General features: G+C 40.0%; 5 protein-coding genes, 1 long non-coding RNA gene and 1 pseudogene across 13 annotated transcripts; 2 read left to right on the top strand and 5 right to left on the bottom strand.

Moving 5' to 3' along the window:
- Positions 1-18,159: 18,159 nt before the first annotated feature.
- On the bottom strand, positions 18,160-34,614 carry LOC131230215 (putative GTP diphosphokinase RSH1, chloroplastic). Of its 2 annotated transcripts, XM_058226033.1 has the most exons (24): positions 34,320-34,614; positions 33,984-34,207; positions 32,053-32,238; positions 30,899-30,964; positions 30,649-30,741; positions 30,360-30,491; positions 30,164-30,265; positions 30,009-30,086; positions 29,850-29,921; positions 28,076-28,183; positions 27,800-27,897; positions 25,090-25,150; positions 24,892-24,954; positions 24,748-24,804; positions 24,552-24,653; positions 22,328-22,486; positions 22,086-22,217; positions 21,909-21,995; positions 21,764-21,835; positions 20,546-20,632; positions 19,491-19,947; positions 18,898-18,959; positions 18,719-18,787; positions 18,160-18,288 (listed from the first exon to the last, which is right to left on the bottom strand). In XM_058226033.1, exons 1-24 carry the CDS (start codon positions 34,342-34,344, stop codon positions 18,181-18,183), a joined length of 2,700 nt encoding a protein of 899 aa, XP_058082016.1. In that variant the 5' UTR covers positions 34,345-34,614; the 3' UTR covers positions 18,160-18,180. The 2 variants fall into 2 exon arrangements, with proteins under 2 accessions (XP_058082016.1, XP_058082017.1); XM_058226034.1 differs by lacking the exons at positions 32,053-32,238; positions 33,984-34,207; positions 34,320-34,614 and having other exon boundaries at positions 18,166-18,288; positions 30,649-30,764; positions 30,899-30,937.
- A 22,944-nt stretch (positions 34,615-57,558) lies between these two features.
- LOC131230720 (multiple organellar RNA editing factor 3, mitochondrial) lies at positions 57,559-77,263 on the bottom strand. 2 transcript variants are annotated; one of them, XR_009164063.1, is made up of 5 exons: positions 76,840-77,261; positions 76,649-76,746; positions 76,328-76,393; positions 75,381-75,759; positions 57,559-58,050 (listed from the first exon to the last, which is right to left on the bottom strand). XR_009164063.1 is itself a non-coding variant. In XM_058226658.1 (5 exons), the coding sequence occupies exons 1-4, from the start codon at positions 77,190-77,192 to the stop codon at positions 75,476-75,478; spliced, it is 801 nt and encodes a 266-aa protein (XP_058082641.1). In that variant the 5' UTR covers positions 77,193-77,263; the 3' UTR covers positions 57,559-58,050. The 2 variants fall into 2 exon arrangements, 1 of the variants encoding a protein (XP_058082641.1); XM_058226658.1 differs by having other exon boundaries at positions 75,476-75,759; positions 76,840-77,263.
- Positions 77,264-77,880: 617 nt separating this feature from the next.
- LOC131231834 (uncharacterized) lies at positions 77,881-79,655 on the top strand. The gene is made up of 2 exons (XM_058228138.1): positions 77,881-77,936; positions 79,154-79,655. Exons 1-2 carry the CDS (start codon positions 77,881-77,883, stop codon positions 79,653-79,655), a joined length of 558 nt encoding a protein of 185 aa, XP_058084121.1.
- A 16,622-nt stretch (positions 79,656-96,277) lies between these two features.
- On the bottom strand, positions 96,278-98,406 carry LOC131231833 (multiple organellar RNA editing factor 8, chloroplastic/mitochondrial-like). Its single transcript, XM_058228137.1, has 6 exons — positions 98,386-98,406; positions 98,012-98,048; positions 97,795-97,860; positions 97,176-97,417; positions 96,949-97,021; positions 96,278-96,561 (listed from the first exon to the last, which is right to left on the bottom strand). Exons 1-6 carry the CDS (start codon positions 98,404-98,406, stop codon positions 96,278-96,280), a joined length of 723 nt encoding a protein of 240 aa, XP_058084120.1.
- Positions 98,407-98,464: 58 nt separating this feature from the next.
- Positions 98,465-105,437, bottom strand: LOC131231556 (uncharacterized). 5 transcript variants are annotated; one of them, XR_009164435.1, is made up of 4 exons: positions 105,329-105,437; positions 104,491-104,592; positions 99,756-99,862; positions 98,481-98,914 (listed from the first exon to the last, which is right to left on the bottom strand). XR_009164435.1 is itself a non-coding variant. In XM_058227787.1 (3 exons), the coding sequence occupies exons 1-3, from the start codon at positions 104,662-104,664 to the stop codon at positions 98,727-98,729; spliced, it is 306 nt and encodes a 101-aa protein (XP_058083770.1). In that variant the 5' UTR covers positions 104,665-104,774; the 3' UTR covers positions 98,465-98,726. The 5 variants fall into 5 exon arrangements, 2 of the variants coding, with proteins under 2 accessions (XP_058083770.1, XP_058083769.1); XM_058227787.1 differs by lacking the exon at positions 105,329-105,437 and having other exon boundaries at positions 98,465-98,751; positions 104,491-104,774; XM_058227786.1 differs by lacking the exon at positions 105,329-105,437 and having other exon boundaries at positions 98,478-98,914; positions 104,491-104,774.
- Positions 105,438-130,248: 24,811 nt separating this feature from the next.
- Positions 130,249-135,482, bottom strand: LOC131231539 (uncharacterized). 2 transcript variants are annotated; one of them, XR_009164420.1, is made up of 3 exons: positions 135,418-135,482; positions 133,005-133,445; positions 130,249-130,543 (listed from the first exon to the last, which is right to left on the bottom strand). It is a non-coding gene; the product is annotated as an uncharacterized LOC131231539 (long non-coding RNA). The 2 variants fall into 2 exon arrangements; XR_009164419.1 differs by having other exon boundaries at positions 130,250-130,543; positions 133,005-133,425; positions 135,418-135,481.
- On the top strand, positions 133,089-136,176 carry LOC131231538 (FACT complex subunit SPT16-like; annotated as a pseudogene).
- Positions 136,177-144,179: the final 8,003 nt, after the last annotated feature.

Raw genomic sequence — 144,179 nt, 5'->3', positions numbered from 1 at the left:
ATTCGAGTCTATGTGCATATACTAGATTCAGTTCAAGCATAAAGCAGAGTTCTACATCCATAAAGGTGTTTTGCAGATATTCTTTGTGATCAACTGTAAGAATTTCATTTCCGTTATTTTTTGTATGTAATGAAAAGTCCTTTTGGATTGTTATTCTTTTATCTATAATGAAAAGTCATCTCATATGGATGGTGAAGGTGTGACCCATTTTATGAGGACAAACCCCACCACCTGACTATCGCCTGATCATTATTTAAACACAATGTGTAAGTGTTTGAATAGGTGATCGATCTTATTCGATCTTGGCCACATACTATGTAACGCCCTGAAATCGGGGGTCGAGCAGGAGCCCAACTCCCGAGTTCCAACGCATCACTTATGCAACATAGATAGTGATGATTAAATGTTGTCCGTATTAGTGCATTAAACATGAATGAGATTATACCAAATAACATATACTCCAGAGATAGTTAAATTACGCTAGTGGAAGACTGTGATAGTTATATAAAGCATATAAATGGTGGTGAGTCTCCAGAGTATGAACATGGCACCAGGTCAAATAATTACATGTACAATTCCTGAAACATACAAAATGTACAATGTCATCTATCAGCATCCCAGTAATTCCCGTCAATTAGAACATGGCCTACATAGATCCGCTTGATAACTACATGTAGGAGAACTCCTCCTCGTCATCATAAAAATCAGGCTCCGCTACGTACGCATCGCCATCATCTGCAACTACAACAGAGTATGGTTGGTGTTTAAAGCACCATCCCAGAACGTGGGAGTGAGTGATCAACTCAGTGGAGCTATAAAGCAAAGGTTAACATATTATTAATTCAGTCAAGCAGTAATGATAAAGCAATACAACACTCATATCCTAAGTATTCTTGTTAATGCAAGGATGATATGTGATAATGATATGTGCCCTCGCCTGCACTCCCTCTGTGACATCATCTCACGATCGCGGCATGCACCCCTTCCTCAGTATTCAACTCCAACGTCAAAGGCACATGCAATGCGATGCATGTGTGTGATTAGCCAAGTTCTTGATTAAGCATATTCATACAGTAAGATTGGGAAGCCAAGGCACCTCCCTTTATATCATTTACCCAAACAATCATCTATTTAGGGTCGTCAATCCTAGTTAATCATATACGATAGCAATTATAGGCCACTACGGAGAGGCTCATCACCATCAGCGCAGGCCTAGTTTATACTCGAGGTTACTACGGAAAGTCTCGTCGCCCTAACATATTCCTAGTGTATGCTCGAGGTCACTATGGGCTCATCACCTGATCGTAGGCAAACAGCTCAAATAAAGTGTCTCATACCACCGTGTTCGGCTCACGAGTTTGGGTTGTTCACTGGTTACTACGGGGAGGCTCGTCACCCCAGCATAGGCCGACAGCTCGACCACGGTGTCCCATACCACCATGCCCGGCTCATGAGTCTTAGCGGATCGGGGTACCAAGGTTAAATGGGCTTTTCACTGGTGAGTTTGGTACCTTAAATTCAAGCAGTAACGTCCAAACATGGTGAACATTCATCGGGCAAATTGGGTTACTAGACAAGCTCGACTGGTACGAGTGTTCGTTGAATTAATCGACATGGAGCGCATATGCACTCCTTATGGCCTAACGACTGTCGTTAATCTCCGTACGACTCGGATTCATCGAACGTGTCTGTCGTGGCTAAAACAGTTTGGCCACCGATAGTAAACCGTTATCGATTGCCTGGACTACATCGTAGCCCCAATCACACTCCAAAACAATAGCATTCACATGCAATAATCAAAGACAGCATGTGACAACCAAATCCAGATATAAATCTCATTTGAGCATTTTAACAAATACATAGTGTACATATTAACATACATAGGCATTTCATCCATAAATCACGTAATAGAAAGATAGGTTACATAAAGAAAATTGTAACTATAGATAGGGGAATTGAGAATCTTATCTCAACGCCCTCATTAAATATATTTCAACAAGCACTTTCTCATTCAGACATTTTATCAAACACTTAGACTACACATATAAACATACATATAATATATCAGTTAGAACGTATATTATAGCAAATCCTTTCATAAGGGAGTTGTCACACGTACATCCATCATGTATTCTCAAACATAAATCATGACAAGCACAAATCATAATTCCATATCCATTCAAACATTCTAACAAACACATAAAATGCATTTAAAATCAACATAGTTTACATATATGTTTAATATACGGAAAACAACGTATCTAAGCACATGTGATAACAATCAAGTCAGTCATAAATCATTAACTGACATTGAAAGCCTTGAAATCCATAGCCTAAACATTTATAGTCCGCACCTTTCGCCGGTAGACTTGTAACGAACTCAATTTAAACACTAAGTCTTTGTCTACAGCACAACGGCAACCTATAGGATGAAATAGGTTAGCTATTTTATTATCTACTCTATTTCAATCCCTAAAACAGATTAGGGTTAGGATTTCTTACCCAAGAATAGAATCGGATTCGTCAGAATAGCGATACATACAGGCTGATTCAACACGTGGAGCGATGGGATCGAATCCCAGGAACTCTCTCCCGCTTTCTCTCTCCCTTTCTCTCTTTTTCCTCTCTCTTTACTCTCTTCTCTTTCCTAGGATTTGCAAATTCGTATGTGAAGGGAGAGAGAGGGTTTAAGGCCCTTATATAGGCCCAGAACTGATAGGAATGGCCCCAGGGCCATGGTATACTTAGGTTATAGCCAAGGAGTGGTCATTTCGGTCCAACAGAGCACATCTGGAGGCCCCTTTTCTGCATATGGTCAGGAGTAAGCTCTCAGACATTGGATCTATGCCAGGTTAAGATCTCGGTCCAATTGGATCAGTGGATCAATCGCGGGGGACCAGTTTCAGTTCAACGGTCACCGGTACTAGATCAGGGCCACAAGTGCACTGGCATGTGTTGGAAATTTTCTCTAATCCGAGCATGTAATTGGGTCAGATTCTGATGGTCTGAATCCTTAGATTTGGCTTGCAAGCAAACGACTCAATTCACTTAAGTTTTAGTTCATTTCCTAAAGATATTCGTGTTTTTCACAGACTTCACTTCGGGTTCAAGTTATGCGTTTCTGGTTACTATTAGGACTTGATTTCTGAGGTAGTTGTCAAGCCCAATAAGGCGGTCATAACCGTATGGTTCCGCAGCAATTAGACTTTCGATGCGCAGTTCAGGTCCGATACGGAGTTTCGCGATGCTCCCAAGAGCAATTGGGTTTTGAGATTGATCCTACGTTTTTAGGTAAAGTAGCGTTAACGATTCTATTAGTTTTGAGTTTTGTAGTTCGTATTTAAAGTGGTTAGAGCTAATTTCACAGATAATCTAGTTTAACACTTAGTTAATTTTCGTTTAATTTCTAAAGAATTTGGTCCTTAGTGATTTCTGCTTGAGGTGGTCCTTGGGTCTTTGTACGGATTTTTTCAAGACGTTACAATCTACCCCCCTTAAAGAAAAATTGTCCTCGAAATTAGTACATTTTCGTACTCCTCAAGAATCTGAGGGTAGTTCTTGCGAACCTCAGCTTCTGCTTCCCAAGTAGCCTTTTCCTCAGTGTGATGCGTCCACAGAACCTTCACAAGTGGAATCACCTTACTGCGCAATACCTGTTCCTTCCGATCTAGGATACGCGTTGGACGCAGTACATAAGTAGCATCCTCACTCAACTGCACCTGCTCTCACTTGATAATATGAGAAAGATCAGGAACGTATTTCTTCAGCATAGATACATGAAATATGTTGTGCATGCCGACGAGTGGTATAGGCAAAGTAAGGCGGTACGCCCACTCGATCTAGTATCTGAAATGGGCCAATGAATCTCGGTATGAGCTTCCCCTTCTTTCTAAACCGAAGGACTCCCTTCATGGGGAAAACCTTCAGGAACACATGGTCTCCTACCTCGAACTCTAACTGTCGCCGCCTCGTAATTGCGTAGCTCTTTTGCATGCTTTGTACTACCAGAAGTCGACGTCTGATAATGTCGATCTTCTCTGAAGTCGCCTGAACCAACTCTGGGCCAATCAGGCTCTTCTAACCAACCTTCGCCCAGCAGTGTGGTGCTCGACAGGGACGCTCATACAAGGCCTCATAGGGAGCCATGCCAATACTCACCTGAAAACTGTTGTTATAAGAGAACTCTGCATAAGGGAGACAGTCATCCCAACTATCCTTAAAATCAAGCACACAAGCCCGCAGCATGTCCTCTAACACCTGATTCACCCGCTCCGTCTGCCCGTCAGTCTGTGGGAGGAACGCGGTACTGAATTTTAGTTTCACACCCATTGCTTCTTAGATACGAGTCTAGAAGATAGATGTGAATCGAGTATCTCTATCCGACGCGATCTCCATAGGAACCCCATGCAAACGTACAATCTCCTTGATGTACAACCTGGCCAACTCGTTTACTGAGTTTGAAACCCTAATCATGAGAAAATGGGCCGATTTCGTCAACCGGTCCACGATCACCCAGATGGAGTCATGTCCCTTTCTCGTCTTCGGCAGCCCCGGGATAAAATCCATAGAGATGAAGTCCCATTTCCATTCAGCTATGGGCATGGGCTGAAGTAGTCCAAGAGGTCGGCGATGCTACCAGGATACTCTGCTATGTGGGCCTTCATGTTGTCCCACCAGTACAAGCACTTCATGTCTCGGTACATCTTCGTATTACCAGGATGCATTTTCATCCTCGAGTTGTGAGTAGCCTCGAGAACTTCTTTCCTTAAGTCATGAAGGTTTGAGACGCATAGGCGGCCACGATAACGTAAACCCCCATCTGTTCCAACTCTCCATTCCGAGTCTTCACTATCACCAACCTGCTCTCTCTTCTTCGCCAATAGCTCGTCGTCTCTCTGAGCCGCGATAATCCTGTCATCAACGAGTGGCTACACCCGAATATGTGCAACGCTCTCGAACGGCTCCTCTACCATAAGTTTCTACTCAAAGTCTCGCACAAACTCTACCATATCCCACTCTGCTACTATAAGCGGAGCCGCAAATGCTAAAGTCTTCTTACAGCTCAACTCGTCTACCACAAGGTTGGCCTTGCCAGGATGGTAGGAAACCTCGAACTTGAAAGCCTTCAAGGTTTTCATCCATCGTTGCTGCCTCATATTTAAGTCCCTCTGCGTGAATATGTACCTGAGGCTCTTGTGGTCGCAAAAGAGCTCGAACTCCTCTCCATAGAGGTAATGACTCCAGAGCTTCAATGCAAAGATTACGGCTGCTAACTCCAGGTCGTGTGTAGGGTAGTTTTCCTCCTGTTTCCTCAACTATCGCAATGCATAGGCAATAACCTTGTCCTTCTGCATCAGAACACAACCCAAACCAACACGAGACTCGTCGGTGTATATTGTATATTTAACCCCTTGCTCTGGCAATACTAGCACAGCGGCGGACATCAACTTGTCCTTCAGTTCCTAGAAAGCTGCTTCAGCCTTCTCATTCCAGGCAAACTTGAGAACCTTCCGAGTCAGCTGAGACAATGGTCTGGTTATCTTGGAAAAGTCCCGAATGAATTGTCAATAGTAACCGGCCAGGCCAAGAAAACTCCTCACTTCAATAACCGAACCAGGCTACTCTCAGTCCTGAACTGCGGATACCTTAGCGAGGTCCACAGTTATTCCTTCCTTGGACACCGCATGTACTTTTTCCTTCCAGAAGTCGCACTTCTTGTACTATGCAAACAACTAGTTCTTCCTAAGAGTATCAAAGACTACTCGCAGGTGCTCCTCGTGTTCTTTCCGACTCTTGAAGTATATCAGGATATCATCTATAAACACAATGACGAAACAGAATAAATACGGTCGAAACACCCGGTTCATCAGGTCCATGAACACGGCTGGGGCGTTTGTGAGTCCAAATGACATCACAAGGAACTCGTAGTGCCCAAAACTGATCCTGAAAGCGGTCTTCTGCGCGTCTTCATCCCTGATGCGCAACTGGTGATACCCTAACTGTAAGTCTATCTTCGTGAAATACTGCGCCCCCTTCAACTGATCAAACAGATCATCTATCCTAGGCAAAGGGTACTTGTTCTTCACCGTCACTTGGTTCAGTCTGCAGTAGTCAATACACAGTCGCAGTGATCCATCTTTCTTCTTCACAAACAATACAGATGTTCCCCAAGGAGACACACTAGGCCGTATGAATCCAGCATCTAACAGATCATCGATTTGTTTCCTCAATTCCTCTATCTCACATGAAGGCATACGATAAGTCGATAATGAAATAGGTGTCGCACCAGGCACTAGATCAATGGTAAAATCGACCTCGCGCTAAGGAAGTAACCTAGGTATCTTCCTGAACACGTCCGCAAAATCCTGCACTACTGGAGTGTCTCCTAAAGCCAAACCATCAGCATGCTCTAAGAAGGTAGCGTAGTAACTGATGCGGTAGTACCAACTGACCTGCACTGGGAATGTAAAGGTCGTGTTCTCAGGTCCATGGGCTATCACCACTCTGGTATCGCAATCAATCTCTGCCCTTATCTCCGTGAGTCAATCCATACCGAGAATGACGTCATAGTGATATAATGGGGCGACCATCAGGTCAACAACCACTATTCTGCTCCTTAGGTCTATCGAATAACTCTTACACATCTTGGTAAAGTCTGAAAAAGTCCCTGTGGCGGTAAGGAGTCTCAACCCAACTATAGGACTAATTTCTAACCCCAGTCGCTTGACTGCTGTGCATGATACTATAGAGATAGTGGACTCGGTGTTCACCAATAAAAAGACAGGAGTACCTTGGATATGAGCCGTGACTTCAAAAGCCAGTAGTGCTGTAACTGTTACCTCGGGTGCCTCAGCTGCAAGTGAGTGCACACGAACCTGTTGTGAACGGTTCGGCTGTGGTACCATGGGCCGTTAAGGCGGCCTAAATTGAGGTGCAGGCGGCCGAAAAGATGGATGCGCTGGTGCGGACCGTAGAGGTGGAGTCGAGAGAGGTGGTAGCATCTGACGGTTGATCCTCTGAGGGGGCGTAAAGCCGTTATCCCTCATCTTGGTGAAACAATAAGTATCAACATGATCAGATCTCCTGCAGTAGGTGCACCACAAGTCCAATCGCCTCATCGGGGCTGGTAAAGCGGTAAGTCTGGGAGGCGAGTCTACACGGGGCCTCTTGCTGAGGAATGGCTTGATTGGCAACTCTTGACGTGGCCTAGGAACCATAGGCACACGTGTACGGGACAGCCTGTCCCCATCCTACTCGGCTCACAGAGACATGCTTACTAGCTCATCATAGTTGGATATGCTAGTGCAACACATCTTCAAGCATATCTCAGGTTGTTGACCCTTAAAAAATAGCCTCATTCGCATCGGCTGGTAGGCTAAGATCAAGGGAGCATATCTGGCCCGCTCCATAAACCTGCTCTTGTACTCCCCCACTGATATTCCTCCCTGACGGAGGTGAAGAAATTCACTCTCCTTCTCATTGCTGTAGGTGAGAGGGAAATACTTCTCGTGGAAGCGCGACTCAAAAGCTTCCCAAGTCCACACATATCCTACGGGAATCATCCGCAGGATGCTATCCCACCATAAGCTGGCCTCCTTCTCAAACATGTAGGTGACCAACTCCACCTGCTCTGCCTCAGTGCAGTGTAGCGTAGCGGCTTCAGCATCTTAGAGATGTGGTCAAGCCAATACTCAGCCTCCTCGAGTTTGTGAGTATCTGCAAAGGTAGGAGGTCGAAAGCATTGGAATCACTTAAAAAGGCTGCTAGCGCTCATATTGCCAGCAGGCTGCACAAGAGGCACAGGTGGAACCGCACCCATGCTCTGGGCAAGGGACCCTGCGATGGTGGCCAAAAACTGTTGTTGCTGCTGCATCAAGAGCATCATCTGCTCCAACCTATCCGGAGGAGGAGCTGACTGAGGTACGTGCGGCGTTGAAGTAGACGCACGGTTCTGCTCAGGAATCGATGGTGCAACAGGTGTCAACCTATTAGTGGGGCCAGTGGTCGGCTGAGAATCCGACATAGTATCTTGAGTTGGGCCCAAACTGGGGTCCATGTGGATATCGATTAGGGGAAGAGCCCCGTCAATCGAGTCGCCAAGTGTGAGACGTGCCGTACTCCGCGTGCTCTTAGGTGGCATTCCCTGTATACAACATAGGGTGCAACCCGAGTGAGATTTAACACATAACACTCAATTCTTCAAGCATTTTATACATTCCATAACAAAAGGAGCTGCATGCATTCCATTTAACAAAATTTGTCATAATACATGAGATGTAGTCTTACATGAATCATGACAGGAAATGCATGTGAGCTAATCTAAGTAAGGTCCCAAACGCTATAACGTACTAACCATTCTACCACATTACTATGCCTATCAAGGCTATACACAGAAACAAGGAAAGAAACACACAACCAAACAAACTAAAAGACGACTACATGTACGCCTAGTCGTCAGACTCTGGCGATGGTGGAGGTGCACCCCTATCCTACAGACAACACAGGATAGACCTCAAGGCGCACAATACTTTACTGAATTTCCACTTCATGAAGGCTTCATTCTCTTCAAGCTTGGTTTGGATCGTTGTGACCTCCTGTCGCAAGGTAACCTGGCTCTCCTCAAGTTGGGCCAAGCGGGCCTCGATAGCAGCCCGATCACCATCGCGCCCCTGTGGGGAGGAGAGCTCTCATCAGTGTCCTGGGCCTCCTCTTCCTCTTCCTGCTCTCATTCTTCCTCTATCTCATTTTCTTCCTCTTCCTCTTCTTCTTCACTCTCCTCAGCCCCGTCGCTACTTTCCTCGTCCTCGGATCCAACACGTCGTTGTAGCGGCCTAATCTTCATGTTGGCGAGTGTGGTGTCATTTATAAAGTGAATCGGCACCACCACATCAGGGCAAAGTCTGTAGCCGAACTCATGAGCAAGCTTGCATATGAGTCGACCAAATGGAAGTGAATTGGCTGTTCTAGTAGAACGGGCGGTCAGGACTATCTCTCGTAGGACGAAGGTAGGCAGGCACAGCTTGTCTCCCTGCCCAGCACGGTACAAGAAGTCCACCATCAAGCGTTTAACATCCTTTCCAGTCCATGCTTGTAGATTCACCTTGCATCACAACATGATTAAAATAAGGCGTTACACAGTATCTCGTAAATCCAGCTAATAAGTGGGGTATAATATGCAATATTTGATCCTCAACACTCACTCCTGAAATAATCCTCACTGGCGTGTACCTCACCACACGGTATTCCTAGGAGTCGAGATATCAGACGGATGTCTACAACCGCTTCCTGCCTTGCCACAGAGATCTTGAATTGTAGAGGCTCCAGCGATGGGTCTCGTATATGGGCATAGAAGGCTCGGACAATGTCCCCAGTCGCCCGTGACTTGCCTTCAAATATGGGCCCCCGTCCAGCATCAGACAGGCGGTCCATCAACGGATAAAGCCCAAACATTCTCTCATCTACATGTGCTTCGAAGAGAACCCTACGGCCTTGAAATCTTCCATGTGACAGGTCCGTTAGTAGAGTTCTTGAGAGAGGAGCCTGGGGATCGAGGTCTCGCTTTGTCCTTATCTCCAGATCGACGCTTGTACTTGTTACGGTGTCTTCTGCCTCCTTGAACGGGTAGGGCGGCTAGGCCCGGCTTCGTCCGTGGAAGCCCTCTTCTTCCCCATGAGAGAAAGAAGTGTGAAAATGGAGAAGATCGTCGCCACGAGCTCAAAAAGAGCCATGGAAGTGAAAGAAAATGGAGGGATAGGATGGGTTGGTGGATTTTGAGATTCTTAAAACACCAATGAGGGCTTGTGCACTCAAATGGAAGGAAATGAGGGAGATAGAAGATGGGTTTTGATGGAGAGGGTGGAAGGGTGTATGTATTGAAGGAAAAGAAGAAAATATGAGAGTGGAGGGGAGGTTTGAGAGAGAAAAATGGGATTTTTGAAGGAATGGAGGACTTGGAGAGGTGAGAATATGAGGAAAGAAGCCAAAAAAAGAAAGATATAGGGGGTTCCACACCCTTTCTTGGGCCCCACATGTGTTGGGAGGTCGGCCCGACACCGGCCCGCTTCGGCCCGGACCAACTGGGCGGCGAGCCCTCGCCGATCCGGTGATGGCATCGCCGGATCGCTGGACAGCCCAGCGAGGGCTTGCCGATTCGGCGATGGCATCGCCTGTCCCTGGACATCTGGGTGAGCCCTCGCCCCATGGGCGATGGCATCCCCCTTGGGGTGCCGTATGTGTGCTGGGTCCACTTTGGATTCCCCCGTTTGGGCCCCCTAGTCTGTTTGAGAAAAGATCTGGGGTCACCACGCATGGTCACAGATGCAAACGGGTCCCGATTTCAACGGTCAGTTTCACCTGTCGGCGAACTGGGAATCCTATGATTGTTTCTACGTTTTATCACCCTCACCTAAGTCAAAATACGTCAGCGTGTGTCGTGTGACCATCACCCAGGTCCAGTTTAATCTAAATCATGCCTTGATACCAACTTGTAATGCCCTGAAAATCGGGAGTCGAGTAGGAGCCCAACTCCCGAGTTCCAACACATCACTTATGTAACATAGATAGTGATGATTAAATGTTGTCCGTATTAGTGCATTAAACATGAATGGGATTATACCAAACAACATATCATACTCCAGAGATAGTTAAATTACGTAAACGGAAGACTGTGATAGTTATATAAAGCATATAAATGGTGGTGAGTCCCCAGAGTATGAACATGGCACCAGGTCAAATAATTATATGTATAATTCCCGAAACATACAAAATGTGTAATGTCATCTAGTCAGCATCCCAGTAATTCCCGTTGATCAGAACATGGCCTACATAGACCCGCCTGATAACTGTATGTAGGAGAACTCCTCGTCATCATAAAAATCAGGCTCTGCTACGTAAGCATCGCCATCATCTGCAACTACAACAAGGTCTGGTTGGTGTTTAAAGCACCGTCCCAAAACGTAGGAGTGAGTGATCAACTCAGTGGAGCTATAAAGCAAAGGTTAACATGTTATCAATTCAGTCAAGCAGTAATGATAAAACAATACAACACTCATGTCCTAAGTACTCTTGTTAATGCAAGGATGATATGTGATAATGATGTGTGCCCTCGCTTGCACTCCTTCTACGACATTATCTCACGATCGCGACATGCATTCCTTCCTCAGTACTCAACTCCAACGCCAAAGGCACATGCAATGCGATACATGTGTGTGATTAGCCAAGTTCTTAATTAAGCATATTCATACAGCAAGATTGGGAAGCTAAGGCACCTCCCTTTATATCATTTACCCAAACAATGATCCATCTAGGGTCGTCAATCCTAGTTAATCACATACGATAGCAATTCTAGGCCGTTACGGAGAGGCTTGTCACCATCAGCACAGGCCTAGTTTATACTCGAGGTTACTACGGAAAGGCTCGTCGCCTTAACGTAGTCCTAGTGTATGCTTGAGGTCACTACGGGCTCGTCACCTGATCATAGGCTGACAGCTCGAATATAGTGTCTCATACCACTGTATTCGGCTCACGAGTTTGGGTTGCTCACTGGTCATTACGGGGAGGCTCGTCGTCCCGGCGTAGGTCGACAGCTCCGGTGTCCCATACCACCATGCCTGACTCATGAGTCTTAGTGGATCGGGGTACCAAGGTTAAATGAGCTTTTCACTGGTGAGTTTGGTACCTTAGATTCAAGCAGTAGCATCCAAACATAGTGAACATTCATCGGACAAATCAAGTTACTTGACAAGCTTGACTGGTACGAGCGTGCGTTGAATTAATCGACATGGAGCGCATACGCACTCCTTGTGGCCTAACCACTGTCGTTAATCTCCGTACGACTCGGATTCATCAAACGTGTCCGTCGTGGCTAAAACAAATCTGCCACCGATCGTAAACCGTTACTGATTGCCTGGACTACATCGTAACCCCAATTACACTCTAAAATAATAGCATTCACATGCGATAATCAAAGACAGCATGTGACAACCAAATTCAGATATAAATCTCATTTGAGCATTTTAACAAACACATAGTTTACATGTTAACATACATAGGCATTTCATCCATAAATCACGTAATAGAAAGATAAGTTACATAAAGAAAATTGTAACTATAGATAGGGGAATTGAGAATCCTATCTCAATGCCCTCATTAAATATATTTCAATAAGCACTTTCTCATTCAGGCATTTTATCAAACACTTAGACTACACATATAAATATATATGTAATATATCAGTTATAACGTATATTATAGCAAATCCTTTCACAAGGGAGTTGTCACACGTACATCCATCATGTATTCTCAAACATAAATCATGACAAGCACAAATCATAATTCCATATCCATTCAGACATTCCAACAAACACATGAAATGCATTTAAAATCAACATAGTTTACATATATGTGTAATATATGGAAAACAACGTATCTAAGCACATGTGATAGCAATCAAGTCAGTCATAAATAATTAATTGACATTGAAAACCTTGAAAACTATAACCTAAACGTTTATAGTTCACACCTTTCGCAGGTAGACTCGTAACGAACTCAGTTTAAACACTAAGTCTTTGTCTACGGCACAACGGCAACCTATAAGATGAAATAGGTTAGCTATTTTATTATCTACTATATTTCAATCCCTAAAATAGATTAGGGTTAGGACTTCTTACCCAAGAACGGAATCAGATTCGCCGGAATAGCGATACAGACATGCCGATTCAGCACGTGGAGCAATGGGATCGAATCCCAGGAACTCTCTCCCGCTTTCTCTCTCACTTTCTCTCTTTCCTCTCTCTTTGCTCTATTCTCTTTCCTAGGGTTTGCAAATTCGTATGTGAAGTGAGAGAGAGGGTTTAAGGCCCTTATATAGGCCCAGAACTGATAGGAATGGCCCCAGGGCTGTTGAGGGTCAAATATTGCATATCAGACCCAATTATTACCTGAAGCACATCTGGAGACCCCTTTTCTTCATACGGTTGGGAGTAAGCTCCCAGGCATTGGATCTATGCCAGGTTAAGATCTCAATTCGATCAGATCAGTGGATCAGTCACGGGGGACCAGTTTCAGTTCAACGGTCACTGGTACTCGATCAGGGACACAAGTGCACTGGCATGTGTTGGAAATTTTTTCTGATCCGAGCGTGTAATTGGGTCAGATTCTGACAGTCTGAATCCTTAGATTTGGCCCGCAAGCAAACGACTTAATTCACTTAAGTTTTAGTTCATTTCCTAAAGATATTCGTGTTTCTCACACACTTCGCTCCAGGTTCAAGTTGTGCGCTTTTGGTTACTATTAGGACTTGATTTCCAAGGTAGTTGTCAAGCCCAATAAGGCGGTCATAACCGTAAGGTTCCACAGTAATCGGACTTTCGATGCGCGATCCAGGTCTGATACGAAGTTTCGCGATGCTCCCAAGAGCAACTGGGTTTTGAGATTGATCCTATATTTTTAGGTAAAGTAGTGTTAATGATTCTGCTAGTTTTGGGTCTTATAGTTCGTATTTAAAGTGGTTAGAGCTAATTTCACAGATAATCTAGTCTAACACTTAGTTAATTCTTCTAATTTCTAAAGAATTTGGTCCTCAGTGATTTCTGCCTGAGGTGATCCTCAGGTCTTTGTACGGATTTTTTCGAGACTTTACATACTACGTATCCGCCTATCTTGGTACTTGGGGTTGTATTTATTTGGTTTAAATTGAGCTGCACATTCAATTATGGCACGCTCGCATTTATCACATGATCGAGTCTATAAATCGAAGAACCAGCAGTAATAAGGTGATATTTAGGGCACGTTTGGTCCATGAGATTAAATGATATGGGATTGTATTAGATATGATTAACACTATTATTACACGATGATTACATGTCATAAATACAAAGTGTTTTAGCCATGTTTGGAATAAACTTGTTAATAGGGGAAAACACTAAATTAAGCAAAATCTTGAAATTGAAATCAACAAACTAAATTCACGACATATGTCAGTAACTTGTACACATATATAACTAGAATGTCATGTGTAAAGGGCATATATGGATAGATGGCACGGATAAAACACATGCATCAATGTGGGGCCCACATTTGTAGTGGATTTCAAAAGCCATTAGAAATATTGCATGGAGCCAAAAGCAATTTTATCCAACCCAATTCCAAACCTTCCATCATCCTCAAACGCTCAGTGAAATTTGCATAATATAAAATACGATTTCATCCCACTTAATCCCACGTATCAAACATGCCTTTATGTTTTCCCTTCACCCAGGTCCGCCTGGCCTTATGAAGAGGTTGGATGGAAAATAAACATCATGATGGCCCATGAAGTTTTTCTTGTGGTGTGGTCCACTTGAGCCTTATAATTGGTTGGCGTAGTTTCGATGGATCATTGGATCAAACGACGTGAGTGGATCCCTAATTGTTGGCCCATCTTGATGTTTGAACCTTACATCCACGCACGTCCATCTATTTTGAAAGATCATTTTAGGACTCGATCCCAAAAAATAAAGCAGATCCAAATCTTAGATGGACCACACCACAAAAAACAATTTTAATTGAATAATCACCGTTAAAAACTTCCAGGGACATTGGAATATTTATTTGACATCTTACCTTTTAATAAGTTCACAAAGACTTGGATGAATGAAGTGCACGAATATAGCTTTATCCAAAACTGTACGAGTAATATGAAGTTTTTACTTGTCAACCACCACTATTTCTCACGGCGTAGTCCACTTGACATTTTTACGTGGTTTACTTTATGTGTCATGGCCTAAAATGATATTTTCAAAATGGATGGACGGACTGCATGGATGCAAGGGACACATATATCAAGGTGGGCCCATAGTCAAGATCCACCCACCTCGGTGGATGGAGCCACACCCCAATTCGCACGTAAGCGGATTGCATAGTAACTCACCACTCTAGTGTACTGAGTAAACTCTGTGAGGTCCACCATGATTTATGTATTTTATCAGATAATTTTAGGGTTTGTTGAGGCATATCCAATGTTCAAATAGACCACATCACAAGAAACAGTTGAATCGAATGTCTACTGTTGAAAAATTCTTGGGGGCCACGGAGGTTTTGGATCAAGCTTATATTTGTGTTTTCCCTTCATCCATGTATTTATGATCTTATGAACAGGTTGGATGAAAAATAAACATCATTGTAAGGCCTAAAAAGATTTCAATGGTGGAAATCATTATCCCCACTATTCACAGTGGTATGATCCACTTGATCTTTGGACATGCTTCAATTTTGGGCTCAACCCCTTAAATTAGACTAGAAAAATGTATAAACGAAGTGGATAGGCCATATACAGTCGAGGTGGGCCCAACTGAGTTTACTCAGTACAATAAGAGTGTACTGAGTAACTCAATACGCAATCCAATTTCAATTCGCACCTTTTTATCAAGTCAAGAGTCCGGATCCTCTGTTTCCTGGAGTTAGTGAGTCGCTGGCTCCAGCGTTTTCATTGGTCCAGCTCATGAGACTACCACGTAGGTAACTTTTTATTATATTAAAAAAAAAATCTCTCCTCTATTTCCTAACGGCGACGGTAGGCCCTTTCACGATACTTTCCATCTCCGTTTTCAGTTTGGGAATTTTTTTTCTGAAATTTATTCTCCTATCAAAATTTCTGAATTCTAATTTCAAAATCCTTCATATTTTAGAAATGAATTCGATCAAAGCTGCCATTAGAAGAAAAACGCTCATTTTTCTTTTGACGATTCATGACTCCTCCTTCCTCAATCTTTCTCTATCTCTCTCGCCCATTTTTTTGGAATCAATTCACAACACACTGCCTGCCGATAGCCGATCTCCGCTCATTGAAGTCTATTTAATCCATTCCTCCCTCGACGATTCACTCCATTTTATAGTTTTTTTTTTTACAAATTATTTTTATAGCATAGATTACTCCAATAGCATAGATTTCTAATAATGTTTAGATTTCAATAGCATAGATTATTCCAATAGCATAGATGACAATAGCTCGTTGTGTAGGCCCCGGTGGTCAATGACGTGAGCGTGTGGGGTGTGTCTTAGGCTACAAAGTTGTGGGGAGGGTTGGGTCATGGGCTTTTAGGGATAGTTTTGGCCATGGTTTTCATTTTGTAGCTCTTCCAAGTATGTTGAGAAAAATATAGCTTGTAGCTTCTATTTATGATATGCTTTTGAGAGTTGAGTTTGGAGAGGATTATTGGTTATTACTGCTCATCTACAAATATGCAGTTCACTGATGAACACGTTTTCTGACATGTGAGGCCCTTGCTTTGGTGATGGGACTCACCATAGATAAGTGATGCTGCTGGAATCTCAATGTAGTTAAGAGACTTACAGCTATGGCCGAAATTCAGTGGAGAGAAGATGGAGTCTTGAAAGAGTTGGAATATTTAAATAAGTTTGGGGGCGATGCTAACGTCCAAATCTAATTGCATGCTAATTAGAATGTTTACGGGTCCCATTCACCTCTATCAAGTCGTACGTGGAAACTATCTTAATTTTAGCAAGGGGAGGTACATACTCGGGCAGTTATACCTCATGCTAAGACGAATGGATATCTTTCATTTTGATCCGTCCAATAAATGTCCACCAATCTATCAGTTAGATAATCAAATAAGCCTAATTACTGGTTCATAATACAACTTTCTGGTCATCCAAATTTGATTATTTATTTGCCACGTGTGCAGATTTCAGCTAATTTATAAGTGCCTGTGTATCATCCTTCACATTGTGCTAGAGCATCAAACTTCTTTGGGAGAGATGGGATTGAGCTCCCAAAGGGGGAGCGGTTCGGTCAGGTCGTGACCGTGGGCCGTGGGCCCATCTTGATGTGTATGTGTTGCTTATCCACGCCATTCATCCTTTTCGCCAATTCATTTTAAGGCATGGGCCAAAAAATGAAGCAGATCCAAATCTCAGTGGACCACACCACAAGAAACGGTGGTGATGGTGATTGAATGACCGCAATTAAAAACTTCTCGTGGGCCACACAAGTTTTGGATCAAGCTGATATTTGTGTTTTCCCTTCATCCATGTTTCTGTGACTTTATCAATAGGTTGGATGGCGAATAAACATTACCATGGGCCCTGGGAAGTTTTTAATTGCGGGCATTCAATCACCATCACCACTGTTTCCTGTGGTGTGGTCCATATGAGATTTGGATCCACTTCATTTTTTTGGCCATGCCCTAAAATGAGCTGGTAAAACAGATGGACAGCGTGGATATACAACAAATGCATCAAGGTGGGCTGCAAGGTCACGGCCTGCCTGAACAATGCCGAAAGGGCTGCCAAATAGGCAGGTCCTGTCAGAAGGGGCATTTCACCTTCTTTTATTTAAGATTGGCCCCTAGCTGTTCGATAATATAACTCAATGGACCGAGCATTGCTTAATGACTGATGGGCAATTGGAAAAGTCGGCCTTTTTTTTTTTTTTTCTCGCTTCCTTCTTGTTTTTCTATTCACATGAAAATCTAAGGTAACATGCGCTGTAAAGAAGTGAGGCTAACCTGTAAACTCAAAAGAGGTACAACCATTAACCATAAAATGGTCTACCTGAGAATATCTACACTGAGCTCGGGTTTTCAGTTGATAAAACTGGGACCCACCCATGGGTAAGTGATCCAAACCATTGATATGTTATGCACATGAACCCAAGTATCCCATAAGTCGATGGATGGATGAAAATAAAAGTTTAAGAAAGAAAATGCAGGCAACACTACACATTCAACTGAGAAATGCCAGAGATTCAACAGCCAGGATCTTCTAACTTGGGAGATGGGGAAAAACACAAGCAATTTAGAACATCCTAATGACATGAATAGAGAGCAGAAGAAAAGGAGAAAAAGGAAATTGAAAGGAGAAGATGGTAGGCGGAAATACCGCAGAATACAAAATGTTTGTAATGACATCCATGTACTGTTGTATGACTATCACTGTAACTGCTTCAAAGAGCCTTTACAAGTATATAAGGATCGGAGGCTAGCTTAGTATAATCTAAGTTCCTAACTACTCTTTTCTCTATATACATTCCCCTCACTCCACAGGCTTGCTTGATTAGCTGCTGCTGGTTTATTCTCACGAGCTTAAACAAATAGAAGATAGACTCCAAAAAAGGACTCGAAAACTGATCTACATTTATAACCTCCTGAAGACAGTTAAATACTCACCATTTGGTTTCATAGATTAGCACTCGAGAAAGTGTTCACTGTCCAGTGAGCTTGGCCAGCAGCTACAACCAGTAGACCATCCCAGAACACCGAGGATCAAATCCACACTCGAGCATGCATTTACCTGTGAAGTACTCAAAGGTCAGGGTACAGTAATGGGTAAGGAAAATCTCGTGGACTGCTTATCCCATATGCATGCACATCACCTTGAGTGCTCATCAAATGGGCCTTCCATGTATGTGCCAGTGTGATCCAAAATTAGGCTGGTCTGGTCATCAGGTGGTTCACGAATGTGTGAACAGAGGCCCCCCACCTGATGAACAAATGGATGGAGAAAAAGAATTGACTTAGGATCCACATCACCCATAAATCTGTGGCCCATCTGATGACAGAAATGGCCTGATTTTTGGGCCGTGTCATGCAAACAGAGACCCCCCACCTGATGAACAGCCAGGATCCCGCACACTGGTTTAATGGGTTTAGTTACCCTATTACAGTGATAAACCACGGCAGGGCTCAATGAGAAGAAATACAAGAATAAGAAAGATAAATACCAGGCTGTCGTAGCTCCCCTCAATGTGAAATAGCATCACCCCCATACCTCTTCTTCGGTCAATCTCTGCCTGCCCAATCAAAATTTTACATGCTTAGAGTTAAAGGATTACAATTACCAAAAAAATCTGCACAAATGAAAATTCAAACATTTAAATTTTTACAAAACAAAAATACCCACCACACAAGAACATATTTTAATCCCGGCAGCAGTCAACACTGATGTAACTTCAGCCATCATGCCTGCAATTGCAAATCATATCAATGTGAACCAAGAACTGAGAGTGTAAATCTCATCTAAAGACGCAAGGACCATTCAGCCCACTTGACCGATAAGATCAGATTCGTGGAAGCATATGGCATCCCACAAAATTCTCAATCTAACAGAAAGGAGAATAGCTCTATCATTTTGGAAGCATAGTGCAGGCGGAGATTCACACCAAAGTAAAAAAAAAAAGAAATGCCTGAAATTACAGCCATCCAGTTTGGGCACTTCCGTTCTAAATGTTTCGACTAAATGAAAGAAAGAAGACCCTCTATTGGAGTTTGGAGCAGATCAGGAGTTGGGGCAGACATGTCTCCCACTGTCCAGAGCAGTGGGCAGGAATCCAACACAACATGAAAATTTGAAGTTTTCAATTTTGAAACATGTATGAAATTCAGGATCCCCTCTCACCGTCTATGGGAGATGTCCATGGACCAAAAGAAAACGCTAACTGAACAACCCAAAATACAGTTCGGTCTTGTCTATCATGCAAATGAGCAAGGGCTCACCTCTTCGGTCGATGCATATTATACACAACCACGGAATTGAGCGCCCTTCAAGATTGTGCCATGAGGCGACTTTCCCAGTTTGCCAGCTTTCTAAACCAGGCAACACCTCCTTATACATTGGAATGTTGGCATGAATAACCTCTGCGATACCATTTCCCTGAGATAATATCTCTCCGTTGACCTTCAAACTCATTTGCTGCACCTTCTTGTTGTGTTTCCCATTGACCTTTGGGATGCTAGCACTATTTCCAACATGCAGCACGTCTTCGTTATTTCTCTTCATAGTAGATAATGCCGCAACATTCATGAGTATTTTCTTCCACATAGAATTGCTTTCTTTGGAAGAATCTGAGAAGACCAGTTCCGACTCACTCTCATCCTCAATATCGGCCACAAAGTTATTTACTGCATCTGCCGTAATTTCAGTAGCAGAAAGTGCAGCTTGCTCCCTTAAGAACTGGAAAATTAGAGTAACATTTAGTAAGACATGATCAAAAGATAATGAAGGCAATGCAATTTAAAGGTGTGCTCAGCTTATGGTAGTACCAGGCAGATGTGGGGCCCACATGATATATTCACACCATCCAACCCATCTATCAGATGTGGAACCTCAGAAAACCCCGAGCGCACATAACGCAACCTGATATAAAACTAAGGTGGGCTACAACAAGGGAAACAAGCTAGCAGGGAACGCCCACCCATTGATTAGCATGGAGAGCCGTTTTTGTGTATATATAATCAAGGCTGTTCAGACTCTTCATCCAGTACAGATGAAGGGTCAGGAGAATATTCAGGCTGTTTTACGACCCGTGTGGGCCCCTGTGAAATTAAAGGGTAGGTGTTCCCTAACAAATTGTTTCCTTTGCTGTTGCCCACCTTAGTTTTGGATCGGGCTGGTTTTTGGGTGCTAGAGCTTTCTGAAATGACGCATCTGATAGACCGGTTGGATGGTGTGAATACATCGCCTGAGCCCCACATCTTCCCAATGCCAACATTAGGTTGGTATCAGTACCATTGGAGTGCGCCCTTAAACTATTATGTATGAAGAAGCTTACTTTCATAATCTTGTGCCGCGCGCTACGGGTCTTAGCATGTTGCAACCACTGCTGATGCCTCTGGAAAGCAGATTTGCTTGACAGAGACTGAGAAGAGAACATGTCAATTCGAATGTTAGGTCAGAAACAGATTATATAAACTCAACAAATGTTGCAAGTTAGATTAACTTAATAATACAACCAATGTGTGAAATATGGCCAAACTAAACAATAGAATAGTCCCCATTTAAATTCTTATGCGAGGATCCATTTTGGGTAGAGATGTGTCAGACATGAGAACGCTAAAAAACCTAACATGCTGATAGATCCATATGGTTAAAGGAAAAGAAAACATATTTCTGTATAAGCGTTTGTCCATGTAGGCATAAAAAATAGACAAAGGTAGTCAGATACAAGAAAAGACATTAATACCATAGATACAGAACTTGTACTAGAAGATGATAAAAGAAGATAAAAATTGAGGATTTTTTTCCTAACAGCTATGCTGATGCGTCTCCGAAAAGAAAAGCCTAAATACCTTAGAATCAAGCAACTTGATTGCACGGACAACTCAATCGATGACAATTATCAAGTAACTTGATATTGATTGACAACAGGGAATTTTATTTACAACGAGGAGAGGAATCCCCTACAATAGACAACTGGATGATCTTCCATGCAAATGAATCCGCCTCCTCTCAGCACACAGCAAAACTTAATGGGGGTGACCTTGGCAAATCTCCCTATTATGATGATAGGAAACATTGCAAGACTTGTTTATCACTAAAATCATGTTATTATTACAATGTATGTGGACCTTCAGGCTATAGGTATCCTTCAGTACATGGGTTATCTGAGTTATACAGATATTAGGCTGACAGAAAACTGCAATATCAGTGTCCCTTTACCATAAAAGACGGCCACAAATGTCTTCTAAAACAACCAGCTACTTCACTGGATCTTACTTGTACCAGAAGAGTTAGAACCAGCAAACAACCTAGAGTGGTTGTAGTACTAAAATTTATCTCCTTGGTTCCACATGGGATTAAGAACTCGAACATAGTTATGCATTTATGTATTCATAAACACTAACGAAATTAACCCTTTATTTCACATCCTCCAAAAAGCCATCAGCCCAAAAAATAATAATAATAATAATACAAGGTGATGAGTATTATATGAAATGCTACTGTGAGAATGAAATGAAAGGCCATTTGAGAGGTGAGTGGATATACTAACATTGTATGTAATTATCTCAACAACTTCGGCATTTGCAAGTACATGCGTTGGAGAGATAAGATTACCATTGACCTGCAACCAGAAAAGATCTCAACTGCTGTTCTAATCTTAACTATGGATTTTTTAGCGATAATTAGGAGCAAACCTTTGCAGCCACCATTTTGTTGCCAATCTCTGTATGTATTAGATAAGCATAATCAATCACTGTTGCCCCCTTAGGCAGGTTTTTTATCTGCATAAAATAAGAAAATGATGAGAATGAAACCGAACAGCATCAGAATCTCCTGGAGTTTACAATTCAACGTCCATAATATCATCCCACCTCTCCTTTTGGAGTAAACACAAAGACACGACTCCCCAACAGGTCCCGCATGATAGTATCAACGAATTCCCTAGAACTCATGTTCCCAACGAACTCCTCTTGCCACTCCCTAATAGCATTAAGCCAGCCAATCTACAGAAAACAGGAATTGCCCTTATGTCAGCATATTGATGATAAAGAGTTTGACAGGTTCATTGGAAAATCCCTAATAAGACCATTCACTAACAGAACCAGAAAATTACCCTGAGAGCAATATTTGCATTGTTCAGACAGGTTGATTTCCCTCTTGAATTTCTACTAGTAGATGTGCCATGCCTTACCAAACCAGCAACAGTTCCTCTCCCACTGTAGTGAGCAGCAATGCCTCGCTCAGCTATCAGATCCATCTCTTCGGTCCGTATCTGCCAAAAGTAAATAAGAGTGTGAAGAAATCTTGGAGACCAGGGATTTAACAGCAACAAAATCACAATGAAAAAAAATAAATCAATTTTAAATCTAAAGACTTACAAATGTCTGTAAGCATTGAAATATTACGAAATATTTTGTTTACAAGAGTTGGATATCAAAATAGTATTTGCTGAGGTGGTGCTGGACAGATTTTTCAATGGTTAGCACACATATTGAGCCAATGATTTACTTTGAAGAAAATATTTAAGCTGGTGTAGATCTTTGATATCAAGCTGCTAACTTTTGCTAGCATAGAAATGAATTTTTTATTAAAATCATACCCATTATATTTAAACAGAAGTATAGATACCTTACAATGGCAATAATGCAGAAATTAACAATGAGAAAACAAGCAGCCTCGTTACTAGGACTCTTCTTCTTTCCATCACTTTTGTGGACCGCCAATGCTATTTCAGGAAGTCAATTTTAAAGAGGTCTTAAGACCAACCAGTCGGCCTACAAAGTACAGTCCACCCAGCACATAACTTCCAACATTTGATATTTGTGCAACATCCAAGTCATCCAATCGATTGGCCCATCATAAGGATAACCATTTGCAAAAATTAGCCACATCCACTCGTCGAGTGGTCCAAAACTTGTATTTTTCTATTTATCAATGGCTAGACATTGTTTTCTATGGTGTGACCCACATGATGTGATGCAGGACAATTAACCACTTGCTCTAAAAGCTCGAACTGATAGAGCATGATGGATTAATCCCTTTATCTCATAGCACAGGCCCCACATCCATGGGTTAGGTCCTCAGCCGAACCCTTCTCGTGGGCCCCAAATCCATGGGTTCCGCCCCCCGCAAGCCCAAATCACATGGGTTACACCTCACACGGGCCACAAATCCATGGGTTCCACGGGCTGCCCACCCCAAGTGCGCCCCCGCATCCCACAGGCCATCCCACTCGAGCCCAATGTGAAAATGCCCCCACATTAATCACCCCCAATGAGGAATCTTGAACACGAGACCTCCCGCTCTGATACCAATTTGATACAGGACAATTAACCATTTGCTCTAAAAGTTTGAGCTAATAGAGCATGATGAATTAGTCCATTTATCTCATAGCCTAGGCCCCACATTCATGGGTTAGGCCCTCGGCCGAACCCTCCTCGTGGGCTCAAGGTGTTCTATAACAGTAACGGTGGCCATAATGGCCACCACTATTACCTTTACGATACGGGACATAACGGCTATTACGGCCCCGTAACGGCCATTATGGTCTTTAAAAAAAAAAAAAAAAAAAATTGAAAAAAATCTTGAAAAACATGTACATGCCTCGTAATATTGATTAATAAGTAAAAAAAATTTGTACACGCCCCGTAATAGACCATTACGGGACTGTTATGGCCTTTATAGGTGACGTAATGTGCTATTAACAACAATTATGGGTCATTTTTTCCATAATGGTTGTTACGGCCGTTACGACCCCGTAATGCGTAACGGTTGCCACCGTTACCTTTACGTAACAGCCTTTACGGCACACCATGCGTGGGCCCCAAATCCATGGGTTCCGCGGGCCGCCCACCCTGAGTGTGCCCCCGCATCCCACAGGCCACCCCACTCGAGCCCAGTGTGAAAATGCCCCCGCATTATGAAGTGTAGATGGGTTTTTTTTTTTTTTTTTTTGCACTAGATGATCCTCATGGTGTGGCCAACCTATTGGAAGGTTTGGATGTCAGATGCACTTGATAGGTTGGAATTCATCACCTGGCTAGACTATAACTTGTGGTCCAAGCAGGATGGACTAGAGAACTCTTTATTAAAATCATGCCCATCATAGTAAAATAAGAAGTATAGATAAATGCAACAGCGATGATGCAGAAATATTGACAATGACAATAATAGCCTGACTACTAGGACTCTTCTTCTTTCCATCACTTTTGTGGACTTCCAATACCATTTTTCGGAAGTAAACCTTTGGCATTACTTTGAAATCATCATCTCCTAATGCAGACATTCAAGGAATCAAACTTACAATAATTATCAAGGAAAGGGCTTGATGAAATCACCTGCACTTCTAGTCGAAACATGCTCTCGTACAAAAATGGTATCACAGTGGTATGAAGACTTTGGTAGCCATTAGGTTTTGGAGTTGCAATATAGTCTTTCATCTGTTACAGGATCAATTAAATATGGTCAAACATTTCAATAAATCCTCTAAAGTGGGAAAAAAGCAACAACAGGCACATGTTTAAATTTACACACATCTCGAGGAATAGGTGTCCAGATCTCATGAACAAGCCCAAGAACATGGTAACATATCTGGATTCAGCATAGAAAAGAGAGTCATCAGATTTAGGGAAGGTGTGAAAAATATATCTGATAGCTAGGGCAGATGGGACAATTCACCTGCTGTCCACTGCATAAAGGTCCAACTCCGAGGCATGGCTTTGGTTTTATAATAACACGAAGCTGGTAGACAAGAAAAATGTCAAATGGATTGCACTATGTCAAAACTCAAAATAAAAATTGAGAGAGAGAGAGAGAGAGAGGGCTTGTAACTGTATCTTCATAATTCAAACCATCTCAATGAATATCAAAACAAACCTGCGCAATTTGGTTGACCTCATTTATTGAACATTTAGATTTGAGTACAGCTTTATAGATACTGCAATAAACAGCAAAATAAACTTCAGAAACACATTACAAAACAAGCCATGAAGTAACCACATATTTAATCATTTTAAGTCCACCAAAAAGTCATGCAATGAAAAAAAAAAAAGCCTGACAACAATAAGAAAAGAATGATGACCCATTTCATCTCTGGGCAAAATGGAACCACAGCAACAGATTTCAAACTGTTCATGCAAGAATGCGAATATCAATTATATTACCTTGAAAAACGTTTTGGATTCAAGGAAAACACTCAAACATTATAAAGTGGTTGTTTGAGAAGTTTCATGAGCAATGGTTCCACGTGCATACCAACATCAATCTGTTGCCAGTAGATGCATGTCTAAAATGATGAAATGTTTGAGAAAATGGAGCACTTATTCAGTGGTTGGGAGCATCCGAACAATCTCCTTCAAGATTTTAGGTTTTTGCTGGTACTGCCTCCTTCCACCGCCCCGCAAGGCCTTTGCTCATGGGTCTCACATGTGTCTCCTAAATACCTTGCTTCTCGTATTTTCCCTTTCCGTTCTTCTTTCTCCTCCTAAATCATTCCCTATTTTTTTCCAGATGACAAATCCCATGGACACTTGTCTGAGGTTTCACCAGACCCCTATCCATTCGAATTTTATTGGATGTCTCTGAAGAGACCCTATCCATTCACTGATACATAAAGAACCTTAAATCTGTTGTATACTTTTACAGCCTTATCATCCTCTATGAATACTAAGATGTGGAGGTTGGGGTGGGAATGCATAGGTAAATGACTCATAGAATATATATATATATATATATATATATATATATTCTGAGAGTTTAAGAAAACTCTGTGACTACTTTCTTATTGCCTCATGTTACAGGAATCAAGCTGTGACTCAATAGGAATAAAATCCAAACTGCATGTCTCACTTCACCTTTTTTTTTAAAAAAATTATTGGGTCAGTCATAGAGAAGTTATTTCTTTCTCCAAGGCTGTTAGCATGGCACTTCGATTAGCCATATAAGTTAAGGTGGAAAATTCTTGAATGAGGAATGGAGGTGAAGTAATTCAAATTGACAACTACTACTTCTGGTTATATTTGTATGCATGAGTATATATGGGTGCATTTATAAAAAGCACTATGCATGTCGTGTTTTTATATACTCGTGCATTTACAAAAAGCACCATGCATGTTGTGTTTTTACATATTTAACAAAAATCTTTCCAAAAAATACATTTACAGAAAACACTTGAATTCCAGTTTCTTTCTTTCTTTCTATTATTTATTTATTTATTTATTTGAGAATTACTACTAGTTGTTCGCTATTGTTTTTGCACTAGTGTGCAGGTGTGCCAGAATTAGAATTGCGGCTCCAATTCGAACCAAACAACAATAACCCCAAGTGCTGAGGTAGGCAAACACGTAGTGTATGACCAAGATCTGGAGAGATCGGTCGCCCATTCAACCACTCGCTTAATATGTAAATTGGATCAGGCGATATTCAGAGGGGGGGTTCATCCTTTGATGATGGGTTACCCCTTTGCATTTCGTACGAAAGAACTTTTCAATATAAAGGAAATGAAATAAGAAAGAAATCCTTACAGTCGGTCACGAAGAACAGCTGAAGGATGCCTCTCCGATGGATGAGTTGAGTCCAACGTGCGAACGTAGACTCAAATTACAACTAAAATTACTCTCTACTTTGATTACCGCTACGGTTTGCATGAAGGAATGTAAATTGGCTTATGCTAAGGAAATGTAATTTGCTTAACAAAAAAAGTAAACGATTGCACTAAGGAATGTAAATCGATGGGATAATTTTGAAAGATAGATTTGGTTTGCTTGGGTTGGTGTGAGATGATTTTCTTTGTAGAATTCCTCTTCTATTTATAACTTTGATCCAGCCATTCTAAATCCTTCCCACGTTCTGACGGTTACTGTAACCGCTCCCCAGTACTTGGCTTCTAGATATTCCCATGTTCTGCTTCCTTTGCTTCCTCTTTCGCCACCTGCCATGCAATCACTCGAGCTCTATCGCCTTTCTCTCAACCGCTCTGGCAATACACGACACCACCTGATACGTCCTGGCTCCACTTATCGAGAAATCTCCTTCGTACATATCCACAAATCTCTAGGTGCACCATGCGCATCCTTACAAATCACACGTAATCCCCTCTAATTGGTCGCGGCAGGGTACGACCGTAATGGGGACGAACACCAGTTTCTTTGTACAAGTTTTTTCTCTCTAAAAATTATTACTAAAACAATAATAGATTTACTTCATTGTCAAACAGTAGCAAGGTATTTGTCTGCAAAGGTATATATGACTGCAGTTATAAAAGCATTATGCATGTGATGTGTTTACATATTTAACAAAAATCTTTCAAAAAAAAAATAAATTGATTTCCTTTTTTTTTTTCTTTGAGAATTACTTTCAGTTTGTACAAGTTTTTCTCTTCAAAAATTTTATTATTAATCTCATAATAGATTTACTTCATTGTCAAACAGTAGCAAGTTAGGTGCTCCTAAGCTCCATAAAGTAGCCTTCAAAACATGACATCCACAAGTGAAAGAGATCACACATGAAACTAGTCCACTTCATTAAGTAGTCAAAACAGCAAAATAGAAAGCAAACGAAAGAATAGAAGTGAGATCAAAGCATCAACCTGTAAGGTTCCTTACATACAGAGCGCACTTCTGTTTTGACCGTCATAAGCTCTAGGAATTGATCCTCCTCAATTTTCTCCATCAAAATTTTCGTTGCCTATAACAATGAAAAGGTGCTTGGTGAGCAGAACATCGCACCTACAAATATAATTAGAAGATACCTTTCGGTAACCACAACCAATAAAACTAAGTTACCAATCCGAAATAAATCAACACTAGTACAAAAGCATGTGATCGACAGCTTTATGCCTCATTGCATGTAAACAAGGCGATACCTCTGCAATTTCTTTTTCATGCTCTTTATAAAGGTCTCCAACTCTTCGCTTGACCTCAGCATAATCATGAGCATTTGTATACATGAAAGACAGATTTTCCAGTTCTGACTGCAGCGGAATGGAATGTCTGTGTTATAAAATGGGAAGATACGTGGTGAATAAAAAAAAAACATTAACTGCATATTAATAAAAAACAACAATGATAAATAAAATGTTTTATGCAACAAAATGTTAGGCAATCAAGAAACAACATGTTCATAGGATGAGTGCATATGAAATGAGGATGTTGAGATGGATGAGTGACTAGAAATGAATGCATTTGAGGGAATTAAAGAGTAGCACCAATAGGTAATAAGATGAGGGAAAGTAGACTTAAATGATGGTCTGCTCATGTGCAATAGAGACTAGGAACTGTGCCGGTTAGTAGTGAGTTGGCATGAGTTGAAGGCTCTAAATGGCAAGGGGAAAGCCCAAAAGGACGTGAATGGAGGTAAGAAAAGACTTGATAACTTATCGTCTAACTGAAGTTATGGCCCTTGATAGAGTAAAATGGTGGAACGGGATTCATGTAGCCAACCCCAATTAGTTGGGATAAGGCTTTGATGGTGATGGTTGTGAAATGATGGCCTGTTGCAAGTGGTTTGAGATTAGTAAAACACATGTAGAAAAATATGGACACGTTGCATAGGCAACCCCAAAGTATTCCGTATCGGTAACGGTGGCCATAACGGTCACCACCATTACCGATATGGGTATCAACTGTAACGGCCGATATGGGGGCGTAACAACCGTTACGACCCCCGTAACAGTTGAAAATTTTCTTTTACCCAAAAAATTCTGAAAAAATATCTAGAAGTTCCAGAATAATATAAATATTTCAAATATGTATTCATTTTTTATTTTAAACATGTTTACGATAGTGTAACGATCCACTATTTGGTGAGAGTGTTGTATCAGGCTGTCTAGTGAATTTGTGAACATGATTAATATGTATCTAATGTTTACACATCGCAATCAAGTATTAGAAATAGAAAAAAGGTATAAATACTACTTTTTCAATCTTTTAAAAAGGTCCTCGGAGTTTCTATTCTCTCATATCACTTCAATCTGCGGTTTTAATCTTAAAAATTATAGTAAGAGTAGTCAAAATCTGTTGTAAAATGATTTAGAAGAGTTTTTGGAATGAGAAAGTGAAAAAAGTTAGAAGAAAAATGGATTTAAATAAGGAAAAAAGTTGTCGTTTTTTTACTATTGCGGGGGTAACAGTTGTTTTGCCCCATAACGGCCTTTACGGCCACCATAACGGCTAATACGGTCCCAAAAAGCTAACTTCCATGTTTCACCCCCGTATCGCGTAACGGTCATGGCCGTTACCTATACATATCGGCCTTTACGAGCGTATCGTAATGGATACGGAACACTTTGGGCAATCCATGTTGAACACCACTTCTAACATGCTTGAATGGATTTGTTTTGATTTCAGTCTGTCTTTGAGTTGACATGCAATGTATCCAGGGAGATTATGCCCCTCCTAAACCCTGTTTATTGGCATTTTTTACTCAATAAAGTTGCTTTATTAACAAAGACAAAGGAAAAAAGAAATCCAAGATTACCCATGCCAAAAAGGGAAAAGGCATGAAGACAAGTGCTGGTTACTTGTTAAAAAGTGCTGGTTCAAACATGAATATGAATATATAATTCAGTAGCAGGTGACAATGATATTTATGTTTTAACTTTTATCCAAGGACTTAAAAATAAACGCATGCAGGCATACCTTAATCTGATACATTCCTAGTAGCTTTGCTAGAGGAGCAAAGACCTGCAATGTCTCCAAGGCAATGCTGGACTGCATATGAAGTAACCCATGCTTACAAGGTAAGAATGACCGAGTAACCCATTGAGAATATCAATCCAGGAACAGAAGTAACATTACCTGCTTATGTGGAGGCATGTGCGAGAGAGTACGCATGTTATGTAACCTGTCAGCTAATTTCACAATGATAACACGGACCTGAAATGAAGGCATGTTAGATCATACAATGACATAAAAGCATGATTGATGATCCATAAAATGCATAAAAGAGGAACCTCTTCTGTCATGGCGAGAAACATTTGCCGTAGATCATCAGCTTTCACATCTTGTACTGACTCATTTGAATCTTTACATTGCAGTTTACCCAGTTTGGATACCTAAACTTACAAAGGAAGAGAAAATGATATGCCTGAATCGAATTAAAAATATAACCTGGGAAGCAGAGATAATCGAGAAATAGCAATAACACACCTTAGTCTCTCCCTCTACAATGTGGCGTACCGTAGCCCCAAACTCTTTTTCAATTCTTTCAAACGTAACAACATCCGTATCTTCAACAGTATCATGTAATAATCCAGCAGCAATGGATTCCCAATCTAATTCCTAGCAAAAAGGGTCCATGGTCAGCCTAAGTGAATTTAAGGGGCTGCTGGCAACACAACCGGTGGGAAATTTTCATGAAAGTTAGGGGAATAGCATCAGCCATGAAAATCATCATTGATTCATAAAATAAACTAGTTTCTGAAATTTCATCACTTACAAGCTCTCCTAGAATTCGTGCAACTTCAACAGGATGAATGATAAAAGGTTCTCCACTTCGTCTTTTTTGTCCATCATGAGCTTCAAATGCCAGCTGCAGTAACCCAACAAGCATATCTACAAGTAATCATTGCTCCCTAAATAGAGATTATGAGTAGTAGTTTTCCTAGGTAATAAACAGCTGGATAAAGTATGGCCCAGAGACCACAATAAGAATATTAAATGCAACAGGACCTATGCCCAGGATTTACCTTCAAAGCATTATTGACCAACTTTAATTCTTCTGGTGGAAGATATTCAATGGTCAGTTTCAGGTCCTAAAGAGTCAGAGAAAAGAAAAGACAAATAAACTACAAGGCATTAGCAAAAAAACAGAAGATCAATTTCTGCGTCTCCAAAAAGCCAAACATTAAAAACAACATGGAAATTACTGGCCAAGAACGTATATAACCATTTTACTTTTTAGTTTTTCCTTAAGATAACAGCATTATGTACAAATACACAGTAGAGGCAATTCAAGGAAAAAACAATTGTTAAGGGTTTCTTCAACTCTATCTTCAACAAGGTATAGCCACTACTTTCTTCCAAACAAAATCATTAGGGATATAAGAACCTTGATATCAGTTGAACTCCAAACAATGCCATCTAACAACTTGGATCAAAATAAAATGAAGGTCATGGTAAGAAAGAAGAAACACAATCACCGCAATCCAAGAAACAGTAAAGGCTCTCCTATGAATAGTTTATGATTATTTTGATTGAAGAAATGGACTTAAACTAGTTTTTTATTACTTCATGTGATGGGATTCAATACTCTATGAGTGCAATGCCTTTAGATCCCCTTTGATGCCATGCCATTGGGTTTGTGTATGGCAATTCCGTGTATTTATCATTCTATTTGCTGTTTTATCGATTATGTAGGAACTTGGAGTGATTGGAGATCAATTGTGACATACTAGTGAAGAATTTGAAGCTTTAATTTGGTATGAATCATCTTTTATTGGGAAGTTCATATTCTTTTTCAATATTGCTGCATTAATAACAGAATAGACATCATTAAATCTGCACACACACAGGGATCTCTTCATGCAACTTCATGAAACAAGACTTTCATACTCAATACAAGAGATGCATTGTGCCATCATCTAAGCCTTATCCCAATTAATTGGGGTCAGTTACATGAATCCTGTTCCACGATTCCACTATCAAGGACCAGCCTTCATTTAGACCATAGGTCATCAACAAGTCTTTTCTTAATGCTTCCAACCACATCCTTTTGGGACTTCACCGTAGGCCATAGGTCATCAAGAGATGCTGTGGTAATACATATTGATGTTCATGCACATTCCCATCTCTGATCCAAAAGGAGATAAAATGGGAGATGCTAGCAAGAATCGCATCATACCTCCCACAGTGTTTCAGGAGAAATTGCATCGGATGATTCTGAAGAAGAGGAAGAACAACACAATTTCCACTCTTTACAAGCAATATGAAGCACACTTGATTTAGTGAATCTTCCAAAGAGTGCAAGATCAACAGCTTCTGGGGAATTCCAGTCACCCGCATTGGGGTCTTCATATCTCCAGCCATACTACATAAGCAAATCGATACAGATACCAAACATCAGTGAAAATATGTAAACGTACTCTATTAAGATGCCCAGCAAACATGCAGTTCAACTATTGAAACATCTACATCCATGTTCAGTTGGGTCTCATCAAAAGGAACATGGTTGGTTGTAATTTTGGAACAAGAAGCCTGGCAAGAGATCCTCAACCATATGTTTCACACAAAAATGTCATTATTATTACAATAATGATAGATTGATAGTGACTATTTAATTTCAGATGAAAACGTGCATGATGTTATTAATCTTGGATTTCAGACTGAACATCAAAGATACATGATGTGGCTGATGCCAGTGATCATTAGCTACAAGCTTAGAGACACGTTAACATAAACAGATAGCAATTGGAAAATCATGGATATATAATTTGGGAAGAATGATTTTTTATGATAAAAAGAGAACATATTTGCAGAAGGAAAAGAAAGGAAAATTTCCACCCCATGAGAGATTTAAAATGATACAAAAGTTGGTCAAGATGAACAAGAATTCGAACCAACAAGAAGTAAAATAAACAAATAACATGACCACAATATTAGAATGTCTCGGTCCAGTGGTTTGGCTTGGTGGCTCAATTCATTTAGCTCACCCGAACAGCTTTACTTGGGGGATTTAAATTTCTACTCTTAAAGAGATACAGATTTTCTGAAGTTTCTCAGCATGTTTGGAAATATTTGCACTCATCCTTCATAATTGAAGAAAAATGTTAAGGGCTTGTTTGGTTGCACCGATATCATGATATTTCACAATTAATCAGTATAATTTGGTGAAAAATATCATGATATTGTATGAAATTTAGTGCTAGCAAATACACCCTAAAAAAACACCAACCCCGCTTCATAGGTTATTCAAGGCCTTTGTCAGCCATAGTTCTTCCTTCACACAATAATAGTTACTTCACCCTTCTTAATGGCCTCCAACTAAAATTCACGGGTGGAGGAGAGGAAAGGTAATAAGTACACTCATTGGGCCCACATGATATCAATTATCAAATCAGCCCTCTTCTTGGATTCATTGTATTCTCTTATCTCCTACATTAGATTTGGGTTCTATTATACCCAAACAGTGCAGGATATATGGAAGGAATACAACAACAGTAGATGGCCATGAAATCTTGATGAGTCTTGTGCAGCATGTCCAGATGGAAACAGTGTGACCAATAAATTTATGAAGAATGGCCCACCAAGATTAAGTCCTCCCCTTCCATAGATTTTGTTAACCTCTCTACTAAACAAAAGTCCAAAAGAAGCTCGAAGAACTTATTGAATCTATATGCTTCAATCAATCTATGGAATTAGCTAAGCAACATCACCAAAGTTCGAATTCCGATACATCAAATTTTCATTCAAGTGTTTCAGCTTTCCCATCCACCCAATTCGCCCAAAACAGAGCTGTTTTTGTTGTATTCCAACTAATCTAGTGTCAGTATTCGAGCATAAAACATGGCGAAGAGTTGAATTTCCTCCACACTCAACATTCTCATGTTTCCAAACCCACCCACCACTGATATTGATGAGCGGGAATCCATATGCACTAACTAAATGGGATCTCAAAAACCCCATTTTGGATGTGCAAATAGATACCAGCCAAAATCTTCCTCATTCTGTGTCAGAGCTTACAATAAATTGAAATTTACAAGAGAGAGAGAACTAAAACGAATTCTATCTAAGCATGCAAGCTTTCGGTATCTCAAATTGGCAGAAAACGTATACCGATTTCGCCCGGGGCAGACGGTGTCTCCGTCCAGGCCCACCATCATGCAGCGACAGGCACTGCGGCTGCGTCGTGCTCGCGAGAAACCCAGTCAAGACCCGCGGCGCCTTCCACGCGCACGACAAGACGCTGCACTCATACCTCCCGCTGCTTCCGCCACCGCCATCACTACTGCTGCCAACGCCTTTCGAGAGCTTACAGAGATTCACGCATTCCATAGCAACTGCAGGATTACATTAAAAATAAAAAATAAAAAATTCCCCATAATTAAATTTCAAAAACAAAAGGAAAAAGAGGAGAAATCGATGACTAGAAATCGCGGATAGAATCTTCACCGGACATCGACGGTGCAGATGCCATCTCTAGCGGGAGAATCGGAATTGCATGGAATTGAAGCGAATTGCGATAGGGAAATCGAGAGAGAAGTGAGGAATCGATGAGGGGATTTTGATTCCTGAGTCGGTGGAGAGAAACGGGAGGCGATTCTGGTGAGTCGGGAGTCGGAGAGGAGAAGGGGTTTTGGGAAGGAATGAAGAGATAACGAGAAAGAGAGAGAAAGAAGCAGAGTTGATGACCACACAAAAGCCCGAGCAGAGGAGATAATAGTTTTAGGAGAGAGAAAGGGAGATTTTTTATTTTTCAGGGAAGATTTTCCTTTGGTGCTTTTAAATGGACTGGAATACTCTACCACACCTGTTGTACGCAGTGCGTAAAACTAGCCAAGTCTTTAGGGCTCACCATGTTGTATGTGTGAAATCCAGTCCGTCTATCTCGTCATATCCTCGATTGTAGACTATAATAATAAATATCCAATAATTTATATCTCATATGTGCCACACCACATGGAACAATGGGTATGGGATTTCAACCGTTGGTTTTCGTGTGTTTCATGAAACTGTTTATTCATGAGTAAATCACAAGGGTTAAGAGATATACAAATTAGCGGTTTGAGGAGCAATTTAGTATTGTTACCATTGTCGTGGCCCATGGGAGATTTTTAATGGGGTTTTTTTTCATGTACGGTCAAAGTAATGGTTGTGACATGATGAACGGAGTGGATTTTACATATAAAACATGGTGGAGCCCACCAAGCTTTTGTGTTTTAAAACAAGTGCTGTTGATTATTCCGGTTCGTTCGGGTTTAAATAGGAGTTGGTTTTGGACTGTGCATGACTCACGCTAGGACGCGGCTCCGGTGGATACCCAGGACCACCGAAGTGGGTGGATCTCTTGACTGTGGAGCCCACTATGATGTATATTCCTTACATCAATGACGATTATAATTTTTAAAATATCATTTTAGATCATAATCCAAAAAATAAAGCATATCCATATCATATATGGACCACACCACAGGAAAAAGTGGTGATTGACCATTAAAAACTTTGTGTGAGCCACAAAAGTTTTGGATCAACCTGAAAGTTTTGTGGGCCTTTTATCCATGTCTTTGTGACCTTACCAACAGGTTGGATGGAAAATAAACATTCCAGTGGCCCTCAAGAAGTTTTTAACGGTGGATATTCAATCACTACGGTTTCATATGGTGTGTCCCTGCTGAGATTTGGATCCACTTCTTGTTTTGTATAATGCTTAAAATGATATTTTAAAACGGATGGACGTCATGGATGTTAGGTGCATACACCAAGGTGGGACCCATAACCAGGGATCCGGATCCACCAAGCTCTGTCCAACGCATCCCTACGTTCGACAAACATGCATCAGATCCACTCCGTCCATCAGATGAGCCGTTACATTTTTACTACGCTGGACAAACATGCATCATATCCACCCCGTCCATCAGATGAGCTGTCACATTTTTATTATGTATGCTAAACTTTGTCAAATAAATACTTAAGTGGCCCACAACATTTTGAGCGGTGCAAAATCGTATTAAAATCTTTAAATTCGCATGATGTGGCCCACGTGAGTCTTGGAATGTCGTGATGTTTACATAGTCTATGCCGTCAGAGGATTTTGAATATCACCCTTTTAGATAAGTTAGAACAGGAAAAAATAGGACTTTCAATGCCACTCATTCTCAGTCAACTCTAAAAATCAAAGGCTTATCTTCACCAAAGTATGAAAAGCAGAAAATAGCTAATTTATGGTAGCATTGAGAATATGAACTGTTCAGATCATCTCACAATCTCGGACGGTGGGCCAGTGTGTAGCGTCCTGAATTACCCGAGGGGAGTTATTAGATACTCTGGCAGCGCACGGCCCTTGATATACAGGCACTCAGAAATGATGCAAGCTAAGCCAATAAATTTCTAAGAGGCCGTTTGACCCCCTGGATTGGGAGGATTGGAGGGGACCCGAGGGATTTCAAATCCCCTAGTTTTTTTCATCACAAGGGTCACTTGGCACTCTGGATTTGGAGGGATTTGACAGGATTTCAAACCTCCTTGGTTGTTTGGCACCATAGGGTACCCAGCGGTTTAAAATCCAGAGGTTTCAAATTCCACCCCCAACCGCTCGATTACATCTAAAATCCACTCTAGAGTTGCATGTGTAATATGTATGTGTTCCAAAATAATTAGATTATCAATTGCATCACTGTAGTTACTTTATTATGATGATCAGTACCATCCAAACATTGTCCATGTAAATCAATGGTTAAAAATCATTGGTTAGTGACTTGGACATGATTTTATGATTGTTGTCCATCCTAGACTTATAATTTCATCATTATTGAGCAAATCATATATTTCAGCGGGATTCAAACCCCTACAAATATACCAGCATAGCTACTTTTTGATTAAAATTGATTTAAAATCTAAGGTGCCAAATACAATAGGGTTCCAAATCCACACTCCCAAATAGACCCTGAAATTCACTGTTGCTAGGTTATAGTTTCCAAATCTAAGCAACTTATGATTCATGGACACTTGTTTGTTGAGATAGGACTGCTTTTTATTTTTATTTTTCATTTTGAGCCGTTCTATAAATGTCCTCCAATTAGACATAGATAATGATATACGAAATAAACTTGATTTTTTATTCATAATATGCTCAAATTAAGATCCACAACTTGGTTTGATTTGAATTACTTATATGCTGTATGTGCAATTTTTAAGTGATATCTAAATGCACGTGTATCATCCATCACACTCGCCGGAGTATTTAAAGTCTTTTAATGCAAGAAAAAATATATATCCTACTACCAACCAAAGGGACCAAAAGCCCATTAAATTACATCAAAGGCAAGAAAACAAAGTTAGAGCTAAGGACAGAAATCCAAACCGGGAGCGGCTTCGGTGGATGCCCGGAACAACCAATGTGAGTGGGAACCTGACCGATGAGACTTACAGTGATGTATGTGATTACATCCATGCCGGTCATCTATATTTAAAGCTCATTTCAAGGATGTTAAAAATAATAATAATAAAATAAATAAATAAATAAATTTGAAGTAGATCTAAATCTCAAATGGACCGTGGTATAAGAAAAAGTGATAATTAACCATTAAAAACTTCTCATGGGCCACAAAAGCTTTGAATTAAGATATTATTCGTGTGGCCTTTTCATCTAGGTCTTATGACCTTATCAGTAGGTTGGATGGCAAATAAACATTCTAGTGAAATCCATGAAGTTTTTAATAATGGGGATTTAATCACAACAGTTTCTCATGGTGTGGTCCACCTAAGACTTGGATTGACTTCATTTTTGGAAACATTCTATAAAATGAGCTGTCAAAATGGTTAGACAGCTTGGATTTTAAAGAAAAAATATCAATGTAAGCCCACCGTGATGTATGTATTTCATACCCATTGTTTATCCCTTTTTAGATATCATTTTATGGCATGAATCCAAAATTGAGGTAGATCCAAATCTCAAGCGGACTGCATCACACAAAACAATGTTGATTGAGTATCCACCATTAAAACTTTTTGAGAGCCACGGAACCTCTGAATCAACTTGATATTTGTTTTTTACCTTCATACCGGTCCTTACGAGCTAATCAACAGGTTGGATGTCAATTAAACATTACAACGGGCCTAATAGGTTTTTGATGGTGGACATTCAATCACTACTGTTTTCCTGTGGAAATTTCATTTGAGGGCATGGTCCAAAAAAAAATTAAGGAGATCTAAATCTCAGGTGGCCGACACCTTAGGAAACAGTGATGGTTGAATACCCACCATTAAAATCTTCTTAGGGATCACAGAATGTTTATTTGCCATCCAACCTGTCGATAACCTTACAAAGCCTGGATGAAGGGACCACACAAATAACAGCTTGATCCACCCACAAGAAGCATTTAATGGTCAATCACCAACTGTTTCATATGGTATGGTCCACTTGAGATTTGGATCTGCCTCATTTTTTGGATCGTGCCCTAAATTAGCTTTCAAAACGAATGGACCGTGTGGATGTAAGGCACATACATCACAGTGGGCCCCACAGTCAGGGATCCACCGTAGCTGTGTCCTGATTTATATATCTTCTAGACCGTACGTTGGTTGGCCACAGTTAAAAGTATGTGATTGCCATATAAAGGAAAATCAATGTTAATCGTCTATCCATTCATGAGGTCTGCTGATCAATGGTCTAGATGTGCAAATCAGAGGTCGCGTATACTATGTCAAACCTCTGATAGATTGTATTATACAGTGCAACGGAGGCACCCCTACTGTACATGTGGCACGTACCTTAAATCCAAACCGTCCAGATAGTGGAACCACTACAGACAGACCATAACTGAAGAGTTACGACCAATGGGTGATCCTAACCATCTGATTGGTGGGCATCTGATTTACGGTAAAAATGAAAGCAATGAACGGGTCTAAGTGAACCGACAAATATCCATTAATCAGTGGTCAGGATTGACTCATCAATCTGATTGTTGATATGATCAAGACCCACTGATTCCCATATTCTGGGCAGTTCGGATGTGGTACATGCCACGCGTAGAGACCTGATTGTTGATATGAGCCATCCTTGAGGTGGGACCTACCATACTGCGTCAATCACTCTGGTCAGATGATAGTAATGGTTTGATAGAGAAACTAGAGCCAAAGGTGCTATTTCACAATGGATGGGCAGCAAGGCCTTAATCCAATGGTTAGGTATGTTCGATCAACACCATCGATTTGATAATCAGCAATCAAAGGTGCGGTCCAATATTTGAACGGTTCAGATCAAGCATCCTACCATAGATCTCCTGTGTTTTACCCCAAGTTGGTTGGTGAGATACAACAATGCTAAAAATGAAGGTTATTTGGGAGAACTACAAACATAGCTTAATCTTGCAGTAATGTGGAAAATGTATGAAAAATCTGCTTTTGAAATACTCTTCCATTCTTCGACGGAAGTTATTTTACATTGAAAAGAGCTCCCTTTGGATGTTTGGACGGCTCAGATTTTATCTGATTGGCTAATATCATATGATCAAGCTCCAATAATCCGAATTAGCACATGCTACCACCTGGGGTTGTATGGCCTTTTACTTGCCAATGGCCGAAGAATTAGTTCCATAACTACAAGCCTGATCAAACCAACGGTTTAGATGAAGATCGCAGCATGTCAAGTGCTGGTGGGCCGCTGTGTGTTGACATGGTCCGTTAGCATCGGGATGCACGCCATGATCAGTTCAAAGCATCATTTAAAAACATCCAGTATTATACAAACCAATGTTGGGAACTATTGTTTTAGATCAAGTGTTAAATACATGAACAAGGGAAGTAGGTAAAGTAAATTGTAATTATTACATTTTTCAAGGTATAAAACTATCATTTATAGTGTTATTTTTAGGTGAAACAAACAAGTAATATAAGTATAAAATTTATCATTACAATCAAATGTAAGTGATGTCATTAAATAATTTTTTACATTCTGAATTTTAGGAATTAAGTACACACTCGATCTCTAATATTTAAAATGTGAACTTTTGTTTTATGAAAGCTTGATTTACTCTCGACGATTCTATTGGCATCCAAATAATCATAAGAATTACATTAAACAATATATAAATGTCCAAAAATAAGTATAGTCGAGTTAATAATCCAGAATATACATACATTCCTCCAATTAATGGAATCTAATCAGATTGAGACTCTAATATGTATATCTCTAAAATGAATAAAGTGTAAAGTTTTCTATTGTAACATGTCATATTTTTGCCAACTTGGGGGTTGAACGTCATTGGACATTACATTTGATTTATTGATTTGAGTGCATGTTTGTGCATGCATTTACACGAATTTGGGACCAAAATGAGTGATGTGGATCCACCAAAATCGTTTAAAAGATTAGAAGTTTGAATTTTATAGAGCATAGATTGACCCCGGTGGTGCCACTGCCAAAAAAATATATTTTTGGACAATCCACGAAAGTGCCACTATCAAAACAGCAGTGCCACCGCCAAATATGGACAGCAGCGGGCAGTTCCACCGCTGCCCCCCGTTCAGCAAAATTCTACATGTTCATATTTTGGCAATTCTAGTACATTGACTTCAACAATTCATATATATTTTTTTATAACTCCAATTGAGTGATTTAAAAGCTAGATTGAAGCTTGACGAGTTTAGTTTCATAGAAAAATAAAATAAAATAAAAACTCAAAGGAGGTTAATTTTATGACGTTTTGAAAATTATACTGAAAATCATTGCTTTCAATCAGCTGGTACTTTCAAAATTTTTAGATTTTTTACAGAACTCAAAATGGAATAAAATATGGTAGAGTTAAAGTATACTTAATGATGAATTATCAAAAAATTATAAAAAATAATCTAGTAATTAGAAGTACCAAAAACACTACAAGAAATATACTTATTGAAATTGAAAATTTCTACAATTGCACATTGTCAATGGACTGCACATATCGTTTTCATCTTAGCATTTTGTATTTGGTGTCTTCTTAGGAATTACTTCTAATCATACTAGGAATTACCTTATATGATTAAATTTTTATTTTATATTTTTAGTATATTTTACTAATTCGGATAGTTTCTAATATAGTTGAATTAGGGTTCGTGATTATGGTGATTAGAAGTGAATCATCATTTCCACTAATTATGAATAAGCTGTGATATGAACTTATCTGATCCAAACTCTAGTTTCAAGCTCTATCTTGCTCGTTAGTGGGCCACTAAACCCGAGATTATAAAAAGATGTTCATTTTAGTGGGCTTGACATCCATTACAGGACATCGAGCCGAGATCGCATCTCAAATCGCTTAACTTGGACTCGCAAGCCAAGTGCATGAAATATTCGAATACCTTTAGTGTTTGTTAGGAACTTAAGTTAAATATCCATTTTTTACTATTGGCTTAAGTTGTAACTTTTAGACCATTAGATTATAATCAAACTTAAGACACTGACTTAGGACAATGCCCTACACATGTTCATATAGACGTGACCCTGATCAATGATCAGTAACCGTCGAACTAACTTTTGATCATAAGCATTGATCAGTGGGTGGGTTCGATTTACGGGCAATTGAAGTCTAGCATAGATTACCACAAAGGGCAACTAACCTATAGTATAAATCGATCCGTATACCCTCTAGTGGGCCCTAAAAGTTAGAAACAACCTCTCATAGGGTAATAATAGCAAGTATCTATTCATTATGGCCATTTGCACCACATATGGCACAATAAATACTTATTTACTTCACTCCCCTCTTCTATATGAATTTATCCTAGCAAACGAGAGAAAGAAGAAGAGAAAAAGAGAGAAATGAGAGAATTAGTGGGGCCCGATGTAAGACACGTATCCTAGCTTGTACCGTTCCGTAGGCTTCCGCGGTCCTCTTGGTCGAATTCCGGCAACCCGCTATCCGTAATCAGCAGTTGCGCGCGACCCTGATTCATATCCTGTAAACCAGAGTCGACTCGATCCAATACTTGTACCCTAGCGACCGCCTCGTCACCGGAGCTCGTGCGCTGGACCGATACCTAGGTCAGGAGATGTGGGCTCGCGTTCGGTTTGAGAAAAACGCCACTCGTGCGAATTTCGAAAGTATCTCTACAATATGTCACATCAATCAATCAATCCCATCAATCACCACATCATGTCAAGTACAACACCATCCCCAAAGTCAACTCTCTCTCTCTCTTACACACCCTTACATGTCAAGTACACATCACTCACTCCATCACCCATCCCTCCCCCTCTCTCTCTCTTTACATCTCATCCTCTCTCTCTCTCTCTCATTTCTCCATTTTCAAGCAAGCAACCCAACGTCCATGAGAGCTCCACGAGAGAGCTTTGTGTGGCCCACGTCCTACCTCTAATCTCCACCATCCAACCGTCCAATGTCTATCATCCTCCATCAAGTTCAAAGCCAAGGAGTTTGGCGTTCCATCGGACCAAGAAGGAGGCCAATAGGTGGGTGATCCACCGTTGATTTGCTATTATAAGGCCCACTTGTGATGGGACCCATTTTATGTATGTGTTGTGACCATGAAGGGCCCATAGTGGCGGGGTCCCTCCATCACCATCCGATCTCTTCTTTTTCTCTTTCTTTTTCTCTTTTTTTTTTGTATGGTAATGATGATGATGAGGTGTGTGGCCCACCGTGATGTTTAGATCTACGCCATCTACCGATGGACCCCATCCATGTGGGACACACCATGATGTTTATATGTCATCCCAACCGTCCATCTAGGACGTGGCCCACCCCACACGTGTAGGTGGGGCCCTCCTTGATGTATTTATCCTAATCCACTCCGTTCATCCATCCAAAACGGTGTGGCCCACCATGATTTATGTATCTTATCGAGGCTGTCCATCTGTTTTATCCAGGCCATCTAGTGGGCCTGGATGATGAGAAAACACTAATATTAGACTGATCCAAAATAGGTGGGCCATGTGGGACCCACCTTGATGAGGTACATATCCTCACCGTCTGTCCAGAGGGTGTACTAACGGTGGGGTATGGCTGACAGCGAAGTGTTAACTGACAGTGGGGTGGCTAACAGTGAAGTGTAAACTAGCAGTGAGGTGTACTCGCCTGCTGCATTAAAATAATAATAATAATAATAATATATTTTATATGTTATGAGGGGGTAGCCCATCACGTGGGACCCACCTTTGTTTCATTTGAAGCTGCAACGTGCAGCATAGTTAGGCAGCTGCCCTGCCATTGGACGTCAGTAGGGTCGTGGGACCCATTCACACCGTCCATCCATTAGATGGGCCACACCTCACGCACGTGGGGCATCCACCGTCCAAGGATGGTGGGACCCATCCCACGTGTGGGGATACTCCCTAAAGCATGTAACTGTCCAGGCCCTGGACGGCCTGGACGTTAGATATACAATATATACATATTATATTATGTTAAATATATTATATATTAAATATATACATGATGGTGGGCCCTACGTGGGACCCACCTCTGCCTTTTTAGTGTAGCAAGCTGCATGTCTATTTAGCTGCTCCTTAGGATGGCAGTAAGCCCGCAGGGCCCACATTGATGTATGTATTTTAGCTACACCGTCCACTGTTTGGGCGGTGGGGCCCACCATGATGCATACGTCGTATCCAAACCGTCCAACCATATTGAGATATCATTTTATGGCATGAACAAAAGGATGGGTCAAATCTAACGTTCAAGTGGACCCCACCATTTAAATAGTGGACCGTAACATCCACCGTTCAAACTCCAGGGCCACAGTAGTTTCCAATCAAGCTGATATTATTTTCATTTCATCTATCTCTATGTTAACTTATGAATAGGTCGGATCTCAAAAATACATAAGGGTGAGCCCGATTTGATATACATGAGGCCTATTGGTGCAGCCCAATTTAATATACATGAGGCCCACCTGTTGTGTATTCGAGGCCGATGTGACATAAATGAGGACCATCATAATTGTATGTGAGGCCTTTGTGTGGGCCAACTGTGATGTATTCGAGGCCCATGGGCAAGGCTCAATGTGATGTATTCGAGGCCCGTGGGCGAGGCTCAATGTGATGTATTCGAGGCCCATGGGCAAGGCCCAATGTGATGTATTCGAGGCCCATGCCATGCGGCCCACTTGATGTGTATACAGTCTTTATGTGAGGCCATGAACTTATTATATGTTTTGGCTCTATATGTAGGCCACTCCTTGAGAGCAATGTTGGTTAGATGTCCACATTGATGGGCAATGATGGTTGGATGTCCAGATTGTGACCTTCCCTTAGGCCTTGTTAGGCCCATTCTCATAATTCTCTCGTGGGTTAACCCAGATAAGTGGGCCCCATACACCATAAACGGATGGTTTCGCGCTATCGGATTTGATATAACCACGGCCGAGGGTCGATTTTTATATTATGGTTGATCGGTTATTCATCTATGTATCCCGCATTGTTTATATGTTAATTATCAGTGCCAATTATCGATGCTAATTGTCAGTGCCAATTATCGATGCCGATCATCGATTCTGATTGTTGAGGTCGATTTCGATTGCTGAGGCCGATTGTTGAGACCCATGTGATGTATATGCGGCCCGTGTTTGAGGCCCAATGTGATGTATATGCGGTCTGTGTTTGAGGCCCAATGTGATGTATATGCGGCTCGTATTTTAGGCCCATTGGGATGTGTATTCAGCCCGTGTGTTAAGGCCTAATGTGATGAATATAAGGTCTATGTGATGAGGCCCATTGTGATGCATTTGAGGGCCAGGCGATGAAGCCCATTATGTAATATATTAGGCGCATGTGAGATGCCCATCGTGATGTGTATTAAGCTCTTGAGTGAGGCACATGGTGTTGTATATTTGGCCCTTGTGTGAGGCCATGGGTCCACTATATGTTAGGCTCTATGTGGGCCATTCCTTGGGGGCAATGTTGGTTAAATGTCCACATTGTCGAGGCCGATTGTTGATGCCGGTTATTAATACCGATTATGAGTATATGACAGCATAGCATCATGATACATGCCCATACGCATCATCTGCATGCTTGTTATGAGATGTGGTTGACCATTGCATATCTCATTGGGCAGGTTGTTATGAGACTCCCTGATAGGCGGAGGTTATCTCACATGAGTGCACGGTATGCGCAGGATTGATACATAACTAGATTGTATGACTTATGCATCTTGCATTGTGTATTATGATTACTGTGCGCCCTAGTGATATCAGGGCTATAGCCTCTATAGGCATATCGTGGATGGCCAGATGGGACACCGAAAATGTTTAGTTCTATCATACGGGCACCATAGATGTCCTTAGGTGAAAATTCATAAACCTCCGTGGCTAGGAGATGCCCCAATGTCGAGACCGAGTGGATATATGAGCACATAAGGGCCGTATACCAGTAGTTCGCGTCTCCCGCTGTGTCGTGGTCGGTAGGAGGGGGTGTGACCTTACCCACCTGAGTGAGGGGGTAATGTCTAGGTTGAGTTTGACTAGCTCGAGGAATGGGTCTACTATCGACGAGCCAGGCCCGATATTGGCAGGTGGATAGTGAGGTCTCTTCCACTTACCCAATTGTGGGCTCAGATAGGGGTGACAAGCTGGGGTAGAGTGTAATAGACCCTGGTGATGATCTCAAAGAGAAACCGTACTGATATGTGGACTTATCGAGTAGAGCTACATATTTATTTATTCATTCAGTCACTATCCACTCGGGTTGGTGGTCACAACTAATTATTGTGTACCTTCATAATGACAATGATTTCGATTGGGTGCACGACTAACCTGAGATCAGGAGTCTACTACATTGAGTATGACTATCCAAATTTAGGTATGAGACTGGTTTGGATAGAAGTCCTTTGTGATGGACCCTAAAGCCTGCGATACTACGTACTATCATCCCGACTTCACTCCATCTTGGTCATTTCATTCGCACCACATATTGCATTGTATTATCAATATATGATATTTGGCTTACTGTCTTCGCATTGCATAACTGATCTACATTGCTTCATCAGTATATGATATTGGTTTATTATATTTTTGCATCGCATAGCTTGGATAATGCTGATGGTATTTATGGGTCTATCAGTATGTTTTCGCATTACTCCGGTATCGTATGATTTATGAACTTAACAGTATTTCTGATATTGTATGATTTATGGGCTTGTCAGTATTTCCGCTTACTCTGATTACTTTGATATTGCTTACTTGACACTTACCTTGTGCACACACTTTCACCACCCTCTAAGCTTTTTATAAGCTTATGCACGATAGATGCGTGCAGGTGACGTCAGGTCACAATAGAGTGGAGCTTGGAGTACGCAGCGTCTTCTGGAGCTTTGATTTTCGATATATGTATTTCTCTTTTAGCTTTGTATTCAAATGTTTATATTAGTGGATATGTGATGATGAGTTGCCTTTGTGATTTGGGTATACTTGTGGTTATGCTTCTTATGAGATAAATGTACGTTGGAAAATTCTCATTGTAGGATCCCAGGATCGAAACCTGGTGTATGGGTACTGAGAACCGAGAATGGGGTACTACAGAGGTTGTCGGCATCAGATTCGACGATCGAGATTCTTGTGAATCTGATTTCTTGGTTTGGGGCGTGACACCCGGTGCCGGATCACACCATCTAATCCCTGTGCTCGCCGGATCTTGCAAGATCTTACTTTTATGCTTAGTTTCACGTCTTTTATAGCCAAAATTCGAAGATTCCGGGTTAGATTCTTCACCCATTGCCAAGTAAGAGATTCCCTACCTATCCTTCTATATCTTTCTTTCATTTGCTACATTTTTTATCCATTAAGATTAGAAACCCCCTTTCATTTCTGTCGTTTCTCGGAAACCCCAATTCTAAAGTTTATTCATGCTAGGAATTGGAGTCCCAACAATCGACTAGGAGGGGCTCATGCTATTATGGAAGTCGTATTTAGAAGTGGCTTCATATGGATGCCATTGTACGCCAATTCCGGGCCCCAACTCGTCTAATAGAGTTTGTGTTTGCTCAAATTAAGTTAGGTAAAACTCTTAACCATTGATTAAAGTCTAATTAAGTTAAAATTTTTGTTATTAATAATGATATTGTCAATGAATTAGGGTTTGAAGTATTTTTCCTAAATTTTCGACATTAGTGTCGTATTCAAATCGATGATTTTCAACTTAAAGGTGAATATATACTCTCAAGCTTCTACTTGGAATTTTAAAATAATTAAATGTGCTTGTTTGCTATTTAGTTGATAACACGCTTTATGAAATACTTGAATGACATAAAATTCTTAATATTAGAATTCTTTGATGTTGAATGCTAAAAAATGTTAATATGATTGAATTGCGTTGGTGTGAATTGAATTGCATTAAATTGTACATGTGTTTAGTTAGTATATATGGTGTGGTATTGAATTTTTTTGCGATTATGTTTATGTAGTAGGTAAATTCTAATTGTTGTTGCAGTGAATCGATCTCCACAATTTATTTAAATATGCGGATAGCCTACTTTAGAAAGGCTATCCCAAACTTATATAGTCGACCGAAGTTGAACAGGGATGATCGACAGTAGTTAGAACTACACGGGATGCTTTGTAGCTAATGTTGGTTTGCCTGGGGTCCTCCATAATCAATCGCATCAGTTTAATATAAGCTCGATCATTCTTATGCTCAGTGATTGTATAATTTTAATAGAATCTGGGATATCATCATTACTATTGATTTAGTTTACTCATAAACATTACTGCGTTACGATCTCACAAAGACTCATGACCGAGCATGGTGGTATGAGACACCGTGTTCGAGTTGTCGGCCTATGTTAGGGTGACGAGCCTCCCCGTAGTGACCAGTGAATACTGATAAAGGTGATAGAATATTGTTCGAACGATCTCCATCAAATTACCCGCCCAATAATTTTGTGCCAGAGTACCATTCGAACGACCGAGCGTGGATGGAATTGGGTGACGAGTCAATTCCTTTGCATTGATTTAGTTTTGAGTGACAAGCATGTACCTCTGAATTGATTGTTCATACTTGGTGTTGGGTGACGACCCGTACCATGTTGATACCTTAATTTGTATCAATGGACACTAGTGAGGAGTCGTCACGTGCCGCAACGAGTCACGTGATTTGAATAATGACTCGTGATATAACAACGATATCCTAAATTCGCTGACCTGCTGTATGAACTGAGACTAATAATCATTTAGCTAATCATGTGTATTCTAAAATAGGTTGTGATTTGACATTTGAGTCACTTATGAGGAAGTGTTGACATTTTGTAAAATACGCTTTAAAGTCACTTGTGTGGGAGTGTTGGATTGTAAGGAGTATGCATCATTTCATCATAGCATTAATATACTTACCAACTACATCATGAAACTGTTTGTTTGTTATGCCATTATTACTTGCGCTTGGTTATGTTGATAACGTGTGTAATTTGTTTAGTATTTATGCGTTAAAGGTAACATACTTAAGTATATTACATGTATGGATATGTATTTGTTATGAACCTATTATTCACTAAAATATCCAAAGTAACAATCTTGGGAATATTTTTTCACCAGGTTAGCGTTTGGTGACTAATATTTGACATATATAGATAACTCAAGAATATGAGCAGTTGATGATGCGCTCGGGGCACACAGTAGATTTCTAGCTTCTTCCTGCTTGCTAGTTGTTTTTTTTGTTCTTATTACAATTATTGTGATTCATATAGTTCTCCTATACATGGTCACCACTTTTGGAATTGTAACTTTTGGGTGTTAGCTTTACATTTCTATATATATATATATATATATATATATCTCTACCTCGCTTTGGTTTAACTAAGTTGAAATGTATTATTCTGAATATTTGTGTATGAAATGAATGTGAATATGAATGAGGACACATGTGCATTTTATTAACTTAATACCCAAAAACTTGGGATCGGATTCTATCTACTCGGGTGCCGATTTTCGGGGCATTACACATATTTTCGCCAAACACTTTAAAAACATCACGACGATGGTACAAGTCGATTTAAGCCCGCCCGTTTGAGATCTTGGTAGTACCTACATCAATAATATCGTATGATTGACATTTTAAAATACTATCTCAGATGAGAGTGAGTGATCAACTCAATGATATCATTTTCCTGAGTTACACATGTTATTAACACAATCAAGCGTAATTAATGATAGCATATCAAAACAAACTGTTTCCTAATATATTTCATTAAGCGCATGTATGACATGATATACAGATCTATGTCCCGGGAATAACAACAATTATAATACTTATCGTCAACACAATCATTCATAAAATGTTTATTAAGTTGTAATATAATCCGTCACCTTTAATACCATAATTCACAAAAATATATGTTCTATTGTAATGTGACCCGTGACCACCATTACTAACAGATGCCATGATTGACCAATTCTTTATTTATCCAAATTTAAATAGTAAATTGGTTGAGCTGAGATACCGCCATTATATTACGAGTCGTTAACCATATCTAATAACTTATTATGGCACGTAGCAGCTCATCACCAGTGTCCATTGATCCAATTTGGGGTTTGTCATTCTAATATCTAAAGTACATGATCGTTCCAATAGTAAAGGTTCTTCATCTTTACCTAATGACAATCTCAAAAAGGTAAGTGCTCGTCAGCCAAGTATCCAATGTGAAGAAGGCTTATTATTCAAATTTGTCTCCAAGATAAGGCCAAACCAGGTATCTATCATTTGGGGATACTAGGTCAGTCGCTTCCATTGGTGCTCAAAGGTTAGTCTAGGGCGGCACTACCCCAACGTAAGTTAACAACTCGAATATGGTGTCTCATACCATCATGCCTGACTTATGAGTCTTTATAAGATCGTAACGTATTCTCTTTATTCACAATAATTTATTGTCATTTTGTGTCGTTGTTTTTTACCGTGAAGGTTTTTTTACGTAAAAACTTATGCATTCGTTGTGTTTATAATTGCTTGCTTACGTTTATCTTTATATTATTTGATTTGAATTCGATGTTTGCTTCCATGCTGACATACCCATTTGTATTATTGTTATTTTTTAATCAAAGGGTTTTACCAATATTTCCATTTTCATCGGACACCAACCAACAAACATTCGCAAACCTTGTCAATGTCTTGTAGTCCACTCCAGACAACTTATTGGATAACACCACTGGGAGCAAGCCACGATGCTAACAAACTCTTTGAATGGGCCCAATTGTCACGATTCTGATTGTTTATGAGTCATGGATCACATGGTTAAGAGTAGTTAAACCAAAGTACTTTTTGACATAAATAATATAAAATGAGATGTATTAAATGAATTTTTCAAGACAATGACCACACTTATTTTATTTCTCCGCTCAATCCTGGCCGCTCATTTTCACCTCATTAACTGAATGTTTAAGATCATAAATTAGTGTAAATTTGTACCATGGCTTTTGAACCATGGCTTGCATGTAGTTATATAAATAAATGAGCAATTAAAATAATTAACAAGCCATCCTTTCCGGGCATTACTAAGCAAAACCTTTAATTAAATATTTTAATTATAAAATATATAAATTTAATTAGAGAAATGTTTATGAATTTCCATATAAATCTTTTAATAATTTTGAAATAATTTATTTTTAAAAGTACATTTACAAAAATCATGAGTTGCATGATGCATTTGCGTGCGCTATTGACTATTCACCTGAAAATAGACAGTTATGAGCAGAAGCACATCAACGATCCAGATTCAACGGAAAAGGGCCCAAAATCCTGAATCTTCAAATCTCTGAAAGAACAATCCACTTAAACGAGGCCAAAAAACTCGAGCATACTGCATAAGGTCAGGTATGAATATCATCTGATCTTGATCAATCATGCACTGCCCATGACTACAAAATCACCCTGACTGGACCATCACAACCGTTCAAATGAGTCCAAGATGATCACTTTTACTCAGCCGTTCGTTTCATCTTACGGTCCCTTATTGAAAGGCCACGATCATCCAATTAGGCTAACTTTGAGCCGTGTGAGATCCATGTTCAAACCATCCTATCCAATGGTAGTTGTGATCATGGGTGGGGTCCACTCATTCTTCATACTGTTATAAGTTACAAATAATTTCTACTGGAGTGGACCATAGTCATGCAAATAAATCAACGGCCGGATAAATGTCCAACGATGCATTCTCACCGTCCAAAAATGTGACACACGTCTATGTTTTGGATGCATGCCGAACCCAAAAAACAAAAAGTGAGGTTGGTCGGTCGTGATTAAAGGAATTTAAAAGTCATGTTGGTCATTTTATCAGATCTTGGAAAGGGTGTTTTGGGTCAAATGCCACTTTATAACTGTCAAGACTCTCAAGTTAATTCTACACCATTTAGAAAATGGTGGTGACGGATCCTCCTCACATATACACCTATCTAGACCATCCAAATTGCGAGTTTTACCATGGATGGAGAATAACTCCAAAGACACACTGATCGAGCAATCCTATCTTTCAAGTAGTCGCTGCCAATGGATGGCTGAAAGTGAAGAGTATCTTTGCCAAACTCCATGGAAAAAAAATCATATGGTTAACATTATTATTTTCAGTTTAAATTCTCATAAACAATTAGATCAGAAGTTTGGACGGTATGGATTGCTGTAAAACTATGCTATATGTACAGTTGAAGAACCATTAGCATTTTTAAATGGTGTAAATCTTCCATGGAAGCCCAGTTCCTTTATAAGTGCTTTTGACGGACCGAATTTTCAGTTTGGGGACTTTGATTTTAGGGAGGGCGTGGATGTCGTGGCGTGTCCGGCTCTCTTTCACACACTCACTGAAAGTGGTACAGCCATCTCTCCATGAGACACGTGGGAGGGTGACTAGTCATTCTAATCGTCCATCTAGCTGGTCCTCCTGTGGATGGAAAGTGGCCCAAAATACACGTAAGTAGGATTATCTTAACAATCTGATCAGTTGACTTCAAAGCAACGGTGGAAATAGAAACAGTTTACAGTCTTATCATGTGCAATGAATTTGAAGAAAAAGTGAAGGCTGATATTGCTTGGTGACTGTGACTTTTAACAGACGAGCTATCCATGATAGGATCCAGCACATGGACGGTCCCGATTGATACACCATCCTTACATGTGTACTGCAGTACCTGATGTAATGGTAAATAAACATTGCGGTGGACGCGGATTCCCTGAATTTCTGCTCTGGGAACTTAGTTGGGGCCCTCCGTGATGTTTATGATAAATCCATCACGTCCATCCGTTTTTCCAACTCCTTTTAGATACCAAAATTAGAAATGAACGGATCCAAGACTCAAATGGACCACACGAGAGAGAAAACTTGGGAAAGAAATGCTTACCGTTGAAACATCTCTGGGCTCCACCTTAATGATTATATAACATCAAAACCGTTTATAAGGTCATTCTCACTTGGATGAACTGAAGAAAGCAAAAACATAGCATGATACGAAACTTTTGTGGCCATACAAGTATTCCCCCGGCTCTAAGAAGCTTTTAACGGTGGACGTTCAGTCACCACTGTTTTCCTGTGGTATGGTCTACCTGAGATTTGGATCTTCCTCATTTTTTGGGACCATTCCTTTTAATCTGTAAAAACAGATGGACCGCGTCGATATATAACGTATACATCGAGATGGGCCCCACGGTCAGGGTCGCACCGACGTGGCTTTATGCGAGTCGCCGCTATTCCGCGTACCCAACAACCAACTTACAAAGAGATGTTTTTATTGTGTTGGTATTTGACAGTTAAAAACAGGTACATCGAAATTGTACAAGTTGCACATTCGACGCAAGTTGAACCGTCAAGATTGTGGGTCCCGGTGTAGATGGAAGAAAAAGCAAAAAGAAATACAGCTACTAATTAGATAACCACAAGATTGGTGGACATTTAGTGGACGGTTGAAATGAAGTATATCCAACTGTCCAAATCCAGCAAACAGGTGTGCATTAATCAGATACTACAATCGTTCAACCAATGTGACTTTTGGATGAAGACCCACTTGCTAGACTCCGATATTTGGACCGTTGAGTTTGGTAGGACGTATGCCACGTAAAAAATTTATAAGTGCACGCGTATCAACTTTAACGCGCTTTCGGAGTCTTTTATTTTTTTTTGATGTGAACAAAACTTACTTTACTAATCTAGATTTCTATTTGTTTTGGCATTACTTTTTAAGCTGTTTTTATCTAAAAATCATGAGTATTTTTCTCTAAAACCATCTTGCTGTACATGAAAATTTTATTTTCGTAACGTAAGTTTTCAATCATTTAGAAAAAACATGTATAAAACGTAAGGGTCTACGGTGCTAATTTTTTCCACATAAGACATACTAAACATGCGATGTACAGTTACGAATAACTAACCGCGACGAACTACACGTCTCTTGCTAGAAATAGAGAAGCAGGGCTCCTTTGGGGGGAGCGGAATAGCTGTACTGTGTGGGGCCCATATTAATGTATTTTTTGTATATCCACGCCGTCCACCTGTTTCTCCATCTCATTTTAGGATGTGATTACAAACCTTAAGAGGATATAAATCTCAGGTGAACCATACCACTAGAAACAGTGACGAATGATATTTTAAAAAATTTGTGGGCCAAAAAGTTTTGGATCAAGCTCATATTTATATATTCCCTTCATCCAGATCTTCTTGACATTATCAACAGGTTGGATGGTAAATCAACATTACGAAATCCTTCCGATGGGTCCTTTGGAATTTTTAATGGTGAAGGACTCAATCACCACTTTTTCCTGTGGTATGGTCCACCATAGATTTGAATCTTCTTAATTTTAGGGACCCCGTCTGATAATGGGATGGAAAAACGGATAGACGGCGTGGATGTACAATACATTATCAAGGTGGGGCCCACGTTAAGGGTAAACCCACTAAGGTATTACCCGGGTAACACCTATAATGCATCCCGATGCATTGTAGTAGAATACGTTGAGACTTTGGTAGTTGGATTGGGGAGCTTTTCAATTACTCTAACCGTTGATATCATGGGCCTGATCGTCAATCGAGTATACCCCCCAACCCAAATAAATAAATAGATAAATAATATCCCGATATTCAAATATTTTCAGCCGTTTGATCAAGGAGAGCGTCTATATTTGAAAATGATCGACGGGTAGAAATATTCTGAAATATGAGAATTTATTTTTTGGGTATCCCCATCCAGGTGAGGCCCATCATATAAACGGTTTGGATCATTGAATGAAGACCTATGGCTAAAGTCTTGAGGTATCTTGTAGCAATACGTCGGGAGATGCATCTAGCCAACCTCCTTTGCAGGCTGTCTTTCTCAGCTTCCCCTTAAATGGGATCATGTGCTGGACCATGCTGATTGGTCATCTGTGGACCCCAGCCTTGCACAGCTTACACGCAATTTTCAATTCTGACAAATGGGGCGGTTTGGCAAAACCAAACCATTGGTGATGTGGCCCACCTTTGATAGACCCATGCCTCAACATCATCTCAATTGGACAATCATAATCTTTCAAATTTTGGGCAACAGAGAGATTTTTAGGATGAGAAATTGAAAACAGTGGTCTGGATCACCTGGCCGTAGGACCCAACAAGCCAACGGTCTGGATCACCTGGCCATGGCCGATTCAGGCCCACCCATGATGTGTATGCAGAATCCAAACCGTCCATCTTGTGGGCCTTGTAATGTCCCCCGTTTATACCAAGAAACATCTATATCAGAAGATCAGGTGGGACACACCACAGGGAGAAATCCACGATCAAGCCTAAAACATATAGATTCATTTGTTCTGGCCCACCTAAAATTCGTAATAGTTTGAATTTTGTGTGCATTCCTTCGTTCATGTGTGGTGGACCTGATTACTTCTTTGGATGACGTATAAACAACATGGTGGACCCCACATTCCATCTGGAAGTTCCGACGCTGCAGTCCCCCTCCCCAATGTCATCCGTCGTTCCCTTTGGTGTGGCCCACCGAGTTATGGATCAGTCTGGATTTCCGGGAATTAGATCAAACATTAGGTGGGGGGTATAATGGATGGGTTGGATGACACTCACTTATCACGGATGGCCCCACGCAGCTTGATAGTATGGCGATATGTACACTTGCACTTGGAAACTGTACAAGAAAGGTATGGATGGAGGATGACCGGAAATTACTAAATTGATTGGGCAATCTTTACCATCTATTCAATTTTCGACTGTTTGATTTTTAGCCATCCATTTCATAGTCACCACATATACGGGTAGGATAATTTGATCGGTGTACTAAAAAAGCCATATAACTTAGACGGTTGGATTGACATGCACATGATCACCTCCCCCTAATAAATCTTGTCGCTGCTATACCCAAATTCTCAAATTGTAGAACAGACGGTTAAAGGGCGTGGACGTAGTTGAAGCAGCCACCACCAGTGGAAGAGGGTGTCCCAAAGCAAGCAAAATTGGGGTGCGGTTTGTGTGGATCCCTAACTGTGGGGGCCACTGTAATGTATATGCCTTACATCCACACCGTCCATCCATTTTGAAAACGCATTTTAGGGTGTGATGCCAGATCCAAATCTTAGGTGGACCAAACCACAGGAGACAGTCGTGATTGAATCCCCAACATTAAAAACTTCATGCAGGCCACCAGAATGCTTATTTGCCATCCAACCTGTTGATAAGGTCACAGAGACCTGGATGGAGAGACCAAATAAATATCAGCTTGATCCAAAACTTTTCTGGCCCAGGTGAAGTTTTTAATGGAAATTCCTGTATTATGGTCCACTTGAGATTCGGATCTGCTTCATTTTTTGCATCGTACCCTAAATTAAGTTTTCAAAATGGATGGATGGCATGTATACCAAGATACATATATCACGGTGGGCCCAAGGTCAAGATTCCTATGTTTGTTATCTTTATAAGAGCCTGTTTACGTGCCACAGTAATCTAATATAAATCTAATATAAAAGTGTAATGACTACAAATTACATTACTTAACCCCCGAATGCAGTTACATTTAACCAACAATTCTCATGTTTGTTTAGAATATGAAAATAATCGCCGACATCCGCCTTTTCCAATTTACAACACAGTGGAGGATGGTAATGAGCACAAGGACCAGGGATCACTATGGGGTCGTGTGTCGCGTGTTTTGATCGGCTCAAGTTCATCTAACGACACAATAAAGAACGGTTGTGGGGCCCATTGAAGATAATGGTTGACCCAAATGAACAATCCGGTTAGTGATCTCATCTAAGGGTTGTGCATCGTTAGCCAATGATGGCCCGGGGTTTCAAACCATCGGTTGAACTCGACCGTTACATGCGCATGGGGTTTACTCCAACACCAAAGCAAACAAACACTAACTCCCTTTGAGTAGGCTTTTAAAAACAGTCCAATGCTCCATGGAAGTGTTTAGGAGGATGATTTCACCAGATAAAATACCCCACCAGGGATATCATTACCAAACCACATATCTTTAATGCATCAGGCTTCTCAGAAGGACTACACTTGCTTGGGGCTCTCTCTGGAAATGCAACACCTCCTGAGGTAGCAATGGAAGAGCATACCAACCCAAGCCCCTCTGCAGTGTCAATCTATCTATCATCAAGCTTTATACAACTAATTGGTGTCAGATACATGAATCCCTTTCTGCCATTTCACTATATCAAGGGCCATAACTTCGATTAAATCATAGGTCGTCAAGTCTTTTATTACCATCTCCAACCATGTTCTTTTGAGCCTTTCCCTATGCAACATCAACCATGTCATCCCAAGAAGCTGCCAAGCTTGTGTTAAAAATGAAAGAGAAGGCACCATCAAATTCTCTTCTTGATGGGTAGATAAATTGGAGAGTATCTTGTTGTTGTAAGAATTCCTTTCTAACTCGAAGCTATCTCACCCAACACCCGATCGAGAGTTCCCTGTTGAGATCTACTCCCATTCAACTTAATAAAATATGGAGCCTTTCCTAACACCTGAAAACTTGATTCCGTTCATGTCCATCTAGGTTATTCAACCCAAGGAGACATTTCGCTCTATCAAGGGTAGGATCTTCAATTAGACCACAGGTCATCAAGTCTTTTCGTACTATTGCCATCCACATTCTTTTAGGCCTTCTCCTTACCCTTTTAGAACTTTCAATTTGGACCAACCCACAACTTCTAACTCACAAGGTTCTTGGTCTTCGTTACACATAACTAAACCATCGAAAGTCTACTTTCCCTCATCATATTACCTATTGGCTCTACTCCTGAGATAGCTCACATGCATTCATTTCTATTTCCATCCTTCCTCATCTTGCCACTCATCCATCACAACATCCTCATTTCAATTACACTCATTTTACATGTTGTTGCTTAATTGCCCAACATTCTATGCCATAAAGCTTGGATGGTCACACAGCTATCCTGTAAAATTTCCTTTTCAGTTTGAGTGGCAAATGATAATCGCATAGAGCTCCCAAGGCACATCTCCATTTTCCACCCAGCTTGAATTCTAAAGGGCAACATTCTTCTCAATCTCTCCTCTCATGAATTATTGACCCAAGGTTTTGGAAGTGGTCACTTTGGAAAAGTTCTTCGTCAGCAATCTTAACTAAATCCTCGTTTTCACCCATATTGTTACAAAAATTACACTCCATATACTCTGTTGTAATTTAAATAAGTTTAAATCCTTTAGATTCTAAAACATCCCTCCATAAATCTAGTTGTGTTTATGCCCTCCCTCATCTTGTCAATGAAAAAGCTATGTTCTCTACAAACAACATATTGTCAATCAAAACTATGTTCTCTACAAAAAATATATACCATGCGATCTCTTCCTGCAAATGTCTCCTTAACTCATCCATAACCAATGCAAAAAAGTACATGCTCAATGTCAATCCCTCTTGCAAACCTAAGAAAAAAAAAAAAAAAAGAAGAAGAAGAAAAAAGACCAGACAAGTGGCTCAATTCAAGATATGGCAAGCCACAGTGGGTCAACCCAGTTAACAAGCCAATTCATCAAGTGTTGTCAATTTGGGACCCAAAGTCGCGCTCCTCAGTGAATTTCCTATAGTTTAGAGTCTTAACTCCTGGAGTTTTAGAACTAAGATCCCTTTACCTTTCATCTAAATATGCTTGCAAACCATATCAATTTTGCCTCAAAATGAGAATCTGGAACAAGCATTCCTTCCCAAGCATCAACCTAGTACACGCCTTTTTCTGCGACAACATCCCGATTTTGGGACCACAGCTTTTTCCCTGAAAGGCAAATAAAATAAAATTACTAAAATGACATTTCCAAAATTCACCACAACAATTCCATGAATGCATGCCCACTTATTTGCCATAAGGATTTACAAGCTAAAGGCTGCATCAATGTCCACATATTTGAAATACTAATGCATTTATGCTAGATGGGTATTATACATCCTTTTTTGGATTGGAATTCCTTGAACTGAACATTCCAAGAGATGCAATATGCCAACTATAACATCATTTCAGGCAAAAGAAAATGTAAAAAATCTAGCCTGTTCTCGTCAACACTTTGTAATGGACACCAATCATTGTAAAACAGTTTTCGTCTATGGAATCAGTCACCACTGTAACCAGGCCTGTTTCGGACATGTAATTTTTGGACAAAACTGGTCTGTATTGGGCAATACGTACTGATTTTGGATGATACTTCAAACCGGACCGGCACAAGAATCATGAAGTACCAAGCAGAAAACATTCTTACCGAATATGTATTCTTTTCCAGTTTTGGACATATCTTTAATAGTGTGACATACCATTCTTTGGCAAGAATGCTGTCTGCCCGGCAGTGTCAACTTGACGTATTGAAAGTCAACCAAATAGGCCCTAATTGAACACAAACCAAGCATGATTTGGTAAATTAGGGCCTGCTACATATAAATGAAAAAGGATTGCAAAAATGAAAAAAAAGGGTGATGGTTTACACATTCTTCTGATATTTTCCCAAAATGATCCACTTTGCTTCAGTTCATTGAATCCCACTCAAATTATGTTTTGATTCTCACAATAGGCTTAGTTCATTGAATCCCACTCAAATGGTTGAAATGAATAAAGTGAATTAAAAAAGAGAGAATTTTTTAAACTAAAAACTTCCATAACATGCCTTTTATGGCCAAATCAGCCCGTAATGGCATATTGGCTAACAGTACCGTTACCATGGTATTCCAAAACGGTAACGTAATGGCCGTTATGGAAAATTTGACCCATAATGATTCATTATGGGGCCAAAATCGGTTTAAAAAATAACTTCCATAACGGTTGTTGCTGCCCATATCATAACAGTAATGGCGGTGGCCATTATGACCACCTTTACTGTTATGGAATACCTTGGCTGTTATGGCCATTTTTCCACAACAGACCAATTCACCCCCACATCGTGTTATGGGGGTGACTGTTTCCTTCACATAATGGCCAATACAGCTGAAATGTAACTATCTTTTAATACCATGGATTTAGCTTTCATTTGTACTATCAGGGAAATGATGCAACATCTTAAAGGTTAGGATTCAGCTAAGGTGGTAGCAGAATGCTGCAATGATGACATGATGACCACAAAGGTGCTACAGAAGTTGCAATCTCTACAGTAAGAGATGAAGACAACATAAAGTGCTGTGCCATCATGAATTTGCTCATGCACTGATGGCATTGAAGGGCTCAAGCAACCAACGTTGGGAATCATGATGCAATCCAGTTATCGAATCAGTGAGATCCCAAAACCTAGATTGGAAGAAATAGACAAACAACGTACCAACAAGAATATTGGAATAGAGGAACAACTTTATTGAAATTGAAACTTCTTCACTTCTTACAAATACTTGAATACACCTTGCAAAACTAAGAAAATGCAGCGCTCCCTACCTCCAAGACCATCCCTTTTTATAGATCCTAAAAGACGCCATAAAATCCCTACCATTGGATTGATTACATATCAATCTAATCTATACAAGATAACAACTCTACCTATAAAGATTTGGCCAATTTATAATGGCCTAAAACTCAAGGTGTCCCGTATCAGTATCAGTTGGCGTAACGGTGACCTCCAAAACCGATACTGATACGGGGGCGTAACGGCCCGTAACGGCGCAAAATTATTTTTTTTTTTCAAAAAAATATGAAAAAATATGGATTAAATCCGGAATATTCTAAGCATTCCAAATATGCATTCATTTATAAATTGGTACATGTTTATGGTGGTGTAACGGTCCACTCTTTGGTGAGAAGTTGTATCGGACTGTCTGATGAATTTATGAACCAGATAACCTGAATTTGACTACAAAATTCATATATTTAATTTTCTAACTATCTACTATCAATGATGGATATATTAGAATGAATGTAATATGAAAATATCTTACATTTAGGTGTTTGCAATTATTTTTGAGGCCAAAATTCATGCGTAAATAGAAAAAAAAATATAAAAATAAAAAATAAAATGGCACCCCAAATATGTAAAATGCATATTAACATGTTCTACTATGATTAACACATCATATGGCATCATTAAAACAGCAAAAGAATCATTAAAAAATGATTTTTCGAATTTTCAAAAAAATGGCCGAAATAAATGCGTAAATAGAAAAAGATATAAAAATATATATAAAATGGTACCCCAAATATGTAAAATGCACATTAACATGTTCTTCTATGATTAACACATCATATGGCATCATTAAAACAGCAAAAGAATCATTAAAAAATGATTTTTTGAATTTTCAAAAAAAGGGCCGAAATAAATGCGTAAATAGAAAAAAATATAAAAAAAAATATAAAATGGGACCTCGAATCTGTAAAATGCACATTAACATGATCTACTATGATTAACACATCATATGGCATCATTAAAACAGCAAAAGAATCATTAAAAAATGATTTTTCAAATTTTCAAAAAAAGGGCCAAAATAGAAAAAAATATCTAAATATATAAAAAATATATAAAATGGCACCCCAAATCTGTAAAATGCACATTAACATGTTCTACTATGATTAACACATCATATGACATCATTAAAACAGCAAAAGAATCATTAAAAAATGATTTTTCAAATTTTCAAAAAAAGGGCCAAAATAAATGCGTAAATAGAAAAAAAATAATTAAAAAATATAAAATGGCACCCCAAATATGTAAAATGTACATTAACATGTTCTACTATGATTAACACATCAAATGGCATGATTAAAACAGCAAAACAACCATTAAAAATTGATTTTTCGAATTTTAAAAAAATGGGCCAAAATTCATGCGTAAATAGAAAAAATATAAAAAAAATTATCAAATGGCACCTCAAATCTGTAAAATGCACATTAACATGTTCTACTATGATTAACACATCATATGACATGATTAAAACAGCAAAACATATTAAAAAAAAGTATAAATACCTATTTTTGACGAATTTCTAAAAAATGGCCCACCGAGCTTTGATTTAAAAAAATCTGCAATATAATGTGTTTTTATCTCAAATACCTAGCCAAGGTTGGTCGAAATTAGTAGTAAAAGGAGTGAGAAACAGTTTGGAAGCAAGAGGTTTCAAAAAAACAGCAAAAAAGAGCTTAAAATGAAAAAAAAAAAAAGCTACCGTTATGGGCCCATTACGAGCCCGTAACGGCCGTTACACCCTGTAACGGGCCCGTATCGGCCGATACGGGTACAAAATCGGGTAACGGCCGATACGACCCCGAAACGCGTAACGGTTCCCACCGTTACCGTTACGTATCGGCCGTTACAGCCGATACGTAACCGTTTTGGCACACCATGCTAAAACTAGTTAAAGTAACTAAAGAAAATCATCCTGAAAGTCTTTATAGAAGCAATAATCAAAAGAACCAACAACTTAAGTGCAACCAAGGAATCTCAAAAGAAGAGCAGCTATGTACTCATTACAAACAAAGGTACCACTCATTCATACTTGTTGGGAAAGCCACAGCGGACAGACTACACAGAAACCACATTAGAGACAGTTAAAGCTTACAATCATCTGTTCAATCCCTATCTGTATTCCGGCGTAATGCAGACAAAGTCCAAACATGTGTGACCTAATGGGGACATCACGTATACACGCACGCCCCCCTACGCACGTACATAAGGAGGAGGGCCCCACCATCGATCTGTATCAATGACGATGTCCAAGGGGGACCCCCTAGCTAGGGGACTGTGTTTTAGTTCCTTGGAGTGGACCCAATCGTCATGTGAATCCCACCATGAGATCTCATGTTCGTGGCCCACTATTCGAGATGATCTAGTACTTTGGGTTTTGCTTATTATTGTTATTAGGAATATCATGGATGGTTTAGATTGCTTTGATTAGTTGTTATTTTTTATTACTTCATCTTCAAGTAATAGGGTGTGCACATGGCGTGAGTTTTGGAGTATAGGATTTTATTATAAATAGGCACCCCTGGTACTCTTTTTTCTGATTGATGATTGAATAAAATTTCTGCGTTTTCTTGCTCCTCTCCGTGTTATGAAAATCTAATCAGGCGCGAAACTCTCCCTTCTTTGAAGGGCTAACTACCGTGGTGCGAAGCCACACCCATCCCGATTCGCTCCCACCTTCTACCATCCATATTCCTCTTCTCGTATAGTCATTCCACCTGCAAATCCATCGTTATTTTGCAGTCGTTCCTTCTCTACAGTAGATTTCTGGAATCTGGCTTTGCAAGAGGGCTGAAATTTCATCGGAGCACCACACACGGACCGTACGTCAGATCGGACCAAAACTTGGGGGGTTTGTAGTCCAACCCTAGCCAATCAGCCCCAAGGAAGGGGTTTTTGGGTTCGTGGGCCCCACGCACGTACGGACTAGCATGGCTTGCTGTTCACACACGCGGGCGGTCTTCAAGTTCACTCTCTCTTACCCAATTTCCCTAACCCTAACCCTAGATTGTTTAAAACCCCGAATTTCTCTGCCCTTTTTCCAACCCTAGGGTTTTCCGAATTGAAACTTGTGAATCCCTTGGATTGGGGAAATTATTCCTGTGCATGTGGCTGAATCCACTCTCCTTTGAGTATTGTCTGGTCTATAATTTTAATTGATCCAGCCCTAGCATGTGTAGGCCTGGACCCGCATAGATTCCCCTTGATTGAGTGCTTGACTTTATGTGGGATGTGGAATTTTGTGTGATTGTTTTGAACTAGTATGATCTAAAGCCTGGAATCTCGCATATCATATTTAAAATTTCATGTCCTGCATCATGACCAGTCCCTAAAGTGGGTCCATCTATCCACACATATGGCTTTAAATAGTTACATACCATGCCTATGGTATTTTAACAGAAAGTGCACCAATCGTATGGCTCCTAGGCCATGCAGTTATGTATGCATGCCATGACAAGGTCCTACATATGCTATTTTATGCATATCTGGGTATTTGTTGTTTATAGGATCTATTTTAGCAATTTGGTGGTTTTTGGACTCTTTTCTTTGATGAGAAATGCTCCAGCTGTCAGAGCACTGTAAGCTATCGTGCTTGTAGTTGCATCAGTTCAATTGGACAGTCCAATCGATCAATCTGAACTATCCCTCAAGTCCAGAACACTTCTCATGGGCTACTAAGCAAAAATTAGCACTGATAGGATGATCCAAACCATCCATGATTGGGCCTCATTTTCTATAGCCACCCTTTTTCCAAGCCATGGATGGGACGGTTATGATTTGCCTAACACAAGTGATTCTTTAGAATCATAGCAATTCATGATGTCCCTAGCAAATAGATGGATCAAATTGTTGATTGGGCCTAGTTTTGTGAAATGATCCTGACCATCCACATTAAAGGCCATTGATCAAATGGTTGGTATTGGTCAAATTGTGGGATGCTTGCATTGTAGCCCATAAAAATGTGTCTTGGACCTAAGGAACGGTCTGGATCAACGAATCGGACTTTATAAGTGTCCGAATGCAACTAGGAGCACAATAACTTATAGTGCCCTGAGAGCATTGGAGCATCTCTCTTCTTTAGTTCTTATTTTATCTTTTTAGAATTCCAGATTCTGTTATGATTTTAGCAAGTAATTTCTGAGTTGTAAACATGGTTAAAAGACTGGGTGAATCGGACCAACTCGTTTGGTATCGAGTCAAGTCGTGACTTGTTCTAGTCAGAGGTGAATCAGCCCAATTCAGATGAGTTGAGGGTGAGTCATGGTGTGAAACAGGATTGGATCCAACAGAGTCCAAATCGACTACATGGGACTTGTCGGAGTCCTAAAATCATGGTTGTAAAAAGGAGACCTAACATGCAGTTCTCTACAAATATGGTTTTATGGATGTGCATGGAACACCTTTTGATGATACTGTTGAATAAAATTCTCCTGCGAAAGTCCCTTTAAGGTATCCATCATATGGTAGCAGTTTAGGAGGGGATATTTCCTGTTGTTTTTGCATTCATTCTGCCAAAAGATGAAAAAAGAAAAGAAAAGGAAAGAAAACAAGACTGTTTCCATCCAATGAACAGACCCTATACATCAATCTTCCCTAGCCCCAAATTCACCTCCATTTAATCCACACACACAGTAACTGTACTCATTGCTTGCACCCTAAAAAGTCATAAAACCATAACGAATCCTGTCCCTAGATACAATCTACAGGCCAGTGCCTAACCAACAGGAACCAGACTATAAATAAGCTCTCTTCCTCAGCAAACATCACAAGTTCCAGCTCTAATCTGTCCCAAAATCAGCCCACATTTCCACCTACTTGATTCCAACTTCAGCTAAAATTTCAGCCAATAACCCGTTCCCCACAATCTAAGTTCCACTTCCATCCTTTAATTCTCTTCCCTTAGCTAAGCCCATCCCAAGTGATTAAAACTGTTTATGCCCACAAGAAGTGGGACTTCCTGAAGTCTTAAGATAGCGAAGGGACCCTAGAAGAAAATAGTAAGAGGAATGATTTTGACCCTTGAGTGCTTAAGAGGACATACTAAACAATATGTAGAGCCAGGGAATTGCTTGCCTGGGCAACCCTGGTTTCAAACAATGGGTAGAAATGATGCCAATTATGGATATGGGTATGGGACCTACCACATGTAGCAGCAGCCTTGATATCCTTGGCAAGGACCATGAGCACCCATGGCCATGGCCCCTCATCATGATTATCCTATCATGATAAACTTCCTCACCTAAGAGACCCAGCAAGACGTGTGAAGGTTGAAGTTGAAGATTATGCTAGGAATCTTGATCCACATGCTTTCCACGATTGGCTACAATTGTTGGATTTTATTTAATTTTTGGAAGGCAACGATATATGTAGTAAAAAAGCTAAAGGAGAGGAAGAGAATTCATTGAAATTTATTTTAAGTGGTTCCAAATGACTAACGATGTCAAGCTACAATTTGCAGCATTGAAGCTTAAAGGATCCGCATTGAATTGCTGCACATCTATGGAAGCTGATTTTGAGAGTGGACTTGTGCCTGTTTCAGCTTGGGAGGAATGAAGGCTGCGCTGAAAAGGAAGTTCCTTCCCTCATACAATGAGCATGTCATGTTTTGAGAACTCCTTTTAATATGTCAAGAGAATCTAATTGTTGAAGAATATACATAGAGATGATATGATTTGACAGTTCAATGTGAGTTATTTGAGACAACATAGCAATGAGCTGCCTGGTACTGCAATTGATTGAAACTGGAAATCTAAAGGGAGATGGTGGCTGTAAAACCAAATTTCATCAACGAAGTGATGCAGGACAATTAGCCACTTGCTCTAAAAGCTCAAACTGATAGAGCATGGCAAATTAATCCCTTTATCTCATAGCCCAGGCCCCACATCGCAACTTCACATGGGTTTCGCCTCACATGGGCCGCCCACCCCGAGTGTGCCCCTGCATCCCACAGGCCACCCCACTCAAGCCCGGTGTGAAAATGCCCCTGCATTAATCACCCCTGGTGAGGAGTCTCGAACACGAGACCTCCCGCTCTGATACCACTTTGATGCAAGACAATTAGCTAGTTACTCTAAAAGCTCGAACTGATAGAGCATAGTGAATTAATCCTTTTATCTCATAGCCTAGGCCCCACATCGCATGGGTTAGGACTTCGGCCAAAGCCCTCTTGTGAGCCCCACTTCACATGGGTTCTGCCTCAGACGGGCCGCCCACCCCGAGTGTGCCCCTACATTCCACAGGCCACCCTACTTGAGCCTGGTGTGAAAATGCCCCTGCATTACAAGGCTTATTAGATTGCACTACAAGCTCAAGAATATTATGACAAGGGGGCTAACAAATGCAACACTGAGGCATATTCATCCCTACTACTTCCAATAGCATACCACTTATAGTGGCAATACCACGGGTTTAGTCTTTATGATCACAATGGGTCCTAAGGCAACACGAGAGACACCCGAAAGAGAATGCAACACCATTACTTGTTTTAATTGTGGAAGTAAAGGGCATGTCTCAGTTGTATGTCCAAGTTCCTTAACTCCCGTGATGAGATCATCGAGGAAGAAAAGCCAAAGGATGAGGACGCAGACCATACTAATGATAATAAGATCCCGCTAGAGATTTAATGAAGAACATATTGCGTTTGTGGTTTAGCAAGTTGAGTAAGATCCTAAGGAAGAAACAGAAGGAAACTGGTTGTGCACCAGTATTATCCACACACCAATGTCTTGTGAAGGAAAGATTATTATAATCGATGATGGAAACAGTGTCAATATCATGTTGCAATGGATAGTTGATTAGCTGAAGCTTTGAATGGAAAGGTACCACAACCTTCATAGATTGCTTGAGAGGAGAATCATGCAACTCAGCCACCGTTATTTGGCAACTTATTCACTAGGGCCACCCTACACTGAATCTGTTTGGTGAGACGTTGCTCCAATGCGGGTTTGCCATGCATTGTTGGGACATCCATGGTTGCATGACCATCATGTACAATATTATGGGTACATAAATACGTCAATATTCTAGAGATTGTCTTCAACCCTAAAAAGAATGATCCATTGCATGATGATGGAAGAAGAGAGAGTTTTTGCCATGCCAGAGATCAAAGCAAATTATGATGAGGCCGTTAAGACCACAACAAAGGCAAGCGTGGCAGACATGATACCATGAGCAAGGAGAAGGAAGGTGTTCCAGGATATTGTAGGCAAATAAGCATGCAAGAGGATGAAAGTGCATGAGTTGGTCAGTGTGACACCTATTCTGCTTGGAGGTCTTTGCCATTAAATTCCTCAAGGCAACTGAAGACATGCTACGACAACAATCCAACTTTAAAGAATGATGCCGGTTTCAAACTTGTGGATGAGTTTTTCGAAACTGGTAGGAACAATGCACTCAAATTCCAACCATATGTGTGAAAAATCCCTAAAGGGGGCCACCTATCCACACGCATCACTATACATACCCATGAGTATGGTATTTTTGTAGGGAGTACACCAACCACACAGCTCTTGGGCATATACTCATGTATACATGCCATAATAAAGTCACACGCGTGGTATTTTATGCATAGCTAGGCTATTTCCTTCTTCTAGCATCTATCTTAGCAATTTGGCAGTTTTTTTTAAATTTTTATTTCTTTCCTTACTTGTTATTTAGTGTGGCAAATTGTCTTCTGTTCTTCAATAAGGGCATTCCTACCTAGAAAGCATAGGAAGCCCCTAAAGCATCTTAATGACAAGAAACTCATGATTACAATAAGAAAACATAAATGAAAGGCCAGCAAGCATAAGTTTCTTGATGACATGTTCCTGTCTGTTATGTACTTGGTGAAACATTTAGTATCACAGAGCATAGAACTAAAAGATGATACGAAAGAAACTGATGCAATCACCCCACATCCCACATGTGCATGCTCCCCATGTGTACACAAGAAAAGACCCAATTTCCCTTTTTTAGCTTGTTCCTAATTTTCCTTTCTTTCATATTCATATGTTAGGAAAATATCACTTTTTTAAGGAAATAAGTACTATTAGATTTTCTTGGTTAGGAGTTTTCTTATTTTGGAGGTCTTGGCTAGCAAGGGATCCAATTTTTAGATTCCTTAGATTATGTTAAAGATTGTCTCAAAGAGGAAATCTGGTAAGCACTCATTATAAATAAGGCATATATTTTCTTCAAGCAAGTTCTCTTGTTTTTCTATGTAAGTGTATCGGAGAGGAGGAAGTAGTAATCTCTAGTACAAGACTAGAGGACTGTTGAGCTTGCTCACAATCATTACATCTTCTCTGTTGTGCTTTGAACTTTCAGTTTAGTACATTGAATCTTATTGCAATTAGTTTTTACCTTGATTGGGTTGCATTATGTTTTGTATCAGAGATAGGTTTTTCCCTTGGGATTCTCTTTTCCTTTTCTCGTCTCTTTCCCATCTTCTTTCTAGTATTTTTGTCCCAATATTAACCCCAAACCTACTCTGAATTCCCTAAACTAGCCTATTAATTCAGCCTTTCCACCACAAAGTAAACAACCCATACCCTATCACACACCCAACCTTCCCAAAACCTTTTCCATTCATATATTTTGCATAAACTAATTGTCATGTGAGTACCAAAAGAAGGACGACTTACAATCGTGGAATAGGTACGGAACCTCAGGATGGGACTGAATTGACCTTGCACCAAGTGGTTGATTTGATTAGGAAACGGTTGGATGATATGGAGGCTCGTTTCACGACCAAAGTAGATACTCTGGAAGGCCGGATTGTTGTTCTTAAAGAAGCAAGAGAGGGAATCAATCCACTTTGTCAAATATCTATGGATGGCCTTAAGAGAGACTTGGAACCCGTGAGTGCTGACTCAAGGCATCTTGGCCGAAATGGTGATTTCCACGAGAAAGAGTATAAGCCTAGCTACAAGATCCAATGACAGCGTTGTGCACAATCAATAACAAAAGGAATGAATAACCTCAAATGAGACTATCTAAATTAACCCAAAAGATGACAGAATGTTCACATTGCAAATCCTGTTATGCATGTCAAGATTGAGATTTTGGATTACAATGGTAATCTCGATCCCAGGGTGTTCAATGACTAGCTAAAGTCAATGGAATGATATTTTCATTCGTATGAAATAGACGAAGCTGTCAAGCTACGTTTTACTGCCTTGAAACTCAAGATTGGTGGTATGATATCCACTAAGACTTGCAGTGATGTGGCTTTCCTCTCCTAAGCAATTGGGAGGAAATGAAGGCAAGATTGAAGTAGAAGTTTCTGCCATTCAATTATGAGATTGCTTCTTTCCAAAAGCTCCTTACGCTTCAACAAGACAATCTAACTGTAGAGGAATACACACAACGTTATTATGACTTAGTTATTCGTTGCTGCCTAATGGAGACTGGAAAGCGACAAGTGGTGTGTTATTACAATGGACTATGGTTCGACATTTAAAGAGAACTGGCGATCGTTCGGCTCAATACTGTAGACAAAGCAAATCAGATGGTCCAAAAACTGCATGAGCAGAAGTTCGTAACAAGATGCAATCGCCCTCAAGTCAAAGGCTATACATCCACTCATCCTATTGTTAGAGTCTCCACAACCCGTTTACAACCAATTGTGCCCTGTGGACAGAACTTTGGCGATAATCCTCTTTCCCGAATCGGTGACATAAAGTGAAAATCTATTACCGCGGCTCAGGAGAGGTTCGCTAACACTTGCTTCAAGTGTGGTGGTCGTGGACATTACGCGACGGAGTGTCCTTCTTATAATTTTCAGTTTTATGAGGGACAAAAGGGTAAATGGTGCAAAGAAAACTTCATTGTATACCAAATTGGTGATCAGGAACATGAGGAAAGCCTAGATAGCCTCAAAGAAAATAAATTATCATTGGTGGTCTAAAGGATTCTAATGGCACCAAAAGATGAGGCCTAAGAATACAGGTTGAGAAAAGTCAATATCTTCCATACACGAGTACCTTATGATGAAAAGGCTATCAAGGTCATTATTGACGGAGGCAACGGTATGAATGTGGCCTCAAAAAGCATGGTGAACAGGTAAATGGTGCAAAGAAAACTTCATTGTATACCAAATTGGTGATCAGGAACATGAGGAAAGCCTAGATAGCCTCAAAGAAAATAAATTATCATTTGTGGTCTAAAGGATTCTAATGGTACCAAAAGATGAGGCCTAAGAATACAGGTTGAGAAAAGTCAATATCTTCCATACACGAGTACCTTATGATGAAAAGGCTATCAAGGTCATTATTGACGGAGGCAACGGTATGAATGTGGCCTCAAAAAGCATGGTGAACAAGTTAAAGCTAAAACCACACAAGCATCCAAAATCGTATAAGATTGCGTGGGTGAATGACACGTTCATTCATGTGATCAAAGGGGTGCTTAGTAAACCTCTCCCTGGGTCGTTACAACGAATTACTTTGATCAAACGACATTCCAATGAAAGTCATGCATATATTATTGGAGTGCCCTAGATATATGACAGGGCTGTGAGTGATGTGACTCATAAGGGTCGCAATAACGGCTTTATGTACAAAGGAAAACCCACTACTCTAAATTATATGAAGGATGACAAACCTGAAGAGGCAAAGGCAGTTTCTACAGTTTTGAGTACGACTCAGTTCGTGGAGGAAAGTTGGGAACAGGGAATCATATATCTTTGAAAGGATGCAAGACCAATCCAACTAATGATGTTGTTGTTCAATCATCTGAGATTCAGGACATTCTAACCCAATTTCAATATTTGATCACTAATGAACTACCGAGTGAACTTCCACCCATGCACGACATTCAAAAAGCTTGATTTAGTAACTGGAGCGCCATAACCAAATCTTCTAGCATACTGAATGAACCCGACAGAGCGTGCATAACTTCATTAACAGGTGAAGGAATTGCTGGCCAAGGATTCCATTTGTGATAGCCTCAACCCGTGTACTGTGTTGGCATTGTTGACACTAAAGAAGTATGGCAATTGGAAAATGTGTGTTAATAGCCACTACATCAATAAAATAATGGTGAAGTATTTGTTTTCCCATTCCACACCTAAATGACATACTGGACATGATGGCAAGTGCTACAATGTTTTCGAAGATTAATTTGTGAAGCTGGGTACCACAAGATAAGAATGTCCTAGAGATAAATAGAAAACTGCTTTTAAGACAACGGATGGATTGCATGAGCAACTAATCATGCCTTTCGGCTTGACAAAGGCACCCTAGTATGTTCATGCATGTAATGACGCAAATTCTACAACCATTTATGGGCAAGGTTGTCGTTGTGTTCTTCGATGACATCCTCATCTATAGCCATTCACAAGAATATCATTTGGTCCATCTTTGCCAAGTGATAAGAGTATTACACCACAAGAAATTTTACATCAATTTGAAAGAGTGTACCTTCATGAGTTCTAGCATAGTCTTTTTTAGGGTTTGTCATTTCAGTAGAAGGCATGATGGCTGGTTTTGAAAAGATAAGCGCAATTGTCGACAGGCCTACTCCCACGAACATTCATGAAGTTCACAGTCGTCACAGGCCAGCAATGTTTTAACGAAGGTTTATCTAGAACTTTAGTTCCATTATGGGCCCCATTACTAAGTGTATGAAGGTCATTTCATTTGAGCAAACCAAAGCAATAATAAAGGCATTTAAGAAATCAAGCGAAAAATGATAGAAGCTCCAGTTCTCGGCACTCCTGATTTTGGAAGGTGTTCAAATTTGCCTATGAATTATGATACATCCCATGTAGGCATAGGAGGTAGCTTGATCAAGAGGGGAATTCGGTCACTTTCTTCAATGGAAAACTCAATGGGACACGGAAGAAGTATTCTACATATGATGTGGACTTTTACGTTGTTGTACAAGCTTCGAAACATTAATGTTGTTACCGCATTCATAGGGAGTTTGTGCTCTATTCTGATCACAAGGCATTGTGTTATTTGAATTCTCAAAACAAGTTGATAGCAAGGCATGCTAAGTGGAGCAAGGTATTCCGTATCGGTAACAGTGGCCGTAACGATCACCACCATTACCGATACTGGTATCGGCTGTAACAGACAATACGGGGGCATAACGACCGTTACGACCCCCGTAACGGTTGAAAATTTTCTTATGCTCGAAAATTTTTGAAAAAATATCTAAAAAATTTAGAATAATGTAAATATTCCAAATATATATTCATTTATTGTTTTGAACATGTTTATGGTAGTGTAATGGTCCACTCTTTCGTGAGAGTGTTGTATCGGGTTGTCTAGTGAATTTGTGAGCATGATTATATGTCTCTAATGTTTACACATCATAATCAAGCACTAGAACTAGAAATCAGAAAAAAGGCATAAATACTACTTTTTCGATTTTTTTTTTTTTTAATGGCCCTCAGAGCTTCTATTCGCTCAAATCACTTCAATCTACGATTTTAATATTAAAAACTATAATAAGAGTGGTCGAAATTTATTGTAAAATGACATAGGAGAGTTTTTGGAATGAGAAAAGTGAAAAAATGAGGAGAAAATTGACTTAAATAGGAAAAAAGTGGCAATTTTCCGACTGTTACAGGAGTAACGGTCCTCATGCCCGTCACGGTCTTTACTGCCGCTGTTACGGTCGATACAGTCCTAAAAAACCAATTGCCCTGTTTCACCCCCGTATTAGGTAACGGTCATAGCTGTTACCTATATGTATCGGCCTTTATGCACGTATCATAACAGATACGGAACACCTTGAAGTGGAGTGTTTATATTCAAGAGTTCACATTCAACCTAAAACATTGGGCCGACATAGAAAATAAAGTAGCAAACGCACTTAACCAAAAATCACATCTATTGTCTACCTTAGCAGTTTTTGTTATTGGGTTCGAGGAACTTAAAAGAGGTTATGCAGCAAATGCTGGTTTTGGGATTGTATTTTCAATCCTTGTTGTCGGCTCAAGCATCAAGTACTCACAATATAGCCTGCACGATGGGTACTTATTCTATTATATAAGGTCATGTCTTCCTAAAAGTTCATTGCCAAGGCTAGTTATATGAGAGCTTCATTCAGGTGGCTTGGTGATCACTTTAGAATCAACAAAACAACAACCCTAGTTGAGGACCATTTTGATTGGTAGGGTTTGAAGAACAATGTCGGTATCTTGTTCGCCAATGTCAAGTGGGCCAACAAAATACTGGTCTTTATACTCCATTGCCTGTGCCAGATGCTCCATGGGAAGATATTAAGATGATTTCTTCCTGGGATTGCCTAAAATTCAATGTTGTTATGACTCTACTTATGTTGTGGTTGACAAGTTCTCTAAGATGGTCCATTTCATTCCTTGTAAAAAGATATCAGATGCTCTACGCATTGCTAATGTCTTCCTCGAAGAGCCGGTTTATCTACATGGTGTTCCCAAACAATTGTATCTGATCGTGATGTTAAGTTTACGAACTACTTTTGACACACCTTGTGGTTTAAGATGGACACTAAATTAAAGTTCCCAAGTGCTTATCATCTGCAAATAAATGGGCATACTGAGGTAGTCAATTGCAATCTTGGGAATCTGCTTCGATGGTTGGTTGATGATCACATTGGTTCATGGGAAATCGTGTTACCACAAGTTGAGTTTGCCTATAATAGTTCTATGAACCACACTACATGACTCTCCTTTCGAAATTGTGATGGTTATACAACCTCACTTCCTATTGGGACTTGATAAAGCTAGGAAGCCAAAGCTTCATCATATTAATGCACATCTGATCGAGCTTCCACCCATAATGAACATCAGTCCCATTTTCAATGTGGATGACCTTACAGTTTATCTTGACGTAATGAAGACGAGCAAGGAAGAACGGGCTATCCAAATATCTAAGGTGACAATTTGACATACCAACTCAAAGACATCATTAAAGATGTGTTGAACGATCAAATGGTTTCCAGATGCCAAGGAGGGCATCAGAAATTTCTCATCAAGTGGAAGGGCTGAACGAGAACCGACAGTGCATGGATCTCAACAGGTGATTCAAGCACATTAACACGGAGCTCTATGAGTAAATTGCCATTAACTTGAGGAAGCCGTCTTTTTCTAAGCTAGGGGGAATTGATACAATCACCTCACATCCCACACGTGCACGCTCCACACGTGTGCACAAGAAAAGACTTTTTCTCTTTTTTAGCTTGTTCCCAATTTCCTTTCGTTCATATTCCTACATTGGAAAATTTTCTTTTCTAGGAAATATGAATTATTATATTTTATTGCCTAGGGTTTCTCTTATTTTGGAGGTCTTAGCTAGCAAGGGATACTGTTTTTAGATTCCTTAAATTGTGTTAGAGATTGACTCAAAGATGAAATCTTGTAACCACTCATTATAAATAAGGCATCGGCCCTATGGAATAAAACATGGTTGAATGATATTTTCTTTGAGCAAGTTCTCTTGTTTCTCTACTGTTAAAGTCCCTTGAAATACATTGATACACCATCCTCTAACAGCTCAAGCTTTTAAAGCAAGTGGTTGTTTGACATGGTATTAGAGCGGAAGGTCAAGTGTTCAAATCTCAGGAGCCGCAGATATGCCTTCGTAATATATTCTCCCACGGGGGCCCAGGAAAATTCAAGTCCGGCCTGTTTATGTGTGAGTGCGGCTCAGGGACCGGGAAATCAAGGCCAGCCTGTTTATGGTGTGAGTGTCCCTCCACCTGTGCCCAGTATGTTCTCGTGCGGAGCTCCACCCCGCACATGCGGGGGAGTGTTAAAAAATTAAAAAATTAGGATTTTAGATAGACATATTGTTCAGATTCGTGATGAAAGTTATGGCATAAGTTTGACGCAAGTTGCTAACCTGCCACAACCAAGGTGTTCTGTAACGGTAACGGTGGCTGGCTACCACCGTTACCTTTACGATACGGGTCGTAACTGCTGTTATGGCTCTCATAACGGCCGTTATGGTCTCTTTTTTTATTGAAAAAAAATTCTGAAAAACCTATATTTGCCCCGTAATGTTGATTAACAAGTATGGAAAACATGTATATGCCCCATAACAGACAATTACGGGGCTGTTATGACCTTTATGGGAGACATAACGTACCGTTAATGGCAATTACGGGCCATTTTTTTCCATAATGGCTGTTACGGCTGTTAAGTCCCCGTAACGTGTAACAGTTGCCACCGTTACCTTTACGTAACAGCCTTTACGGCACACCATGGACACAACCCCCCTCTTTTATCCAAGTTGGAGACCAACATTGAAAGCACAAAACTCCCACAGGCACAATGTAATAGACTATTACATACATTGATACAATCAAGTGCTATCCAATAGTCCATTAGGACCATTACATAGGTTGATTACAATCAATGAGTAATCAACTCCATCAACATCCTTGATAAAGTGGAATGGTAGAATAGGATTCATGTAGCTTATATGATGAGGATGATGATGAGGATATAGAATAATCAAAATCCTCTTCTAAACAAATCATTATAAACTAAACTAAGAAAGGAGTCCATGCTTGTTCCTACTTTACACAGCCGCCTATAACTGGAAAAGATGAACAACCCATGTTTCATAATGGCTTCCTAGAAACATCAAAAGAAAAAGGAAATATGCATATTCATACCTAGCATGTAAGATGCTGGTGACAGTAGAGAGACCCAAAAAGAAGTTGCATTTCCTTGACTCTCTATTAGATATTCAAATACATTACTTACCTATCGTAATTCACAGATTTTCATAACATAAGGCCGGCAAGTCCTCCAAAAATCAAGAAACCATGTTTTGTATAAACCTCGAGTCCATTCCATACTTAGTCCATTTTAGTATCCCGGCCGAAATTCTCAGGCATCGCCCCATGAGCTTTTCCCTGATTACGAGCTGAATCTCTCTGTTCTCCTCGAGATAACCCTTGACCGCCCAATGGCATCGGCTGTGACCCAGGCTCCCTCCGTTGTTGCAACGGCTCCCTTCTTTCAACTTGCATTGTTTCCCGCCGCCTATCATACCGTGGCCGAGGCCTATTCCTAGTTTGTTGCCTCTCATTGAAACGGAATTGCGGTCTATGGATGACTTTACCATCAACGAACAGATCACCTAACAAAATAAAAAATAAATACATAAATATCTAAACCCAATATTCACTATCCAGTTGCACCATAGGCATCATATGATACTTGATTGAAAGAAGAGTCCGGATCCTCTGTTATCAGGTCAACAGAGAATTCCTGATACCCTAATGCCCATTGGTCCACGTCACCACTCACTAAAAAAATAAAAATAAATAAAAAACAGCTTCGGACGCCAAACCATTAGGGTAATAGGAATTCCCTGTTGACCTGATAACAGAGGATCCCGACTGTTGAAAGAAACAGTGCTCTATTGCTTGACCCATTAGTACTATAAAGTGGGGCCCACAAAGCTTAGTGGTCCGCATTTATTCAGGTCCCAAATCTGAATGCCATGACGATCCAGTGGGGGAGGTTTTCACGGTATCCTCCATCCACAATGGCCTTACCATATGAATGGTTTAAATCACCAAAAGGTGCTAACCTCCATCAAGATTATACATTTCCTCAATGCATTATGCCAACTACCAAAGAGAGAACCTACAAATCAAATAAATGCATTCTTCCAATTGATTTTGAATTTGGCAAATACCAACCTCCGTAGTCCTTGTTCGGCACATCGAGGTAAGAATCCGGCAATACCCAAAGAACACCAGGTTGCCCTGTCCACTCCAAAAATTCAAATCAGCTTAAATTAATTAAATTAAATTAAAAAATTATCAAACAAGATCATGTGAAGAAATATTTTAAAAAGACAAAACACCCATTTTCACAAACTAATCAAAATAAGCGGCGACTATTTCAACATTGCAGTCATTGTACCAATCACAAATAACCCACCAAATGAAAATTCAAATTTAAAAAAAAAGAAAAAAAAGAAAAAGAAAAAAGAAAGGGCCAAGAATCCAAATACATACCTTTAACTTTATACGAGAGCTCTTCAGAAATCAACGCACCAAAACCCGTATATGTCGTCGTACAAACCGAGTAAATCTTCTTCTTCGCCTCCTCTTCGCTGATTCCCAGAAATCACAAAAACCCAATAAAGAAAGTGAAATTCCAAATTAAAAAATCAATCAAAATCAGAGAAAAAAACAAGAACTCCTACCTTCCGACAACTGCAGTGAGAGTCTTGACGTATGCAGCGATCATTTCATCTTCAGAGGGTTTAGGGTTTTCGGGGAATTCCATGACGATGAGCCAATGCTCGTAATCGCATCCGTCAAGAAGAATCGTCTCCTTCGGTGGCCTGTTGCTCCAGTTGGGAGAGGGATCGTTCAACGGCGAGTAACCCGACCCGGACGTTGTTTTCGACCGGGTCGGGACTCTGGGCGAATCGAGTCCGAGTCGGAGCGGGTCGAGGACGGCAAGCGAGAAGCGAGAGTGGGAAAGGGGATTGGGTTTTGGAGAGAGAGTTCGAGAAAGGAGAGAAGCGACGCTGCGTCGAGACAGAAGCGCCATAGCTGATGTGTTTCTGTGCTCCTGCAGCTCGAAGGGTTTTAGAGATATTTCGCCATCGAGGGAAAGGAAGGTGGCCCGCGGGAGAAATTTAAATTGTGAACCTCCTCGGCCTCGAGTATACATGACTCGGTTGAAAAATCCGTTTTAGTTTGCCGCATCGTTCACCACCGATACGGGGTGTTATGGGCTATTTCTGGCCGAAAAAAGCCCTACTGGTCATGGACCATACGGGTGCATATCGGTCAATGCATACCCGTTTTGGATGACACTCCAAAACCTGCATGCGAGTGCAACTTGAGTTGGGGTCGACCCAGGCCCAATTGACCCAACTTGAGCTCTGGGTTAGGTTCAGGCTATAAAACTTCAGGTAATTTACTCCGATCCAAACTAGTAGACATATACATGTGAGTTATAACTAATACGATATTATGACTGACATGAAAAATACAATTCAACTGTGTAATTAACTTTATGACATGCAAGGTTTATAGTTTGATTATTAACACATAAAAAATAAAGTTCTTTAGGAGTTGTTTGGATGTATGATATTAACTTTAGGAGGTGCTAGCGACTCCCAGGGAGCCACCGGTGCCACACGAGATCTCTTGCTTGGGCAAGTGAGCTCCCTTACACGGGTGGAGGCTCTACCTTCAAGGATGTTCCTATTGCTGTTTGTTCCGGATTTCGAATGGGCTTGGCTCTATATGCTTGGTTCAAGATGGATTTTGGGCTTAATATGACAAGGTGAGTTCAATGGGTAGGTTGCCCATGTGAGTCAACTCGGTGAGCTGACTTAGTGCTTTGAACGGGTTTTGACTTGGTTTTTCACAGGGTTAGGCTTCCTATTTTTTTAGTTTTAGAGTTAGGGTTTAGTTAGGTTTGATTGACTAGGTTGACCGGGTTTTGGCGTTTGGTTAGGATTAAATTTGGGATTTTAATTGGGTTTAGGATTTGGATTAGGTTTAAGGTTTAGATTAGGATTTAAATTAGGCTTATGGTTTTTGATCCACGTGTTAGGCTAGGGTAAGGTGCCTAAAATGGACAGGCAGAATTGTTCATATTCAAAGATAAAATGACCAAATATTATAGAGGAGGATGCCATGCTTATATGGGTATGTTGAATCCAAATGTTATTCGGGTGTGCCTCTTGTGGGCACGCACATCCCAAACATCATTCTTTTAATAATAATAAAAAACCTTAGGTGGGACACACCACGTGAAGCAATGCACAATGATGCTTAAAACCGATAAATTCACATATGATAGCCCACCTAAAATTTCTAATGGCTCGAGTTTAGGTGCGTTTCATCATCTTGATAGATTTAAAATAATTAATGGATTTGATTAAACATTCAAACCCCATATTCCATGTGAAAATGAATACGGTGGGCATTTTGCTTTCCCTCTCAAATGTCTCCCATTGTTTCCTTTGATGTGATCCAACTTGTATATGAACTAGATATTGTTATCTTGCCCTAAAATTGGAGGCGGCATAAAATGGACAGGTTGGATGGGAATTCGAAACACGTTGGCCCCACAAAGCCCTAACGTATGACAATTATGGTAAGATCAAACACATTTGATCATCCCCCAAATGTAATAAATCTTCCAATCTTTGGGGTTTTCGGTATGTGGGCCATCAACTAAGAGTTAGCAACCAAATCAATGGTTTAGATCAGTGAAATCGTGGGCCCCACTTGTACAAACTGAAAAGTGAGGAGCAATATACAAACCACCTAAGTGAAAAAAGATTTATAACACCCAAAAACCTCTACTCCAACTAACATCTCTATCTCTCTCTCGCTTTCTCTCTCTGTCTCTCACTCTAAGAAAGAAAGAAAGCTCTCCAAAGAAATTTCTCTCCAAAACATAAGGTAAAAGAACCAAAGACCCATCTTTCATCTCGACCGTCCATCATCCTCTTTTCATTTCTCTTCATTCATCTCTGCCTTCTCTTGCAGGCATTCATCCATGGCAATTTCCATCTCCACCCCTCACTCAACCCTCCTCTACCTTCTCCTCCTCCTCACAACCCTCCCCGCCGTCTCATCCACACGTGCCGCCATCTGGACCGTTCCGCCCCAGATACGCAACATCATCGAAGCGCTCATCAACGCCGGCAATTTTGGAAGCTGGGCCAACGTCCTCCACGGCACAAATCCATCATCCTTCCCTCTCTCAGCCATTCTCTTCATCCCGAGCGATGATGCCCTGGCCCACCTTTCTCTCAGACCCATCGTCGACGTGTCACTCATCCAAATCCCCCATCAGTTCGCGTTCTACGATCTGCAGCAGTTCCAGATAGGCGCCCGTATATCAACACTCCTTCCGAACAAGACGATCGTCATCACTAACAACACTCGATCGAATTTCACCGTCGATGATAGTCTCATCATCCATCCCGATCTGCAGCAGTTCCAAAAAAAAAAAAAAATCCATAAAAAAGTCAGGTGGGTCCTATGAAAGTCTTATATGGAGCTGATATTTTATACGTACGGTTCAAATAAGGGTTTTCAGTAGGGCAGCAGTGGGCCCGGCCGGTCCAACAATTGAGACCCGAGACCCGAGCTAGAGCCTGAAAAAGATCATTTTTTTTCCGCATTGAATGTTTCCAATCTATATCCATTAATCAACTGACCAGTGACCACATACATACAGATGTATAAAACCAGTGGTCTACATCTTGATGGATTGCCTAATCCCGGCCCACAACCGAAGCTAGTAGGTCCAACATCGGGTCTGGATCTTTGGGTCGGGCCGGTTACCCAGCCCCTTCCACCCTTTGTTCTCCCCTGATGAACGGACTGGATTTACATAGACAACCATGGTGGGCCCCACATACATTGGGTGTTTTACGCTCTACCTCAAATTCTCCCAAAGAAATCATGCACAAAAAAAGCCAGCAATATACAAAAAGAAATCTTCAACGAACCTTGAATCAAGAAGAACAATAACAACAGACTGCCACAACATCACCCAAGAAAAAAAATCAAGAAATCAGAGGAGAATGAGAAGAAGAAGTTCTAACACTCATGTATCCACCTCTCCACCGAGGTTGAATGATGCCCGAATTCCAACACTACAACCCACCAAGATCGTCCGATCCCACTCGCATCTTCAACGCAGATTCCCAGGCTGAATCTTGAATGCAAAAATCACAAAGATCACCGACACTATGATCGGAAACTCAGTGCACTGGCACGGTGCATCAGACCGGCCCACTTCCGGCGATGCCGCCTGCGGTGCAGATGACTCCACATCATCATGCGATGCACTGACGGTGGTACAGGGACTGCCATACAGAGATGAGTTGAGGACGGACCCGATTCCGTGGACAGCGATCACACCGTTGTTGTATATGTCGGGATAGATGATGAGGCTATCATCGACGGTGAAATTCGATCGGGTGTTGTTAGTGATGACGATCGTCTTGTTGGGAAGGAGAGTTGATAAACGGGCGCCTATCTGGAACTGCTGCAGATCGTAGAAGGCGAACTGATGGGGGATGATGTGGTATTGGATGATTGACACGTCGATGACGGGTCTGAGAGATAGGTGGGCCAGGGCATCATCGCTCGGGATGAAGAGAGTGGCTGAGAGAGGGAAGGATGATGGATTTGTGCCGTGGAGGACGTTGGCCCAGCTTCCAAAATTGCCGGCGTTGATGAGCGCTTCGATGATGTTGCGTATCTGGGGTGGAGCGGTCCAGATGGCGGCACGTGTGGGTGAGACGGCGGGGAGGGTTGTGAGGAGGAGGAGAAGGTAGAGGAGGATTGAGGGAGGGGTGGAGATGGAAATTGCCATCGACGAATGCTTGCAAGATTAAGAGAAGGAAGATCGATGAATGAAGAAAAATGAAAAGAGGATGATGGACGGTGGAGATGAAAGATGGGTCTTAGATTCTTTACCTTATGTCTTGGAGAGATTTCTTTGGAGAGATTCCTTTGGAGAGCTTTCTTTCTTGCTTTCTTTGAGAGAGAGAGAGAGAGAGAGATAGGGAGGGAGATTTTAGTTGGGAGTTGGGTTCTTGGGTCTTATAAACAGACCGGAATCGTTTGGGGGCACGTGCTTTATGTGGCGCCTAAAACAGCCAAGCTATATGGGTCCCACCATGTTGTATATGTGAAATCTACTCCGTTCATTAGGTGAGAAATATTATTTTGGCCGTACTTGCAGAATATAGGCGGTATTAAAAAATCATATGGGCTACTCCAAAGGGAAAATGTAAAATTGTGAAAAAAAACTGCTGAGTTCACAACGTGTGGCACGGATTTAGCTGATTTTTGGTATTGGGACATAACATTGAAAGATGCAAACCATCGTGGCCCATTCATAAACTTAAGGTTGGTGTGCCATCCCTATTGCAAAGAGGCTAATCTGAGGTCACGATTTAGCTGATTTTTGGTATTGGGACATAACATTGAGAATAAAAGCTGATGGACCGATTGGATTTTACACATACAATATAGTGGGCCCCACAGATTGGGTTGGAGAGAGGTGTGAAGTGCAGTGGATCCCTGTGGGGACCACCGTAATGTATGTGCCTTGCATTTATTCCGTCCATACGTTTTATAATTTTTTTTTAGGGAAATATCCCAAAAATAAAGAATATCCAAATTTTAGGTAGCCCACGCCACAGGAAATAGTGATAATTGAATACCCACCATTAAAATTTTCTTGGGCGCCACTGAAATGTTTATTTCCCATCCAAACTGTTGATAATGTCACAGAGACCTGGATGAAGGGACTACACAAATATCATCTTGATTCAAAACTTTCGTGGTCTACAACAAGTTGTTAGTGGTCAATCACCACTGTTTTCTGTGTGGTCCAAATGGGATTTGGATTTTCTTCATTTTTTGGATCATGGCTAAAATGATCTGTAAAAACAGATGGACAGTGTGGATTTAAGGAACATACATTACGTACGGTGGGCCTCACAGTCAGGGATCCATCCTCCCAAGGCGCTCCCTAGTTGCACAGAAGATTCCAGTCCTGTAATTTTGATTGATCACACGTGGGCATTTAGAAATTACTCAAAATTCGATTAATTCAAATTATTCTGTCCGAATTATGGCTTCAAGTTGGTATGAATGATTATCCAACAATTACTCTTATTCGATTTTCTGACCATCGGAGCAGAGGACATTTTATTGGACAGTTAAAATGAAAAATATACAATGGTCCTATTTAAACAAACATGTGTCCAAGGATCAGAGGTTCGAATTTTTCAAATAATCTTATTTTTGTCCTGTGACTTAGAGACATTGGATTTCACAATGTACTCGGTTTTTCTCGACTTCGTATCGGAAATGTGTACGCATTCTACGTTACTGCATATCACGTGTCATTGGCCTTCGGAGTATTGAATAATTCTCACCAAGCAATCGGTTGTCAACGGTTTTTTTTTTTAACCACCGAAAGGTCTAGTAGAAGCTTCTGCGTGGGGAAGCTAGATGGGTCTGCAGAAATCTACCCGGTTCATCTGTTTTTCTATCTAATTTTAGGACAAAAAATGAAAATTAGGTAAATCTAAAACTCAAGAAGCCATGTAAGGAAAAAGTAGTAAAAGAAATGCTTACCATTGAAACCGGCTTAAGACCACCTTAATGTTTATATGTCATCCAAACCATTATAATGTCATTATCAGTGAGATGAATTGAAAAAACTAAAAAACTTATTCTGGTGAAAGAACTTGTGTGGCTATACAAATGTTTCAATAGTGGTCGTTGAATCCATATTATTTCTTCTTGGGTGGTTCATTTGAGTTTTAGATCCACCTCATTTTTTTAAATCTCGTATCTTAAAATGAACCAGCAAAAACATCATTGTGAGCCCCTTAAAGGGGTGTCAATAGGCCCGGCTCGATCCTTAAAAATAAAATCTGGAATATGCCCGGCTCAATCCTTAAAAATAAATTCTGGAATAGGCCTGCCCGATGCCCTAGCCCAAAACAATTCAAATTCCGGGCCGAAACCTACCCCAGCCTTGGCCTGTTGACAGCCTATCCCTTTAGCTTAGGAACTTCCTATAAAGACAGATTGCAAGAATCAAGGCCAAGATTGTCAGTTTGTACAAGAGGGGCCCACGATTTCACTGATCTAAACCATTTATTTGGTCGCTAACTCTTAGTTGATGGCCCACATAGCAAAAACCCCAAAGATCGGAAGATTTATTATGTTTGGGGGATGGTCAAATATGTTTGATCTTGTCGTAATTGTCATACGTTAGGGCTTTGTGGGGGCCAACGTGATTCGAATTCCCGTCTAACCTGTCCATTTTATGCCTCCTCCAATTTTAGGGCAAGATAACAAGTTCAAGCTCATATATAAGTTGGATCACACCAAAGGAAATACTGGGAGACATTTGGGAGGGAAAGCGATATGCCCACCGTATTCATTTTCACATGGAATATGGGGGTTTGAATGTTTAATCAAACCCATTACTTATTTGGCTCTATCAAGATGATGAAACACACTTAAACTCAAGCCATTAGAAATTTTAGGTGGGCTCTCATATGTGAATTTATGGGTTTTAAGCATGATTGTGCATTGCTTCATGTGGTGTGTCCCACCTAAGTTTTTTGAAATTATAAGAATGATGTTTGGGATGCACGTGCCCACAAGAGGCACACCCGAATCACATCTGGATTCAACATATGCATATAAGCATGGCATCATCCCCTATAATATTTATTTGGTCATTTTATCTTTGAATATGAACAGTTCTGCCCATATTAGGCACCTTACCCCAGCCTGACAACTTGATCGAAAACTATAAGCCTAATTTAAATTCTAATCCAAACCTTAAACCTAATTCAAATCCTAAATCCAATTAAAATCCTAAATCTAATCCTAACCAAAAGCCAAAACCTAGTCAACCCAGTCAATCAAACCTAACTAAACCCTAACTCTAGAACTAAAAAAATCGAAAGCCTAACCTAATGAAAAACCAAGTCAAAACCTGATCAAAGCACTGAGTCAGCTCACTGAGTCGACTCACATGGTCAACCTACCCATCGAACTCACCTTGTCAAACCAAGCCCAAAATCCATCTTGAACCAATCACATAGAGCCAAGCCCATTCAAAATTTGGAACAAACAGCAATACAACATCCCTGAAGGAAGAGCCTCCACACGTATAAGGGAGCTCACTTGCCCAAGCAAGAGATCTCGTGTGGCACCGGCGGCTCCCTGGGAGTTGCAAGCCACGTGGCAGGTTTCCTACCTTAGAAGGAGTCTTGTACGTGTGCAATCTCTCCCCTTACAACCTATGAACATGTGACACTATGAATTAACTTTGATGCATTACTTCTTGACCAAAATTACAATCCATGCCATCCAATCCAACTTATGAAATCTTACCATGTTGCAATCTTGAATCCCAATTATTTGAGCCTTTCCTAACCTCAAACTTTGCAAGAATTACCAAAAATCAGTTTGGGAGGCTATAAATAGTCCCCTCCCATTCCCATTTGGATCATCTAGAAGAGTCTTAAAAACCCTAATCATCCTTAAGCATCCAAAAAACTTATTAAGCCTTTAGTCATCTTTGCCAAACGGATTAGCATGTAAATCGATTACACTTAAGGGCGTAACTCAAGATATCATTCCATTGACTTTAGCTATTCATTAAACACCTTGGGATCCCATTGACTTAAGGGCGTAACTCAAGATTGGTGGTATGATATTGACGAAGACTTGCAACGATGTGGCTTTCCTCTCCTAAGCAATTGGGAGGAAATGAAGGTGAGATTGAAGTAGAAGTTTCTACCATTCGATTATGAGATTACTTCTTTCCAAAAGCTTCTTACGCTTCAACAAGACAATCTAACTATGAAGGAATACACACAACATTATTATGACTTAGTTATTCATTGTTGCCTTATGGAGACTAGAAATCAACAAGTTGTGTGTTATTACAGTGGACTATGGTTCGACATTTAAAGAGAACTGGTAATCGTTTGGCTCAATAGTGTAGACGAAGCGCATTAGATGGCCCGAAAAGTGCATGAGCAGAAATTGGTAATAAGATGCAATAGCCCTCAAGTCAAAGGCTATACATCCACTTGTCTTATTGTTAGAGACTCCACAACCCATTTATAACCAATTGTGCCATGTGGACAGAACTTTGGCTTAATCTTCTTTCCCGAACCAGTGACACAAAGGGAAAATCTATTGTCGTGACTCAGGAGAGGTCCGCTAAGTGGACATTACGCGACAGAGTGTCCTCATCATTTTTAGTTATATGAGAGAAAAGAATAAATGGTGCAAAGAAAACTTCATTGTACACCAAGTGGAAGGTGAACATGAAAGCGATCTAGAAGATGGCGATCAGGAACCTGAGGAAGGCTTATACAACCTCAAATAAAAATTATCATTGGTGGTCTAAAGGATTCTGATAGTACCAAAAGATGAGGCCTAAGAATACAGGTTGAGAAAAGTGAATATCTTCCATACATGAGTACCTTATGATGGAAAGGCTATCAAGGTCATTATTAACGGAGGCAACAATATGAACCTGGTCTCAAAAAACATAGTGGAGAAGTTAAAGTTGAAACTTCACAAGCATCCCAAATCATATAAGATTGTGTAGGCGAATGACATGTTCATTCCCATGATCCAAGGGGTGCTTGGTAAACTTCTCCCTAGGTCATTACAAAGAATCACTTTGATCTAACGCCATTCCAATGAAAGTGACGCATATATTATTGGAGTGCCCTGCATACATGACAGGGATGTGAGTCATGTAACTCATAAGCGTCGTAAGAACACATACGACTTTATGTACAAAGGAAAACCCGTTACTCTCAATTCTATGAAGGATGACAAACCTAAAGAGGTAAAGGCAGTTTCTATAGTTTTGAGTACGGCTCGGTTCATGGAGGAAAGTTGGGTTAAAGGATACGAGACCAATCCAACTAGTGATGTTGTTGTCCAATCATCTGAGATTCAGGACACTAACCCAATTTCAATATTTGGTCTCTAATGAACTACCGAGTGAATTCCCACCCATGCACGACATTCAACACATGATTGATTTAGTAACTAGAGTGCCATAACGAAATCTTCTAACATACCGAATGAACTCGACATAGCATGTGGAACTTCCTTGACAGGTGGAGGAATTGTTGACCAAGGATTGCATTTGTGATAGCCTCAACCCGTGTACTGTGTTGGTGTTGTTGACACTAAAGAAGTATGGCAATTGGCAAATGTATGTTAATAGCCACTACATCAATGTAACACCCGGCCCAATTAGAACAGTGTCCTTAGGTGTCCACGTGTGAACTGACACAGGACTATACGATTTGATCGCACGTGTAGAGTTATCACCAATAAATTAACTCGGATTAAGCCACTCATGCGATTAAGTCCAATTATGTTTGGGTTTAACGCGGGTTGTAGAGTCAGTCTGCCCAAATTGTACTTGGCAACTGTCTGTATGGGTCGTGCATCACCCAAGGAAGGGCAAAAAAATCTAAAACTTTGGGAGGCCATCGGCCTCACTGGGCTTGTGGTCCATCGCGGACGACAAACTTGGATGACACCTGCAAACAAACAATTCACGCCGACCAATCAGCACTTGTAAAGTGCAACTCGCCCTAGTTTTGACTTAAATCTGAAATTTTAAACAAATGGCCCTGCCACTTGGAATAGTGAATTGGGGCATTTCAGCTGTCGGATTTCATTCAAATTTACACTGAAGGCTGAAGATATTTTCCTGCACTCGTCCACAAAATCTGACCCCCGATCAAGAAACGGTGACCGTTGATTGTGAATTGGACCCTTGCGATAAAACCCCGCGTCCGTTTGTCGTCAAACTTTGCATAGCCCCTCATTGGGCCATGGGGCACCTATCTCATAAATTGGATGGGCCAGGGGGCCATCAGGGCAGCCCCAACAATTAAAAGTGGGTCCCATTTGAGGAAATTAATAGAATCTAGAGCCAACTGATTAAAAATCTAGGGTATAAAACCCTTTAACTCCCTCACTCCCACAGCAATCTCAGCAGCTGAGAGAGAGAGGGGAGAGAGAAGAGAGAGAAGAGAGAAGGGGTGAGTGCGGGTGCATGGCTTGCTAGGGGACCATAATTTCCGCACTCCCACCTCCACATTGTTGGAAATCTCGGCCCTATCGCCATAGAGGCGAGGTGCGTTCTATCCAAGGTAAGAATTCGAACTTCCATTCGTTTCTCCTTAGCTAGGGTCGCATGCATGTATCTTGACACAAAGTTCATGTGACGTAAGAGCCCGGCACATCAAGTTTGCGGACCCGACGCCGCTAGAGCGACCACAAGATCTTCTGGTCAACAATAGGTGCGGACCATTACCTTTAGGTAGCTTATTATCGTGCCTAGCGTAAATCATAGTGATTTTGTGTGGAGAAGCATTGTGCATGTTGCTGAAATTCATATATTTGTTGATTTAGAATCCATGCTTAGGATTTCCCTCAAATTGGGAAAGGGATTTAAATATCGAGGTTCCCTGATGTGTAAACCTCTGAACTATTGGTCAATTTATGGAATTGGATGTGTAATTCCCCAATGTTGCTGATTTTGTAAGTTGAATTTCGTCGCACAAAATTGATAGGTGTAAATTGCGTGTATTGTTGTCCACCTTGTTGAATTGCTAAAATATGTTGAACTTGATTTCCCAATGATGCTAATTTTGTAAGTTTTTTTTTTACACACGCGCACACACCACCACACACTCACGCCATGGTGGGATTTCACCACCTATGATTAATGTATGCGAATTGAGTGTATTGCTGTCCATGTTGTTGAAAATATTGAAGTATGCTAATCACTAGCTGGAATTGTCCTTGAGATTACTAAATGTATGCTATACACTTGCGCACATGCCTTTAGTAGACCCTACATGGGGAAATTACTACCCATACCTTGCTACGGAGGGTGAATGCCCCTACAACTAGCTGCGATATCTGTTCCTACGCCGCAATCCCTTGAAACGTAGATCCACGTACTTGTATGATGAGGACAGCAGGCGCACACGTGCACGCACGCCGCCCACACCTGCATGCATGCCACCCTCCCTATGCATGTACGTACGAAGAAGGAGAGCCCCACCATCGATCTGGCTAGATGAGGACGTCCAGGGATAACCTCATAGTTAGAAGACGAAGTTTTGATTCAAAAGAGTGGGCCCGATAGTCAAGAAAAGCCCATAATGGGATCTCATGATCATGGCCCACTAGTCGGATTAAGTTCATATTTTAGATTTTGTTTATTTATGTTATTTAGAACATCATGAACGCTTTAGATTTTTTTGATTAGTTTTTATTTTGGTTTACTTCATCGTCCAGTAATAGGTTGTGCACAAGGTGCGAGTTTTAGAGGTATAGGGTGTTCCTATAAATAGGCACCCCTTGTAGTTCTTTTGATTCATTGAAGTTAAATAAAAAAATTTGTATAGTTTTTCTGCTCTCTGAGTTTCTGAGTAATGGAAAAATTAAAGTGGGTGCGAAGCTCTCCCTTTTCGAAGGGCTAAGATTAAAGTGGGTGCGAAGCGCTCTCTTTTCGAAGGGCTAACTACCATGGTACGAAGCCACGTTTATTCCAATCCGCTCATCCATCCTACGATTATCTTCATTTCAAATCTGCTTGTTTTGCAGCTGTTCGTCTCTCTACAGCCAGTTCCAGAAATCTGGCCCTGCAGGAGGGCTGAAACTTCAATTCGGTGATGCAAGATTCAGGCTTAGTCAGACTAATGTAGAACAATCACATAATAATTTCACATCCCACACAAAGTTCAAACATTCAATTAAAGGGGAATCTGCACAGGTCCAGGCTTACACAGGCTAGGACTGGATCAGTAAAAATTATGAACCAAACAATACTCAAAGGGAAATAGAAATCAACCACACAACCACAGCAATCAGCCCTAATCTAAGGAATTCACCAATTCCAATTCAGAGAACCCTAGGGTGAGAAAAGGGATAGGAATCGGGGATTTTGGGCAATATAGGGTTAGGGTTTACGAGAAAAAAAAAACAAATAAGAGAGAGAAAAGAAGAAGGGAACCTGAACTAGAGGACAGCCTCTGCGTACAGACGACAGATGGGGCTTGACGCACATGCGCTGGTGGCCGGCCGCACGTGTGTGGGGCCCACATACCCAAAAACCGCCCTCTTGGGGTTGGTCGGCCAAGCCTGGGCTGCAAACCTCCAAAGTGGCACATCGATCCGAGCTACGGGTTGTGCATCATTCAACCTAAAACATCGGGCTGGCGTAGAAAATAAAATAGTAAACGCACTCAACCAAAAATCACATCTATTATCTACCTTAGTAATCTTTGTTATTGGGTTCGAGAAATTTAAAAAAAGGCTATGTAACAAATGTTGGTTTTGGGATTGTATTTTCAACACTCGTTGTCGGCTCAGGCATCAAGTACTTACGATATAGCCTGCATGACGGGTATTTATTCTATGATATAAGGTTGTGTCTTCCTAAAAGTTCATTGCCAAAGCTAGTTATATGAGCGCTTCATTCAGGTGGCTTAGTGATCACTTTAGAATGGGCAAAACAACAACCCTAGTTAAGGACCATTTCAATTGGTTGGGTTTGAAGAACAATGTCGGTATCATTATTCGTCAATGTCGAGTGGGCCAACTTGACAAAGATAGCAAGTAGAATAAAGGTCTTTATACTCCATTGCCTGTGCCAGATACTCCACGGGAAGATATTAGGATGATTTCTTATTGGGATTGCCTAAAATTCAACGTTGTTATGACTCTATTTATGTTGTAGTTGACATGTTCTCTAAGATGGTCCATTTCATTCCTTGTAAAAAGATATCAGATACCTTTCACATTGCCAATGTTTTCCTCAAAAAGCTGGTTTATCTACATGGTATTCCCAAACAATTGTATCTGATTGTAATGTTAAGTTTATGAACTACTGTTGACACACCTTGTGGTTTAAGATAGTCACTAAATTAAAGTTCTCCGGTACTTATCATCTGCAAATAAATGGGTAGATTGAGGTCGTCAACCACAATCTTGGGAATTTGCTTCGATGTTTGGCTGCTGATCACATTGGTTCATGGGATATCGTGTTACCACAAGCTGAGTTTGCCTATAATAGTTCTATGAACCACACTACATGACTCACCTTTCGAAATTGTGATGGTTATACAGCCTCTACAACTTACCGATTTAGTCACACTTCCTATTGCGACTTGTAACATCCCGGATTTTTGCCAACTTGGAGATGGACGTCCTTGGACAATGGGTTTATCATAACACCTTATCGACTTCTCAAAACTCAATCCCAAAGTCTCAAATCCCCTTTCCAACCCATCTCCTTCAAAAATCTCACCTTTCACCACCTTATTCTTCAAATTTTTCTAAGTACTTTCATATTAAACACAAATCCTAAAGTTTAAATAATGAAGAACAATAATTAAACTAAAATATACTACAAATAGTAAAAATACAAATAAAATAGACTTTAGACTAATAACCTGATGGAATCTCACAAAATAAATAGGTTATTTGGATAACTTAACTTCTCCTACCCCAAAATCATATATTTCACGTCGAATAACTCATTTTGGTTTGCAAGATACACTCATTTCAAGAATCAAGTGATGAAATCACCACCAGGACCACCAAAGGGGAGCGGCGCCACCGCCCGGTTGGCGGCGCGCCGCCAATGCACCAAATTTTGGTGGAACCTTGCTGCAATTTTTTACATTTTTCGACCGACTTCAAAAAGTCATATATCCCTCAATATAACTCCAATTTAGGTGATTCAAAGCCAGATTGAAGCTTGATAAGTCTAGTTTCATATAAAAATAAGTAAAAAATAAAATAAAAATTTTAATATAGTTAAATCTAGGTTGACGTGACAACTGTATAAAAATTATTAGTTCAGACAGCTGCTACTTCCAAATTTTTTAGAATTTTTCTATAAGACGAAATTTAATAAAATTTAGTGGAGATAAAGTAGACTTGATGATGAACTACTGGATTAGGGTTTGGTTCAGGATATGATCATAGTTCTTGGATTGTCTTAAGCTTCTCAAGATATTAGCCTGGGTGGGTTGTTTACAGTACTAAACTAAATAATTGGTAGATTTAACTTGAACCACCATTTTCATAGATGGTAAGACCCAAAACCATTAATACCATTGACACAACGTCCCTTAAAAACTTAAGAGAAATCCCAAGAGCCTATTGCTCTCGGGAGTACATTGAAACTTCGTATCGGACCTAGACCACACGTCGAAAGTCCGATGACAGCCAAACTATAGGGTTATGTCCGTCCTATTGGGATTGACAACCATCGCAGGAATCGAGGCCAGATAGTATCCAAAAACACACAACTTGAGCCCTGAGTAAAGTGTCTGAGAAACGCGAATATCTTTAGAAAACGTATCGAAACTTAAGTGAATTGGGCCATTCGCTCACGCATGAAATTGAGGATTTCGGACTGTTAGTTTCTGACCAAACCTCACCTAGGGAAAAAGGAAATTTCCTTGCTCATATCCGTATACATATGGCCCCGATCGAGTAAGCATGACCGTTGATCTAATACGGGTCTTCCATGGTCGATCAGCCTATCCAATCGCACCGAAATCACATCCTGGCATAGATCCATTGTTAGGGAACTTACTTTGTGACGTAGGTGAGTAATGGGCCTTCCTGCAAGCCCGGTTTGTCAAAAATAGGCGCCCTTAGGTTGTAAATTAAGTATACCATGGCCCTGGGGCCATTTACATCAGTTCTGGGCCTATATAAAGCCCTTAAACCACCCCATTTCTATTCCATACGAATTTCTCTAACCCTAGGAGAGAGAAGAGAGAAAAGAAGAGAAAAGAGTAAGGAAAGAAGAGAAAATCTTTGGAGATTGCTATAGAGGTTCTCACCCACTACTCCACGTACTGAATCACCTCTCCTGTTTCGCTACACGATCCATCTCAGCTACGATTTGGGTAAGAAATCCTAACCCTAATCTTGATTTAGAGATCCAAATAGAGTAATCGACGAAATACCTAACCTATTTTATTGTTTAGGTGCCCGACGTTCCATTTTCGGGAACGTAGTGTTTGAACCGCGTCTGAATCGAGTATTCCGATGAAAGGTGCGGACTATAAACGTTTAGGTTATGGTTTTCAAGGCTTTCAATATCAGCTAATGATTTATGTCTGACTTGATTGCTGCCATATGATCTTAGTTACGACGTTTTCGATATGTTATACATGTGTGAACTATGTTGAATATATGATGCATTCCACGTGTTTGTTGAAATGTTTGAATGAATATGAAATTGTGATTTGTGCTTGTCATGACTATAAATCTAGGATTCATGTTTGTCGTGTGTATCACGATCTCTTTGTGTAATGAATTGTTATAGCTTATGTCGTAACTAATCTAGTCTATGTATTTAGTTACGTGTAGTCTAAGTGTTTGATAAAATGTCCGAATGAGAAATTGTTGATGAATTGTATTTAATAAGGGTATTGAGATAGGATTCTCAATTACCTTATCTATATGTATAGTTTCATTCATGTAATCTTAATTTCGACTATGCAAATTTATGGATGAAATGCAATGTTTGGTAACATGTTCAATATATTTGATAAAATGCTCAAATGAGATATTGAATTGAATTGTTTGTCAAATGCTGATATGATTAACATATATATTTACATGCTACGTTTGAGTAAGATTGGGACTACAACGTGGTCCAGGCAATCGGTAATGATTCCCGTTTGAGTGATCGAACTAACTTCGCCACAGTAGATACGTTCGATGAATCCGGGTCGTACGGCAATTATCGACAGTGGTTAGGCCAAGTGGAGTGCTTATGCGCTCAATGTCGATTAATTCGGCATGCGCCCGTACCAGTTGAACACGTCAAATAAACCGATTGGCCTATTGTGTGTTTACCATGTATGGACACTACTGCTTGAATCTAAGGTACCACTTACCAATGTAAAGACCCGTTTCAACTATAGTACTACGATCCGCTAAGACTCATGAGCCGGGCGTGGTGGTATGGGACACCGTGGTCGAGTTATCGTCCTACATTGGGGTGACGAGACTCCCCGTAGTGACCAGTGAGCAACCCAAACTCGTGAGCCGAATATGATAGTATGGCATACTGTATTTAAGTTGTCGGCCTATGCTGAGGTGACGAGCCTCCCCGTAGTGACCTCGAGTATAAACTCTTGAATTTGCCTATCCACTGCTTTTCATTAGGGGTGATGCCCTACAACTTGCCTATCGTATGTGATTAACTAGGATTAACGACCCTAGATGGATCCTTCGGTTTGAGTTAATAATATAAAGGGAGGTACCTTAGCTTTCCGAATCTGCTATATGAATTTGCCTAATTAATTACTTGGCTAACACGACTATGCACCGCATTGCATGTGCTTTGGTGAGGAAGTTGCACGTTTAGGGAGTTTGTCATGCGCGAACGGTTGACGGAGTCGCTTTTAACGGAGCTTTGTGCGAGGGCATGCATCATTACTGCACACCATCCCTGCATTAACAAGAGTAGCTAGGAAGTGATTGTTGTATTGTTTATCATTACTGCTTGATTGAATTGATAACATGTTAGCGTTTGTCTTATAGTACCACTGATTTGGCCACTCATTCCTACCCTGGGACGGTGTTTTAAAACACCAACCAGACTCTATTGTAGATGCAAGTGATGGGGAAGTCTATGCAGCGGAGTTGGACTTCGTAGACGAGGAGGAAGAATCCTCCTACGTTCAGCTCTCAGGCGGGTCTATGTAGACCTCGTGCTGATTCGACGGGATTACAGGGACTTATGGATTAGTTGAACGCTTTACATTTTGATATTTTGTCTATTCTGAAATGATACATGTATATGTTCAGCCCAGTTACATACTCATACTCCAGAGTTTGTGAAATACTTTCATATTTAGATACTTGTGCTTCAGACTTCCGTTGCTTAATTACATTATCTCTGGAGTATGATATGTTGTTTTAGTATAATCTCACTCATGTTTAATGCATTGCTATGGACGACATCTAAACATCATTATCCATGTTGCATAAGTGATGCGTTGGATCTCGGGAGTAGAGCTTTGCTCGACTCTCGAAATCCGGGGTGTTACACGACTTGATCAAGCCAAGAAGCCAAAGCATAATCATATTAAGGAGACACACGAGGAAGTCAAGCAAAATATCATGCACATGTTTAACAAGTTTTGTATAATTTCAAAATGGAGATAGGATCATGGTGCGACTCAAACCTAAGAGGTTTCTTAGTAGGCTCTTACATAAAGCTCCACTCGAAAAAGACAAGTCCTCATCGTATTTTAAAGAAATTAGATTATAATGCATATCTGATCAAGCTTCCACCCAGAATGAAGATCGGTCCCATTTTCAATGTGGAAGACCTTACAGTTTATCTTAGACATAATGAAGACAAGAGCAAGGAAGAACGGGCTATCCAGATATCTGAGGTGCCATGCCAAATAAAAGACATCATTAAAGATGTGTTGAATGATCAAATGGTTTTTAGATGCCAAGGAGGGTATCGGAAGTTTCTCATCAAGTGGAAGGGCTGCCCAAGATCCGATAGTACATGGATCTCAACAGGTGATTTCAAGCACATTAACACAGAGCTCTATGAGTAATTGTCATTAACTTGAGGAAGCCATGTTTTTCTAAGCTGGGGGGAATTGATGGAATCACCTCACATCCCACACGTGCACACTCCACTCGTCACAAGAAAATCCTCGTTCTCTTTTTTAGCTTGTTCTCAATTTCCTTTCGTTCATATTCCTATGTTGGAAAAATCTCTTTTCTAGGAAATATGAATTGTTATATTTTATTGCTTAGGGTGTATCTTATTTTGGAGGTCTTGGCGAGCAAGGGATACTGTTTTTAGATTTTTTTAATTGTGTTAGAGTTTGTCTCAAAGATGCAATCTTGTAACCATTCATTATAAACAAGGCATAGGCCCTATGGAATAAAACATGGTTGAATGATATTTTCTTTGAGCAAGTTCTCTTGTTTCTCTACTGTTAAAGTCCCCTGATATACATTGATATACCATCCTCTAACGGCTCAAGCTTTTAGAGCAAGTGGTTGTTTGACATGGTATTAGAGCGAAAGGTCAAGTGTTCCTGTGTGAAGCTCCACCCAGCAAATGTGGGGGAGTGTTAAAGTCCCTTGATATACATTGATACACCATCCTCTAATAGCTCGAGCTTTTAGAGCAAGTGGTTGTTTGACATCTACGATAGTGTCTTGGAGAGGGGGAAGTAGTGATCTCTAGTATAAGACTAGTGGACTATGGCAAGTTTCTTCCTTGATCTAGTATATAAGACTAGCGGACTACGGCTCGAGCTTGCTCACAGTCATTTCATCTTTTCTCTTTTGTGCTTCAAACTTTCAGTCTGGTACATCTTATGGCAAGTTTCTTCCTTGATCTGGTTGTATTGGAAACATTAAAAAAATTAGGATTTTAGATAGACATATTGTTCAGATTCATGATGAAAGTTATGGCATAAGTTTGGCGCAGGTTGCTAAACGAACACAATCCTCCTCCTTTATCCAAGTTGGAGACCAACATTGAAAGCACAAAACTCCCACAGGCACAATGTAATAGACTATTACATACATTGATACAATCAAGTCCTATCCAATAGTCCATTACATAGGTTGATTACAATCAATGAGTAATCAACTCCATCAACATCCTTGATAGAGTGGAATGGCATAATAGGAATCGTGTAGCTTATACGGTGAGGATGAGGAGGAGGGTATAGAATAATCAAAATCCCCTTCTAAGCAAATCATTATAAACTAAACTAAGAAAGGAGTCCATGCATGTTTCTACTCTACACAGACGCCCATAACTGGAAAAGATGAACAACCCATGTTTCATAATGGCTTCCTAGAAACATTAAAAGAAAAAAGAAATATACAAATTCATACCTAACATGTAAGCTGCTGGTGACAGTAGAGAGACCCAAAAAGAAGTTGTATTTCCTTGACTCTCTATTAGATATTCAAATACATTACTTACCTATGGTAATTCACAGATTGTTTTGTATAAACCTCAAGTCCATTCCATACTTAGTCCATTTTAGTATCCCGGCCGAAATTATCAGGCATCACCTCACAAGGTTCTCCCTGATTAGGTGCTGAATCTCTCTGTTCTCCTCGAGATAACCCTTGCCCACCCATTGGCATCGGCTGTGACCTGGGCTCCCTCCGTTGTTGCAACGGCTCCCTTCTTTCAACCTGCATTGTTTCCCGCCGCCTATCATACCATGGCCGAGGCCTATTCCTAGTTTGCTGCCTCTCATTGAAACGGAACTGTGGTCTATGGATGACTTCACCATCAACGAACAGATCTCCTAACAAAATAAAAAATAAATACATAAATATCTAATCCCTATATTCACTATCCAATTGCACTATAGGCATCATATGATACTTGATTGAAAGAAACAGTGCTCTATTGCTTGACCCATAAGTGCTATAAAGTGGGGCCCACAAAGCTTAGTGGTCCGCATTTATTCAGGTCCCAAATCTGAATGTTATGACGATCCAGTGGGGGAGGTTTTCACGGTATCCTCCATCCACAATGGCCTTACCATATGAATGGTTTAAATCACCAAAAGGTGCTAACCTCCATCAAGATTATACATTTCCTCAATGCATTATGCCAACTACCAAAGAAAGAACCTACAAATCAAATAAATGCATTCTTCCAATTGATTTTGAATTTGGCAAATACCAACCTCCGTAGTCCTTGTTCGGCACATTGAGGTAAGAATCTGGCAATACCCAAAGAACACCAGGTTGCCCTGTCCACTTCAAAAAATCAAATCAGATTAAATTAATTAAATAAAATTAACAAATTATCAAACAAGATCATGTGAAGAAATATTTTAAAAAGAGTATAAACCTCGAGTCCATTCCATACTTAGTCCATTTTAATATCCCAGCCGAAATTCTCAGGCATCACCTCATGAGGTTCTCCCTGATTAGGAGCTGAATCTCTCTGTTCTCCTCGAGATAACCCTTGACCACCCATTGGCATCGGCTGTGACCCGGGCTCCCTCCGTTGTTGCAACGGCTCCCTTCTTTCAACCTGCATTGTTTCCCGCCGCCTATCATACCGTGGCCGAGGCCTATTCCTAGTTTGCTGCCTCTCATTGAAACGGAACTGTGGTCTATGGATGACTTTACCATCAATGAACAGATCACCTAACAAAATAAAAAATAAATACATAAATATCTAAACCCTATATTCACTATCCAATTGCACTATAGGCATCATATGATACTTGATTGAAAGAAACAGTGCTCTATTGCTTGACCCATTAGTGCTATAAAGTGGGGCCCACAAAGCTTAGTGGTCCACATTTATTCAGGTCCCAAATCTGAATGTCATGACGATCCAGTGGGGGAGGTTTTCACGGTATCCTCCATCCACAGTGGCCTCACCATATGCATGGTTTAAATCACCAAAAGGTGCTAACCTCCATCAAGATTATACATTTCCTCAATGCATTAAGCCAACTACCAAAGAAAGAACCTACAAAACAAATAAATGCATTCTTCCAATTGATTTTAATACCAACCTCCGTAGTCCTTGTTCAGCACATTGAGGTAAGAATCTGGCAATACCCAAAGAACACCAGGTTGCCCTGTCCACTCCAAAAAATCAAATCAGATTGAATTAAATTAAAAAATTATCAAACAAGATCATGTGAAGAAATATTTTAAAAAGACAAAACACCCATTTTCATAAACTAATCAAAATAAACGGCTACTATTTCAACATCGTAGTCATCGTACCAATCACAAAGAACCCACCAAATGAAAATTCAAATAGCTGTATGTAAAATTCAAAGTATAGATACTAAATAACTATATTTTCTGTAGCAAACTTTACATAAAGCTACGGATAATATTTGTAGCTAATAGTATGACTATATCCGTAGCTTTATGCCGAAGTCAAAATAGCTACGGTGTTGGGATCATAAGCTACGGCTATTATCCGTAGCTAGATTCCCTTGTTTTTTTCGAAAAAATAATGGCTTATCGTTGCTAGTGCTTGCCCTGAGAGATCAACTCATCTAAAAATTCCGAATTCAACAATAAAAGAAGCACGCACAACAACTTTTCTATACTGAGCAACACAAAACTAAAATGGTTGTGACACAACATACCTGAAATACAACATTTTCCATTAGCTTTCTTTGTATTTTCATCATGATCTTATAAACTAAAATAAAAAAGCATGTTGAAGCCACCAGAAATATCACATTTTCCCTTAGCTTTCTTTGTATTTTCATCATTATCTTGTAAAAAGAGCATATCAAAGCCATGATGTAATTACCTCTTTATTCTAACCAAAAAGGGAGTAAAACAAATGACAAAGACTAGTTCTGAGTAAAAGAGAATCACAGAAGTTGAATTGATGAAGACCACCTGTTCTTTTGATGTGGCCATTGTCTTTGGAGCATTGGGAAGGACCTTGTGGCTGCACTTCATTCTTATCCATCTGTTCTCATTGGTTTTTGATGCAGGAGTTTCTAGATTTCATGTATCAAGGCCATCAACAACAAATCATTAAGTGCATCAAAGAATAAAGTAAATTGGAAATAAACATAGAAACAATAGATTTTATTCTTTCATCCAATATAACCTGCTCCAATCACTCCAACTGTCTGCCCTTTGAGTAAATTACCAGCAAACCTATTGAAAACAAGAACCCAATTAATGAATTTATGTTGGCTACATTTGGGCTGCATTTGGATGCACTAATTAATTGAATTGCAAAAATCCATTAGACACAGTGAAAATGACAAAATTGCAATTAACTTCCTTGGTTCTACAATGAAGGCAGCACCAAAATCCAATTATGTTAGTTTTCAAGTTGAACTTGTAATACAAAGATGTTAGTTTCCAATTAACTTGAGATCACCTAATAGTTCCTATGTACGAAAACCAGAACTTCAAGGGCATGGAACTTGCCTTTGCAATATACCAGTTATCTTTCGGTACGAACACAAAAGCCTGCCATGAATTGTCTTCCTGTTGCCCAGGTGAATTTACCCAATTCTCCATGTATATCTGCATTCAACAAATTGCGTAATTAGCTATTGCATGAGAAATACATTTCTGGCTCTCTTTTGGTCATTGATTTCTTTTATGAGTGGAGAAATACTTTTCTAGGCCTTTTGGCTAAAGATCAGGTATAGCATCTGTTCTTATCAGTTGCATGGGTGGTGGAAGGAGAAACTTACAGTAGATATGTAACATCTCCCATCTCCTTTGAGCTTCAAGAGAAAATAAGGTGCACTGGAACTGCACTAACATAAGGAGATATTGTGGTTTTTGGATGCAAGACATGGATTTCCAAATATAGATCAGCCCAATGCAAAACCTCCATCCTTCTATCAAGAGTTCAACTCAACAAACATGAAATACCATCATACAGATCCCAAACCAATTTCCAAATAAACCCAACTTCAATTAAATCAAATCATCAACGAAAACAGGGAATTCTGCATGAAAAGTCATTTTTAAAAAATACCTGTTTTGGGCATGTTGAGCAGGAAATGTCGGCATAAAATCTTTTGATTTGGGCAGAGAGACCGCACTAAACCACTCATGGTTCAGAGCAACTTTTGCTGTTATTCGCTGCATTGAAAAGTTAAAAAAAATAAATGAACAAAAAGAAGAAGAAGCATTCATCTTCAAGTACATATGCAAATGTGAACACCTAAGAAGCAGGATTCTGAAATGTGAACAGGAGCAATAAATCCCTGACATCTGCAACAGTGTTCATCATAGTGATACTAAATAATGAAAATCGTTTCTGTGGCTTCTCATTTCCAATGATAATGTACATCAACAAGGCCCCATGGCACAAAATGCAAAACCCACTAGTAAGCAAGATATATTAGGAAGCCCTAGGAATCAGCTAAATAACCAGAGTTTCTGGTACGAGGGAACCAGGAAATGATCTAGAACAAAAAAAAAAAAGCCAAAGCTTCAGCTCACTCCATGCAGATGGTCAGTATGGGGTTTAGGATTTAGGAAATGATCCTGAAAATAATGGAAAGGTTCACTGTTTGCCATAGCTAAATGCTGATTCATTGGGATGTATTAATCCCACAGCATGTGAGAACATTAGTGCTTGAAATTGGGGTGGTTCCTACAGCATGGTAGTAAGACAAATTTGATTCATTCCTCGTCTTTTGCTTTTGGTGCCAATGAATGAGCATTTTCCAATTGGAGTTGGGTACGCTGGCCAGTTTTTTCTGCCGTTCAGATTCTTAGGAATCTTGTTGAGGTTCGTATCATGTTTCTTATTTAATTCATGGATATGGCATCCATGTGGTTGGCTACAAACTTTATAGTGCCATTTCTAGTTACTTATGGTAAAACCTGATGAATGGAAAAAAAAATTAAGAACATATGATCATGGATTCTCAGATGCTATACCAGGTAAACCATGGAAGTCCTCAGAATGGCATCCTCATATCTGCTGACTGACAAGCAGATAAAAAAAATAAACTGCTACCTCTGGCACTGCTATGGACCATCAATTCTTGGTGAAATGAGAGAGACTCAAAAGTGATTTTGTTAGCAACAACGCAAAACATAGATAGACAACACCACAAAACAGTCAATCAACATAAAGGGACTAAAGCCAAAACACTGTCGATGAAGCATTTTGCCAACTGAGCAAAGTTTGAAAAAAAGATTTTCTGAATATAGCAAGTTTCTGGACAACTAGGGAAACATGCATTCCTAATTTAAAAAGGCTATCAGGTTGTCGAAAATATAGCATGTAAGAAACATTCCCAAAGGAAGTACCATTTACTGTTTCTCCTGTTAGATTGAAGAACATGCAGCTATCTCAAAACTCTGAGACTAGAACTTGACTTAATTCTTTATCGGAAATGGAATGTGAATTCATGAATGTATAGTATAATCTAAAAAAGAACCAAGTAAAGATATTATGTGATTACATCGACAACGAAGTTGAGGCCAAAAACTGTAACTAACAACAAATAGAAACAAGAATGTAAGGTTTACCAGTAACACTCCGAAAATTAAAGTCAGAAAGTCCTTTTCCCACTGAATTTTGCCAAATTGCTTCTAAAGCTAGAATAATTGGAGATACATCTGTTCCGCTAGCAAGGAAACCAAGCCTCGTGAAATCATTTGCCATCTCAACATAGTCCTCATTTACCGCATGGACAACAGCATGGATCAAAATTTGTTTATTTTGCTGGCACCAGAAAAGAAAAAGTTACCATTGGATACTCCGAATATATCTCATGAGACGCAATTGTAGCAAAAGATTATCCAAGGTAATGCAACAGGCGACCTCAAATAGAAGGGCAGATCCCTCTGGTGACCTGATTCATGTTCATTCGTGTCCTTGGCTTTGCCTTTTCAGCATGAAAATTTCTTCAGTGAACATTGGTTAATAAGGAATTATGTGGTTTTCAATAATTGGAATGGTGGGAAACAGAAAAAGTACTGCCGGTGCCAATATTGATTTTCGAATATTGATCTAACAGAGGAATACAGTCGCCTTTTGTAGAACTCAACAAAGATTTTCAAATATCATGTACCCGCATATTGATCTAACAGCTTCTATGTCACACCTGTAATACTTGCCAATCAAGCTAAGGTGTCAATATCATAAGCGTATTTTCTATTTCCAGTAGTTTATGTTGATAACACAAGGGCAAATTTGGAGCAAAACTTAAAAAAGAAGAAAAAATATATACCACTGAAGGGAAATCTCACCAGTGAGTGATTGAGAAGCAAAGTTGTAAGTCACAAGTGAGTTAGCTAGAAGCGCAGCTGTAAGTCACAGCTTTTCAGCAATTTCACTTACCTGTAAACAACTTACACATGAAACTCACTTTCAGGTGATGCGTTTACAACTCAAAAAAGTTATAGGCATCCAAACCGATAGTGGGTCAGGCTCGGGTTAGAAATGGCTCATTTAAGTAAATGGGTTGGACTTGGGTTGAACTCTACCTGACTAAAACAAATTGATAATTTATTGCAAACTAATCACTAGTTGCCCTGTTTGTATGATCACCTGAGTTCAGATTATTTCACAACAGATCCGAGTTAAGGTTTAGAGAAGAAGCCTATCAAACGAACAACACACATATAGTCACTTAGGATTTGTCATTTTCTTTCTTTTTTCCCATTTTCTTTATTCTAAGCTTGTTAACAGGATAAAGGCTGTTTTGATGCACAGAGCTCTAAATCCAACAGAGTCATATCCAGTTACGTTTTGTTTCAAGATCAAACATCCATAAAATAAAAATCAACTTTGTCACATATATCAAATGCTTTATGGCATCATTCCAAAGAGTTATTATATCCAATTACATCAGGAAATCAACAGCATCCAAGAAAAATTAAAGAGCTCTTGGAATGGGGGATTTCTCTACTATAATTCCCTATTTACAATAGATTTGTTGGTGGAATGAATTTCAAGTGAGAATCTTGCTTTAAGAAAATAACAACAATAATAATCAAAATCACAAAGTAGAACGGCACTACTGCCAGTAGAGTAGCAACCACTTACAGTAGAGCAGCCATACACCCTGCAATCTAGAAATTCAAAAATCACAGAGAATTAGCATTTGCAACTTATTTAAAAAATAAAAATTTAAAAAAAAAAAAAAAAAAAAAAAAAAAAAACCAACCACTAATAACAAATACACAATCCCAACAAATCAAAAACCCAAATTGTGGAATGGTAGTTTGATTGTTGAGTTCTCAAGGCCTATTGGAATAATGGATTCTAATTGTGAAAGCTGCAGTGTATCTCCACCAGAAATCCCGCAGTTTCTACTGTTGGGACTGGATGATATGATACTTGTATTCATCCAATCCTTTGGTCATTTACAAGCGTTGGATGGAATTTGCACGGAATAAGTGCAATTCTATACCACCAAATCCCATGTCCCAAACAGGCCCTAATGGTCCCACTTCTAATTCCTAGTGTTCCCACAGTTTGATGCTCAACTATGTGAATGAGTCTTCTTCATCTTTCTGTATTCAAATCTGCATTAATAGCCCTATCCCAACTACCGAGGACACATCACTACATCAAAATTTCAATGGTTCTGCATGTATGACAACAACATATGCTTGAATCTGAAAAATGAAGTTACAGAAAAATGTGATTGTTGCAAAGTTTCAAAACTACAAGTGTGAAACCAAAACTATGGAAGAATTGTTTCGTTGTGTGAAAGAACCATTTGTCATGAAAACAGAACATCCAGTTTGACACTCAAAGATGGGAAACTTGGTTTCTAGATGTGGGGCCAATGGATGGTCTATCCAAGCCATTGGTCTGACAGCCCCCATCATGGATGGTGTGATATTTAGCTTATTGATTGGCAGAACAGGATTTATAAAGCCAACCTCAAGTAATTCGGACAAAGTTATGATGATGATTAAGTAGCTGTGGAAAAGGATTCAAGAAGATATATTTCCTAGAAAGATAATGTGTTCTTGATCATTGGTGACCAGACATGATTAACAAGTGTTTCTTGCAACACAAAAAAGCATGCTGAATTGTTGAAAAGATTAAAATAGTCCATGATCATTCTAAGACCCTTCACTGCATAAATCACATGTTACATGGAAATTGATCAACACTTCATTCTCTAGTTCTCAAGGAACTGTTGAAAGGTTCTGTCATTTTTTAATCATTTCCGTGTGCTAACAAAGTTGGTTAGCCGTGCTAGCCTTTTCTCAAAGAAGCTGCTAAGTGTAGAGCTGGACACAAGCCTAGCCAACTTATACAAGATCTAACTTGCAGAAGTCAAAACATAGACTAAAAATAGATAAGTAGGACAGCTAGGACTGCTTAAGTTGCTGAAGAAGAAAATTGAAAACAGATAACTAGGATGCGAGATGTGAGGCTTCATACAATCCCAGGATGGCAAGAGAAGATCAGACTAATGTGTTTCAACAAATTCTAAATATAAAAAATCATTGAAAATATTAAAATCAGAAAGGCACTTCCTCTTTTTTAAAGCGGCAAAAGGTACTTTCTTTTTTTCTTAAGGGAGAAGTACTTTTCTATCAAAAGACTTGAACAATTAAGAATGCTTTATGAATTCATATGTACAGTAGGTCAATTGTTTAAATGTATAATCATACAACTAAAGAATCATTACAGTGCATCCCAGCATTTTCATATAAACATCGATGATGCATGCAAATTAGAATTTAGCAAGTTCTAATGCCAAAACAGAAAATCCATGAAAGCATACCGGAGACATCCCTGACAACCACTTTGTAATGACAGCAACATCCTGCCGCCACTCATGTTCGCACTGCCAGCAGGTGGCATCCCGTACAAGATTTACAGAACCCTGAATAATGCCATAACAAAATGCATTAAAGGTGGAAGATGTAGCACTGAGAAAACAGACAACACGCCTCATGAAAATAAACAAACGTATACCACCCGAGAATAAATAAATAATGTTCCAATTCAAAAAATAAATAAAGAAAAAAAACTAATATAAAAAAGGAAAAACTCCATCCAGAGTTACAACATACCCAAAACAAACTCTTCAGTCCACATGTTGAGGTATTCTGACAATTTTAACTGTCCATATTCTTCCATGAATAAGCAATGGTCACATAATCACATTTCAGTGATGCACCTGACCTTTGATTTCTTGAGTCGAGCATGAGCCACAGGAAATTTCAATCTATTAAATTCATCTACACATAGTGATGGTAAGGATCATGCATTCAATGTAAAATGCTCACAATTTCACTTATAACATAGGACCTAGAACATAGAGGGTTTCGATCATCAGACCAGCACAGCATGTGGGCCCACCAATGGAAGATTTTCAAATGCAGGTAAAAGCTGTAAATCAATTACAACCTGCATTTACAGGAAATTTCAGCATCCAAACAGGCCCTGTAATCCATTTACCAGCAATTGATTTAAGACTTGCAGATTTTACAGCATCCAAGTGACCCCTAAATCAAATCCAAACGCCAAAAAAAAAAAAAAAAAAAAAAAAAATCATTTAACACCAAAACATTATAACCCAAATTTAAAAAAAAATGCATGGTAGAATGGGATATTACTCATAGTCCAAGCTCTTGATGGGGCAAGTGTTGGCGCCGATCCATGGAGGTGGTGGCGTTGCTGGAGTATAGAGGTTGCAACAGTGGATTACAGCAGCAGTGGCTGCGGTAATGGGGGCTGTCTCCATATCTGTGCAATCAACAACAATTACAAACAGGGAGCAAACAAATGCCACAAAGCAGCCACTCCTCCAACCCCATTCCAACTATAGTTGAGACCAAAATAGCTCTCTCGAATCTGGAAGGTGAAATCCCTAATTCTAAAAATTGTCAGATTCCCAAAATCCTAAAATCCACAATTTGTAAAATCAGAAAAACCCAAATTCAGGGTCCACATTCAAATCTGTAAGCCCTAAAATCCCCAAATCCCTAAATGCGGCTCCACATTCAAATTGGAAATCCACAAATTACTAAATCCCCAAATTCATAAATCAACATTGAGATTGAGAGAGATTGAGAGAGAGAGAGAGAGAGAGAGAGAGAGAGAGAGAGAGAGAAACGTCAGCCGTCCGAACGAGTCCCTCACCGACGATGGAGAGAGAGAGAGAGAGAATAGAGGGAGGAGCGAGAGGAGGAATGTACTTCCGCGCGTGGGCGCGAGAATTAAAAAAGTAAGCGGGACCTGTTTTTTAATGGCGCGGACGCCCACCAGAGACGAACGGTCACGTTAGGGGCTCCGTGTGGCCCACCATGATGTGTGTCATTTATCTGTGCCATCCATTCAATTCAACGAATTTTTTAGGTCTTTCTCCCAAAAGGCTCGCATGGACAACACCACAAATCAACAAAAGGCACTTAATCTCCATTGTTTCTTATGGTATGGTCCACTTGGGCCTTCAATTTACCTACCTTTTGGAACTAATGCATTAAAATGAGCTGTCAAAATGGATGGACGGCTTAGATTAAACACAAAAATTGTGGTGGACTCCATGGAACTTCTAGCGGACCATCAATTTTTACGGAGGGGGTGGCGGATCGGAGTATTTAGCTACGGATTAAATTCGTAGTAATATACGGTTATATCCGTAGCTAAAACCTCCGATAATTCGTAGCATTTTTTCGCTTTTTGGTAGTGGTTTTAAAGATTTTTGGCCATTGACGGAAATGAAGGTAGCCAGCGGGAGTACTTTAAATTGTGAACCTCCTCAGCCTCGAGCATACATGACTCGATTGAAAAATCCGTTTTGGTTTGCCGTATCGTTCACCACCGATACAAGGTGTTACGGGCTATTTCTGGCCGATAAGTCCTATTGGTCATGGACCATACCGGTTCATATTGGTCAATGCATACCCGTTTTGGATGATACTCCAAACCCTGCATGCGAGTGCAACTTGACTTGGGTCAACCCACGACCCAGGCCCAATTGGCCCAACCTAAGCTCTGGGTTGGGCTCATACTATAAAACCTCAAGCAATTTACTCCAATTCAAACTAGGAGACATATACATATGAGTTACAATTAATATGATATTATGATCGATATGAATAATACATTTCACCTGTGTAATTAACTTATATTGTATAAAGTTTATAGTTTGACTTATTAACCCATAAAAAATAAAGTTCTTTATGAGTTGTTTGAATGCCCGTAATTTTTTTTAGTTGTAAATACATTATACTTGGAAGGAGTTTTAAGTGTAATTGATTTATATACTATTCCATTTGGCTTTTAAGTGATAATATGTTTATATATAAATAGATGGTGTGTTTGGCTCACTCATATTACATTTACAGTGAATAAAATAGGTATTCATACATAGAACTTGGGAGGTGAACCTTCCAAAATCTGCAACTAGATGACAATGATGTGTTTTTCTTTGGTGCCTTAAGGGAGCATTAAAGCATGCACACACTAAAAAGATTAAATGTCTTCCACCCATCACAATGGACTGTAAATACAATCTAAAAGTTTTTAATGATGGACGTGCCATACTTTTTTTTCGTGTGATCCAATTGATAATGGATAAACTATTTTTTTAAGGCCATAGGAGAGCATTAAGAAAAGTACATGATGGATGGATTGGATGTACCATATACATTACAATGCCCCCACATATCATAAGTGTATATTAACCATTGTGTTCTAACATGTATAATACATTTACATATGATCTCAAACATGACTTTTTATCAAGTTTCATATGACAGCTAAAAATTTTAATACATTTACTGCATGTTAAGCGTTTATGGGCAAATATGTGCATCCAAACAGCCCATGTTATTAATTTATTTATAATTCCTTTACAACTTAAGGACTTTACATGCATCCAAACGACCCCTTAGTAAAGCAGATGTGGCATATATAACACTAACAGCATGTGGTTAAAATTATCATTGTAATTAGTTTTCCTAATTTGGAGACTTTTGATATTTATAGCACATGGAAGACATTTTTAATTGTGCTTGTATATGCCATTAATTGATTAGGAAAATTCTACCTTTAAAAACATACCAGAAAGGTGATTCCTCTTTTCATTTCCTTAGTAGAGACCAAGGGATATTTGACTGTAGTTATCATTAATTTGAACTATTTACTCTTTCATAAAACTAGGGAAGAGTTATGAGATGATCCTAATCATCCAATCAATAACCTGAAAAATGAACAATGGAAATTGAGTGGATAAATAAAATAGACCCAATTGTCATCTTGAACCATCTATTCAAGAGATCCTACTTTGTATTGCTTATTATTACAAAGCAGCACTTTGGTTTGATGATTTCAATAATGTGATGTATGACTTAACAAAAAAAAAAAACGGTTGTAACAAATTAGTGTCATTAATAGGGTTAGGATCATCGGATCCCTGCGATTCTTGCACCCTGGCTTGCTATCAATGACATTATTGAATGAATGGTCCTGATTGATGATTGGACATAGTGTGCGCACAAGACAATTTTTATTGAGGATCCAAATCCTTTGATGGTTAGGATATCCTTGATCCATGATCCATGTAGGGGGGAAGAATTTGTTTTTTTCCCTCCTGTTTAGCCCAGTAAATAGCCATGCCACAAATGGGGCCATACCATCTGTTTTCCAAATGGACAATTCCAGCCAATAGTATGCATTAACGGCCCAGATGGCTATGATCATTTGGTGGGGCATATATTTTTTGTCCATGTGAGGAAATGACTGTTTTGCTTTTGATATCTATCACGGCAAGGGAATGAAAAGATGAAATCGCCCCTGTGATATGTTTTTAAGCAGCTGATCATTTAATGAGCCTGGTCTAATCAAACGCATTCATATAAAAATCAGTTTAGATTTAGGTCAACCATTTTGAGGTGGTTAAAAAATCAGGTCCAGGCATATTCATGTTGGGTCCAACATAATATTATTATATATGCTTGATATTGCTAAGCTATGAGAATATCAGATAGCCCATATACAATTCTCGGGTGAACTATACCATAGGAAACAATGATGATTGAACACTGTATCATTAAAAACTTCATAAGGCCCACTAATGTTTCTCTAATGTTTATTTTCCATCTAACTTATTTATAAGGTCATGTAAACCCTGATGAAAGGGAAAATATACATCAGCTTGATCCAAAACTTTTGTGGCCCATTTATGGTCAATCACTACTGTTTCCTATGGCATGGTCCACCTAAGAATTGGATTTGCTTCATTTTTGGGCTCATGCCCTAAAATGATTTGGCAAAATGAATGGACAATAGGGATATAAAATACATACATCAAGGTGTGCCCCCATGGTAAGGGCCGCACCATCATGGATGAGGTTGGGGCTTACCTAATTTGCTCCCATGTTAAATCAATGCAACAGGTGGGCCTGACCATTTAGATGCCCCTTCTTTGACCTCGACCTAAACTAAAATCAAGGTTCAATGACCCCACAAGTGCCTACCTGATACTTAGACCTGGTGGGAGACTCATACCTAGCAAAACCTAGACTCGATTAACTTAAGTACGGGTACTATAAGACCTAACCCCTTGACAGCATTGCACCCTGTGCACCAATTATTGATTTTTATAAAGAGATGAAGAAGAAAAATTAAATTTTGCAAGTAAGAAATAATAAAGGAATTATCTGAAGAGACGAGGCATGTTACGGTTGTTGTCTTAAAGACATATTTGCCTCTACAAGGAAAATCCTTGATACATTGGATCCCAACAACTTTGCCCCCGGGACATTATATCTCTCATCTAAGATAAATGATTGCGATCAGGTGCACACATGATCTCAGCCACATGAACTCAACCTTGCCCGTACTAATTTGCCCATAAAAAGTTTGCAGAGAAAAAATCAGAGGAAAAACTAAAGAGAAGAAAATGAGATAGATTTTTTCGGTGTGTAAGCAAATGAGAAATTAAAAGAATTTACAAAGAGATAGGGTAGTCATTGGGGCTAGAGGCATATGCAAATGGCGCACTATTGACATGTCGGTGTGGCTCTTTATCCATATATATGTATATGCACATAGCATCACTTATGCAGAGAAAAATAAAAGAAGCCAAGCCAAAGACACTGCATTGCACTGCGACCACAACTCATGCGCACATACGAGGTTGTTCCCATAGCATACCCTTGATTTGCAATACAAACAATATGTAAATGATTCTAATATAAAGACTTTCATTTTCTTTCTCTTTTTCAATGTGAAACTAAACCATAATTAGAAACTAAGGAAGATTAACTAACATTAGAAAATAAAATGAGAAGAAGACAAAAAATCAAATTATTTTCTAATTTGTTAAATCTAATTTTTTCTAACACCAATGTCATCAAGAATAATCCCAACCCTTCAATGGGTGACCAACAAATGGGTGTGGACATTGGATCCCCAAGTGGCTCACGTTCGAGCTAGTAATAGGTTTGATTGGAGGTACAATGGGTGTGATTATAGAGAGATTATAAGTGACTGGAGTCACTACTAGCCAATTAATCCAATTTTGTAGTCGACTAGAGTTTGTAAAATTGTTAGAATAGAAAATCTAAATATTTTATGTCCTAAGATGACTCATTGATCTGCGGTCGGAGATTCTAAGTAAGGAACAACGATTACAGAGAGGTAAGTGTTAGGCACCTCTTATGCCCGTACAAATGTATGGTCTCCACTTCACGAGATCTTTTGAACTTTTGACAATTGGGTTAGTTCTTGCACACTAATGATATAAGGATGTGTGTAATATTGTATCAAATGCAATGCCAATGATAAGCTGTAGTTTTGGCTAGATAAACTTGCATTGACTGCCCACTTGTCAAAGCAATAAACCAACTAGTTCAAGATTATGATGGATAAGATCCAATTATCTCGACAATTACGGTGCATACGTTTGAGTTGATCAGGTGTTGAGTGTAATGTATGCAAGACTATAATGTTGTGTGTGAATAATCTTGTGTGACTTTCGTTTATAATTAATATAATATGTGACTTTTCAAAAAATAAAAATAAAATGTTGTGTGTGTATAATGTTGTGTTAAATGCAACACCTATCACACACTTTGATTTGGGCTAGATAAATATGCTCTACTCCTCTACTTGCCAAAACGAATAACCAATCAACATAAGTTTCTGATTAGCGTGATCTGACCATGTCAATAAGCCACAGAGCATATGTTTATATTGACTGGGTGTAAGATGCAATGCAATACAGAAATGATGAACTTTAATGAGCAATGGGGTTTAGAAGGGAATAAGTGTTGCACACTACTAATATTGTGATTAAATGAAAGCTGATTAAAGATTAGATGATTGGATGAACAACAGTGTTGCAATGATCGGATTGAGTGGCTCGAATATAGGCCTGGATTGCTTGGGAGACTAGGGATATGGCTAGATTAGGCTAGACCTAGGCTGAATTCTATCCTTCGTTCTCACTCTCCTTAGTGGAGGGATTGAATGGTAAAGATAACTGGAGGCTTAATGGGTTTTCTGGATGCTTGAGGATGATTGGGGTATTTTAGACTCCTCTGAGATGATCCAAATGGGAATGGGAGAGGGCTATTTATAACCTTCCAACCCAATTTTTGGTAATTCTTGCAAAGTTTGGGGTTAGGAAAGGCTCAGATACCTGGGATTCAAGATTAATTACAACATGGCAAGATCTCATGAATTGGATTGGATGGCATGGATTGTAATTTCGGTTAAGGGATGAATGCATTAGAGTTAATTCACGGTGCCACATGTTCATAGGTTGTAAAGGGAGAGATTGCACGTATAGGACTGCTAAGGTAGGAGACTTGCCACGTGGCTGGTGGCTCCCAGGGAGCCACTGGTGCCACAGAAGATCTACTTTGGCAGGTGAACTCCTTTATACGTGCGGAGGCTCTGCAAGGATGTTGTATTGTTGTTTGCTCCGGATTTCGAATGGGCTTGGATCTATGTGCTTGGTTTAAGATGGATTTTGGGCTTGGTTTGACAAGGTGAGTTGGATGGGTAGGTTGACCATGTGAATTGACTTGGTGAGCTAACTCAATGCTTTGATTGGGTTTTGACTTGGTTTTTCCTAGGATTAGGCTTTCGATTTTTTTAGTTATAGGGTTAGGGTTTAGTTAGGTTTGATTGACTAGGTTGACTGAGTTTTGGCTTTGGGGTTAGGATCAAATTTAGGGTTTGGATTGGGTTTAAGGTTTGTATTAGGTTTAAGATGTGGATTAGGTTTAGGGTTTTCGATCAAGTTGTCTGGCTGGGTAAGGTGCGTACAAGGGGCTAAATTGTTCATATTCAATGATAAAATGACCAAATATTATAGGGGATGATGCCATGCTTATATGTGTATGTTGAATCCGAATGTGATTCGGGTGTGCCTCTTGTGGATACGTACATCCCAAACATCATTCTTATAAAAAAAAAAAACTTAAAGTGGGACACCACATGAAGCAATTGCACAAACATGCTTAAAACCCATAAATTCACATATGAGAGCCCACCTAAATTTTCTAATGGCTTGAGTTTAGGTATGTTTTGTCATCTCAATAGAGCCAAAATAATTAATGGGTTTGATTAAACATTCAGACCCCATATTCCATGTGAAAATGAATACGGTGGGCATTTCGCTTTCCCTCCCAAATGTCTCCCATTGTTTCCTTTGGTTTGATTCGACTTATATATGAGCTAGATCTTGGTATCTTGCTGTAAATTTGGAGGACGCATAAAATAGACAGGTTGGATGGGAATATGAATCACGGTGGCACCCACAAAGCCCTAAAGTACAACGATTACCACAAGATCAGACTCATTTGATCATCCTCCAAATGTAATAAATCTTTTGGTTTTGGGGGTTTTCAGTATGTGCACCATCAAGTGAGAGTTAACAACCAAATCAATGATTTAGATTAGTGAAATCGTGGGGCCCACTTGTATAAACTGAAAATTGAGCGGCACTATACAAATCACTTGAGAAAAAAGAGACATGGATTGCATGCTTGAGGCTTTTGCAACTGGGAAGAGAAGATGGGTTTAAGTGAGATAAAATTAGCAAAACGTGATAATTACATGGTGTTAGGGATTGTTGTGTAATCCCATGGCTTTGGAGGCCATCCCACTTCATGTTTGGAAGATAGACATGAAAATGTAGCACGTCTGGAATGGAAACGGATTGGGTGCTCACCCTGTAACTAAAAACAGAGAGGAACTGAAAGGTTTTCTGTATTTGAGACAACCCAAAGGAGTTGAATATATAGACAGTCATATATACAAGAAAAATAATAAAATCAGAATCCTCTACCTATGGAAACAAACTATACAAGGTATACTAGCTATACAAGGTATGTGAGCCTGTCTAACATCCCCCCTCAAACTAATGCGGGTCATCAACGAGTAATAGTTTGCCAACTAGAAATGAGTGACGTGCAGAAGTGAGGGACTTGGTGAGAATGTCTGCAATCTAATCATGGGATGCAACATGTGGAAGAGAAATAAACCCAGACTGAAATTTCTCGCGGATAAAGTGACAGTCAACTTCAATATGCTTCGTCCATTCATGAAAACCGGGTTAGAGGCAATCTAAATAGCACTTAGATTATCGACATGGAGTGGAGTAGGATTCTGCAGAGGAATGCCCAAGTCGAAAAGAAGTCCACGTAACTAGACAAGCTCACTACACGTAGTGGACATCGCTCGATACTCGGTGTGAACCTGTTTAACATCCCCCCTCAAACTAATGCAGGTCATCGACAAGTAATAGTTTGCCAACTAGAAATGAGTGACGTGCAGAAGTGAGGGACTTGGTGAGAATGTCTACAATCTAATCATGGGATGCAACATGTGGAAGAGAAATGAACCCAGACTGAAATTTCTCACGGATAAAGTGACAGTCAACTTCAATATGCTTCGTCTGTTCATGAAAACCGGGTTAGAGGCAATCTAAATAGCACTTAGATTATCGACATGGAGTGGAGTAGGATTCTACAGAGGAATGCCCAAGTCGGAAAGAAGTCCACGTAACTAGACAAGCTCACTATATGCAGCGAACATCGCCCGATATTCGACTTTTGTGCTGGATTTAGAAACAGTGGCTTGCTTCTTACACTTCCAAGAGATGAGAGAAGTGCTGAGAAAAACACAGTAGCCAGTGGTAGATCTTCGTGTGAGAGCACAACCGGCTCAATCAGCATCGAATAAGCACGAAGGTCCAGAGTCACCGTGGAGGAGAAGAACAGGGAACGATCTAGAGTTCAACATAGGCACCGTAGGATGGGCAATACCGCAGTTATATGAAGAGTCTAAGGAACAGAAACAAACTGACTAATGACTTGAACTGTCACGCCCCAAACCCGGAGATCAAACTTACAGGAATCTCAATCGCTGAATCCGGTGCCGACAGCCTCCGTAGTACCCCATTCTCGGCTCTCAGCGTCTATACGCCAAATTTCAATTGTAATGTCTCGAAAAAATCCGTACAAAGACCCAATTACCACCTCAGGCAGAAATCACATAGGACCAAATCCTTTAGAAATTAGGCGAGAATTGACTAGCGCTAAACTAAAGTACTTGTGAAATTAGCACTAATTACTTTAAATATGATCTGCAAGACCTAAAACGTGCAGAATCATTGACGCTACATTACCCTAAAATCTATAATCTATCCCTAAACCCGGTTGCTCTTGGGAGCACATCGAAACTCCGTATCGGACCTGGACCGCACATCGAAAGTCTGATGACTGCAAAACTATACAGTTATGACCGCATTACTGGACTTGACAATTCCCTCAAAAATTAAGTCTTAATTATGTCTAAAAATGCACAACTTGAGCCCGAAGCAAAGTGTGCGAGAAACGTGAATATCTTTAGGAATGAAATTCGAATTTAAGTAATCTGAGTCGTGTCGCTTGCGAGCCAAATATAAGGATTCAGACCGTCAGAATCTGACCCAAATACACCCTCAGATCAGGGAAAATGTCCCATACATGGCCATGTACTTGTGGCCCTGATCGAGTGACTGTGACCGTTGAACTGAAACTGGTCCGCCATGGTCGATCTGTAAATCCGATCGGAGCGAAAACTCAGCCTGACCTAAATCTATGGTTAGGGAACTTAAGTACGACCGCACATGGAAAGGGGGCCGCCGGAAGTGCTCCGATGGGCTGAAACAGACGCCCTTTGGATATAACCTAAGTATACCTTGGCCCTGGGGCCATTTCCATCAGTCCTGGGCCTATATAAGGGCCTTAAACTCTCTCTCTCTCATATTCCATACGAATTCTAAAACCCTAAGAAAGAGAGTAGAGAAAAGGGAAAGGAAAGAGAGAGAAAGTGAGGGAGTGAGTTGGAGATTCCTCCTGGGATTCGATCTTATTGCTCCTCGGGCTTAACTACCGCTTCTACATCGCTATTCCGGCGATTCTGACTCCGTACTTGGGTAAGAAAACCTAACCCTAACTTATTTTAGAGTTTTCGACTAGTGTAATTGATGAATTAGCTAACATATTCCCTGTTATAGGTTATTATGGTGTTGTAGACAAAGACTTAGCTTTTAAAACTTAGTTCGTTACGAGTCTACTGGCGTAAGATGCGGACTATAAATGTATAGGTTATAGTTTTCAAGGCTTTCAATGTTGGTTATTGGTTTATTACTGATGTTGGTACTATTTCACATGCCAAATGCGATGTTTGTTTCGCGTTTCAGATATGTATGAACTATATGAAGTTTAGTGTATTCCATGTATTTGTAGAAAGGACCGTATACGTATGGAATTTGAAAGTGTGTTTGCCATGATTAATTGTCGTGTGTTTATACTAGTTGTATGTGTAACAACTCCTTGGCGAAAGGATTTGCCCCAGTATATGTTATGGCCAACATACGTTGTGTATGTTATAAAGGTGTAGTCTAAGTGTTCGTAAAAATGTCTGAATGAGCAAGTACTTGGCATCAGGTACTTTATATGAGTGTTGAGATAAGATTCTCAACTACCTTAACCATGTGTATGATTTCCTCCATGCAACTTATATTATATTGTCTATTTTACTTATGAAATGGGCATGTGTGAAATCCTGTACATGTTGTACTTCATAACATGCTCAAATGGTTGTAGGATTGGAATTATGTGTTTGTAACTGCTTTGACTATTTCATACGAATACGTGTTGGAATTGGATATGTTTGGGACTACGATATAGTCCAAACAATCAGTAACAGGCCCTGATTTGGTGGCTGAGTTCGTTTCCGCCCCACAGGACGTGTTCGATGAGTCCGAGCCGTACTTCAGTTGTCAATAGTGGTTAGGCCACACGGAGTGCTCATGCACTCCATATCGATTAATTCGATGTGTGCTCATACTAGTCGAGCTCGTCAAGTAACCCGATTGACCCGATATATGTTCACCATGTATGGACGCTACTACTTGAATTTAAGGTACCAAACTCACCAGTGAAAATCCTTTTAACCTTGGTACCTCAATCCGCTAAGACTCATAAGCTGGGTATGGTGGTATGGGACACCGTAGTCGAGCTGTCGGCCTACACTGGGGTGACGAGCCTCCCGTAGTGTCCAGTGAGCAACACCGCCTCGTGAGCCAAATATGGTGGTATGAGACACTGTATTCGAGCTATCGGCCTACACTGATAAGGTGACGAGCCCTTTGTAGTGACCTCGAGCGTACGCTAAGACTGCGTAGAGGCGACGAGCCTTTCCGTAGCAACAAGAGTACAAACTAGGCCTACACTGATAAGGTGACGAGTCCCTTGTAGCGACCTAGAACCGTAACATCGTATGAGATTTACTAGGATTGAAGACCTTAGAATGGATCATCGTTTGAGAATTGATATAAGGGAGGTACCTTAGCTTCCCAATCCTGCTGTATGAAAAGGACTAATAAGAACTTGGTAATCACGTTCATGCACTGCACTGCATGTGCCGTTTGGCGTTGAGTAGAGAGCACGAGGAAGTGACTGACATGCGCGACCGTTAGATGAAAATCGCAGAGGGAGTGTAAGCGAGGACATGCATCATTTATACATACTATTCTTACATTAATCAGAATACCTAGAGATGTTTGATTGTATTGTTTTATCATTACTGCTTGACTGAATTGAGAACATGTTAACCTTTATTTTATTGTTCCACTGAGTTGATCACTCACTCCCACGTTACGGGACGGTGTTTTAAACACCAACTAGACTCTGTCTTAGTTGCAGATGGAGACCCGACTGATGAGGCAAAGGCGGACTTCGCAGACGATGAGGATGCTTTCTCATATATGCAGTATTCAGGCGGATTTATATAGACCGCTCTAATCAGTGGGGCTTCAGGGTCATACTTGTGGACTATTAAAAAAAAATTTAGAAATTTATATTTTGAAACAGTACTTGTAATTATTGACCTGGCAACGCATATATACTTTAGGGACCTATACTAGTTTATAAAGTTATACATATTCGTTTCAGTCTTCCGCTTGCATTACTACAATTGTCTCTGGATTATGTTTTGTTGTTTTGACTTAATCTCATTTATGTTTTATGCACTAATACAGACAACATACAACCATCAATAAATATGTTGCATAAGTGATGTGTTGGAACTCGAGTGTTGGGTTTCTACTCGACTCCCGATTTTTAGGGCGTTACACCGATCCTAGGATCCTACAAGGAGGATTTTCCAACGTACATTTTTCTTGTAAGAAGCATAACCACAAGTTTATCCAAATCACAAGGCAATATCATCATCACATATCCACTAATATAATTATTTGAATACAATGCTGAAAGGAAAATACATATGACAAAATCAAAGCTCCAGAAGACAGCTACATGCTCCCATCTCAACGCTACTGCAACTTACCGCCACATGCACGCATCTATCGTGCATAAGCTTATAGAAAGCTTAGAGGGTGGTGTAAGTGTGTGCGATGTATGTGCCAAGTATCTAATATAATGCCATAATCATACAATATCAGAAATACAGGCAAGATCATAAATCATACGACATCAGAGTAAGTGGAAATATACTAGTAAGTCCATGAGTTATATAATATCAGAGCACACAATGCAGATCATAATGAGCCAAATATCATATACTGCGGATGCAATGCAATATGCAGATCTTGCTATGTCCGTCTAAGCCATTTAAGTGCAGAAATGTAGCAATCCAAAATGCCATATACCGTGAATGAAATGCAATATGCGATGCGAATGAAATGACCAAGCTAGAGTGAAGTCGGGATGATAGTACGAAGTATCACAGGCTATGGAGTTCATCACAAGGGAATTCTATCCAAACCATTCTCATACCTAAATTTGGATAGTCAAACACAATGTGGTAAACTCCTGATCTCAGGTTAGTCGTGCGCCCCAACTGAAATCTTGGTCATACGAAGGTAGATGTAACAAATAGTTGCGCACCACCAGCCTAAGTGGATAGTGAATGGATGAATGAATGAGTATGCAACTCCTGCTCAGTAGCCTGCCGGCACAGTAGCTTGCCAATCACTGGTAGCTTGCCCAGTGTGGTAGCTCGCCCAGGCCTCAACCCCGCCCACATCACACCTGCCCACATCAGCGCCCGCTCACGTGCGCCTGCCCACATGTGCAACGGTGACGGGGTGTCATAATATCATGTTAGTCCTCATATCAAGTCCACATATTAGTACGGTTCCTCTCTAGAAAATTACCGGGGTCTATTACACTCCACACTGACTGCCGCCTCCCTAGCTGCACAGCCCACCGAGTGGAAGAGACCTCACTATCCGCCTAGCCAGAAGTCTGCCAATACCTACCCAGCTCGTCGATAACTTTAACATTTCAAAAAAATCGGTACAAAGACCCGAGTACCACCTTAGGCAGAAATTATTAAGGACCAAATCCTCTGGAAATTAGACGAAATTAACTGTGTTAAACTAGATTCACGGTGAAATTAGCTTGAACCACTTTAAATATGAACCGCAAGATACAAAACCTGTAGAATCATTAACGTTATATTACCCTAAAATATAGGATCAATTTCTAAACCCGGTTGCTCTCGGGAGCACGCCGAAACTCTGTATCGGACCTGAACTGCACGTCGAAAGTCCGATTACTGCGAAACTATATGGTTATGAACATCTTACTGGGCTTAACTACCATATCAAAAATCAAGTCCTAACAGTATCCAGAAACGCACAACTTGAGCCCGGAGCGAAGTGTGTGAGAAACGTAAATATCTTTGGAAAATGAACTGGGACTTAAGTAAATTGAGTCGTTTCACTTGTAGGCTAAATCTAAAGATTCAGACCGTCAAAATCTGACTCAATTACACCCTCGAATCAGAAAAAATTTTCAACACATGTCAGTGTACTTGTGGCCCTGATTGGATACCGGTGACCGTTGAACTGAAACTGGTCCTCAGCGGTCGATCTGTTAATCCGATCGGACCAAAAACTTAACTCGACCTAGATCCAATGTCTGGGAGCTTAAGTCCGATGTCACGCAGAAAAGGGGCCTCCAGAAGTGCTCCGTTAGACCGAAATAGTTCGTCTTTAGCTATAACCCAAGTATACCATGGCCCTGGGGCCATTCCCATCACTTCTAGGCCTATATAAGGGCCTTAAACCCTCTCTCTTATCCCATACGAATTTGGAAAACCCTAAGAGAGAGAAAAGAGAAAAGAGAAGAAAATAGAGAGAGTGAGAGAGAGAGAGTCAGCGTTTCTTCCTGGGATTCAATCCCATCACTCTACATGCTTAACCACCACACCTGTATCGCTTTTTCGGCAATTCCAACTCCGTACTTGGGTAAGAAAAGCTAACCCTAATCTGTTTAAGGGTTTCCAATAGTGTAAGTGATGAAATAGCTAACCTATTCCATGCTATAGGTTGACGTGGTGCCGTAGACAAGGGCTTAGTATTTAAACTGAGTTTGTTACGAGTCTACAGGTGAAAGGTGCGGACTATAAATGTTTAGGTTATGGTTTTTAAGGCTTTCAATGTCAGTTAATGATTTATGACTGACTTGATTGCTATCACATGTGCTTAGATGCAATGATTTCCGTTTATTACATATATTGTGAACTATGTTGAATATAATGCATTCCATGTGTTTGTTGAAATATTTGGATGAATGTGGAATTAAGATTTGCGCTTGCTATGATTACCTGAGTGAGAGTACGTGATTGTTGTACTTGTGGCAACTCCTCGTGAAAGGATTTGCTACAATATATCTTATAACTAATTTATTTTATGTATGTTAATACGCGTAGTCTAAGTGTTTGATAATATGTTTGAATGAGAAAATGTTTAATGAGAATTGTATTTAATAAGGGTGTTGAGATAGAATTCTCAGCTACCTTATCTATATATATATATAGTTTCCTTCATGTGACCTAAATTCCAAGTATGAGATTTATGGATGAAATGTAATATATGGTAATATGTGCAATGTGTTCGATGAAATGCTTGAATGAGATTCGTGTTGGGAATGTTTATTAAATGCCTATATGATTATCACATGTCTCCATATGCTGCATTTGAATATGATTGGGACTACTACGTAGTCCAGGCAATCGGTAACAATTCCTGTTTGAGTGGCCGAGCTAGTCTCACCACATTTGATGCGTTCGGTGAATCCGAGTCGTACAATGATTGTCGACAATGGTTAGCACTCCATGTCGATTAATTCAACATACTCTCATACCATTTGAACTTGTCCAGTAACCCGATTTGTCTACTGTGTGTTCACCATGTATGGACACTGCTGCTTGAACCTAATGTACTAAACTTATCAGTGAAAAGCCTGTTTAACCTTGGTACCTCGTTCCGCTAAGACTCATGAGCCGGACATTGTGGTATGGGACACCGTGGTCGAGCTGTCGGCCTATGCTGGGGCGACGAGCCTCCCCGTAGTGAGCAGTGAGCAACCCAAACTCGTGAGCCAAATACGGTGGTATGGGACGCTGTATTCGAGCTGTCGACCTACGCTGGCACAGCTTGGTTGTGGTCCCCAGTCGGGTCGGTGACGAGCCATTGAAAATAGATTGCTAGTTGGTAGGGCATTAGTGGAGTGACCTCGAGTATGAAACAAGCCTACCCCGGCGCAGCCTGACTGTGGTCCCCAGTCGGGTTGGTTGTTGACAAGCCTTCGAAAATAGACTGCTAGTTGGTAGGGCATTGGTGGTAGTGACCTGAACTTGCCTATCGTATGTGATTAACTAGGATTGACGACCCGAGATGGATCATTGTTCGGGTAAATGATACAAGGGAGGTACCTTAGCTTCCCAATCTTGCTGTATGAAAAGATCTAATAAGAACTCGGTAATCATGTTCATGCACCGCATTGCATGTGCCGTTTGGCGTTGGGTAGAGCATTGAGGAAGTGACTGACATGCCGCGACGGTGAGATGAAGATCGCAAAGGAAGTACAGGCGAGAGCATGCATCATTACTACATACCATTCTTGCATTAATCAGAATACTTAGGGATGTTTGATTGTATTGCTTTATCATTACTGCTTGATTGAATTGATAACATGTTAACCTTTGCTTATAGCTCCACTGAGTTGATCACTCACTCTCACGTTACGGGACAGTGTTGTACACACCAACCAAACTCTGTCTTAGCTGCAGGTAGTGGCGATGCCTACGAGGCAGAGCCAGACTTCGAGGATGACGAGGAGGAGTTCTCCTATATGCAACTCTCTGGCGGGTCTGCGTAGACCTGAAGTTGCCTCACCGGGGCTATAGGGATATGGACTAGATGACATTACACTTGATCATTTTATAAATTTTGGTATAGTGCATGTAACTATTTGACCAGGTGACGTTCATACTCTGGGGACCTATAATCACTTATATGCTTATATGTACTTATTAGTCTTCCGCTTGTGTAATTTAACTATCTCTGGAGTATCATATGTTAATTTGGTATAATCTCATTCATGTTTAATACACTAATACGGACAACATTTAATCATCATTATCTATGTTGCATAAGTGATGCGTTGGAACTCGGGAGTTGGGCCTATGCTCAACCCCCGATTTTCAGGGCGCTACAATAGCGGACCCATTTACGAGCTAGTCATACTCAGCGTAGCTTATAGCCCCCTCACTCGGGCGAATAAGGCCACACCCCCTCCCAACCGACCACGACATAGTGGGAGACGCAGCCTACTAGTATTCGGCACTCGGGCGCTCATGTATCCACTCGGTCTAGATGTTGGGGCGTCTCCTGGCCTCAAAGGTTTAGGGACTTTTACCCACGGACATTCTAAGTACCCAGATGCTCGAACCAAACATTTTCAATGTCCCATCTAGCCATCTACGACATGCCTGTGGAGGCCACGGCCCTGATGTTGCTAGGGCGTACAATGATCATGTCACACATATGCGAGATGCATGAGTCACACCGTTAGTCATGCAGCAATCATGCGCATACCGCGTGATAATGTGGGGCACTCCATCTCATAAGGAGTCCCGTAAATGGTCTACTCAATGGCACATGCTATGATTAGTCACTACTCATAATAAGCATACATACGATGCGTATGGGCATGAGTCATGAAATTATACCAAGATGTTATAAGGTGATGAACTATCCTCACAATGGAGATGGGCCTAGATGGCCTACACACAACAAGTCCCATCAATGGGCCCTAGGGAGAGTCATAATGTAAACATTTAACCAACATTATTCTCACTATGTGGACGTCAAACCATCATTGCTCCTAAGGCATAACTCGTCATACACATCTTTATATTCATCACGTGGAATCACTCATTGTAATGGACTTTGTATACATCCCATTGGGCCTTGGCCCATGGGCCTCATATATATCAAGATGAGCCGTATCACATGGGCCTCATATATATCAAGGTGGGCCTAAACAACGGGCCTCATATATATATCAAATAGGCCGCACCAATTGGGCTTGGCATACATTGCAATGGGCCATAACCCATGGGCCCTGCATACATCACAATGAGCCTCATAACATGAGCCTCATATACATTAAGGTGGGCCTCAACAACGAGCCTCATACACATCAAGGTGGGCCTCAACCACGGGCCATCAATATGGCAAGTGGGCCACATCACATGGGTCATATGTATATCAAATGGGCCACACCCAAATATAGGTGGTGATAAGGATTTCCACCATTAAAATTCCTAAAGGTTTAATGGTGGACATTCAAACCCACTGTTTTCTATACTGTGGTCCACCTGATCCTAGATCTGTCTCATTTTTTAGACTCAAGCTGTAAGATAAGCTTACCAAAGGGGTTGGATGGTTTGGATGCAACACATGCATCATGGTGGCCCATATAAATGGATGACATATGATGGGGTCCACATGTGTGGCCCATCAGATGAAATGGATAGACGATTGGATACATATACATCACAACACTGGACGGTGGAATAAAACACATACATTATGGTACAGCCCACCGTCCAGGTGTGGAATACAATACATGCATTAGTGGGTCCCACGTGGGACCCACCATAACGTTAACTTCCATCCAATCTGTTAATAAGGTCACAAGGACTGGGTTGAAGAGGAAAAACAAATTTCATAATAATCCAAAACTTCTGTGAACCCAAACAGGGTTTTAATGGCAGACGTTCAATCCTACTGTTTCCTGTCGTGTGGGCCACCTGAGCTCCTAGTACGGCTGATTTTTGGGGTGGCCCACAGCCAGAAGGGGGCTTAACCAATGCATGGCATGGATGTTCACACACATCACGGTGGGGCCCACGGTTGGGACCCGTGGTCCCTGGCCTTTCCGTCAAACGCAGTAGGCTGGCGCGCAGCAGCGTCCTGCTGTTTGCTTTTTTTTTTAAAAAGAAAATATATTTTTCACGGTTTTTCATATGTGGGGCCCGTATCAGGTGAATCCAACCCAGCCATTGGATTCTAGGAGTCAAGACGGACCAAACTAGCCCAATATTCAATATATTTCGGTGTATAGAAACATCAGGGTGGATTTCAATGGTAGAAAATACTCTTTTCTATGCTACGGGCTGCCAAATAGTCGGATTAACTTCATTTTTCGGCTCAACGCCTAAACTGAGTTTAGAAATAGGATGGACGATGTGAATTAAAGCCATACATCAAGGTAGGGCCAGTATAAGCGGCCCTCCCAAATAGTTTAAAAATCAAACTGATATTTATTTATTTTTATTAGTACACCTCACTTTCTGTTCACACTTAGTGAACACATCCAGCGTCCAGGGATGCTAGACAGACTGGGTTCACATGTTGATCAAGGTGGTCCCACACGGTCGTGGCCCACTTGATCAATCTGATATTTCTGTCTTCCCATCGCCATAAGGTAAGGCCCACATGGTTTGGACGGTGTAGATCCAACACGTCCATCAAGTAAGTCCCACGAAGGCGGACAACATGGATACATTTCATACATCATGGGGCCAACAACAAGGGAAAAGAGAGAGAGATATCGAGTGATGGAGGGACCTCGACACTATAGGCCCTCCCTTCCATGATTTACAACATACATCAAGTGGGTCCCATTACATGTGGACCCACAGATCAAAATCAACGGTGGAGATCCTTTCTCCACCAAAATGCAATGGTCTAGATGACCGTATTCATATAAGAAAAGTAAACATCATAATGAAGTCCATGGAGAATGACCCCATCATGGCATGATCATGAGAATCAAGGTGGGTCATCGGCCACACTTAGGGTCCAAAATGAGATCCATACCATCAATCGGTAGGCCTCACTAGGCCATCATCAAAACAATGAAATCTAGGCCTATAGAAGCACACACCGCTTGATCTTCTTGGTCCGATGGAACGCCAATCTCCTTGTGTCCTTCTTTGATGGAAGATGATGAGAGATAAAGGGTTAGGATGAAGGATTTTAGGAGAGGAAGTGGGCCACACACTCACTTTTCTCTCTTAAAATTGTTGGACGTCCACCACTTTTTTCTTCTTTAGTGTTGCTTGGAATTTTTGAAGAAAAAGAGAGAGAGAGAGAGGGGGGGTTGTAAGGAGAGAGAGTGATGGGTGATGGATGTGAGGTGAGTGATGGGTGAGGTGAGAGACTTGTTGACTTTTGCGGTAGATTGCTTGACTTGTGGAGAAAGAAAGCATGGGTTGCTCTTGTACTTGACATGAGGTGATTGATTGATTGATTGATGGGACATGTTGTAGAGATTCTCTTAGAATTGCAAACACGAGGTGTTTTCCTTAAATTGAACACGGGCCCACATCTCCTGGCTTAGATATCGCCTCGACGCGTAATATGCGGCGTCGGAACCACGGCGATGGTGCGGTCGCAATGGTATAAGTCTCGGGTCGAGCCAACTCTGTTATACAGGACACGACTCAGGATCGTGCGCAAACGTCGATAACAGATTGCGGGTCCCCGAAATTCGACCGGGAGGACCACTAAAGCCTACGGAACAGTACGGGCTAGGATACGGGTCTTATATAAACAGCGTAGGTAATATCAGGACAAGTCATAGTTAAGTAAACCATACTCTCAACCAAACGGCGGTATAAGTCAAGCTGTACAAGTAGATCACCATCGTCACGGCCATATTGAACGTTAAGTTCTAAGGGAGTCTGAACTGTCTTCTGATCCGTCAATGATGCCAAGGCGAGAAAATCCTTGGTATATTTACGCTGGCTGACCAAGATCCTACAGTTAGAACGTGAAATTTCAAGTCCAAGAAAGTATGTGAGATGGCCGAGGTCTTTCATCTTCAAGGATAATTGCAGAACTTCCTTTAAAGTCGAGATGCTAGTAGCATCACTACCAGTCAGAAGTAGGTCATCAACATAGACGAGAACAATGACAATTCCGCGAGCAATGGTGCGAAAAAATAAGGATGAGTCATGACAACTTTGAGTAAAGTTAGCACCGGTAACAATATCGTGAAAGCGTTGGAACCATGCCCTATGTGCCTATTTGAGGCCATACAGGGCTTTCTTTATGCGACAAACCTTATTATCAGAGATTAAAGAGTCAGGAGGAGGTTTCAAATATACGGTTTCTTGGAGGTCTCCATAAAGAAAAGCATTTTTCACATTCATCTAAGCAAGCGGTCAAGAGCGAACGGAAGATATTGCCAGAAGAGTACGAACAGTTTTCATCTTGGCCACGGGAGTGAATGTCTCATTATAATCAATTTCGTATTCCTGTTTATATCCTTGAGTGACAAGTCGAGCCTTATATCGATCCAATGATCCATCCGACTTGAGCTTGACAGAATAAATCCATTTGCTACTAATTAACTGCTGGTCGGCGGGTCGAGTGACAATGTCCTGCGTATGATTATCATATAATGTCACAAGTTCTTCTACCATAGCCTTCTTCCAACAATCATGAGTGGCTGCTTGAGAGTATGAAGTAGAAATAAAAACAGTATACAGAGTAGCATTCATGGCAGACATAGAGCATATCAAGCGATCAGGCGCTCGATGTACACGATCGGAACGACATATCGAGGTAGGTTCAGGATCTGCAATAGGTACAGTATGTTCGGATTGAGTAATAGATGGTGAAGTTGTATGTGGTCGACGTGAGTAAACCTGCAACGGACGATGGAGAGGACTCGAGGCAAAAGGAATATCAGGAAAGGTGGTTAGACCATGAGATTTTGGGGCGTGCGGAGGAGGAAGAGATGAATGAAATGCAATATGTTCAAGAAAAATAATATGTTGTAAAATCCGAACACGACGAGAAACCGGATCATAACATCGAAAACCCTTCTGAGTTTATCTAAATCCCAAGTACATATATTTGATCGATTTTGGAGATAGTTTGTTACGCTCACGAGAAGTCGGGTGAACATAACAAACACACCCAAAAACACGAAATGTGGAATATGCAGGAGGTAAGCTGTTGAGAACAAAGTATGGAGATTTACTGTTCAGAACGTTGGTTAGCAGCCGGTTAATCAAGTAGACTAAATGTAACATTGTTTCTGCCTAGAAAGAACGAGGAACACTCATAGCTGTCATTAGAGTGTTGCAGTTTCAACAATATGACGATTTTTTCGTTCAGCTACCCCGTTCTGTTGTAGAGTATCAGAACAGGTGATCTGATGAATAATCCCATGAGCCTGAAGAAATATACGAAAATCGGTTGAAAGATATTCCCCCTCTGAGTTAGAGCGAAGAGTTTGAATTAGAACTCGAAATTGAGTCTTTACCATAGAGTGAAATATCTTAAATTTTTCAAAAATCTGTGAATTCGAGTGCAGAAAGTAAATCCTAGTGTAACATGTGAAGTGCCACAGTTTCTATAATTTATTTGCCAAACAAATATCTAATAAAGATGGAGAAAAGAAACAACGAACCGGAGTGACAGATGAATCAAAGTTCAGTAAGTACAAATGACCATGCCGCCTACCCATCCCAAGTACCTTTCTCGTTGCCAGATCCTGTACAAAACAACAGTTGGGAAGAAATATAACTAAGCAGTTATTGGATGTGACTTGACCAACTGAACTTAAATTGGAGGAGAGGTTAGGGACATGAAACACATCACGAAGGGTGAACTGGTGATGAGCAGAAAGAGAGAAAGTCAATAAGCCAACAGACTGAATAAGTAATCTAGTGTCATCCGCAATAGAAATAGCCTGATTGATGGTATAGGGACGAATGTCACAAAGATGGGATACAATACTAGTCATATGATTGGAAGCACCCGAATCGAAGAACCATGTAGAAGATGGACATATACCTGACATACCGGTTGCAGAAAGGGCATAAACGATTTGCTGGAGCATCGCAGAAGTCAAAAGTGATTAAAGACCATTAACAGAAACAATAAATGCAGAATCACTAACAGACAGCATGGAAGAAATAGTGGCAGCAGTAGCAGAAAGAGCACGACCACGACCACCACGTCCACAGCCGAAAGAAGATCCATAGCCACGTGTTTGGCAATCCTGAATACCATGATCAATTTGTCGACAATAAACACACCATTCTTTGCATTGACCGACAACATGACTTGACTTGTTGCAGCCGCGACAAGTCAAAGGAGTGGAACCACGTGTTAGTGTAGTGATGGACACAGCAAGCACCATATCAGATGATCCCGGAGTTGAAGACGGAAGAGAGAGAACTTTCAGTCATTATTCCTCAGCCAATAAATCATTAATAAACGAATTCAATGAAGGAGTAGGGTAACAGTTCAAGAGAGCGGCCCGACAATGCTCAAATTCCGGACGTAACTTCATAAGAAATTGTCGAACTTGCGCACTCTCGCATATAGTTTGGAATATCTTAAAGTCATGAGGAAATGTTGGATCCATCATAGCTATCTCAGTTCAAATTGTGACAATTTTCAAGTAAAAAGATTGAATACTGTCGTCACCCTGAGTAAGGTTAATGAGATCCTGGTCCAGACGGTATAACCGGGCTACATTACTTTGTTGATAAATTGTCTACAGATGCTCCCACATTGCCTTAGAGTGCGATGAGGTGTGAGGCCAACAGCAATGGACCGATCGACCGAATCAAGAATCCAGGTAATAATCTGTCCATTGTGCATTCCCCAATTAGCTAATTTGTTGGCATCTGTGGAAGTGGGGATAGTAATAGATCCATCAATTATTCCCCACAAACCACGACCCTTAAGGAAGTTTTGAAAATGAATGGCCCATAACAAATAGTTGGTACCATCAAAACTACAACGTGGGGCCTCTATATGTGATGAGTCCTTGTCCATTGATCGGAAGTAATGTAAAGCAGGCAAAGAGTTGCAGCAGAAGAAGGTTTTAGATGTACCGTACAACAGGAGATACCTAAGGGATTGTAGTGTCTAGATTTGGCGGAATAGCAACAGCACTAGGGGCACTAGATCTGGAAAATCGAGAGTTGGCGCCGGATCGGGAAAAGCAAGATCTAGAACAACAACGAGGGTTGCTGGATTGGGTAAAGCTAGATCTGGAGCACCAGCAATAGATCAGAACAACAACAGAGGTGCTGAATGACACAACAACAATGGATGTGGATCGGATCTGAGACGCAGGGGTGCTGGATCTGGATCTGAGACGCAGGAGACGCAGGGGTGCTGGATCTGGATCGGAACAGCAACGACAATAGCAGATCTGGATCTAGAACAACAATAATAATAGATCAAAGACGCAGGGGTGCTGGATGAGCAGAGGGGCGAACAATAGGGGTGGCTGGACAACACAGCAGGGTTGGCCGGACAACGCAGCAAGGGTGGACGGACGACGCAGGGGCAGTCGGACGAGCAGAGATGGTGGCCGGACGCGGCAAGGATGGGGGCCAGACGCAGGGATGGTCGGATCTGACAGGTGGTGCCGGATTTGGATCAGTGAAGCTCTGATACCATGAAAACAGAGAGGAGCTGAAAGGTTTTCTGTATTTGAAACAACCCAAATGGGTTGAATATATAGAGATAACAGTCATCTATACGAGGAAAATAATAAAATTAGAATCCTCTACCTATAGAAACAAACTATACAAGGTATACTACCTATACAAGGTATGTAAGCCTGTCTAACAGTAACAACCCGTGGGTGCTCTGTGGGCCCACCATGATGTATGTGTTTCATCCATGCTATCCACCCATTCTTCCATATCATTTTATGGTATGAGCCCAAAAATGAGTTTGATCCAAATCTCAAGTGGACCGCACAACCCTGATTGAACGGCCACCGTTAAAAACTTCTTGGGGGCCACAAAAGTTCCTATATCAAGCTGATATATATTTTTTCCCTTCATCTAAGTCTTTATGGCCTAGTTAACTGTTTAAATGTCAAATAACCATTACAGTCAGCCCCATGAGGTTTTTAATGGTGGAATTCAATCACTACTGTTTTCCCATGGTGTGGTCCACCTGATATTTATATATACCTCACTTTTGGGATCAAGCCGTAAAATTATATTTCAAAATGGATAGATGGCGTGGAAAACACATACATCATGGTGGAGTCCACCACCGCCCTATTGTTGTGCGTTGACATCGTGGACCCCATTATGATGCATGTATTATATCCACACCATCCATTTGTTTTGCAACATCATTTTATGGGATGGGCCCAAAATTGAGATGGATCCAAAGTTTATCAGCACCACACCACATAAATCAATGGTATGGTAACGCCCACATGAAACCAAAGTAGGATTGCAGAAATCCCTTGCCCAGGTGCCAATTCCAAGAACGGGTTTTACAACCCTTACCTGATGTGAGTCCCAAATAGGACGTTGCAATGATCTAGCATTACGCCAAAATTGCTTATTTGTGACGGACTAAATCCGCCGTAAAACCAAACAAACGATGGACTTCGTCTGTCGCTGTTTACTGGGTCATTTTTTTTCAACGGATAAAATCCGTTGTTTAATCTACGATGAATAAGGTCCGTCGCAACATAGCGACGGATAAAATCCGTCGGTAAATTTCACAAATTAGTCATCACTAAAAACATTAGACACGGATAAGGTCCGTCGCCAATATGAGTAACCGACGGACGGATTTAACGGTCAAAAATATTGATTTTCAATGTTCAGAAATTAGCGACGGATTTGGTCCGTCTCTAAAATATCTGTAAATAAAAAAAAATATCGATAATTTATTATTATTATTTTTTTAATCTTGCACCTGATAGTCATTCAAAAAATAATTCACACTATTGTTTGATAAGATTCCTATTCAGAAAATTGGTAACAACTCAATTCAATAAAAGAGGAAATGACCCAAGTGGCCCACTCCAACAAAAATTGATTTTAACCCTCTTAACTGAACACTTTTACCCGGAACTTCAACTGTTGGCTATGCCTTGCCTTGAATTGGCTACTTAGTATCTTCTCTTGTTCAACCTTCTTTTGAGCCCTTCCTACATATATTACAAACAACCAGATTCAATCCAAGAAAAGACTAGTTTAGTCAACCCTTCATATGTTACAAATAACCAGCTCAAATCCATGAAAAGTGAATAGTTTAATCAACTGAAACCAATTAACAAAATAAAAGATTAGAATTCATCCTAGCCATTAGAGGTTCAGGTAAGAGCATTTCTTAACTTCATAGCATTCACTGGGAGAGCACAGTACAGTTTGAAAAGATCTTTAGATGTTGGAATCAATACACAACAGCGCAATGCAATCTGCATTTAATGCACTAGTGTCTAACAAAATGACCAAATAAAAGTGTAGGAACAGCGAAATTCCTATTTGCCAACAAGATACACCTGCATAATGAGAAGATAGCAACAACTAGTCAGTGCTTGTAACTGCTTTCATTTATGAAATTACATCTCTATTACCATTTGGTCCATGAAACCAGACGCAAAAAACATATCTTTGATTCCCCCATCCATCCATTCAACCATCATACAGTTATATTCATAAATACATACACATAGATGTATCATACGATTATATACATATGCAGGGATGGACTCGTTTCAGACCATTCATCCAATGCACTCTACCATTATTTGGCCACAAACCCAAAAAAAAAAATTGCCTTTTCTGGACAATCCTACCCATTCCCGACCGTCTTATCAATGAACTTTTCATTCAAGATGAGCCATTGCTAGCCTGTCTTTAGTGTCCATTTATACGAAACTGGTTAAACAGGATTGTCCAACCACTGATCTTCTTTTTTTAGAGGTCCATTCCCAATTGGACCTGCTGTACATATGGTTAGGATATCATCTGCATATATGATGCATATGGTTGAGAAATAAAACTTTAGAGTGAGAATGGATCTGATTGAATAAAATATCAGAACAATAGAAAACAGATACGTTGGAATTATGCTTCAGGAAGGGCTCCTTTCTTGGATGCCTAATTAGAATATAGTTCTAAACTCTGTGATTCAACTGAAACGCCACTCAGTGAGACACTAAGCCAAGAGAAACTCGCTTACGATTGTGACGGTCCAGATCGACAAGGCTCATACCCAAATGCTCATACCCAACCGGTTGGAAGATACTGAAAAGTTACCGTCTGTATGTTTTTATGTCTGTACATATGTACATACATACTTATGTATGGTTGGACGATAGGCTACTATCTGCCAGCGGATATAACTTTCAAAATGCATTTGTGTGCAACATCCAACCTGTCTAATTGGTTAACCCCACTTTGAGGATCACCTTGTGTAAAATTCAGCCCCATCCACTCATCAGGTAGCCAACACTTACTATTTTGTTATTTATCAGCAGATATACTTGAGGTTATCTGCTGGGTGGACAACAACGTATCGGCAAAGAGCAATTCTAGTGTAAATATATATATTATGTATGGAGTTTTGCTAAGCCCACACGTGTCTACAAGTCAGCTAATGCACCACCCACTGTATATGCTAGTATGGTAGGCCAGTGAAACATCCAAGCCATCCACTAGGTGGAGTTCACTGTTTAGAGCCCAAAGATAAAGGTGGTCCCTTCAGTTGGTGTGCCATGATAGTAGAAATAAGCCAAGCGGATTAGAAAACTGTGGCTATTTTTTTTTTCACAACTGTACATTCGTTCAGTTGATTGTGGCTCACCTGACTAGTGGACTGACCTGATTCTTGGGATAGGGAATCTCATCATGATGGATGGCTTGGACATTCCACTTGTTCGTCTTGCTAGAATATGTGGTGGCATGTGCATTAGCTGACTTGAACATGCATGTGGGCTTAGCAAAGCTCTGTATGCATCAGCCAGGGGCAATTTTTCCCATGCAAATAGTTTTCAGAGGATCATGAACTTTGGATTTTCAAGGAACATGGGGAGGAATTTGAAACAAACGTAACATGTATTTAGGTAATTTGGAGGCATACGCGTGTGTAGCAACCAACGTTTCAGATTGTACCTGTCAGCCCTATCAACAGTGTAGAGTTTACCTCCACTGGGAATAGGGGCATTTTTGCTGTTTTAAAATGTTGCTGCAATATGCGAGTAGCTTGTTGGCAGTCTTAATTGTGTAGTGTGGAATTATGTTTGGCATGTGAGTCAGTATCAATGTGAGCCTTTGCCATTTCTGTTTCCAAGACCTTGGTAAAGAGGAAGGTGAATGTCTAGTTGGCAGCCAATCATAATTTCTTTTTGCCAATCTACCATTTAAAGCCAACCCCAAATCGATGGAAGAAAGGCTCAGATGATGATTGTATAACAGGAATTTGGAAACCAGGAATGGGTTTATATATATATATATATATATATATAATGAAAATGTTATTTTTTCTTCTTTTCAACCATAGTTTTCATTTTTTTAAATAGTTCTAAATCCTTAAAAAAAACTGTAATTTGCAGATGAACTACATTCTGTTCGTGAAATAGAAGAGAAAGGAAAGAAGAAACATACCTTCTCTGAAATTTGTGGTTATCTCTGCGTTTTTCTGTTTGGTTTGTTGCGGATTTCAGTTGTTCTAGATCTGACATAGCTTCAATGGCGGAACACCGAAATGGCAATGCAAAACCTTCTGACAAAAATGCTGCTGGGGCACCCAGTGCTTACACGATCAATCTTGATAACTTCCAGAAGCGGCTGAAAGTGTTCTATTCTCACTGGAAGGAACACAAAACTGAGTTCTGGGGTGCTTCTGATGTGCTTGTAATTGCTAGTCCCCCAGCGTCTGATGATCTACGTTATCTGAAATCTTCAGCGTTGAACGTCTGGTTGCTTGGATATGAGTTCCCAGAAACAATCATGGTCTTCATGGAGAAACAGATTCATTTCTTGTGTACTCAGAAGAAGGCTTCTTTGTTAGGAACCCTGCAGAAATCTGCCAGGGAGGCTGTCAACCTTGAGATCGTGATACACGTCAAGGCAAAGAGTGATGATGGGAGTGCTTTAATGGATGAGATATTCCAGGCTGTCCACTCTCAGTCTGATAGTCCAATTGTCGGATACATTGCAAGAGAGGCCCCTGAGGGGAGGATTTTAGAGACCTGGGCTGAGAAGTTGAAATCCTCCACATTCCAGCTAAGTGATATAACAATTGGATTTTCCAAATGGCTAACCTATTCCGCATAAGGGAGACAGGTACAGACATTTGTGATTATCATATTCCTATTCCTCAAATGGTCACATTATCCCAAGCAACACTCGATAAAATGATTTAAATGAGAACTTTCCTGAATCTCTAACAACCAGCTGTCAAAATATAACCATTCCATAAGACTCAAGAACTTCTCATCTTCTCGTCGCTCAGTCCCCTTCCAAATGTCTGGCCCCATATCACTTGGTCACCAAGAACATTGCAGCACTAAGAAACTAGAGCCTCTTTCTCCCTCGCCACTTGGAACTAACTAGTGTAGGCACCAAAGAGAACTATCACCACACTAGACATCCTCCCAAACCACACCATGGATACATCATCTAAACCAATGACAGTCCCTTCTTAAATTTATTGTTCCCCACTAAACATCGCCTTCCATAGACCCAACTGTGTATTGAAACAAAGACTTGGTAAACCAAAACCTTAATGGACCCGATACTTACGTGCAATCTCTTTTTGCCAAGGTTTAAAATGTAGTTTGAAGTATGCCATATCGTCGTAGTATTGCCATGTGAACTTACTGTAATGCATTTGGTATACTATGAGAGACATTCCAATATTATTGTCAACCCTACCTGCCATAGGTTACCCTCAGCCACAAATCTCAACAGCCAAACAGCAAGGCAGTGTTCATACTTTAAGGACGTTATTAACTCTGCACCTGCCTGATCTTTTGCCTTACAGATCTCTTCCCACTCTACTAAAAGATAGTCTACATCTTTAGGCTCATTTTATTAAAACAGCAAAATCCTTCACTACCAAGGTAAAGTGTTATCGTTCAGCACTCAACTACAGCATTCTATTGTTATTCAGGTGTCTCCAGGCGTGACACACTAAGCATGTAGGTTGAGGCATTTAGATGGTATTTGAATCAGTGATGAGGTGTGATAAGGTTTCCATTCTTGAGGGTAGGTCCTTCAAATGTCATTTTGGTGGGCCATAGCTATGAAGGCTCATCTGAGCATACAAAACTTACAGGGAAAATAAAAACCTGTTATAAAACAGAGATCACAAACACATCTAGCGAGTAGCTGAAACTTTGTGGATATGCTGGTTGTTCAAGGATTCAAGACAAATCAAAACAAATAGGGTCATATCCCGAAGGCAGCCCATAAGCCTTTGTATGGAGTTTCTTTTCATTTGTTTTGCCAATTCAACTCTCTTAATGATAATTACATAATAACGTGCATGGCATATTCCAAAAGCTCAAGCTCGAGAAGGCTGCTTACAAACGTGAAGAAGGCTGGCAAGGATGGCACTGAGCTTACAAACGTGAAGAAGGCTGCGTACTCAACGTCATCTATGATGAAACACTTCGATGTCCCCAAGCTCGAGAAGATCATTGATGAGGAGAAGAAGGTTTCTCATTCATCACGGATGGATGACATAGAGAAGGCCATACTTGATCCAGCAAAAGTCAAAGTCAAACTAAAAGCGAAGAATGTTGACATCTGTTACCCCCCAATTTTTCAGAGTGGGGGTGAATTTGATCTCAAGCCGAGTGCATCAAGCAATGATGAGGATCTCTACTATGACTCGACAAGTGTGATCATATGCGCAATCCGATAGCGCTACAACAGCTATTGCTCAAACATTGCCAGGACATTTCTCATTGATGCAAATGCAACGCAAAGTAAGGCTTATGAGGTTCTCCTCAAGGCCCATGAGGCAGCGATAGGTGCTTTGAAGGCTGGGAATAAGGTCAGTGTTGTTTACTAAGCAGCAGTCTTGGTGGTAGAGAGGGATGCTCCTGAATTTGCCTCTCATCTTACAAAGTCAGCAGGAACGGGAATCAGTCTCGAGTTCCATGAGTCGGGATTGAGTTTAAATGCCAGGAACGATCGGGTGCTGAAGCCTGGAATGGTTTTTAATGTATCTCTTGGGTTCCAGAACTTGCAATCAGAAACCAACAATCCAAAGACTAAGATGTTCTCGTTGTTGCTTGCAGACACCATTATTGTCAATGAAAAAGCTGCAGAAGTTGTGACTTCAATCAGCTCCAAGTTAGTTAAGGATGTTGCATACTCATTCAATGAGGAGGAGGAAGAAGAGCATCCAAAGGTCAAAGCTGAATCCAATGGAGCTGAGGCATTCTTGTCGAAAGCGACTCTAAGGTCGGATAATCAGGAGATGTCAAAGGAGGAGCTGCGGAGGCAGCATCAGGCTGAGCTGGCCTGGCAGAAGGATGAAGAAACTGCGAGGAGGTTGGCTGGGGGTGGTTCTGCAGCTGGAGATGGCCGTGGTTCTGCAAAAGCTTCAAGCGATCTCATTGCCTACAAGAATGTCAATGATATCCCACAGTCGAGGGAATTAATGATACAGATCGACCAAAAGAATGAGGCCGTCCTTTTGCCAATCCACGGCAGCATGGTGCCATTTCACATTGCTACCGTCAAGAGTGTGTCAAGCCAGCAGGACGGCAAAAATTGCTGTAGGATATGCCTTGGGAGTTTTAAATGATTGCCGAGTACCATTCAAACTAAAAAGGAAGTTTTATAGAATAGCTGTAAGACCAACCACGCTTTAGGGAACAAATAGTTGGGCAAGGGGAAGGCCCAAAAAACGTGGATGGAGGTAGTAAGAAAAGACCCGATGACCTATGGTCTAACTGAAGGTATGGCCCTTGATAGAGTGGAACGGTGGAATAGGATTCATGTAGGCGACCCTAATTAATTAGGATATGGCTTACATGATGATGACGATGATGACGATTATTTCATATATAAATTGCAATATGAATTTACATATATATATATATATATATATATATATATATATATGTATATATATAACTATATTACATACACTTAGTATATGTGTTGGAATTTGGAGCAACCAACATTATCTCACCCCCATTGTACCATGTATTGGAGGAACTAGTGGTGAATGGATGTTTGGTTTATCCAAAAGGTATCCAGTTTGAAGCTGAAAGGCATAAAACGTGCCTCTTCCAAGTTCTTTTACTCGGTCTTCAACTCAAAACAAAATGTTTACTATTGATCCTAGTATTACCTACTACATACTAGTAACATACAACCAATATTGGGGCACTATACCATAAGCTACAAAATTTCATGTCCCCCTAAACAAGGCATCCTCCAAAGGAAAAACCAGAGAAAAAGAGAAATTAAGAAGGCTCACAATTGCTTGCTAATCAAGCACTTTCTTGGACTAAACATTGAATTCGCTATTCGAATTCCTGCTTACAACTCGAATACTACATTCCTTATATAGAGTTTGGAATAGAACTATTACAAAGCGGATTTACAAAACAGGGGGAATGATACTGTGGGCGCACAGTAACTGGTTTTGGCACTGTATGGTTTTACTATTCTGGAAAGTGAATAGTAAAAGTGCTACAGTGAAAGGCGTGCTGCTGCAGTAGATTCGCTACAGTAGCTCGTTTGGAGTTTTCTGACGTGTCTTTTGGAAGATAGCGGAGACAGCTTGGCTTCGGCTTCGATTGTTGGTGCTTGCATTTGGATTTGGCTTCAATTTGGCTTTAATTTGGCTTCATGCTTTGAAAGAAATTGCATTTTGAATTTCTCAAAACTTTTTTAGAAGAATACATCTTGATCATCCGGATGAAGATCAATATCAGGAGCAGCTGTTGAAGATTCTTCGGATTCCACATAAGTTGATCCTTGTCGGCTAGATACTTGATCTTGAAAAGCAATGAATGCAGCTTTGAGTGCACTCAGCTCTTTCTTTAGTTTGGCTGTTTCATCTGGAGGAGATGCTATAATAGCCTCTTTGAATGTCTTTGGCAGTTTTTTGGAGGAAGCCTGCTTCTTTGTTGCTTCGAGAACAATGGAGCAATCAAATTTATTCCACCACTTGATGTATGTGGACTGGAATAAGACTTTGGCATTTTGATATTCAGAGGGTAAAACTTCATATTTCCATTGGAGAATCCATGGAATCCCATGTTTAGCATAATATTGCATTAGACAAAATCCTGGATATTCAGGATTTTGAGCTTTCTCAAGATGTGAATAATGAGAAAGTAAATTTTCTGGCAAAATGTTTGAATGGCCACCAAATAAAATCCACCATTGAGTATAAAACCATGATGGGATAGATTTGGTATATGGTCTTGAAAAGTTTAAAAACCACGAATGGATCTTTTCAGAATTTTGGAATAAAAGAGCATATTTCCATGCAACCATATAATCCCAATAGGAAAAAGAATGAGACTTTCCATCAGGACTATGGATATGTTGGACTTGGGAAAGAGAATCTCCCCATTCCTTTTGGAGAATGATGTTGATGATTTTCATTTTGGAAAATGAAATTTCTTTTTGGTTTTGGTTAGTGCGATGCTCAAAAATTGCACTTTTGGTTTGGATCAGAATAGCTTCATAGAAGTTTCTAGAGAAATTTGGCTGTCTTGGGTTAAAATGATTATTTGGAAGAAAAAGTTTTGGAATGAGAATTTCTTCTGGAAGTTTGGAGAATTCTGGATCTAGGGTTAATACCCTATGTTTTCCTTTTGGTTTGTATTCTTCGGGATTTTTGGTATTTGGTATAAATGCTGTTTTTGGAGGATTTTGGATTGTTTGAAATGGATCCTTTGGGACAATTTGGATCGAAGGTTTTTTCTGTTCTCCGATCTGGAGAGGAGTCTGGAGAAGAGGAAAGAAGGAATTCTTGATTTCTAATTCCATTAGTTCTTTTCCCTTGTTTTTGGCCTTTTGTGGCATTTTGGAGTTTTTGGGGTAGATCTCGATTCAGTTTTTCCTGTAAAAATTCGCGAGATAAGAAATCAGGCAAAGAATTCTTCTTTCCCGGGATAAACTCGATATCAAAATCAAAAATGGATAAAATAGCTTGCCATCTAGCAAATATCTGTTTTGAAGCTAGGTTTTTCACATCCTTTTTCAAAACTTCTTTGGCAGCTTGGCAATCGACACGAAGAATAAATTTTTGGTTTAAAATGTCGCTTTGGAATTTTTGGATACAAGAAACCATTGACAAAATTTCTTTTTTAATGGTAGAGTAGTTTTGTTGAGTTGGGTTCCAAGTACCAGAAGTAAAACAAACAAGTTGCTCTTTGTCATTTGAATCTTTTTGTAAAAGAATTCCACCATAACCGATGTCGGAAGCATCAGTCTGGATGATTTTTGGAAAATCAGGGTTTGAAAGATTGAGACAAGGAAGATGTCGAACTTTCAATTTGATACATGGGCATCTTGAATATGCCATTTAGCAATATTGATTTCATCCCATTTAATTCTTTTGGGAACCACGATATTGTGGTTTAGGTTAGCCATAAAAAGAGTAGTTAAACCTTTAACCCTGTCTTCATAGGCTGTCCCTGGAGCATTTGTTTTCATTAATTTGTAATATATACGATATGTGATCGTAATATTTTCGCTTCCTGGTAACATATTAAATCCCTGGGTATAGATTCCTAATCTTAGAAATCTTGATAAATGCTTATCTGTTAAAAATACAGCATAGTTTGGGATACATATAAAATATGCAGGTCCATCAGTAAGGGTTGCTTCAACCATTCCAATTAAGGAATCATTAAAGGCAAGGTGTCTTTTATCTCTTAAAGTCACCGGGCAAGAAGTCTGTAAACCCAATCGAGTTAATGGTTTTACAGCAACCTGAACAAACCCTAGATGAAGGTAATTGTATTTAGAAGAATTTTGAATTATTTCTCGAACAGAGAGTAAAGATAAATCTTCATTTTGGTGAGATATAGGAATTGTTTGTTCAACAGTTTTGATGATGAAATCAGATTCAAGTGACTCATCATTTTGGAAAGATCCCTCAATGTATATTTCATTTGTAGGAACTTGTGGTAAGTTCCAATTTTGGAGTGATTGTTCGATATCTGAGTATCGAATTTCTTCTAGATTTTTAATAGACATCGTCTCAGCAAAGGCTGTCTTGCCAATGCTAGTAGATTCTATTGTTTTGCTTGATTTTGCAGATTCTGAATCAAAATTACTTTGGGTAGAAAACCATCTGGTTATTTTGGATTTTAAACTTTTAGAAGGGGTAGTAGTATTTTGGCTAACAGAAGCAGAGCTATTAGATCTATCTAATTTTGAATATTTAGCAGACCTTTCAGAAAGAGATTTTCTTCCTGGTTCCATATCCTAACTTTTAATTAAAAGAGTGGCTTGTCAATAATAGAATTCCCAAAAACAGTCTTATGCACCACTGGCTAATGACTAGAGGGTATTACGACAAGGAAGCCTCGAACCTCTTTTAACTTCAAGCTAAGTACAGAATAAGGAATTGATCTAAATCGCAAAGGTTTGAAAATACAAACTGCGTAAACACAAATACAACTTTTAATACATACAACTGTAAATACAAATTTAATACAAATACAATTCCAAACTCTATATAAGGAGTGTAGTATTCGATTTGTAAGTAGGAATTCGAATAGCGAATTCAATGTTTAGTCCAAGAAAGTGCTTGACTAGCAAGCAATTGTGAGCCTTCTTAATTTCTCTTTTTCTCCCAAACTCTATATAAGGAGTGTAGTATTCGAGTTGTAAGTAGGAATTCGAATAGCGAATTCAATGTTTAGTCCAAGAAAGTGCTTGACTAGCAAGCAATTGTGAGCCTTCTTAATTTCTCTTTTTCTCTGGTTTTTTCTTTCTTCCGTTTTTGTGTGACACTTCGTGAGGTCGAGCGCATAGTACCTTTTCCCTATTGTAAACAGTTGTATTTATATTTAAATTTGTATTTAAAGTTGTATGTATTTAAAGTTGTATTTATATTTACGCAGTTTGTATTTTCAAACCTTTGCGATTTAGATCAATTCCTTATTCTGTACTTAGCTTGAAGTTAAAAGAGGTTCGAAGCTTCCTTGTCGTAATACCCTCTAGTCATTAGCCAGTGGTGCATAAGACTGTTTTTGGGAATTCTATTATTGACAAGCCACTCTTTTAATTAAAAGTTAGGATATGGAACCAGGAAGAAAATCTCTTTCTGAAAGGTCTGCTAAATATTCAAAATTAGATAGATCTAATAGCTCTGCTTCTGTTAGCCAAAATACTACTATCCCTTCTAAAAGTTTAAAATCCAAAATAACCAGATGGTTTTCTACCCAAAGTAATTTTGATTATGAATGCAAAAACAGGCAAAACAATAGAATCTACCAGCATTGGTAAGATAGCCTTTGCTGAGACGATGTCTATTAAAAATTTAGAAGAAATTCGATACTCAGATATCGAACAATCACTCCAAAATTGGAACTTACCACAAGTTCCTACAAATGAAATATACATTGAGGGATCTTTCCAAAATGATGAGTCACTTGAATCTGATTTCATCATCAAAACTGTTGAACAAACAATTCGTATATCTCACCAAAATGAAGATTTGTCTTTACTTTCTGTTAGAGAAATAATCAAAAATTCTTCCAAATACAATTACCTTCATTTAGGGTTTTTTCAAGTTGTTCTAAAACCATTAACTCGATTGGGTTTACAAACCTTTTGCCTGGTGACTTTAAGAGATAAAAGACACCTTGCCTTTAATGATTCCTTAATTGGAATGGTTGAAGCAACCCTTACAGATGGACCTGCATATTTTATATGTATCCCAAACTATGCTGTATCTTTAACAGATAAGCATTTATCAAGATTTCTAAGATTAGGAATCTATACCCAGGGATTTAATATGTTACCAGGAAGCGAAAATATTACGATAACATATCGTATATATTACAAATTAATGAAAACAAATGCTCCAGGGACAGCCTATGAAGACAGGGTTAAAGGTTTAACTACTCTTTTTATGGCTAACCTAAACCACAATATCGTGGTTCCCAAAAGAATTAAATGGGATGAAATCAATATTGCTAAATGGCATATTGAAGATGCCCATGAAAAACTTCCAAAAGAAATAACTGAACCAGATATTATACAAGTAAATAATGATGGTTCTGTTGATATCCTCTTTTCCAAATATTCTAAAGAACCAAGTTCTTCTTTTCAACCTACTTCTTTTCCACAGCCAAATTCTATTCCAAAAACAGTCCCTACTCATGTTTTTAGTCCTCGATACCAAGAGGATGAATATAACCCCACGGAAAGTGATTTTATACCTCGAGTAAATGTCATTTCCTCTGGATCCAACCTTCCAAAATCATTTGCTATAGATACTGAATATCTAAAGCAAGATTTCCAAAAACATCCTTTAACTAAATGGTATTTTAAAAATATACCTGAAATAGTTAAAAAGGATCTTAAAGAAAAATGGTATCTTCACATGGAAACAGTGAAAGAAACTATCCCTTTCTTTACATGGTTTAAATTAAATACTGAACAAATTCCAACTCCCTCAAAGGAAATTCTTATGCTCCAAAATCTCACAAGAAAATGGGAATCTCAAGCAGGAAATCAATTAAACCAAACTTTCCCTCCATTCCAATCCATCAAAATATCTGGTACTATAGCATCCCCTATAAAAATAGGAGAAAAATTTCCTGCAGATAGACCAGTTACTCCAAAAGATTTAGCTCCTATAGTTGAACAAAACAACTATACGAACACTTTTCTTCATACTCTTGGAGAACAAATGAATTTGAATAAAATACCCTTCTCCCCAGCATCTTCTTCTTCATCTCCAATAGAGCAAAGAAAAACCTCTGCTTTCTTCTTACCCAAAGAAGCTGCTAAGCCAGCATTTCCAAATCCAAATTCACGATCAGATTTTATATCTGAATTAGCCAAAGAAATGGAAAAAGCAAAAAATCCTTCTGTTAATGTTCTTTCCCAAGAATTTCAAGAATCTTCTGAAATAAATAATCAACTCCAACAAATTCGTCTAGATTCTACTTCTGAATCTGACAATGACAATGAACAAAGCGATTCAGAATCTGGTTCTTGTACCGATCCAGACATTGAGCGAATAAAAAGTCAATTTATTGAAGCAAGAAATCTTCCCCAAATTCAAAGCATTGTTAAACCTACTAAACAATATTACCAAAGACCTACTCCTGTTGATCTTCAGATAGAAGAACAACAAACATTCTCTAGACTCCATTTTGATGGAAACCATCTTTATGAATGGAATCTAGATGGTATGACTGAATACCGGATTCTTCAGTTATGCAACCAAATGTTAATTTACCAAAATGCTTGTTTAATTTACCACCATACAATTGCCAATATTGCTAGTGCTATTACGCAAGGTTTTACTGGCCAGTTATATGGATGGTGGAATTCCTTTCTTTCTCAAAATCAAAGAGATGAGATTCTTTCTGCTGTTAAAATGGATGCTCAAGGAAATCCTATCCTTGATGATAAAGGGAATCCAATTGATGACCAAGTTATTAGTCTGCTTGTTAATATAATCCAACATTTTGTAGGATCTACCGATGATGTTTCTGAGAAGAACAAAGAACAATTAATGAATCTTAGGTGTAAAACCTTAACTGATTTCCGATGGTATAAAGATGTTTTTCTCTCCAAATTATACAAAATTACTTCCTGTAATGATGTTATATGGAAAGAAAAATTTATACTTGGGCCTTCCTCCTTTGTTCTCAGAAAAGGTCAAAGCTAAACTAAAAGATTTAAATTTCGGTATACTAAATTATAACCGGTATACTTTTGGTGAACTCATTCAAACAATTTGCCAAGTCGGTTTAGGAATTTGTACCGAAATGAAACTCCAAAAGCAATTAAAGCGAGAACAATCTAATGGCCGAAAAGAATTAGGTACATTTTGTTACCAATTCGGATATGACCCCATCGTTTCTCCTTCTACTCGAAAACACTCTAAATCCAAAGCTTACTATCCTCCAAAATACATTAAAAGAAGAAATAGGGATAATCTTCCTAAAACCTACTCAAAACCAAAACCCAAACCCAAGTATTCAAAACAAAGAAGAAATTCTTCTCCCAAATGTTATAAATGTGGCCTTCCTGGTCATTATGCAAATAAATGCTTTAAAAATACTCCAAAACGCCGAGTCAGAGAAATTGCTGCTGAACTTCCCTTTGATTCTTCTGATAAGGAAGAGAATCAGCAATGTAAATGTAAATTCTCTGAAGAAGACTCACATCATTCTTCTTCTACTTCTTCCAAACCAAACATCATGGTGATCACTGCCAAAGATCAATTGATTCTTGAACTCATTAATCAAGTCCATGACCCTGAGGAAAAAATGAAATATCTTAAACAAGCCCTTGATCAGGCTTTAACACCAGAAGTCCCTAAAGAAAATTCTAGAAATAACTCAATGCCTTTCCAAAAAATTGTTGCTAATACATCCATGCTTGATGTGTATCAACGCCTTCAAAACCATCGTAACATTTCCCTAACCCAGATTAATTTGCAAGACCTTTATAAGGAAGTAAATATCCTTAAAAAGGAAATTTCTACTCTCAAAAGGCAAGTAGAAATCTTGCAATCTATTTCTCCAGATGAAGAACTAAATGATCAAATTGAAAACTATATTAATCCAAATATTGTCAATTCTTTGACAATTTACCAATTCC

This window comes from Magnolia sinica, chromosome 17, assembly GCF_029962835.1.
Source record: "Magnolia sinica isolate HGM2019 chromosome 17, MsV1, whole genome shotgun sequence".
Taxonomy (NCBI): Eukaryota; Viridiplantae; Streptophyta; class Magnoliopsida; order Magnoliales; family Magnoliaceae; genus Magnolia; species Magnolia sinica.
This window is presented reverse-complemented; position numbering and strand designations above follow the sequence as displayed.

What these genes read in the sequence shown, in the direction of transcription:
- LOC131230215 (XM_058226033.1), bottom strand. Translation starts at nt 34,344, where the DNA reads ATGGCATCTGCACCGTCGATGTCCG. An exon ending in ATCTGCACCGTCGATGTCCG is followed by an intron (nt 34,208 to 34,319) that starts GTGAAGATTCTA and finishes GTAATCCTGCAG; the next exon opens with TTGCTATGGAATGCGTGAAT. An exon ending in TTCTCGCCATGACAGAAGAG is followed by an intron (nt 30,087 to 30,163) that starts GTTCCTCTTTTA and finishes CCTTCATTTCAG; the next exon opens with GTCCGTGTTATCATTGTGAA.
- LOC131230720 (XM_058226658.1), bottom strand. Translation starts at nt 77,192, where the DNA reads ATGGCGCTTCTGTCTCGACGCAGCGTCGCTTCTCTCCTTTCTCGAACT. An exon ending in CTCACTGCAGTTGTCGGAAG is followed by an intron (nt 76,747 to 76,839) that starts GTAGGAGTTCTT and finishes TCTGGGAATCAG; the next exon opens with CGAAGAGGAGGCGAAGAAGA. An exon ending in GCTCTCGTATAAAGTTAAAG is followed by an intron (nt 76,394 to 76,648) that starts GTATGTATTTGG and finishes TGGAGTGGACAG; the next exon opens with GGCAACCTGGTGTTCTTTGG.
- LOC131231834 (XM_058228138.1), top strand. Translation starts at nt 77,881, where the DNA reads ATGGGCTTGGCTCTATATGCTTGGTTCAAGATGGATTTTGGGCTTAAT. An exon ending in TTTGGGCTTAATATGACAAG is followed by an intron (nt 77,937 to 79,153) that starts GTGAGTTCAATG and finishes CTTCTCTTGCAG; the next exon opens with GCATTCATCCATGGCAATTT.
- LOC131231833 (XM_058228137.1), bottom strand. Translation starts at nt 98,406, where the DNA reads ATGGAAAATGTTGTATTTCAG. An exon ending in TGGAAAATGTTGTATTTCAG is followed by an intron (nt 98,049 to 98,385) that starts GTATGTTGTGTC and finishes TTTTACATACAG; the next exon opens with CTATTTGAATTTTCATTTGG. An exon ending in ATCAGGGAGAACCTCATGAG is followed by an intron (nt 97,022 to 97,175) that starts GTGATGCCTGAG and finishes GATTTTTTGAAG; the next exon opens with TGGACAGGGCAACCTGGTGT.
- LOC131231556 (XM_058227786.1), bottom strand. Translation starts at nt 104,664, where the DNA reads ATGAGGCGTGTTGTCTGTTTTCTCAGTGCTACATCTTCCACCTTTAAT. An exon ending in GGTTGTCAGGGATGTCTCCG is followed by an intron (nt 99,863 to 104,490) that starts GTATGCTTTCAT and finishes TTTTCAATGCAG; the next exon opens with CGAATAACAGCAAAAGTTGC. An exon ending in GCTCAACATGCCCAAAACAG is followed by an intron (nt 98,915 to 99,755) that starts GTATTTTTTAAA and finishes TGTTTTCAATAG; the next exon opens with GTTTGCTGGTAATTTACTCA.